This window comes from Dermacentor silvarum, chromosome 3 (assembly GCF_013339745.2).
Source record: "Dermacentor silvarum isolate Dsil-2018 chromosome 3, BIME_Dsil_1.4, whole genome shotgun sequence".
Lineage (NCBI taxonomy): Eukaryota > Metazoa > Arthropoda > Arachnida > Ixodida > Ixodidae > Dermacentor > Dermacentor silvarum.
Window position 1 is genome coordinate 199,755,256 of NC_051156.1, and position 144,179 is coordinate 199,899,434.

At 46.4% G+C, this 144,179-nt stretch overlaps 2 protein-coding genes across 2 annotated transcripts in view; one reads left to right on the plus strand and one right to left on the minus strand.

The window, feature by feature from the left end:
* The first annotated feature begins 1,445 nt into the window (after positions 1 to 1,445).
* LOC119445144 (uncharacterized) lies at positions 1,446 to 63,721 on the plus strand. Its single transcript, XM_049664897.1, has 19 exons — positions 1,446 to 1,844; positions 2,765 to 3,016; positions 4,801 to 5,316; positions 19,259 to 19,317; positions 20,409 to 20,470; positions 25,321 to 25,409; positions 39,186 to 39,291; positions 40,048 to 40,202; positions 44,247 to 44,330; positions 45,056 to 45,152; positions 48,735 to 49,003; positions 49,975 to 50,103; positions 50,460 to 50,506; positions 51,168 to 52,154; positions 52,192 to 52,841; positions 53,576 to 53,680; positions 53,908 to 54,015; positions 56,472 to 56,768; positions 60,814 to 63,721. The coding sequence occupies exons 1-19, from the start codon at positions 1,465 to 1,467 to the stop codon at positions 62,260 to 62,262; spliced, it is 5,841 nt and encodes a 1,946-aa protein (XP_049520854.1). The 5' UTR covers positions 1,446 to 1,464; the 3' UTR covers positions 62,263 to 63,721.
* A 26,241-nt stretch (positions 63,722 to 89,962) lies between these two features.
* Positions 89,963 to 144,179, minus strand: part of LOC119446456 (sodium/glucose cotransporter 5) — a 56,549-nt gene continuing 2,332 nt past the window's right edge. The window contains exons 2-14 of the mRNA XM_037710890.2: positions 118,087 to 118,158; positions 117,238 to 117,342; positions 116,150 to 116,209; positions 115,425 to 115,529; positions 114,425 to 114,530; positions 114,120 to 114,200; positions 110,070 to 110,293; positions 103,620 to 103,755; positions 101,982 to 102,089; positions 100,123 to 100,442; positions 97,365 to 97,586; positions 94,705 to 94,921; positions 89,963 to 93,595 (exon numbers count right to left, since the gene is read on the minus strand). Of these exons, the coding sequence (XP_037566818.1) occupies positions 93,369 to 93,595; positions 94,705 to 94,921; positions 97,365 to 97,586; positions 100,123 to 100,442; positions 101,982 to 102,089; positions 103,620 to 103,755; positions 110,070 to 110,293; positions 114,120 to 114,200; positions 114,425 to 114,530; positions 115,425 to 115,529; positions 116,150 to 116,209; positions 117,238 to 117,342; positions 118,087 to 118,158 (1,983 nt within the window). The 3' untranslated portion in view covers positions 89,963 to 93,368. The remainder of the gene's footprint in view (positions 93,596 to 94,704; positions 94,922 to 97,364; positions 97,587 to 100,122; positions 100,443 to 101,981; positions 102,090 to 103,619; positions 103,756 to 110,069; positions 110,294 to 114,119; positions 114,201 to 114,424; positions 114,531 to 115,424; positions 115,530 to 116,149; positions 116,210 to 117,237; positions 117,343 to 118,086; positions 118,159 to 144,179) is intronic.

Sequence of the window (144,179 nt, forward strand, 5' to 3'; positions counted from 1 at the left end):
ACACTACTAGGAGCACGCAATGCCGTTGCGATGAGGTGCAATCAACGCCAATTATCTTTCCTGTCCCTTGAACCTGTTGTTTTTCCTGCTTCTCGCCGAGGTCGTTCGCCTGTTTCGATTAATTAGTTCCTTGAAAGAAAAGCACTGGGGGGCAAGCGCTAATGAGACGTACCGGTCACAGTTTGCTGGCAATATATCTCTTCGCTGGACCGCTAAATGTTGTCATTTGAGAACGCGGTATCGCACTGTCAGCACAATCTTGTTTTATCGGGGTATTGGACGGTTACTTCTGATAACACTTCCTGACTAGCTCTACTAGACTTTATATTGCCAAAGTAAAAGCAATGCAAGGCCATTGTCCGAGCAAGTTTCGCTAGAGAGACCGTGTCGCCATTCTGTTTATGTTGTTACCCGTACATGAAAAGAGGCCAGCAGACAGTTAAAAAACCGTCACCATAAGATTGCCCTGTTTTTTCGTTTGTTTAAACAATCACCAGCTTTGTTGTCTGCTTGTTTAATTGATTGTTTGTTTTGTCTGTTCATCAACGGAAATCGTCATTTCCCGTATAATTACTGGCTCATTATGTATGCTCGCGCTCTACAAAACTGGGGCGTTAATGTACAACACAGAAGCGACTGAATACGTCGTTGCGAAACGCTTAGCTGTGCAATTAATTCCATAAAATTTATAGGTGCGAATTACTAATAAAAAAGAGCACAGAATGAATTTAGATTGATAATACTGGCCCCACTAAAAGGCTGTTGCTTGCACGCTACGTGTAACACCTTTAAAAGCTGTCAGTTGACAGAAAAGCCTATCCGTTAGAGACACAAATAAACGTCGTATAGAATTACGCGTCGACCAGAAACAAGGTGTGCCTTGTTGAAGGAACAGGAAAAGCTTCTCTATGGGAATAGACTCTTTGTAGAGGTCTTGCGCTGGTCCTAAAATGATAAAGACTTCATGGAGACGAATATGATGATGTTGATTGTGATTGTTACGCTGCCGTAACGATGCTAATGACTATGGATATGATGATGCAAAGAAGGCAGACGATACTTATGATGATGATTAGGCAATGAGTATCAATACTTCTTGCTCGCCTAGTTGGCTCGTCTTTGTTATATTGCAGATGAGAGTGACGCTCTTTCCTGACCTCTTCTTACTTTGTGTTGTGTCGCGTCCTTCTATACCAAAAGAGGCAACGTGTAGCCGGTTTTTCTAGGCAACTAGCAGCTTAAGGAGAAGCACTTGTCTAATATATTCCTCAGTGAGGAGGAAGATGATGATGATGATGATGACTTGAATGGCAATGATAACGACGATCTGCCGCGACTTGAGTGGCGATCTTAGTTGGGCGTGGGGTTGATAATTATACGTTGTTCTGTCTGAACGTGCTCCGCCTCTCTTCTCTTTTGCAGAGCGAATGCCGTGACTCGGTGACGCCGTCGCCCCGTCCGGCCATGATGGTGGACGGGCAGACGAGACGACGCACTCCCTCGGCCGAAGGACCACCGAGGGCTCCCGGCGTTGGTGGCGTGGGCTCCTCTTCGTGCTCCGACGGCGGCTCGGCCGACCACGACTTCGCCAAGGAGCCGAGCTCGCTCTCGGTGCCGCCCTCGGCGCAGCAGCCGCCCTCGGCGACACCGGGAGGAGGAGGCGTGGGGCAGCCGCCCTCGCCGGCGCCCACGGACTCCGGCACGCCTCCGCCTTCGAGCGTCCACGCCGCAAGCGCCAGCCGCTCACGCTGGCTCAAGCTGCGCACCACGGTCCAGCTGTCTGGAGCCATCAGCCACATCCAGAAGAAGCCTCCGCTCAAGCGAGAGGATTCGTTCCTCAAAAGGTGATGCGCGCGAACCGCCAAAAACGTCCATCTGATTAGGAGGTCCGCCGTAATAGGGGACTCCGGAATAATTCGAACCACCTGAACTCTACGCGCTTTTAGCGAAGTCGAGAAATGCATTTGACGTTAAAATGCGCACTTTTCAGCTGCTCTTGCGGCGCGCATCAATACGTTGCAGGCACGATCGTTGCTGCGGGATCTACGCAACACGATTATCTGTTTGCAGTGTCTTAACCTGGTGGGCAGGACCGCACTAAGAGCGATGGTAAGGAAAATTTTAAGCCTAACGTTAAGAGACAGGAAGAGAGTGGTGTGGATTAGAGAGCAAACAGGGATAGCCGATATTTTAGCTGGCATTAAGAGAAAGACATGGTGCTCGGCAGGCCATGTAATGCGTAGGATGGATAACCGGTGGACCATTAGAGTTACAGAATGGGTGCCAAGAGTAGGGAAGCGCAGTCGAGGACGGCAGAAAACTAGGTGAGTTATGAAGTTATGAAATTTGCAGTCCCAAGTGGGAGTCATCTAGCGCGAGACAGGGGTAATTAGAGATCGCAGGGAGAGGGCTTCGTCCTGCAGTGGACATAAATATAGGCTGATGCATGATGAACTTGGTGAGGGTATGTGGGCCAACTGTGACGGCATGATATTATAGTTAAATATACGACTTGTCGGTGGAGCATATCTTAGGCCAAGTGTTTATGTGTACGTACAACGTCCTCGAGTAGAAACAATGACGACAAGCATTGCGAGTCGAGTCGAAAGTGGACCCGCCGGAGTTTGCCTCTAAGCTACAGAGCGCGCGCGGTGAACCATTCGGGAAGGCGTAGACGAAAAGTACGTGAAGACACAGCGCACGGTTGGCGGCGTCGCCGCCAATTTCACCGCGTAACTATAACCGGTGTCGCGGTGTGGCGCAGATTCTCGACGCGACACATCAACGAGCCTCGCACGGGGGGCAGCGACTCGGCGACATCGCCGGCGGGCGAGTCGCGGCCGCGCTTCTTCTCCAAGCCCAACTGCGAGCGCCTTCTGCTGGGCGTCATCAACCCGGACGAGAACGCGCTCTTCGTCTGGCTCTGGATCCTCACCTGGTGCGTGCTGTACAACGCCTGGGCGCTCATCCTCAGACAGACGTTCACCGAGCTGCAGACCTCTTCCGTGCATCTCTGGTACGTGCTGTGTCTATAGTGCAACGCCGGGACGACCTTCGTGAACTCATATCCCATCGTTCATGCGTGGCGAGAAGAACATAAGAAACAGCCTTATTATTTTTTTCAGTTCAGCTATCCTAGGACCAATGCTTAGACGAAGCGCGAGCAAAACGAAGACAAGCACGTGGGGCGCTGACTGGCAACCGTACGAGTTTATTGTTTCTTGCCTTGAGAGGGGTAGAACTGAAAAAAAAAAAAGAATAGCAAATACAATCGCAGTTTTACCCGAAGGTGAAGGATTGATGGTGATAGCGAAGAATTATACAACTACACCGAGTAAAGTTCGTAGTGTAATTGGAAATATAAAGTGAAGTAAACATTCGCCCACTGATTAAATTAATAAGCCTGGTGTCACGCTTTATCACCGTACCACGCACTCCTTTCCTCGCCTCCCGCCGCCTGGCGCGCGCTTTATCACGTGACCTCCAACATTTGGCGCGCATCAAGCCACAATCCTTTTCGGCTCACCCTCGCATGCTTTCCCTCGCTCCTACAGCATACGGCGCGTGAGGTGTGATGTTAACTTATGGCATTTGTACTTTATACGAAACCTCACGGCGACGGCGATGCCAATGGCCAATATGCACCCGGAATGTATAAATAATTGCTATCACAATTAAAGAAACAAAGGAAGCATTTTTGTGGTTCAATAAATTGCAAGACAAAAATATCACATGGTTGCTAGGCAGCTCAATGCGTCTGTCTTTTTGCATGTGTTTCCTCTAAGCGTTAGTCCAACAATATATGAACTGTGCTACACCAAGCGGCCCGAGTTTATATCTTATTGAAGCTTCTGCCCACCGCGTTCGTCCGCTCTGCTAGGCAGCTCAATGCGTCTGTCTTTTTGCATGTGTTTCCTGTAAGCGTTAGTCCAACAATATATGAACTGTGCTACACCAAGCGGCCCGAGTTTATATCTTATTGAAGCTTCTGCCCACCGCGTTCGTCCGCTCTGCTAGGCAGCTCAATGCGTCTGTCTTTTTGCATGTGTTTCCTCTAAGCGTTAGTCCAACAATTTATGAACTGTGCTACACCAAGCGGCCCGAGTTTATATCTTATTGAAGCTTCTGCCCATCGCGTTCATCCGCTCTCGTTTCCTCAACACATCAAACGCGTGCTCCTGCATTTACCTATGTGGCTTCGCCACATTAAGCATCATAATGCAGAGAAGTGGATTTAACAAAATCTCCCTGTTAAGATTCTCGTGTTAAATGGTCAACGAATCCAGTCACCTGAACGCTTTGCAGAGACCTCATGAACAACGCACTTGCTACACAAGAGTGGTTCGTGGTGTCGCCTGCTAGTAATAATAGCGAACTTAACATCAGCTAATCACAACCACTTCTATCTAGAAAAGAACATTGTGAATTTGGCCCCAGCTTCGCGTAATCTTCCTTCAATTCCTACTTTGTATGATTGATTGATTGATTGATTGATTGATTGATAGATGATTGATTGATTAATGAAGTGAGTGAGTGAGTGAGTGAGTGAGTGAGTGAGTGAGTGAGTGAGTGAGTGAGTGAGTGAGTGAGTGAGTGAGTGAGTGAGTGAGTGAGTGAGTGAGTGAGTGAGTGAGTGAGTGAGTGAGTGAGTGAGTGAGTGAGTGAGTGAGTGAGTGAGTGAGTGAGTGAGTGAGTGAGTGAGTGAGTGAGTGAGTGAGTGAGTGAGTGAGTGACCGTAGTACAAACCCTCAGCAGCACTGACCTCACTCGTAACGCACTTCGTAACACGCGCGCCCGCAGGTTCGTGGCTGACAGCTTCGCCGACTTGGTGTACCTGCTGGACATAGTGGTGCAGTTCCGCACCGGCTACCTGGAGCAGGGGCTCATGGTGTGCGAGGCCCGCAAGCTGGCGGGCCACTACGTGCGCTCCAAGCCGTTCCTCATGGACCTGCTCGCGCTCACGCCACTCGACCTGCTCCAGTTCCAGATCGGCATCGCGCCGCTTCTACGCTTCCCGCGCTTCATCAAGGTGTACCGCTGCTACCGCTTCTACTACATGGTCGAGTCGCGCACCATCTACCCGAACCTGTGGCGCGTCGTCAACCTCATACACATACTGCTGCTGCTGTCCCACTGGTTCGGTTGCTTCTACTACATGCTGTCCGAGTTCGAGAACTACGACGGCGACTGGACCTACCACAAGCCGGACTCGCCCGAGTGGAAGGCGCTGGGACGAAAGTACCTCGCCTCCCTCTACTGGTCCACGCTCACGCTCACCACTATCGGGGACCTGGTCACGCCCAGCTCCAACCTGCAGTGCGTAACGCGCTCGTTTTTGTACCTGTCACCCTCTCTCTCTCGTTTCAGCACGCTCACTACCTGTTTAGCCGGCCTGTGATTATGAAATCATACTACATCTTACGCCTGATGTGGTTACTTGGTGTATTGTTAGCGGGTACAAATATCTCACTGTTTTCGCAGCCTGCCCCCATCGCAATGCGTTCGCAGTAGCTCCAGGTTGAAACCACGATCTTGTGCAGCTGATCGCAATAGCCAATATAGTCACTGGGTCCCCGCTGCGACGTCACCCAGTTGCTACGGAAAAGCACTGGTGCATTGCATACACATGTTGCATTGTGTGCAATACGGGTGTGGCAGACACTCAAATCGGAGCACCGTGTTGGCCGTATCATGCCAACACCGTGCCCAATCCTCCCCTGGCTCCCGCCGTTCTAATTTGAGTCACTTGAGTGATTATGCAAAAAATTTCGAGTACCGAACACTGTGAGAAAGCCGAGACGCAGAAAATAAGAACGGGTGCACTATATAAAGCTGTCAGCAGTATGACACAGGTGGTTAGCGTGACACACAGCTACACGCATTGTTTACGTGCCACCTCTGTTCAATCTTTGTCGTTCAGTGATACAAAGTGAATCACAATCGCTCGAAGTGCAACTGACTGTTTTAACACGTCCTTTGTAACAGGTATCGCAAAAGTAGAGTGCTGACATCCTGCAGAGTGAATCACAATCGCTCGAAGTGCAACTGACTGTTTTAACACGTCCTTTGTAACAGGGATTGCAAAAGTAGAGTGGTGACATCCTGCACATTTCCAAAAATATTTATTAAAATCACGATTCCGAAGTATTTCAAGTTGATATCGGCCAGCAGTGTCGTCGCGAATAACGACCTATACGAAGAGTGAAAGATTAACTCAAAATACGACAGCCGCCGCCCACGCATTAGCCTCAGTGGCTGTTAGGGCCGTTTCCCGTAAAATAAACCTGGTATTTGAGGGTAAAAAATCTTTCATTTTATTAATGTGCATTGATTTTTTTTTTCGAAGCGTATAGCTTGAAAAGCCAGTTTACTTATAAACCCCTGGAAAAGTATATTCACTATAGAAAAAAAGAAGGATAGAGAAAGAGTAGATCCACCTGGCCGCCCACGTGACAGTTCAGGCCTTATTCTGCTTCACTTCCCACGATAATTGCGCATCCTTTAAGCTCTTCAAGCATGCGCAGCGATCGACGAAAAAAAATCGTCCAGTGTGCTTGAGCGAGTATGCGAAAAACAATGGATGGTCGGGTGCACCCTCGGTCTCGTCCCAAGGGCCGGGCCGGGGTCTTTTCTCCTGGGTTGGCATACTACAGTTTAAATAACTCAAATCCCCATCTTCCAAGTACTATATTCGTCCAGTTTGGATTAGAAAGGTATTAGGCGCATGTAGGAAGGATTCGTTATCCTCTCGTAAAAGGCCTGTTTTATTATTTTCTTGCTTGCTCTCTGCGCTGTGCCTATGAGCAGCCGTCGATAAACCAATTATAGGAAACACCTTCCGACTCTCTTCGATGAAAATTACGGTCGCTGGTCGATAAAGCATGAATCGACGACGCCCTGTCGTAGACTACTCGCATGCATCGTTAATCTTGTACGGCTCCCTGAGGTACACGAACACCCTTAAGCCGAATGGGTTTTAGAAAACAAGCCACTTTGATCGTGCTTGAAGTAGGGGAAGTAATTATCTTAGTGGCAGCAGTGAGCGCGAAGGTTTACCAAGCAAAGGCGACAACAAATGTTACTGTCAGAGAAACACGAGAAAACATTGGATGTGAACAAAATGTAACGAGAAAACATTGTATTTGAACCGCTGTGAACGTGTCTCGAACGGTATTCGTCCTCTATTAATTAGGAGTGTGTGTCAACGTTTACTTGTTTTACTCCTTTATGGCTCTATCAGTTTCATTCCTTCAATACCATTTAGTTACCTGACTTAGAACTTATTTAGACGTCTCCTGCGCAGTACCCTTATTTCGTGGGTTTTTCTTACCATTCCCTAACAAGCCCTAACCATTTTCTTGCAAGTAATACAGGATGTTCGCGAGATCCTCGTATTGCGAGAATAATTTTTCAATAGGAAAGGCGGCAAATGTTTCGAAAGCGAAATACTTCCGCTTCTGTTCTTTCCTCAAGTTTCCGCTCGTTTCGTCTCATTTTCTTCACTCCGAAAGTTATCTATCGTGGCTAACACAGATTCGCGTGAAGAGAGCTGTTTCAAGGCAGATTGAAAGCGATGCACTTCAAAAGACGCAACCATTCGGACAAAAAAAAAACCTGATAGTGGCAATGAAGTTGTCTTAATTTCAGAGATCTGGCTTCCATGGAAGCCTCAAGATTACAGTCGCGTTTTGTGTCTTTCAGTCATATTTCATGGCACGCGTCATAAAACTTCAACGGACCAACGCGACTAATTTTATAACGCGAAAAAAAAAACGAAAGTCTACAAACGTACGGTACAAACGTAAAACAAAAGTCGCCAGTGCTCTCTCTCTCTCTCTCTTTTCAAAGCGATTCTTTCTTAGTGATACTGCCCGAGCTTTGCTGATCGTGGCGACTGCTACCGCTGCTGTCTTGTCGAATAGCTCGAAACATATAGCCCTCCATATAAGGAGTCACCGTATACGTACATACATCTGTATTGCCCCCTGTAGTTGTGTCGAAGGACGGTTCTGTTTGCTGCGGAATTACGCGATGGAACAACAAATGCAGCTTAAGTGCCCCCACTGCAGCAAATATAGGCCTTCGATCACGCCATTCCTTTAATAAAGTGATTAGCCCTTCGGCTCCTTTCTCTCGTTTTCGCGGTCAAAGGAGTACGTGGCCTCAATCGCACCTATGCTTCTTTTCTGTAAATGCCAACTAGCTCTTACAGGTGCTCGCATGAGGGTCTGGGGAATCGCCTGACGCCTGAGGGATCGGGCAAGATGGCGGCTGTCCTGCTGGGCACTGAGAGTGTTCTCCACCGCGTGCAGGGCGAACTTCGGGCTCGTCGCCACCAAAGTAAACGTCGCGCTACATCTCAGCTCTCCTAAACCTACCGACGACGCGGGCTGCGCCATAACGAATAGCACTAACCCCAACGAGACATACTTGACTATACTTAATCCACGACCTTCGCATTATGAGTTCGATGCACTGACGATTGGGCTACGGCGGCGGCTGTTCCAACGTCCACATTCTTGGGTATTCACGTATGTTTGTAACTCTGGGAGTGTTATCTGGCGCCACTCACGCTATCGCGGAGGATATGGAACACTCTTTTGATTGATGGCGCCGCGTGGAGCGTGAACTTCATGAGCAAGCAACTGACCGATAAACCCCTCGTATGCTACGTGAAGGCATCAAAGCTGCCGGATTCGAGACCCTCGTTATGAAATTAACGAGAAGGGAAAAACCTAGGGTCCCTCTTTATTGTTTTTTATTCTAACTTTTTTTTTTTGCGTGTGATTAGCAAAAATCGGGCCCCTTGGTTTCCCCTCTTCGTCTCGTTCTTTTTACAGCGAAGGGTCTTGAATCCGGCAGGTTCGATGCCCTCAGGTAGCATACGAGGGTTTATTGGTCAGCTGTCCTGTTCATAAATTTCACCTACTAAGTGGCGCGTAGTACGGGAACGTGAAAGAGAGAGAGAGAGGCATTCTGACATTACCGAGAGGCCGGAGAGAGAGAAAAGGCCGAGGAGTGGAAACCTAGGAAGATCAACTAAACGAGTGTCCGGTTTCCTAACCTACACAGGAGGTATGAAAAACAAAGGGGGAACAGAAAAATGAAAAAGAAGTAGAAAGTGAGCAAAACCGAGCATGTCTGACGGCCTGGCATGCTAGTCCAGGTGTTGGGAGAAAACATTTTCTCTCATCATAGAAAGGGGCGAAGAAGGTAAAAGCAGCCCCTTGCATATATGTAACACACAAGGATTCCAGCAGCTGCTTCTTTTCCTTGAAGGCTACACACGCGACAAAACAAATTGCATGTTGAGCAGTAAGAGCCGCATCTAATAAGTAACGTGTTCAGTTTTTCAGTTGCTTGAGTTTCTATGTAACACTTCAGCCAAGAATGCCCATAGTGATATTACTGTTTTAATTGGTTCCTCGTTCAAACAGAGCACAAGTCGTTGGGGTGAAACTGTGTATAAACACGAATGAACTCGTTTGCTTCGCAATGAACATGAAAATGAAAGTGAGATGGCAGGACTTCGACCACACCGGAGAGCGCGTTTTTTAGCAATTTAGCCACAGCGGGAGACGTGGCTTCGGAAACTGTCCTTACATATACATAATGACGGGCGCAGTTCATTGAAGGCCCCAACAAAATCAGTTCTCTAGACGTATGTACCGAGCTTAAATTTATGTTTTCCTTGCGAACACGTCACGCGACGTAACAACTGTTTCACCTATCTGTGGTTTGTTGTTTCGGATACACGGATCACTTCATCTTCAAAATTGATCGTGTGGAATAGTCATATTATTTTATTTTTCAGTTTATAGGTTTTCTCTTTTCATTCGCAAGCGCATGCTGCGCGCACGTAGTTATTTCAGTTGCACTCATTGCCAGCAGGTGAAATGCAGTAACCGGATAGAGTTACTTCCAATCAGTGACCATTTTAGCCGCAGTCAAGAGGAATATTTAGATCATTGCCCACTTTATCCGGATAAATTTAAACAGCACAAATGTTTTCATTGGGAAGTCGTTTCAGAAATTCTAGTGCTCGCAAAACTTGACATCCGTCGCGGCTGTGGGAGCCAGAGTATTGCTGCCATGGTAGATGCATGGTGCACCATGCATCTACCGGTAAAGTAGGTACAAGCGTGCTACCGTCCAGGTGCTCGGCCATTATGGGACCTCAACACTTGGAAAAGGGTGTTTGCCCCCTACCCGAGGGTGTCCCTGCGTAATAGGTGCATCCTGACGCAACTTGCGAAATTGTCGCTATGGGAGTGGCCCAGACCTCCGTTTTCAGGGTTTCGTTGCACCCACAGGGTTCTGCAGGATTTTCATTGTACGGGCTTCTTTCCCAGGACAATGAATTCCTAGGTAAAGCCCAGTGTAAGGCCGAGGGACGCCTGTGTCCATTTGGATAAATGACGGGTGATCGGTGGCAGTGTGGTTCTTGAACCCACGACCTCAACCGGTGAACACTCAACACCGAGACAAATTTTTACAGAATTGGTCCGTATAGGATGAACCTGTTATTTTGCCACGAATATTTTATCACGAAATATGTTTTAGCTGTCTCTTTACTATTCTTAATTAATGTGCGTTAATAGCTTCACCACTTGCGTAAGTGTGAGATAAGCAGCCAGGTATCATGTGCGCAAACCACTTCGTCCAAATTTCTGGATAAGCTGCCACTGTCTTACCGGGTGAGTCCTACCACTCGAATCATGGCTATGCATTTATATACAGCTAGAGTGGATACTTGGATGTGTCTCGTAGTGCCTGGTGTCTTGTCGCTTCTGATGTGTTCTATGTAGCGTGGTTGCCTATACTTGTATATATCACCTGTTGCAACCGCATCGAGCAATGGACTATTTATTCCATGCACCCTAGAACAGCACGTCAGAATGGGAGTCAAAGTTACTCCTACATAGAAGTAAATTATGTAAAATTACGTTAAAAGCGATAATATAGCAATACTGCCAAAAAAGTGCTGAAATTTATTGTTACTAAGTTTACCACACTCTTGCTGTTTATTTCACAAACAAACTACTGTATACGGTTTATTAGACACCTAAATAAAACGAAATAGAACATATGAAGTGTACTCAATTTGGCTTTATTTAAAAGTCGGTTATGATATTTAACCTAAACTCAGTTTTCAATTTCTCACGAAAGCACAGCAGAAATACTCAAATAATGTTAAATTGGAACGTATTTCATCCTAAGGAGCAAATTCAATTGTACCCAATAAAAACACAGCATATACTAGTCCATAGAATGCTCTGATAAGTCATCGCAGATTACTCTAAAATCTGTCGCTACCCTTTTTCTCCGTGGCTTCACGAGCTGCAACGTGACATTCGTTTCGTAATTGGTTTATATCCCAACCAACCATTCGCGATCGCTCTTTTGTCTTTTGTCTTTTTGTGGCGATGGCTTCTGTCTCTTTCGATTCAGTTAAAGCCCCTCCACAGCACTACCGCAAGCGTGAACTGATGGAGGGGCTTTATATTCAGTAATCGCCTCGTTTCCTGTAATCTTCGTCGAGAAGTGTGCAAGGAACGCCTGCGTCTGACTTTTCCTTTTCTTTCTCTGCTTCATGCGTCCTTATATAATGAATTCTCCTTGCACAGTGCGCATCGGTTAGATAACCTGACGCAGTTCTTACTGCCAAACATTCCGACGACGATATTATGCGACCAGTTCACATTCCACCACCATTTGTCAATATATCGTCGTTGTATGGGGAAGAGTAAAAGGGGCGAGAGCACACTAGCACATTCTCACTCAACCCTGTTATGCAGCGAAGACGACACCCCAGAGTGCGCAGTTTTGCAATCGATCGCTGCTCAGCACCAGCTGACATACGGCACGGAAATAGGCAGCGAAACCAAGGGGCGTAACGTCAGGTCAAGACGATTTTAGGCAAAATATCACCAGGCGAGAGAAAGGAGAGAGAGAGAGAGATAAGAGCGCAAGAAAAGTCAGGCGACATTACATAAGGACGCTGCGATACTATACACCCTCTCTCTTTTCCGCACTCTCGCTCGCGTCGCCCAGCCATGAGTTATGCGTACCCATCATCTTTTCCCATCTCGCTTGCAGAAAATCTCATACCACGTGCCATCTCCACATCTCCACATCTTCCCATCTCCACATTTCCCATTTCCGAGCGTCCTGCGCTTGGACTATATGCGCTTGCGCAATGGGACCGGGCCCGTTTTCGCGTCCAACAGCTGCGAATGACTCCTGGCGGGCGAAAGTGCTACACGAGGCTGTGCCCCTCTGCCGAGCGAGAGATGTCGCAACCAAAGGACCCGGTCGCGTACGCAGGCCGTCGTCAGCTTCGAGAGGCCGCTATTCGCGACACGTGGGCCGTCTCTGTGCACGTGGACGACAGTGCATTTATGAAAGGAAACTTAGGTAGTCTCTGGAATGTATGCACGTTTGCTGTAGGTTGTTTTGCGTACTCATAGACTTTTCACTTTCTCTATTTAATTTTTCAGTCTGTTCTACAGAGAAAAGTCACAAACAGATCTATTTCATTTTTTTCTTTCGTGATTCAAGTGTTTTCGTATGGGTGGTCTTTAGAAGAGCCTGTCATCGTTAGTTGACAAGCACTTTGAGACCATAGGATCATGTGATTGCAGTCTACAGTCTATAGACTTCACAGCAAACATCTATAGCCTTGCAAGTGAGTGCATAAATTAATTTATTGTCTAGTTGCCGTGCAATGTCTTGCGGGCCGTCGAAATTGCGTTTAAGAAAATTCCTATCTGCAAAATCACCCATTCGCTGTCGGTGCATAGTTTGTAGAACTATATTGTCGTATAGGAATTGATTGTTCTTATGCTGTTACCCGAGGCAATATACACTAACAATGAAGCTTAGAATTTTTTGTTGATAGTACTTAAACCTCAAACATGCATGTATGCGGACTTTCTTTAGACTATCAAAAAAATTTGTTTTTTCCCTGGGGGAGGTCACTTTTGGTTAGCGCACCTCGTACCTCATTTTGAATAACCGAGCCCTCACTATTGAAATAACTGACGACAACCGGCCCCGGGCGCTCTAGTAGTTTGCTAAGGGTTGAAGCTCTCTACCATAGCGGCCTGATCAAACTGAAACCGTTGGCAGACGGGTTCCGCCGGGGACGCCATCACTGCGTACATTTTTTTTTTTTTTTTTTTACTCCTATGCGTATGTTTCGATATTGCGAATCTGCGTGTGTTTTCTATCTGACAGTTTCTGTGTTGCCTTCATCTCAGCTTCCATATTCTGTCTCACTAATTACGTGCAATGCAGCCAACGCTAGGGTTCGCATCGGCTAACAAGAAAAGAGAACCGGGTTCCTCCATTGTCCGACATCGTCGTCCTTCACGCGACGCCGACCAATCAACGGAATCTTCACGGACAGACAGACAGAAGCACTTTATTGATAGCAAGCGAGTATGGACCCCCCTGGGTTCCTGGACCACCGCGCGGTCCCACGCGAAAATTACCGAAATTAACGAAAATCGAGTTTTTGAATTATGCTTTATCTGTATAAACTGATTTAGTGGTGTTCCTCTTTAATATCACTGTATGATAGATTGATGATGATTATGCTGCGACGGTCTTTTCGTGGCAGTTGTTCAAGATTGCAAAGACATTCACAGAAGGTCTGTAGGTGGCCGATTTACTTATGTTTTTATCACACCATACGGTATAAAATAGTACCTGGCGTTGTGTAAAGTGTCAACTGCTTAAAAATTTGGCATAGACGGCTGAAAGACAACATAAATAAATGACAATAAACCTTCCATGTACTGGCAAATAAATATTTGCAAAAGTGCAGAGTACTCGCGTGGCTCGCCAATGACGCTGACGGTGCGTTTGCCGCCAGAGCTGAAACAATGCAGCGTGAAACTAGTAAATAAGCGGAATTCATAGAGTCCCGTTGATATTTTCTTTTTTGTTTACTACTTTTTCTGCCCTATTATTCCTCTCTTTCTTTCTTTCTTTCTTTCTTCCTTCCTTTCTTTCTTTCTTTCTTTCTTTCTTTCTTTCTTTCTTTCTTTCTTTCTTTGTCTCTGTCATTCCTTTCCCTCATTCTTGTCCTTATATTTTTTCTTTATCGGGTACGAAGAATCGTCTCGTGACATCTAAAGAACTGTTAAGGCAGAAAATACCGAATTCAAGCGATCAGCTTTTAAAGGTATATAAAGGAATAAAAGAACCACGAAGCGAAACACAGCTAAAAGAAATGACACCATGATATCCTATATGTTTCTTGAGCCAGTCCTAGCGGCTTTACTATTCCTGGTCTAATATATTTTTTTTTATTTCGTCCATCTTCCTTAACTCCTTGCACGTTTAGTTTACGCGTTCTGTTTACAGGCAAAGCTCCGAGATACAACGCGTGAATTCGTAATTTCTTGAGCGAAACCATCCTAAGAACGCATCCCGACCCCCGCCTGCTTGTTGTTGTCACGGCCGAAAATTTCCAATCCCTCAGAATCCATTTTGTACTTGATTTGCTCTCGAACTCTTGTATTTGTATCTTGTATCTTCTTTTTTTATTTATTTGCTTAGAGTGGGCGTTCCTTGATCCTTGTTCAATCTTCTCTCCTTCAACTATGCGACAAACCGTGTATGTCACGCGGACACGCGGCAAGAAACCAAACAGTTTCGACGACGCCCGACGTTGCGTTGCGTTCTTTACAAAAAGAAGAAAAAAAAAAGGGGGAGGGGGGAGGAGGATCAGGGAGGGAGGCCTCTGCTTCACGACGAGTTTCTTCGAACCTTGAAAGTTAGAGAAGTTTGAACGCGCTCTCCCTCTCCCCCGCGGGAATGATTGGAATGCCTCCCAGAGCCTGCTTCCGACGAGCGTTTGCCGAAAGCGTCTGCAAAAGCCAATGTCAACATCCATTTTCTATCGAACTCTCGGCGTGCTTTTGCGGGCGAACCCGCTTTTTTCTCTCTCTCTCTCTCTCTCTCTCTCTCTCGTTTCTTGGTTCTTGCTATCTTGTGCTATCTTTTCGCTGCTATAGCTTGTAAACGCAGCACTGAGTTTCCTTGGATAGAGTCTCCGAGTGAGATTTTGTATTAGACTAGTACAGGAATCAGATATTGCTAGCTTCTGAGAGCAGCGGTAGTTTGCTGCAATGTTGTAAAAGCATTGCAGGAAGCGTTATTTGAACCTGGCAGATTGGTGAAAGGGGGGGGGGGAGGGGGGTCGAAGTGTCGCGGCGAAGACATTCCAATGCTCTCATTCATAGGTGAGCAACGTCGTTCGTTCGTATAGTGCAGAGAACGGGTATGGATGATGGGAGGGGGTTCGATGCTGATGCTTATGATGATGCTTATGATGATGCTTATGATGATGCTTATGATGCTTATGATGCTTATGATGATGATGATGATGATGCAAGCGCACGTTCCGCGCATAAACACAACAAAACCGGTGCGCATCACTCAGCCGGTGTTTACGACGATCGAGGTGTTGCCCCCCTCCCCCCCCTCACTCTCTTCGCGCCACGTCGGCGTGCTTTTATCTTCCGCGCAGAGTGTGGGCGTTGGCGGGAAGGGGGTGGGGGATCCTCGACAGTGCAGTTTGCCGTCGTTATCACGTCTCTCTCGCCCCACTCATACCGTCTCCTCGAGCACGCTCCATTGCGAGCCGATCGGGAGGACAAACGCTTTTTGCCCCGTTCGACACTTCTCTCTCGGCGTGGCCCACGTTCGTACGTAAGGGCCTCTTGGCTTTGTGTCAATGGGATCGCGAGCAATGGAGCAGCGAAGGAGCGGACGAACAACGGGGCGATGTCGTCTCGCAGATTTATATCTGTTAGACAGTGCGTGGGGGGCTTAAATGACCAGCGACTACTAGCCCGGGCTTTCGCGAAATGTGGGTCGCGTTAAGAGCAGACACAGCGAAAGAAAAGAAATAAAGAAAGATTTGTATTCTTTTTTATGTATTTTTTATTCCTTATGCGATTGTTACTGTTGCCATTTCGTCTTGCGCTCCTGTGTTTGCGAGTCACGAACGCTTGATTTAAATCGAACGGGAAACGATGAAAGAAATAGAAAATTGTATGTCTAAAATTGTATTGATGGCGTCCGGTGTGGAAGCGGAAGTCCGGAGAGCAATCGACCGAGGCAGAGGCTGGAGAGAACGATATGGCCTTTCTTTTTCTTCCTTTAAGCTTTTTCTGGCCATTAGAGTGCATGTGTTGATCGCATTATTTCGCTGTAGATTGCGTGGAATATGTGTTTAAGCATAACAACATCGGTGGATAGGTAAGATCTAGCAAAACAAAACAAAAAGGTATCAGTTTCGTCCAAAAGGTGAAGCATGGATTGCGATAGCAAATTAGGCATACGAAGTAAGGATAGCAGATTTACCGGTCGTATAAACTTGTAAACATTCGCTTACTAACTCAATTAACAAGCATGGTGTCACGCGCGCACAAGCAAACATGAACACATCTCACTCGATGACCGCGGAAACACGCGGTCAGAACGCTGGAGTGAGCTAGCGCGGCGGCAGCATCGATCAAATGGACATTCGCGCTGCTGTCGCTTCAACGCGAACTAAGTGGCGAAAACACAGCGCACACGAAGCTATATCAGCACCGGCGCACTGTGTCCCCATCCCAGATCGCTTTCAAGATAGGGCCCGCGCGGCCGTGCGCGGCCTTGCCATACGCAGCAGCAGCCTGAACTTGAACACCACCCCTCCCCTCCTCTCCCCTTGGTGCTTTGCGCGCGACGGAAGACGGCGCGATTCCTCCTTGCTTTCCTCCCTCGCGCGCGCGAGATCGAGCCGCCATCGTCTTCTCGCCCTCGCACGCCTTCACTCGCACATACAGCAATACGGCGCGAGGCGACGATGTGATCGTCCCTAGACTTTATACGGAACATCACGGCGACGGCGATGGCAGAAATGCGCCTGGCGTGTCCATATAATTGCTATCACAGTTAAAAAAAAGGACGGGAACAATTCGGTCAAGGATGCGTGGAACTCTCAACATCAGAGTAGCTCGTACGTGGTCTAACCCTTATAGGATAAGGGCTCATTCACATATGACCTCCTCAGCAAAGGAGGATAGTCCTTGGGTTCATTTGTATATTCGCGAAGCACTAAGCTCACTGCCACTACCACGTGATTCCCCACTGGCGGCGGCCGCATTACAGCGTGAGTGGAATACATAAACGCTCGGGCGTCGTGCATTGAGTCCACGTTAAAGAACCTTAGGTGGTCGAAATCAGTCACTAAGGCCTCAACTACGGTGTCCCTCATAACCCCATGCGCTGTATAAGAACGGTACCCCCCTCCTACCCCTAATTTAATTGAATAATTACGTTTTAATAACAGTTACACTCAAACTGCCCACACAGCCCAACCATATACTTTCTTTTCTTTTTTTTTCCGGCGCTTTTTGACACACGTAACTTCATAAATGTTGTGTACGAGATCTCTCTCTCTCTCTCTCTCACTCTCTTAAGTTTATCAAGCCCCCGAGCAACACGTAAGCGACCCCGAGACGCGGTCTGCCTGAGTAGCCGCAGAGACGCATGCAAGCCGAGGTTTCGTCGGCTGTCGTCGTGGGCCTGGGAGTCGGTACACGACTCCATGGTAACGCGGATACGCTGTTATCGTGCGGAAATTCCTCGTTAATTAACCACGAGGTGGCGGCGCAGCAACGCGCACACTCCCATCCGCGCCGCGTTCATTCTTTGCCTCGCCGGTCCGTACATAGTACATACGCATATATGGCCGCGGGCGTTATACCTGCAGCTTGATAAATGAGGCACGCATACTACAAAACGTGCGCGCGCGCTAGTCAGAGAGGAGACTCGGTGATTGTTGCCTCTTCGTGGTGTTTTCATTATACATGCAAGCCCGGGCACTGTTTTATTATTTTTTCCCCTCTCCCGGCGGACACGCTTATGTGACAGATGATACCCATCTCTGCGCCCCACGCAAGCGCAGCCGGAAGCTCCATTCTCAGTCCTTGCGAATTATGCAGAATGTTGGGAATTATCTCCCGTTCCGTTCCGTTCTTTTTTTTTTATTTATTTTCCCGACGCGTACGTAGAGCGAGCGGTGCGCGCATATTTCGTTTCTAATCTGCTAATCCGACCAGATATGAGGAACTTCTGCTCGCCTACGTTGGCTCACCGCGGTCTCGCAAAAACGCCCGATTGAGCGCTTGATCTCGCTTCGAAGCCTCGCTACAGGGTGCCTCTATGCATGCCTGTCTTCGCGGTGTGACGGGGGTGACTCCGGCATTGAAGCACCCTAAGCCTCGTTCTATTGTTACACCGTCTGTCCGGGGCCCACAGTAGGATTATTATTATTGTTTTTATTCTACCGGTTGATCCTTTCTTTTCAGCCGTATACCAAAGAAAGCTTCTTTCGAATATTCGCCCGCTCAATGTTTACGAACGTGTAAGCACAATGAAGGAACGTTGTCGACCTGTCTTTTTAAGCTCAAAGTTGAACTGGTGACGAGAGTTAAAAGGCTCTTTGAAAAATGCATACACGCACCGTACTCATCAGTGGCCAAAGTAAGCATGGCGAGACAGATGAACGCATTGAAGTGAAACCCTTACGTCTCATATAGTATTTCGAGCACGGTTTCCGCTTTTGTGACTGAGAAATTTAGTAAAGCCCTGAGGCACCTCTCTTGAAAGCTGTACAGCTTCATCATGCCACAAATGTTTGATCGGGCTAGTCTGCCAGTGTATGGTATCCATCAGCGGCCACGCATTTTACTGCTTCTGACTAGATGCCTTTTAACGTTTCTGAACCACGGTTGTCGTATGCTTCTCGCACAAGTTGGTGGGCGAGTTGAGTGACCGTTCTTCAAGCCGCAGCGAAGTTCAGACAATGACACAATAACATAGAAACACGCAGCACACTGTAAAATAATTTACACCCTTAAACGTGTATACGGGTGTAAATATGTTTATAACTCTCAGCTTTACACCTTTTTGTGTAAGGGTGGCAGTTAAAGACCTATTTACACCCGTACTCGATTTTAAGGGTGTAAATTACGTATTTCACAGTGCAGGGGCACAAACTTTTTACGTTCTTGCGCCCCAGCCTGTCCCGAGCTGCCGCCCAAATATTGCTATTTCTTTCTCTTCGAAATCGTTATAAAGAAAAAAAAAGATTTTTCCTACACTTTAATCGGGGAAGAAATTGTGAGCGGTTTGTATTGACGTCTCTTTAATCCATATCCTCTCTATTTCTCTCTCTTCTTATTTCTTGCAGATACATTTTCACTATTTTGTGCTATCTCATCGGCGTCTTCATTTTTGCAACAATTGTAGGTGAGTGCTGTTTCTCTCGCCCTTGCGTCGTTTGCTGTTGCTACTCTTTCTTTTCTTGGTTAACAGCGGAAAAACAGCGTAGTTGTGTACGAAAGCTTAATTTTCAAGTCTTCTGTCTCTACGACTACGAATGAGACTGGGCTTTCACGCTACTATGCGTGGTGTACTTTGCGATCACTGGTTAACATAAACGTATTAGCCATATTCGCTGTGGCGCGCACGCGCACGCTCGCGCATACTCCACGACACCATCTCCCCGCACACGCAGTGCAAGCCATAGGTGTGCGCCGTTAAGATTTTAATTCCAGACGTACGCTATGCGCTTCACGCTGCAAGAAGACTTCCCCAACCCGTAATAAAGAAGCATAACTCGCATCTTCTTCAGATTTAGTAGAAAAATGAGAAATCTGATATGATGAGTCGGTCAAACATCTACGCGTAAGAAAATAGCCGGTCACGCTTTCTTGCCTCATCTCAGCTACGGGTATTTGATGGCAGAATACTAAGTGGCCGTTGCTCATTAAGACTAAGATCATAGCATACGGCTCTGCTTACAGAACACTCTTATCTAGAGCACGAGAATTGTCCGCTCCGTACTGTGCTAACATATTGCAGTGCAGCATGTGAGTACAAGCAGGGCCCGGGCTGATGAAGCTTGCGTCTGAGCACCTGCTTGCATATGGACCGGCACTTACGAAATGCAAAGAAAAAGGGATGCGAATCGTCGGAATACGATCTACTAGTAATCATTGCATTCCGGACAAGTATAGTGCTCTGAGTACAGTCGTTGGTTCCAGCTGGTTCTCGCTGCCAAAACGAGTACCCCTCACATGGGTTTACCATGTGCTACTCTAGGCGAGATTACATTTCCCACACTGGTCGTGCGTCTAGACGTGATTAATCTCACAGAGCCATTCTGCTATTCCTGAATGCGATACATTTAGACTCCCGATTATAGCTCTGAGGACCTTGATCAATGAGTTCGTCTAATTTCTTGCTCACTTGTGTGACGCTGTCGTGAAAATGACGTCATGTGCATATTTTGGGCACTGTTATAATACCTTCCCCTCTATTTATCTTTCTTCTAACAGGTCAAGTAGGCAATGTAATTACAAACAGAAATGCAAGCCGCCTGGAGTTTGAAAGATTACTGGTGAGTTCGCGTTTCTCTTTCTTTTTTTTCTTCGCTCATACTTTTTCTTTTTCGACCAAGGCTTGTCAAAATGTATAATATTTTACGCACGTGTTTTATGTATGCGGCAACACCAGCGTCGCGTATGAATTTATCCAGTGTTTCGTGGAAACGGTGGCTCCGGAGAAATTTGCCCTCTTTGCATAGGAGTTTCGTGGTAACTGTTGTCGTGTACCCAGCGTTCATAGCTAGACGTGACACTGTAGCAAAGTGCGACTCCCACAAGGACACGTGAATGTTTTGGTGGTAAGAACCGAAACGTCTCCTTCTGGGAGCACTGGGAGCATTAGCACTCCGTCCCTGTAAGGGGACAGTTTTGCACGTCCGGCATATCAAGGAAATTTCGGCCAGTTCCATCTACAGGTGACAGCCGGTGTAAATGCCCACTCCTGCCGGCAGCTTTTGAAACGCTTGTATATATTTCCTCTCTTCGCTCGCATTTCGTCGAATTGGCACTCTAGTTTTCCCAATAAGGAAATCTGAACTTGTCATACTGTCTAACCTAAGCCAACTTCCTCCGCTCTAGTATAAGGTGTGAACGGGGACACACACATGGTGGGATAGGCGCCTATGGCCTGCCGGAGGGAATTTTCACGGACGCAGAGTAGGCCAAGGGATTGAGGCGAAAGGATGATAGAAGGAAGATGCGGATCGGGTGGGAGGTATGCCTGCTAGTGAGTCGCAGTGTTTAGAGGGTTCACATCATAGACTTACATCTAGTACACTTTGACGCACCTGGACTATGCAGCGCCACCTGGACTAGGGGCGGAATACGGGGGTAATTGGAAATCGCTGGGAGAGGCCCAGATCCTGCAGTGGACACAAGTGTGATGATGCTGATGGTGATAACGACTACGACAATAATGATGATGATGATGATGACTTTGACACAGGCACCTGTATTTAGTATTGTACTGCAATCTGTAGCATGAATAAGGATTGATTCTTCAAATACAAATATTATTTGAAGCGAACGCACAAGGAACAAATGTCAAAGGAGAGTGAGCTCTAAATTAAGCCACGTTGAACTGTAAGCCGAGAAAACTAGCTTAAGAATCACCCTATCCGTTCTCCTTTGTGGTGAAAGTATGGGATGCCTTGACAATAGAGTTCACAGTGCTTATATTCTTAATTGAAAATGATCTACTCTGAGGTTGGAACTCATGATGTTGTCAGAGAGAGATAGGCCGACTGTATCTACTATTCGTCACTTATCCTTAAATGAGCGCAAACCTTGGCTGCTGCGGTGCTGTTAGTCAAAATCAGTTTCATAGTGAGCTGTCACTTTTTTGAACTTGTATTGAACTACTCTGCTGTACTCTACTCTGCTCAACTCAATGCTATCCATTGTCTAAGCCCATTTCTTCATGAAAACTGGCGTACATTATAAAAGAGCCACCAAGCAAGCTTACGCGTCCCCTTTCTTCTTAAGCTAAGCGTTGCATAATGTGAATATTTGATTGAGTTGGTGGCTGTTATTCATTTCATCCTCGGAGTCGCCTATTGCTTCTGGGGTTGGTTGAGTGAACTTAGCTTGTATCGATGTTTGATTCAGTACTATTTCAGTTTACGCCAATTTTTAGTTATGTAAACTGCAAGTTAGCGCACTTATTACCTGGTCGTTTCGTACTCTGTAGTTTCGTTGGGCTTGTTTTTTACTATAATGTAAAACGGGTCATAACCACTGCGGAAAAGTAAGTCCAATACTTTTTTTTTGACTGAGTTACCCCAATTGGCGGTGGCATCCGGCGCCCGCCAATACAGTTACATGATTCCAGCGGCAGGATCCTCTCATTGGGCCAAACGTAGCAAATTTCGAATCGTGCCCAATCTACCGATGCAGTTGAACGTTGACGCTGCCGTTCTTTTTTCCACTAACCACCGCATCTTACAACGACGAGTCACCGAGCTACAAGGGCCACGGGGCCCGTGCCCGACTTTGCCTTATTTTCCTCCGTCGCGGAAGCCTCCTTGTTAGACACGGGTGAAGAGGCACGCCGCAGAGATACAGCGCCTCATCGCGGAAACGTACGAAGACGCAAACCGCATTCCGATGGGTAAATCGGATAAAGCCCCACCAGCATGTCGAGATAGGACGGCCCTGGTGGAACGATTTGGCGGTGTTTAGCAGTGGGCTCCCCTCTTCCGATGCGCTGGTCCTTCGCAGCCCCGATTTTGTCCTTTTCTATTTCCTTTTTTTTTTTTACCTGTCCCGGCATTCCTTCGAAGGAGGGGGCAGAGAAGGAGGAGGAAGAGGTGGGAAAGAGGGAGGGGTACGAAGAACCGATTCCAGGTGCAAGCTGTCACTACCGTTGCACAGTGACCCGCGCGCCGCCAATGAGCAACCCCCGCCGATGGTCAGCGTTTCTCCCCCGGTGACATTGGCCATTCAATTGAATAAACGCTGACATCAGGAGGGAACCGGGGCCTTTCAACCGCACGGTGGGCATCGGGCGCCGAGTGGCGCGTTGACGAGGTTGCGAAGTGTGTCGCTGTGTGTATGGCGGTGACGGCCGTCAGGGGGCGTGGGGGTGGCGGGAAAAGAGAGGAGCTTGTAGTCCATCGGGAGCTCAGCGGTCCTTACGGGCCACTGATTGCCGCCGTCTGCGACGGCGACGTGTTTCTGTCGTCGAGGGAAAACGGGATGTAGGGAGGAGTGGGGAGCAGAGCAAGCAGGAAAGGGTAAGTGGGGATGATGGAGAAAAGAGAGAGAGGAGGAGAAGAGAACAGCCTCGGCGATAGCTGACTTGCTTCTGATTAAGTGGTTCGTTCCCTGACCGTGGGTCACTAAGCTGAACAAGAACGCACGGTGCAACGACTGTTTGTTATGAAGAGGACCCCCCCCCCCCCCCGTCTATAGAGATTAGTTCGTTGTCTGACGGGGGAAAAGGACGCTGCGTTGTACTAGGGGCATTTCACTACAAATGGAAAAGCCGATTCGCCGCAGACTGGGGCACCATGCGTCAGAAGTTGTCCTTCGGAAAGAAGAAAAGAGTAAATGTATGTGGAAACGGGCATATAAATAAATGTCGCGGACGACTGTACACATCGTAAAAGGCAGCGTAGGTGTACAACTGCGATAGCTCCCGATTTTTTTAATTTTTTTTTAGGTATCGATGAAAACAAACGGGAACAGAAATTAACCAACATCGCTGGAAATATGGACATGCCTTTTGATACCGAGAGCAGTTTAATCTAAGCTTAACATGTATTCTAATTATGTTACCGGGGATTCCTGCTTGAAGAGAAGGTATAGGAGTTCACAGAAGCATAGCCCACGTATGGGATTAAAGATTGTATATCTGAAAGGGCGCAGGCGTGCAGAACGAAAGCCCACACACTCGTGCAATAGCACAGACTCCATTACTTCAGCTTTTATTAAGGCTTGCCTTGAAGCCTAAACAAAATGTAACGTATATCAGCGTGACGTCTGATCCGCCTACCTTTCCGAGTAGACAGTTCAATAAATGACTCCACAAATTTTGCTTCCTGACAAAGACACGCAATGACTGGCCCAAAAGACCTCTTTTATTTTTCAGTTTTTCTTTTCTTTCTTTTTAATCTTTTTTGATCAGTTTCGTGCTCCACTAAATTCTGCTGATTTACGTGCCAGAACCGCGATGTGATCATGAAGCATGCAGTACCGCAGGACTACGAATTATTTTGACCCCTGGAGTTCTTCAACATGCACCTAAATCTAATTAAATGAGCGTTTTGGATTTCTCCGCTATCGAAATGCGGTCACCGTGGCCGGCTTGGAACGTGATTTAGAGCTCAGCAGCGCATCGCGACGCTTGACTTCGTACTTTAGCAAGGTTAGGGGCTGGGCGATCTGGTACCAGCATTATTTTACGACGCAGTGCCTGTTTCGCACGTTGTATCCAGTTTATAGTTTATTTGTTCGTGTGTAATCGGGTTCCGAGTTATATCTTGAAGGTAATAATTCAGTACGTGGGAACAGTTGGACCTGTAAACAAGACGATAATATTGGCCTATTTCATTAGGGAGGCCTCAGGGAGAGGCCTTCATTCTGCACAGGACAAAAAAAAAGGCTGATAATGATGATGATGATGGTTGATAATGATAATGATGATGATGATGAGATAGCAACATTTCACCCACGAGACATGACGTGACAATGTGCACGAATTCTTGAGTAAAAAGAAAATCGGCATCAAGTCACTGAATTAAGCTCTTGCCATGCCACGCTGTCGCTAATTAGAGGGAGTCACTCGCATTCCACTGGACCCTAGAAGAAAATTGCATATTCTTCTCATAATGAACATGGATTGCGCGGTGTGACAGTGCCATGAGAAGCTTTTTTTTCTGCTTTGTCTGTCGGTAACTGAATCCTTACTGCTTGGCAATTCTGTATAATGAAAAATTCGCTTCACAGTTTCTCAGAAAGTGATAATAACAGTGATAGCCAGCGCAGTATTACTCGCAATATTACATCCGAAATATCCGCGTAGGAATCGTACAGCATCAAGCTGTTTTTGCATTCAAGAAAAAGTGCGACGAAGAAGAACGCAAAGGCCGCGCGTGGCATTCAGTGAATAAAAGGATCGACAACAAGGAAACGGGGAACGCGAGAGTAGAGTAGACCTCCTGACAAAGTTCTTTCTTTAGTTGTCATGGGTTAACGTACGCGGAAATCTTTACACGGAAGCTACTATTGCGAGAACACTGACGATACACAACGCTTCTACGTCATAAAAGTATAATGACGTGCGCGCGCCTTGCTGTAGCATTTCGACTTCGCACTGGTGTCTGACGATTGCGCATCGTTTCCTTCCTCTGTCTGCCCACAGGACGGTGCCAAGCTGTACATGAGGCACCACAAGGTCCCTCACCAAATGCAGAGGAGAGTACAGCGATGGTACGACTACTCCTGGTCGAGGTGAGTATATATATATATATATATATATATATATATATATATATATATATATACCATGCGTTTCACGTAACTAGAACTGAACTTCAATAGTAGAGCGAAACACCTTAGTGAGACCAGCTCTATATTGTTCGTAGTCGTATTCAGTTACTGAGACTACTTTTTCAAGTGTGATTAGTTAGGTAATTAGCTTAAGTAAGGTGTCGGGAGCCTGCCCTGACAGCTTATAAGCCAAGATAGCCACGTGAGGTCTTCCGCAGTACATGAAGGGGACAGACTTCAGTGCCCTACTGTAGATACGGGGCACTTACTTAGTGCGTGTGAATGAGCTAGACTCGTGTGCTCACTCTCTCTCTCTCTATTTCTTTACCTCATCCATCCATCTCCACAAGCAAAGGGTAGCAAACACGACAAAGTCTACTTAACATCCCTGCCTTCCTCCTTCCTTCCTTCTCTTTTTCCTGGTTTATTATGCAAAATTTGTAATATTCCTCTTAAAACAGAAGTCGTACTTGAAGAGGTGTAGAGCGCGGTAAGAAAAATCCAATTAACTTGTCTTCAAGACACTATGTTTAACGTGGTTCTTTTTAACACGATAGCGTTAAAGGCCCCATGTCGCAGAAAATCCGGTGTCGGCGTCCGGCGTTGGCGTCCTGTGAGCGAAAAATATTCATTACGGCACTAAAGTTCTTCTTCTATAGTGCCAAAGTTGCTCATACCTTGTCTTACATTCTTAACAACGTTACTCCTCGGAATTTTGTCAATGACAATAGCAGCCCTCAAACAAATGTCATGAAACCAAACACCGACAGTGCACGCCTTTTATGGTAAATTTTCTAAGACTGAAATATTAAAAGTGAGAACCAATAACAGAAGACCGGCCCAAGCAAGAGGCCTCGTTTCTACCAGAAAGCTCGCCTTCGTGCATGGCGTTCGCCTCCAGCGTTTCCCGGTAAACATTTCGGTTACAAAAGCTGCAGTTGCCTGGAAGCGTGAGAAGCAGTCAGGGATCTTTGAATGCTATTGCGTTCCACTCTTAAAGGCGAAGCTAAAGCGTCCTCTAATTTTTTTTCCTGACACTGAATAAAGCCTGCGAAGTACGAAAAGAAATTACGTAACTTCGCTCTTACGTGTCCGGATTGTAGCTCTCTGAAGCGGTGTTTAGATACAACAAGAGTCCATGCGGACCCGAAAGAAAAATAACGATTGGCCCCGGCGTGCAGCATGCATAAGCACATTTGTTGTGAAGATCGACACCCGCTACGGCCGTAAATGATGAGATAGGCAGGCGCTGAATGCGGATGTAAACACACTCGCGATCTTCTTTCTTTCTTTCTCTTATTATTATTTTTTTGAGCGCTGTCATCCAGACGCGCACAAGCCCCATTACGTAATTTGTTTTCATACATCGCGACCGTTTTCGAGAGCCAAACAGAAAAAAAAGAAAAGAAAAGAACCTTCTAAGAAATACGGTCACAGAAATAAGTTCATTCGGAGTTTCTAGGCAATCTCTTCAACCTAATAAATACGACATGTGCCCTCAACCAGATAGTCTAGATTTCCAGTAATTAACCATAACTAATTGAGCTTAGAGGTAGGCCTGCAGGCAACATACGCTGCGAGGAGGAACGGCTGGCGTAACGCTCCAGCAGGCATGTGCGCGCTAGGCGGGTGCAAAAACAGATGGGTGAAACACATGGACAGACACGTATATTTGACTAACTGACTGACTAATCGCACTGCAAAAATACATTGAGTAACTCAAGCCGACTACGAACAATGTACATTTGACTAAGGCGTGGCACTCTGTTTTCTAAAGCTTGGTTTTAGTTCCCCGAAACGGGCCCCGTAAATATACGGCTTGCTGATTGAAGGACCACACTTGTCACGAAGCAAGTGGAAACACCAAGAAACGTAAAGTCGACTTTTCCCCCCGTGTATTCAGAACGTCCCAATTGAACGCTTTTTTAAAAGTGTTTTTTGATGGTTCAAAATTATGATGATGATGATTATGAAGTTTTTTCATGGTTCAAGAACAGTGTACCTTTTCAAAAAGAAAGACGCAAGAAAAACACCTACAATTCCGTCGTCTTTCGTGTGTCTACGTGCTTCAATATCTTGTTTCTTTAATTTCGAACCGACTAGCTCTACAAAAAGCACTTCTCGATTGTTGATTTATATTTCAGCAACATTTAACGCCTCTCGTTTTTGATTTCTATAACCATGTCGAGACAGCCAGGGTGGGCAGAGATGTCTCGCTGTATATCTCCCGTCGACTGCAACTTCATTCGTTAGAACAAATGTCTCCTTCCTTCTTTCACATTCTTACTTCTACATTATTGTTTGGTGGGTGAGGGCAGGGGCGGAGTATGAACCCAGCCAAAGATTTAGAACGTCTAGGCAGTGCCACCTACTTCTTGTCACAAAGCAAATATAAAAGAAGAGCATAACAAGCCTTTCGAAGCATTGACGCGAAGCTAAGAGCCCCGCGGGGCTCATTGCGTACACCTGGCACGAAGGTGTACGCAATGGCACGACAGTTTTTTTTTCTTTGTTTTCTTTTAAGAACAGCAACGCTTTTGATACAAGCCACGGACGTAAAAGGGAATCCGCGCGTAGAAAATTTTTGAAGCGGCTTGGGGCATGGGTCGCGCAACTATAATAGTCGAGAGACTTACCTTACTTGTCGAGATTACGCCAGTGAAGCCCACCTCTGTTGCAACGTCATGCCGTAATCCACGACAGTTCCCTTCGCGAAACAATACTTTTTTAAGCATAAGGTACGGCGTTTCTAAGACACTGCGCCAACATTATAAATGGTTATTATGCGGATTTACGCAGGTGTTCTTTTACTGTTTCTTCGTAACTTATCCAAAGCTGAGACCAACCAACTTTCGTTACATAATCTCTGACTAGCCGACAACGAAACGTTACAGCGCAAAGCACGTTACGTGTGCCGTACATCACAGAGGCAAGTTAGCGTGAAAACCAGCCGCCCGTCTAGAAGCCAAGTTGAATTCTCTTGCATGCGCGGAAAATAGAAAGTCGCGTAGGCATACGGTTTCTTAGGCTAGAATCCATGTTCCGAAAAACTAAAATACACCTCGAACCGGGTTTTTCGAACGACAGCTACCGTGTAAGTTGGTTAGCAATAAAGACTTAACGTCGCTTGCAAAACGCACATGTTTAAGCAATCCAGCTAACTGTAGAAATAGAGCAAAGACTGAGGCGTCATTGCCGTTGAAGCGTGACCGGGGTAACACGTGCCCCCTAGCAATCCCTCCACTCCCCTCCCCCCCTTCCCTCCTCGCTCTCCTTCTTCCCAAAGAACAAGAACGATGAAGCAAGAAAGAATGGCTTGGTCGTTTGTGAAATGGCACCAGAGGGTGCCACTGAGCATGTTTCTTGTAAGCAAAAACCAGGTGGCCGGTCAAGGCTAGCTTCTTTATGAGCTACGTTATTCTTCTGGATTCTATCTTTCTTATTCGGGATATTGTCTTTCTAAGCAAATTGCGCACGCCCTGCGAGAGAGGCGAAGGCCCAGCCGACTTTGTATTCAGGCTCTGGTCCAGAAGCAGACACATTCTAAGCCTCTCTTACGCCAGATTGCAACGAAGAGATGTAATACGTGTTACGTACGTGCTTTCTCTAGAGAAACCGACTAAAGCAAACCTCGACGCCACCTGCAGGTGTAAACTGAAAAAAAGAAGAAAGAAAAAAAAAAGAACACTAGAGGGCACGAAATTGCATTCAATGTGGCCAACCCATTCCTCCATCCTCTTCGGGCCTCCCTGAAACTGTGAAAACAGTAGAACGGAAAGTAAAATCTAAGAACTGAGAACGGGCAACAGAAACACAACTCAGCTGATTGTCATGCGAGTTCACAGATTGTTTGCGCTATGTAGCTTCTAGGGAGAGAGTAACGCGAAGCAAGCATGAAAAAGGCGGGCGATTCTGCTGATTGTCATGCTCCGTACGTTGGCCGGGGTTCCTATTTTCTCCCGCCACCGCTTGCCGCCGGCAGTTGTCGCCACCGCAGCTATACTCCCGTTGCAGATTGTTAGCCGCTTTGTTTCTATTTATTTTGTTTGTTTCTCGCTCGCTCCATCCTTTCCTCTCTGTCAGTCTCGTCAGCGGGAGTCCGTCGACACGGTTTGTGCTCTCCCGACTGTCTTTGCAAAAACGATGCCCTGCACCAGATTGAAACGTCAGCCGTTCTGTCGGGGTTTTCCACTTGTTTTTTTCTTTTATCTTCTCCCTCTCTCTGTCTCTATTTCGGTCTTTTTCTCTCGCTCTTCTCTAGCTCTTATTTGGACTGCATCACGCCCGACTGGAATCACGACTTTTTCTACGTTCCATTTTCTACATTTATAGTCGATTTTTTTTTCTTTTTTCAATCATTGCTTTTTTTCTTTTTTTTTTCTCACAGTTCGAGTTTTGGTGACATCGTAGACTTCACTCTCTCTCTCTCTCTCTTCGCGCACTCCTTTAATTTAAAATTTTTCCTGTTTTTGCGCGACTTAATGGCGGTGCTTCGCCCGCTGCGAGTGTTGGCAGTTTACAAACACCGTGACAGTTAACCCTGTGCGGGAGCAGATGAAGTCGGCACGACTAATAAAGTGCGTTTATTTATTTATTTATTTCTTCTACTCTTCCGCTGTCGCCTGGCCTAGATTGCGCGCGCGCGCGCTCTATTTTAAATTCCACTGCCTCGCCTCTGCTGTGACAATGCTCTCCTTCCACGCCAACGTCCTCCCCTGTTTGAGTAAAGTGAGATAGAGCTTGGTGATTTCGCCGGTTACCAGGGTTACCGCGGCTTGCGCATTTGTATACGAGTTAGTATAGTTTGCTTCGTATATGCTTGGTTAAAATAAGAAAAAAAAAAGAGGGCGCCGCTTCTGAAGGGATAGCTTCTGGCTCGTTTGGTCATGGTAATAAATCTCCGTGTACTCAGCCACCTGTAGTTATTAATAGAAATTTATATAATTATTTATTTATTTATTTATTTATTTATTTATTTATTTATTTATTTATTTATTTATTTATTTATTTATTTATTTATTTATTTATTTATTTATTTATTTATTTATTTATTTATTTATTTATTTATTTATTTATTTATTTATTTACGTGCCCGTTCAGGGCATTGAGCAAGGAGGGCAAAGAGGTTACAATACTGTTATCGCATAAACTGTGGCAATCCGAAATGGACTTAGTATGCTTAGGAAGATCATTTCAAGGTGTTATAGCGACAAGCAATGCAGAAAGATTATATTGTTAAGTGTGTACCAATGATGTACCTGAAGCCAGGTGCATTACGAAGCGGCTATACGGGCTTTGTTACGATTCTCTTAGTGCGATTTCTTTCGCTTTGCCAAAAGGTATGTTAGACTAATGACTGATCTGCTCTCTATCATTAGTCATGCACTGCTGGACTCAGTGGTTACTGCGTGACGAGTTTTTATGCATAAGCAAATGCTGGCTGTCCGCCGTGCCCGCGACCGGGCCGGTGGGCTAGACGTGCCAGTCCCGACGTGGGACTAGCCGGGTGCGCGACGAGTTAGCGTCATCGCCGGACCTGCAATAAAACTCTTTCACTGACTCACTCATTCGCGAAGTGGTGCGCGGCCGGGCGTCGGCCAGCCCTCCTGACGCTGTAATCACGAGTTCGCTGTAACATCTTAAGTCTCGCTCCACTTCTCAAGAAGCCGACACAAAAAAAAAAAGAAACAGCTTCGCGAAGACAGCATCGAAGTCCAAAAATGATGCGGATTAATTTGCTTTCGAAACAAGATGGCGGTTGAGCAGGAACATTGGAACTGCTTTGGATGCGAAGGTAGTCTGCCCACAGGAAAACCTAGTCATGCTTTCTTAAGCGCCCAATGTAGGCCACGTTGTGCTTTTCATAGGTTCGCACACGCAAAGTAGCTTCTTTCTTGTCGGTGCGAACTGGCTTCATGTCGCAGAGACGTCTTTCGGACAGTTCGATCCAGATGCGTTCCATGGCTTGGGCTTGAAGGTGTCTATTTAGTTGTCAACGCAGGACTGTCTACAATGCTGGCTAGAATTGGAGCACAGCCCATATGAATCAAATGTGTTCCACGAGGTTATCGATCGAAGGAGACAATCCACGGTTCTTCATTACGGCCATGATTGCGCGTGGTGATCGTGCGACACAGCATAAACGTGACGACGCCATCGAGATGTTGTAGCCGATATTCTGTGAAGTGACTAGGCCTAGATGTGGGGAATGAAAGTGAGAGAAACAGGTGCAAACAGATCTACCGACTGTGCCTCCATCTCGATCGCCTTCAAATCGCGCACAGATAAAGCGTTTCGAGGCGTATTTTACCAAATACGCCTCGTATCGGGGGCACCAATCGTCTGTGTTGTACCAGATGACTATGCAAGACTTCTCAATTAAATGACAAGTGGCGTCATCTGCGACTGTTCATTTCATTGAGAAGTCGTGCGTAGTTATTTGGTGCAAAAAAAAGGCCAACTCGCGACTTTTTGGTGACACTATCTGTCACAGACGACGGGCCACTGGGTCGTCGCTCAGAAAAAAACGAATAATTCCCCAGTCACGTCCCCAAAGATAACTCGTAGTTGTTGAACGTCCTCAACTGACAAGGGAGCTTCGTATGTGACGTTTTCACATTGAGCTATACTTACCTTACTATCTCTTTCCGTCGCCCATATCCCCAAATAAATTTCGAAGCATCACTTAAACATAATTATATATAATTCTTTTTTTTTCTGAACAAAACAGGTAAATATGGCGCGATAATGCGGCAATTATCATTTGCATGAAGCGGAGCAACGCATATACATCAATTTTCCTGCTATATAAGCCAGTCGCTTGTTGACGCTCAAATATTCGCACCGAAGTAGCATTTCTACAGTAAGCCCATCACGTTTGCGGGCGTTACTCGCTAGCGGCCGAATTCTCAAAGCTTTCCGGTCACAAGTGCTTCTTTGCTATTGGCTGGCCATCTTCGGCAATAATATGTCCAGCGTCAGGATTAGATGGAATTTGCTCGTACGAACAATTCTGGAGCAAGAGCTTCTTGCGAACACTCTAAACGGCAGCCCATAGATTCTCCTGCAAAAATTACGACAGGCAACTGTGGCACTGGCGTGCGTTCAGCGACATCGCGGGAAGCTAGGATGGTTAGTACGTGTATTTGTATAATCTTGGTCTCATATGGCTTCAGGCGTTCTAGTGTGGTTGTTTACTAGGCTTCATCTTACTATTTCAAAACACTCATGTTTTTTTTTTTTTTTTTTTTTTTTTTTTTTTTTTTTTTCTGAGCACAGCGAGGCAATTTGTGTGTGCAGGCACGCGTAAACATTGTGGATTGTTGCATTTGTAACATAACATTTCGTTAAAATGATCAATTTGCCAACTCACAAAGCCGTCTGAAGCCAGAAAAAAAATGCTCGGGCAAATCTATGTTTTGCGATAATTACCATGCTGGCTGATTCGCCACGCTTGCAAATCTCATACACACTAGCGCCACTGTTCCCCCTGGTGATTTTTCGGGAAACGTGAAGTCAGAGATGAACGCATTAAGAGCAGACGCAGCGCTATTACTTTTTCGCTGTTTACAAAAATAGGCCCAGCACGGCTTCCGGTATTGCCCGCTGACATAGGCCGCTAAATCTAGTGGGCAAGGGCAAGTCGCAAGAGTGCAGAAGCCCACAAATTTCCGAACCATTTTCTTCTTCTGTATCAAATCACAACTTTATAAGTCGTCCTTGCCGTAAGTTATGCAAGAACCATTATAAGTATTACTCTTCAGGTAATAGGCGTCCTTCTTTTATCTGATTATAAAAAAAAAGCCGACTTTCCGCACAAACTATATTACGAAGTATTACGTGCCGAAACCATGGCCTGGTTATGAGGCACACTGGATTAGGGGGCTCCTGGTTAATTCTTACTTTCTAAGTTTCTTTAACGGGCACCTAGGTACAAGTATAGGAACGTTCTTGCGCTTCGCCCCCATCAAAACGCTGCCGCTGCGGCCGGAGTCGAACACCCAACCTGGAACTAAGGAGCGCAACGCCAAAGCTCCTAAGCTACCGCCGCGTGGCGCAATTTCCCGCACATTTAAAGACCTTTAAAAGCAGTTTCTCTTTTTTTCTCGCGTAATAGATTGATAATACATGTGACCGGACATTTCTTTAGGCCTCAGGCTCACCGCTGTCGAAGCGCGGACGGGCCGGCTCTCGGGTGCAGAATGCACATTCCCTCCTCGGTTCTTGCTAGGCCCGACGCCCTCGACGACCTGATGCCTGGCGGAATGATACCTCGCGGGCCCGTCCGCAGTGGACCGGCCTTTCATTTGTCTTCGCAGACGCCCGGGGCCTATTGTTCGCCACCGTGCAGCCGAATCCCCCCCACCTCAACACATCGTTCGCTTTCCGGACATCACGCTGTGTTTCTTTAGCCGTTTGTCGTGATCGCTCCGGTATAGAGTCCCTGGGCGATGCAGACGTGCTGGGCTCCACAGCTAACGTGTAGCTACGTCGGAACCTTCGGCCGCGCCGGAATTACTCGGCGGTGGTGTAGTGCACCCCTTGGGTACGCGTAACATGCTCGACGATTTTAGTCCTCTGGCTGTGGTTTTTTTTTTTCTTCTGTTGGTTTCAATGTTCATGTTCCTTTTATTTTGTGATCATTGCTTTTTGCTAGAGATGTGGTACGCGAACCTAAAGAACGTCATAATCATCGCGTTTCGCCCAACTTCTCTTTTTTTTCCGGCCTGTGCACTTTCTTTTTCTGAGATCTTAGGCGTCTGCTTAAGTCTTAGTTGTGCGATTTCTTCAATGTAGTTTCAGCAGCACAGGCTAACATGCGCGGGATATCTCCCTAGTTTTGTCATTTTTTTTTCATTATCATGAGCGAGTTGAGGTGCCGAAAAAATTGCATCGGCAGGCCTGTGGCTTTTTGTACCATAAACCGAAGTTGCAGTGGAAGAGAAGATAGGTCGCTTTGTGGAAAACGTGGAACAGACAGAGTGCGTACGCGTGTTTACCACTAGGTCTATCACAATTATCTTCTTTAATGAAGTCTTCGAAATGCCGTGGATAAAAAGATGAGACAAAAAAGCTCTCTTAATAAATGTGTGGTGACATGGGCTTGTTGGTTCATCTTGAATGGCAGTAGTTGAGTGCTTAGTAAAGACGAGGACAAAAAAAGGAGACACATGACACACGGGCACTGTGTTAATAAAGAAAGTTATAAAAAAAACGTTGTTACCTAGGATTGGTTGTCCCCTTATTGTGTCGTCCACTTCCGCGCTCTACAAGTAGCATTTTCGACAAGCTGATTCAACAATTCCAACTCATGTTTCTTCAATTTATTCTGTTGTTTAGCGCTGCGTTTTAGCGGAGGATTCTGGTTACCGCAAAACATAGTGTTGCCATGTAAACCTAACAATTTCGGCTCCACCTACCTACCTACTTTGCAGACGTGTAAAATGCCCTCGATTTGTAATATGCAGCTTATTGTCCATCCTTACTAAGTGCATTCTTGCATAAAGAGGCCATTTCAACAGCGACATTTATACAATACAACATGAACCCAGTAATTTGCACCAACTAGCAGTGCTGTCAGCGGGCAGCTTGCGAAGCTAAACTTTCTAGCGTTGTTTATTAGACATTTTAATAGGGAAGGAGCAGCACGAATATATGGTAGCCTTTATATTGCTTACCCCTTAGCAACTACAGAGGAAGCCGCAATATGACCAAAACTGCAAACAAACACTTATCCGCATTTGAGTCTCTACCACGCCATACACCCTGCTGTATTCCTATAAATGCCCACACTGCGATCAATGCGCAACGCTTTACCACATGGCATGGGCTTGCGCGAACGCACCACAGCTCATACCCATAACACACCCCGCCACACGGCAATGAGAGGCAGTGCTGTCCAGCTCTGACTCGACGGACCAGCTCAACATGGTCAATCGAGCGAGAAGGGCAGCTAAGGCCGCTGGACTCCTGGACTGAGGGGACAACCCACTGCAGAGCGGAGGAGCTACCTACGCTCGCGTGCTCTTTTGCATAAAGTTTATTCTCTCTCTCTCTCGGCTGTGTTTGAATTTCGTAAGTTTGTAGCTGTTCCTTCATCGCCCTTCGACCGTTTGCAGCCGATTAAGTGTCAAGAAGGCCTCGACGTCGTAATGTAATGGACATGCATGCGTCCATGTCGTGTATGGTGCTTAAGTGCTTTAAACTGCCATATACCCATTGAAGCCAATGAAATCTCTAGCAGAGCCCTTTGTAGGAACAGTAAGCTATGTTTGATCGCTGCTACAAGAGTTGCCTCGTCTGGGACTCGTGAAAAATGTTGTATGTACTCTTCATCTTCTTCAGTGGTTGCTGTCATCTAACACAACGTGTCGTTTCCAAAGCGATATTAAAATGGATATCTTTTGAGTCGGCACTGTGGTGCAGCCAGGAGCTTTTTTTTTTTCCGGGGGGGGGGGGGGGGGGGGGGGGCACACACTTGACCGGGCAGGTGTGGGTAAAGGGGGAGCACGTGCAAAATGTGCCCCCCCCCCCCCCCCTGCTCCACTCTTCCTGGTTCTGCCCCTTAATCCACGTTAGGTCGGCTTCTGACCAATTGCACATAATAAAACCACATGCTGGGACACAAAAGTGGCTTTGCCACTAGAGGCATATAATTGCAGAGAAGCACTCTTTACAGGATTTTGCTTCATTCATTTGTTATTCTTCGTACAGAAAGGTTGCGGTATTTTGGCGTCTTGCAGCAATTTAAACGCGTCGTAATTTCTCGTTGGCGTCGCCAAACTGGTTACACTGTAGCATAATACAAAAGGAGGAGAAGGATAAATTTATATTGTAAAGCAAGGGAAATTTTGGGAACACGTCGTTTTTGGGGAAGGTCGGAGTCACCGAAACTGTACCGCCTCGATGTGGAGAGCTGACCGCCGTCATGGACATCGACCAGGTTCTTACTTTCTGGGCTTCTCTCCGCGTTAAATCGCAGCTCGGTCCAAACAGGCACAAACAACCCCCGCGGGGTACTAAGTTTCAAACCAGCTGTAGCATCTGTTCCCTCGCGTACTGCTGGCCGTCGTAACCCATTGTGACCCCATCCTTGGTTTCTTCGTTCTACGGCAGCAGGAAGACAGTCCCGTGCACGTAGTAAGACCCTTCTCTTTCTTCCGTTTGCCACTGCTTCTCACCACCCGTTTCTCAATTTCGAACACATTCTCTAAATTCCATTTTTTTTTTCTCTTCAGTTCCAAGTCATCCTCGTAATTCTTTGCCTCGCGTCTTTTCCTTCTGTCTGTCTCAAAGGTCCAGGAAAGAAAAATACAAACTCGCTGCGCATTCGAATGGACCAGAAGGATAGCCAAACGCGTATGGGAGCCGCTCGAGCCATGTCCCTCTGCCTCGGCCGGGAGAGGTCTTTGACGCCGGTGTCCGCTTTAATAGTGGATGATAGCGCAAATCCCCAAAATGGACGGCGACGGCGGCTGCGCTTCGCCGGGCGAGTAGAGGGACTGTCATTTACTCGCCGCCGAGAGCCGAACACCACCTCTCTTGCGGCGATGGTGACGCCCCGCGATTCTCCGGCTCGGCGGCACTGATGCCTGTCCGGACTTGAAGTGCTGGCCAACCTCAGCACCTCCCCTCTTCCTTTCCACTACCGCCGGCCTAGGCCTGTTCACTTGTTCACGTCATCTTTATATATTCCCCGTTGAACCCTTCTTACTACTCTCCCCCTGAAACGACTTGCCGCTAGGGTATATAACCGGCTTTTTCTTTGTCAGCTTCGAAGTTCAACGCTCTGCCTATGCCTACGGGAACAATGTCCGCTCCTCTGTCTCTCTTTTTCACTGCGTAATCTTTCGCGCTTTGACGATCTACAGTATATCACGTATGAAAGTTGATTCTTTTTTTATCTACCCATTTCTTTACACACAGTTCTTTTTCTCTTTCTTTTGCTTTATGACTTTCTGACTTATCTATTACAGTGTTTCTTTCTCTCTCGGTTGAGCTTATTTCAATATAAGGCGAACAAGAATTTGAAGAAATAAAGCTTTCTCGTTCTAATCGTGTTCCTCTCTACAAGAGAGAAGCGCTTCTTCCCCTTGTCACGCGATAACTTCGCTGCCAGCGTAATCCTGAGGAAATCCATTCCGCCAGAGTGGTCCGTTACCGCCGCCGGGGTCGTTGACACCTTTTATTCCAAGACGGGGATGAATTGCCAAGGCTTAACGCGGAAGTGTCTCCTCCCCGGAAACGCGAGGTGAAAAGGAATTGCCCCTCTCTCCGAGTGGATTCCCTGCGCCGGTTCCCATCTGCGCTGCCCCGTGGCTTTTAAATCCGCCGATTAGTTGTCGACCCATTGCGTGCGATCGCTCGTCGGCCCACCTTCGTCACCGCGCAATTCCTATGCGGTGCGCAATTTTAATGGTAATCACTTCAATAAATTAATTTAGGCAATCATTGTATAGTGCGCCAAGCAAGTATTGCAAGGTGAGAGTTTCATGACGCAAACGTGGGTTACGTTGTCACATATACAGCAGAGTGTCAATAAACAATGACCGCAACTTCTGTAAGCCGTCTACGTTGTGAGGCTAAACTGCGATTGCTTGAAACTATCTAACTACCACCATTAATTTTAAAATCTGTTGGAAAATATTTTAGGCGTCTTTGTAATGCGGCCGCACTGCTGTGGCATTGCGTCGAGCATATGCTAATGCGTGTGATCAGCATAGCCAAAGTTGATTTTGCGCCAATTAAAGGCAGCGTGGGAAGGAGGGAGAGGGGGGGGGGGGGGCGACTTCTACTCTGCCAACAAATTCGTTCTTGTACTTTGCGCTGTTCTTGTTCTTGTACTTTGCTTTGTCCTTGTACTTTGTCGCGCGCACCGTATCTTCCAAGCGATCTCCACACGGCTCTGACCTTTGTATGCGCTGTGCTTACGCCGCTCAGTTTGCGTTGAAGCAATAGACCGCACGAACCTTCGCTCGCTGTGGCGGCCGCGCTTCCCCACGCCAGCATTTTGACAGTGATTGTCTGCGGTCATCGAGTGTGATCTATTCATGTTTGCTTGTGCGCGCTGACACCACACTTGTTAATTAAGTTAGTAAGCGAATGTGTCAAGTTTATGCAGCCGATAAAGATACTATCCCTACTCCTTATAGCACTCTACTAATTATCTATCGCAATTTATGCTTCGCCTTTTGGGCGAAACTGCGACATTTTTTATTTCGATTTCTTCCATGATTCAAAGCCAAACTTGTGATTGCCGATGTCGTAATGCATAATTATAGCCCTTAGGGTCGTAACACGTGAAAGAAATAATTAAATGCGGGCTTTTCATTGTTTTATTGCCTCAGTAGAATGATGTATTGTTATTACTCACTTGATAATATTTTACTTCCATAATTTCGTTAGAATACGTCATTGTGCGAAGGCACCTACGTGCAGAAGTGTCTTTATGTTATTTTCTTAAACAATAATGTAGCACAGAAATATCGCTACTGTGTTGTCCTTTGCATGCCGTTCATTTGCCACGTTTGCTTCGCTGGGCCTCGGACACATTGAACCCACCCTCTCTTTCCATGTGTTGTCATGGGAAACCAACTATCATTCTTTCTTTGCAAGAAGACGTCACCGTATCGAAACTTGCAAATTGCTGCGCGAGTCACGCGTGATATCATTCAGTAGCTTCCGTTCCCCTTGATACGCTCTATTCATCTTATCTTCTCTCTCCTTTGCCTCTTGCAGAGGAAGGATGCAGGGCGGAGGTGATATCAACTCAGCCCTTGGCTGCCTGCCGGACAAGCTCAAGACCGAGCTGGCGCTCCACGTCAATCTTAAGACGCTAAAAAAGGTATGCTCGCAACTCGACCATAGCGCTCGAACATGCGTTTCTATAGGCGGAGCTTGTGGGCCATCAGCACGATAGAACATTACCCCCATCCTGGTGGTTAGAGTGGCTCAGTGAACATGGCCCGCTCCACTGGATTCGAGGCGGCATATTCTCTGTGTAAACGTAAAATTTACCGATACCCTGCACAAGGACCTGTCACAGAGAAATCTTGAAGTCACCTTAAACTTTGTCCATGCGCCTGAACGAGCTCATCTTTATTCAACTGACCAACGCTCACTCACCATGACAGCTATTCTGGAAACAAAGAAACGTTCTCCCTTTTGAAAAAATTGTGTGCTTGCACAATTGGGAGACCCTTTATGCTTGCTTTCCTATCTCGAGATGAGAAATTATGGGAGGGCAAGTGTACTTTGTAATTACGTTCGCTGATAGCGACGCAGAAGTATCTTCCTCTGCAATACTGCTCCAGAATTGTGCTAATTGCGGAAGTTTAGGGTCGGCCCATTCTCTCGTCACCCTGCGCCCGACAATAGCTGATGATAATAATGATTATGATGACAATGAAGACGATGATGATGATAACGACCCAACCTCTTACGTGAAACAGTGTAATGGTACATGCTACCAGTGTTGCTATTGCCTTCTTTGTGGCGTACCTTGGTATGCGGTACATCTGGTGTCTTTGTCACTGTTCGACTGGCGTACTCCGTCTCCTGATGTGACCTCTTTCTGTCTGCTCCCCTGTGATCCTCACAGGTAACGATCTTCCAAGAGTGCCAGCCCGAGTTCCTGCACGACCTAGTGCTCAAGATGCGTGCCTACATCTTCACCCCCGGGGATCTGATCTGCCGAAAGGGAGAGGTCGCGCGAGAGATGTTCATCATCGCCGATGGCATACTCGAAGTGATCAGGTGGATGTCGCTGTGTTTCCTTGTTGAGGATTGCTTTCCGATCATTGCTTTTGTGTGTGTGTGTGTGTGTGTGTGTGTGTGTGTGTGTGTGTGTGTGTGTGTGTGTGTGTGTGTGTGTGTGTGTGTGTGTGTGTGTGTGTGTGTGTGTGTGTGTGTGTGTGTGTGTGTGTGTGTGTGTGTGTGTGTGTGTGTGTGTGTGTGTGTGTGTGTGTGTGTGTGTGTGTGTGTGTGTGTGTGTGTGTGTGTGTGTGTGTGTGTGTGTGTGTGTGTGTGTGTTCGCTCACTACCATCACTTTTGCGAGCCACGTTGCGAGCCACGTTGAACTAGGTCATATGCTTGAAAACAAAGCGTCGTGTGGGTATGTGTCGTTACGATAAAGCAACAAGCAATAATAGTAGTAGAACTGAGTAAAAGAGAAAGAAAGAAACCGACGTGCTATTTTCAGCTTTAATGAATGCCACCACTTTCGGTGCCTTAATAATTTGCGTCACGAGGTTAATGATGTTCGAGGGAAGAAATCGAAAAGCAAGCAAGTTGGCGATGGCGCGTGTCCTTTTTGAGAGCACGAATCGAACGCACACGTCCTGGAAACGGCGGACACCGGATGCCGAAACTAATGACGTGCCTTCACTGGAAATTCTCGCTCGCGTGCAGCGCCTCGATAACGGGGAGTGAGCCGGCTAATGTGTTTAACGAATCGCTTTTTACAGATCCTATCAAGTAAACAATAGCAAACCTTGTATATCTTAAACCCCCACTGATTTCGTTACGGTCGTCGTTCAGATTTCAAGCCTTGTGTTAATGACTCTTTCTACTGATTTATTTGCTTACATTTATTGACTGATAACGTGGTTGGAACGTGACACACGAACCCCGGTGTTAATTAATGGTCGATATGGGCGCTCGTTACTGGGACGACACAGTGTTGGCTACGCAGGCTCCCCCACATCCCCCACGCAGCGAACTTACCGAGTAAGCGCTAATTTGGCCCATTACTAAGAAATTACAGCTTAGGCAAAAAGAACTGGCTTGACTAACCTTCCAACAAATAAGAAAACAACATCACTGCAGAAGTCGCATGGCAACAACTTCCAATTCAGTAGAGGACAAGCTACTTAGCTACTGCCATAGCATGCTACTGCTGCAGTTGCCGTCAGCCGAATAGTCACTGAACGCATTGGGATCAGTACAATGTATGGTAAGGGTTATTGCGAGTGATTAACTGGTTTTTCACTTAAAACTTAAGGAAAATGTACAAACAGTTCTCACTCTATTAAATAGATACTTACTTAACAAAGAGTGCAAAGTTATTGCGGCATTCCCTGAACTCATTAATCGATAACCAAGGGCTGTACGTGTCACATACCTACTCTTCTGCCTACTTCTTAGTTGATCGATACTCAGTCTCTCTTGCGGGTGAACACAGAGAAAGGTTTGAACCAAACGAAAGATTCTTAGGTGTGAGTCTGGCATACGTTTCGGCAGAGTAATGTACCTTTGGGGAGGGTGCTCCCGTAATTTTCGATGATTTCATTTTATAGAAGGTTACTTGTATGAAAGAACGTAGAGCGCTGTGCGAATGAAGTCTCAACGCGTCGACTGTTAATGCTTAAGGTCCCAAAGTTTTACACGGGGTTTCAGGGAGCGCCGTAGTTCAGGCTGGCCACCTAATTTTGACCACTCGTATTTCGACCACTTCGACTACACACTGTAGCGTTTCCTGGAGTCAGCCCCATTAGAATACCGCTGCTACAATTAAGAATCTAACACCAACCTTTTGCACGCTAACTGTGCTGTTTACCATTGTTTTGTTTACTCTTAGGTGAGGAACCAGGCTTCCTTCCGCTGCTAGAACTACTATTTTGAGTCTCGAATGCTACTTGGTCACAATTCTACTTGTCCAAAATGCTACTTGGCCACAAATTCTAAAGCCATCTTTCATGTTGACCCGTCTTTGCGAGCACCCAGGCTTTCGGCTCTGGATAATGCTGTCACTGGCCCAAAGTGGGGCCCAGGTGGGCTTCATTTATTAGTCTTCGGAGGCGTTCTTAATCGAATGACTCGTGGGAAGGGGGCGTTCGTGTTCCCTTTGTTGCGAATTCTCTCTGACGCGGGACAAAGAACCGGAGCTCCCTACTCGTCGCGCGACTTCGTTCCAACGAACAATCTTAAAACGGTGTGTCGGTTTGTACGACATGCGGGAGCGGCTTTACACCATCGCTCTCGGCGTTCTCCCTCGCTGTCCTCGCCTTCGTGTTCCCGCCTCACGCACCTCCTCTTTCAAGTGAGGATTTGCGCCTGTACTCATTTTAAAGCCACACCGTTTCTCAATTGGGCGAAGCAAGCAAGGCGGGCTGTCGGAGCGCTGCGCAGCAACCGCGCACAATGTTTCAAAGTTGAGGCCACTTTACGTAAGCCGTTGGGTCAACGCTCCTCTATTCTGATAAAGAAACCGAAGTGAGGAAGGGTTACGCTTGTGCTCCTATGCAGTCCGGCCAGGTAACTCTGGTCGCCGTGTATCATACGGTATGGGCCTCCCCGTGTTAGATGCACGATCTACATCCCATATGAGGTGATTCTTGCTTGCAGAAGCTCAGGGCCACCGCTACTTTGCCATTCCCCAACCACCCTCCTTTTGCCCTGTTTGGCCACGAAACAACCTCTCCGTAATGTTCCATTCATTAATTCCTACAGCGACGTCATAAACAGGCCGTCAATGGCATAAACGTGCGGTGTCTTCTTCGTTTAATGGACTGGTGAGTTTAAGAGCAAACTATAACTCGAATGCTCTTATCTAAATACATCGCATTTAAAAGAAGAAGTTAACGTCTTCAGTGACTTTAGGAGATAGGTTTTTTCATTTAGGCTACTAATTTTCTTTAAGTGCAAATTTCAATAAATTCATGGATCAGGTGTACAACTACGTAACTCAGCAATAAAGAGAGAAAAAAAATACGTTATCGAAATTCTGTGCACTGCGTCTAATAACACACATAAATCAAACGGATAAAATTGATGTAATATGCACCGCTCTGAAATATTCCACTAATTTGTTAGTAGGACTTTCGCGAAACCCTCGTAGACATTGTAACAATCTCATGTAAGTTGAAAGTTCATACATAAAATTTGTCCGCTTGAGACGCTCTCATAGGTGAAGTTTACGGAAGAGCTATAACTATATTTAGCGGGGAGTTTCGGATTTGTAAACTTCGAGCTTCTGTTTTATATTATAATTTAACTTACCAATTTCCGGCAATTTTTGTAAGAAAGAAAACTTCTAGGTGCTACACCGGAATTATGCTTCCAAGAGTTACTAGAATTTGCTTTTCTCTCACAAATGTGTGCGGCACCTCTCGCCGGTTGCTGGGAGACCGACTGCTTGTCGAACGCGGGCTGTCATGAATGCACGCGGACACAAAAATGCAGCAACTTCCACATAAATGCGACACATTTCATCCGAATTCGTCTAGTTTTTGTCGCATTCAATATTTCAGTGTTTCGCGTGTATTTGAATAGAAAAATTGTACTTAGCCCATAGCTAAAGCTCCTTCTTAAAGAGAGTGAGGAGGGTGACATGATTATGGTAGCGGTGAGCGTGCGCATCTACATCTATGTGAGCTCGCGCGCGCAAGCGCATTCTTGTGCGTATGCATTCTTGTGTGTGTGCGTGCGTGTGTGTGTGTGTGTGTGTGTGTGTGTGTGTGTGTGTGTGTGTGTGTGTGTGTGTGTGTGTGTGTGTGTGTGTGTGTGTGTGTGTGCGTGTGCGTGTGCGCGTGCGCGTGCGCGCGCGTCTTCGTGACCGTATTTTATGTATGAGAGCTTATGTGTTTGTATTTGTTGGTGGAATGCTCGTATACGCATGACTTATAGCGGCACAGCTGAATGTAGCTTTCACACGTCGTATTTTCTGCCGGGAAATTGACCCGCCAATGGAGCTCTCTTCTATACGCATTCAAGGATACTAATAGTTTGCAGCTCGAAAATGAACGTCTGTTCATGACTGATCTTGTTTTTTTTTTTTTTTTTTTTGCTGTTTCTTCCAGCGAAACTGGAAAAGTGCTCACTCAAATGAAGGCCGGTGACTTCTTCGGTGAAATCGGCATCTTAAATCTGGACGGATTTAATAGGTAAGTTCGCGCTGGTTATTGCATCATCTTTGCCATGATATTTCTTCAAAGAAGAAAAAAAATAGTCAGTGGCAACTTCCATTCGCGCGCCCGTGATCTACTGCTAAATCGCCGGTCTTTCTTTCTTGGAGATGCTATTCGTGATTTAGAACTGTAAGAAGCACGAACACACAGTCCGGGTCAAAGTTGACTAGAATGTTCGTAGCAAAATGCTAAAGTCTCTATCCTTGTGAGAAGGTTGTAATAAACAGTGTTATATTCCCTTCTGAACTAGGTAAATTTAGCTTTCCCAATACAGACCAACACAGTGGCAGGGCAGAGTGAAAGTTAAACTTAGTTCAGAGAAAATAAATTGAAATCAGTTGAGAGCTTACTTATGCTCCTCCCCCCCCCCCCCCCTCCAAATAAAGTAAAATAATAAAATAAAGCCTGCTAGCTCTTGCCGACTAATGCTGGCTAGCCAATAGATTTTTGGGCTTATGATGAGAGTCACAGCAGTAGCGATGTTCATTGATCTGTGTCAACATTGCAATAAAGATTTCCAGCAGACAGCACTGGCATGGACAGAAGGGAAGACGTCTATGTGAATGCTTTCTGCTGCAAACCTCAATCGTTATTTTTAGCCAACGAGGTCAGGTAACCACTATTCTCTGTCAACTTTCTTCTTCTTCTTTCTCTCTCTCTCTCTCTCCGCTCTTTCCTTCCTCTTTTCCTGGACGCAACAGGCGAACGGCTGACGTCCGATCTGTAGGCTACTCGGAACTGTTCAGTCTCTCTAGGGAAGACGTTCTCTCTGCCATGAAGGACTATCCCGAAGCTGAGGTAACTGCCTCTTACTTCTTTCTTCCCCGCTTTTCACATCTCATCTGTCTATACTTCCCTGTTACTATCTCTCCGTCCATCCTACTCAGCCTGAGATACAAATGAATATCTATAAGCTAATGTAGGATTCAATGGAGCACAGACGAGGGGCAGGGTTTGGAGGTTGTCGCCGACCGAAACATCAAAATAAAATGTCTTTTTCAAGATGGACTTACTACTTACTCATATATATATATATATATATATATATATATATATATATTCAAGTTATTCAACATAGTTAAGATGATATATTTAAATTATTAGACGACAACAAACAATGACACGAAGGACAGCACTTTCTGCCATCCAGAAAGTAGATCCGAAGACTGCGCTTGTGGTAGCTCAGTCGGTAAGACCATCGCACACGTAATGCGAAGACGTGGGTTTGTATCCCACCTGCGGCTAATTGTTTTTTCATCCATTTATTTATCTTTTTTTTTAATTCAAGTAAGAGCTACAATCTCCCCTTTGCTGTCCTTGGTGTCATTGTTTGTTGGCTTCTTATAGTCCGAGTAATAAAAGTCGGGACCCTCCATTTCCTTTCTTCTCGATTATATATCGCCTTCTTCGCTCTCTTCACCGTAACAAAATATATATATAACTTGTCCTGGTTGTCATGGTTTCTTGCCAAGATTTCAACCTCTGCCCCTTAGACAGAAATCTTGGGTGCGCTAATGGTAGGTTTTAAGCCCGCTTGTTGGCGGCCCATGAAGCATATGGCATGCCAAGCTGAGCGATCATCTGCTGCTGACTTTTTTCGTTGCCGGAAGGGGTCGACGTTGCTTTGGTCCTGACAGTGCGCTTCCGGGCTGGAGCTCCTAATGCGCTGAAACATCAATGCGTGGGAGAAAAAAAAGGGCATTAAGAGTGCAGGAAGTGGCCGTAAGCGGATTAACTTGCGGTCGGAGAACCTTGCCGTCACACGAGAACAAGAAGATGGAAAGAAAGGGCAGAATAAAAACAAATATGTCTTGGAAGTGCTAGGAAAGGACTCAGTTAAAGACATATGTAAAGATCGAACTACGGTGAAGCCCGAATCACTGCTAGGAGGAATATATGGGCAAACTGGTGGGAAACAAGGCCTCGGTAGCCGAAAAAAAAAACAAGGCGGTGGAGAAACAAGAACAAATAGGGAGCCAATCGAACAAAGGACAGAGTGAGGTGTAGGGGAAATGCGGGCAGACCAAGAGATCAGTGCCGCAGCTGGCATGCGTAGATGGGATCTGGGACAAGGCGCCGACAAAGGAAGACTGAATTCGAGAGAGCCTAGTGAAGCCGAATGTCAGAACACTAAAGAGAGAGGTTCAGGTGGGTCGTACGCATCGGCAATGTAACAGGGCATGGAGGGTTGGTGAAGATAAGAGATCATTTCAGATTCGTGGGGAAATTTCCGCGACGGCTGAAACAGGCGCGCGCGCATAGGTCGTATAATCATTCTAAAATGAGGAGGACCTCAGGATTACCGTGCCTACGCGAACTCATTAACTACTCTTCTTATCCGTGGCTTACCTTTTTTCGTGACTTGTTGGTTTCCCTTTTTTTTATTTAGCTGTACGCGACCTTCTTAGTCAAATGTCTATTGTCAGTGTTTCGATCTCAAACACCCACACCGTATGGTGATTCTCCTGCCGCATTGATCCTTGCTTCTTTGATTATGTAATGTCATATATGAAATCCTCCACGAACAATAGAATGAAATGTCACGCGCGGAATTTGCGCGCGGTTCCAAAGCTGTTCCGTAATATGATTGAGTTGTCTTGAAAAAATGAAAAGGTCGACCAAACAGGCATGCTAACCGCTGCCCCACCGGAGGAGGAAAAAAGGGTTGTCTCTTCCCCTTTACCCTCTAAGCGTGGTGGGGACCGCCCTGTTTTCTCTTAGTGACACGGAAGATCTTAAAGAAATGCTGTTAGGCTTAACTGGGCTGCCTTGCGCGTTGTTTAGGCCTTGTGGGAAAGCCGCAAAAGACGCAGACGAAGGATCATATACGGGTGTATCTTCAGTCTGGCCGCATGGTCTACACTTTGTCGTGGTAGTTGCTAACTATATAGTCGTAACAGCATTCACAACCTTGGTATAGGTGCAGTTGCTAACTGTATAGAGATAGTAACATTACTGACTAAATAAGCTAGTCACTGTTAGTAATATGTCTCAGCTACCAATTAAAAATTAAAATACAGTTAGCACCGCCGGGTACAAAGTTTCTCGTCTATGCGCCGTTCTGGCAAATTTCCAAGTGGGTCCGATAAATGCGTTATAGGCAAGAAACTGTATCCGGTTATGGTATACTGGCATTTGGAAACTGATATACTCACTAATGCCACAAACTACCTTGTTTAGACAGTATTTTTACTAACGTTACCAACTTCAGTTATACCAAGGTAGTGAATGCTGTGGCAAATAATAACTACAACGACCTCTTTTACGGAGCGCAGGGGGGAACCCAATTTTAGAGGGTTTAGTTAGCATTACTCAGTTGTCCACGATGCACCGTTGTGTTGGTGTTTTTATGGGTTTAACAAGTGTGAAGTGTGAACGACGAGGTGGAGACAAGAATCGCTTTCTAACGCACCCTTGTCAACATCGTTCACAGGAATGCATTAGAAAGCGGAAAGTACAACAATGTAATCGTAGAACAGGATGAAAATGATGACTAGGAGATGATGTAGCGCACGATGCACATCGTATGAAAAGTCTAGGGTCGAATTGCAGTGAAGCTCGAGATATCGCACTGACGTTGCGAGCCAGTACAAGTTGTTTCCCTTTCAAGGAACAGTAAAACAACACGTACTGTCACGCTTACGCTTTATGACCGGTGTGCACAGGCGCCTAAAATAGCGTAATTATGTTTCGAGGAGCACTACTCTTAGCTAAATCAGCGAGTGTAAGGTAATCTTTACTTCGGGGTTTGTAATTGCTACACGGGGAAACCTGGTGCGGACTGCTGTGATCGTCACAGGACCTACGTTGTTGTACTTTCGGAATGCAGAAAATGAGAATTATAGACCTAAACAATGCCACACACTTTGTAATGTGTGCACATAATTGTGAAATTTTGTACTGGATGCAGAAGCAGCGTACAAGCGTGGTGACTACAGGACAGTCACATCAAAGTATCAAAAATGTTACTTTGCTGCTGGTGCAAACTTTCGATAGCAACACGATTACGCTGCTGCCGAAAAGTTACGCCAGCAGCGAAGTAGAATACACTTGATTGCTGCACTATTAGCTCTGTGTTTTGTCTAGCAGAGCTCTGCGGCATCAGGTGAATGGGGGGGGGGCACCTTGCAGGCCATTCATCCGGTAAAACACCCAGTCCGCTTTCGTTGTTTACCGGAATACCCGACACGCTAAAGCTACCTGGTGACGGGACGGAGGGGGGAATGACGGCTCTGCGAATCGGGTCTTATAATACAGGACACTACGACATCGGTAAACGGGTGCTTCTGGCATTATAGAAACAGTGGGTACGGTTTTGCAAGCCCGCAACCCGGTCTGTGCGTTTCGAGCACACCCTCCTTTTCTCCAACCATTTTGCAGGAGATCCTGCAGGCGATGGGTCGGAAGCGGCTCATGGAGGCGCGCCTGGCGGCGTCTGTGAAGAAAGCGGACGACATCATCTCGCGCAGCACCGGTGGAGGCACCGTCACCGGTGCCGTGCCGGGGTCGACGACGGGTGCCGGCGACGGCTCCGCGTCGCCCCAGGGCTCGGTGCACTCGAGGGGCCCGCGCTCCATGGACGCCATGCGTAGACTGCGCAAGGACGTCAAGAACATCAGGCAGCTTCTCAGGAGCCGCACCAACACCACGTGAGCAGGCTGTCCGTTGGTCATCGGCCTTAGTGTGTTCTAAAAAAGTGAAACGCGATGTCGTGGTACCCGTAGTCGAGGCAGCGTGTAAGCTATGGTGGCAGGCTCTGTTGAGGTTCATCTCAAGTGGTGACGAGCTGCGACAAACTTCGATTTGTTAGCCTTGTTCTTCCTCATATGCCGCAGCGCCCTCATAAATCCATCAGGTCAGTACATTATTGTCCAGTGACGAGTGAATAAGACAGGGTAGAAAGAAGTCATCAATGATAAAATGTCGGTCAACTAGGCAGTTGTTCACTCAGCCAGTAAAGTTTGTGTGACATTCATTAAGAACTCTTGTACATACTAGGCGGAAAAGCAAATAAGGCACGAACCAGCCAAAGCTTGATACTCCACGCTGTATACCAGATTGTACTCAGGTCAATCGGGACATTTTCTTTGATTTATGGGCCCTTATACAAAGCGCTGGACACTGTGATTAATGCATTGAGCCGTCACATATGCTGAAATCAGTCCTCGCTGAGGGCCTCATATGAATTTACGGCGTCCTTTTTTTTTCTCTTTTTTTTTTCGCCAGCTCAGTTGCCGGCTACGCTAACAAATCCGAACAATGAAAATATGAAATTCACGCAACGGCAGAATTCCCGACGGCTGAACCATCCTAATGTTCAATAAACCTCCAGGTTCCGATCAAACGTCGCCAGTACTCTTCATAATATAGATGTGAAACATAAAGTTTCTCTGTTTATGAACAAACAGCCACACTAAGTAGGCGAGGACACGGTTACCGTTTATCCATAAAAAATCGCGAGACACGCTCGTAGAAAACATCAGTGGAAATGCTTGCATATATGTATTTCATGCTGAACCCACATAGCCCTTATTGTAACGGTGTCAAAGTGCCAGTAAGATTTTCATTTCGTCGTACTTAGAAACGTGTCATGCACTCTTCCAATCCTTTTTATTTTTAGCACCCAGAAACCACCAGACATACAGCTTGAAATGGACCCTGTCCTGTCCTCAATGGATGATCACCAAGAGGACAGCGAGGCGGTGACTCCATCTACACCGGTCACCAAGTCATTACATAAGTTGCTAAGGTCAGCCGCTTGGCTCAGTCGGTGCTTGCTTGTATCGTGTTGCTTGCGTTGTTTCCTGGTAAAACTATTTGCGGCAGCGAATTTATGCACGTCTTTGAAGTGTTCGGATACGGCAGCCAGAAATTATTGTGAACTAAATGCCTGGTATACATAAGCCCATAACCAATTGTTTTATCTTGTTCTAAAAAGCATAAAAAAGAAACACGATTGATCAAGAATTGGACCTAAGACTGTGTTTACAAAAAAACGAGTAAAAAATAAATGATGCTGCAGTCGCAATAATAACGGCAACTTCAGCGAGAGAGATGAGAAGTAGTGCTATCTAATATTTTGCCTAATTTCACGTTGCCTTTCAGGCGGTTCCAAACCCGCCAGGATTCTCAAGGAGGCCAAGCACTCAAAGGTAAGAATGCTTTCTACACTAGCGTAGCACAAGGTCTTGTTATTTTTTTCACCATCCACACTTCATTGTAATTAAAAATATTCGTAAATTATCACGCCATAGATTAAATATACATCAAAGCGCTTCGGAACACTTTCTGATCTTTCAGTCGAAGCACAGATCGTGATAATCGTGCTACAGCACTACATGAACACGAGATGCACGCCTCTTTTGAGTAACATGAATGCTAGATCACAGGATGGTTTCTAGAGAATTCATTATCGTCCTTTATTTGAATGATCTTAAAGTACATGTTGGCGCCTTCAGGGGGTGGTGCCGCGGCACCGCGGCTACTCCACGTCCCGTGTAAGACAAGATTAAATCACTAAATGCGCAGCAAGAAACTCGGCACATTCAGAGAGCTTTAACACATAGAAAGTGTTGCACATGAGTCCAGAAATCCATAAACGTTGTACATGCGTTTCTCCGGGCTTCATTACACTTATCTTCTTAAATGACTCGTGTCGTTCGGTAGTATGTGCCACCGTCCATCTCGGTACCTGTAAGACCCTTTGCACAATAGAACCAATAGAACACTTCGCTTCTTGCGCCTGTGCTACCTGATCAGCTGGTAAAGGTGGGCGTGTCGGAAGTTGTCTCAAGTACTTTGCACATACCGCAGGCCTTGTCACCAGCATGTCATGCATCAAGGGCGAAGAAGAGCTGGCCGACCTTGCCAAGAGACCATCGGCTCTCAAGAGCATGGGCCCATCTATGGGGACATCTACCAACCAGGAGTCCAGCGGCAGCAGTCCCGTACAACCCATCGGCGCTGGGCTTCCTCTGCTGACGCGCATCAAAATGCTCCGGGATGCAGAGAAAGCAGCAAAGGCTTCGGCTCCCAGCGACGCCCCTTCCAAGCACGTGTCGATTTCGCCCGGCACTGGAGGAGGCGGCGGCGTCCGATCGCGCCGCGAGTCGTACGCACAGCAAGACCGCGCGACCACGCGCCTCGAACCGACAACGCACTCGAGCTTGCTCGAACGGCGAAGGCTGTCGCGGCTGCAAGCAAGCATGTCCTTCGCCTCACCGGAAGTGACAGCAGCCGGCAGGTCGTCAACGGCAGAGAAGGCGGGAGCGGCGACGTCTCGCAAGAGCGTCGCCGACCTCCTACAGCGGCTCAAGCCTGTTGGCGACTCGACGAGCAACAAACAGCCAACACCGACCGTCACGCTCCAGGTGCATCCGCCCCCACCCAGCGACCCGGCCGCCGAGGCGGTGGCAAACCAAAACATCCCGCTCCTCAAGCGAGTCCTCCTGCTGAAAGCCATGGAGGACAAGAAGGAGAAAGAATCCAAGCTTCAAACCACTACCACCGCAGCCGCAGCCGCGGCGTTGGCGCCGTCGGCGTCAGCGGACAAACCAAGTGCCTCAAGTAGTAGTGTTGTGTCTACAAAGCTCTCGCCTCCGCGACCGGACACGCTTTCTTTGAGTCCGCAGAGAGAATCCGCACCACCGGCAACATCATCGGCTCAGGCGTCCGTGCGAACCCAGCCGGCACCGGCGAGCGCAGAGTCAGGTTCCGACTACGGACCTCCGCAGATGTTGTCGCCTAAGTTTGAACTGGAAGACGAGGTATTTCGCAGCCCCAGCCCGGTGTTAGAACCACGTGAGAGCAAACCGAGGCTAACCCACTGACGGTGGAGGTGGCGGGAGCGCCGTTAATGGCGGGGGCACCTTGCGGAGCGGCGGCTTCGCGACGGTTTCCTCGGGGCCACCGGTGACATCCGCCAACTCTGCCATTCTTTTACCGCAAGGAAGCGTGATCAGCATGTCGCAACGGGGCGCTTTGGACACGCTAGAAGAGGCGCAGCACAGCTCGGCCGACTCGGGAAGCCTAGACATCCAGAGGGAGCCGCAGCACCAGTCGCAACCGCAACAACAGCAGGTGGACGCCATGGCACGACTAGCACCCGTGGTACCGCCCGGTACGACTACCAACTCTCAGCAGTCCTTCAGGAGCCGACTGTGGAGCCGAAACACGATGGAAGGACATGCGGCGAGACGTAGCTTGCTGCAAAGAATGGAGGCCGTCGAACTCGAATCGACGGACGCCGGGTCGTACCAGGCGCCGCCGTCCAGGCGACCGCCGTCGCCAAGGACGACGACCCGAGCTCAGGGCAACGGCGGAGAGCATCTCAGGGGCCGCATTCGGAAAGTGATCATCGAAAGGCCGTCACCGGAGAACGGCCTGGAGCAGTGCCTTGTCTCGGAGCTGCTCACGCAGGAGGACGGTATCGAGCAGTACGTGGCAGCCGCCATGAAGCACATCAAAATTGCCTTCAAGACATACCTGGTGCGTGCAACTTCTTATTAACTCTCTGCTACGATGCAATTACATGGCTTAGCAGGGGTAAGCTAGCGAGAGTGAAAAGCACCCTGTTAGCTTTTCCGGTTCATGTGGTCACAGACTTCTTGCGGCTAGTCCCCCCTTTGAATTAGTCTTATGCGCACTGTTCAGCTAGAACATTGCTGGGCGTGTTTGTAACTCTTTTCTGTGTTCTGATCGTCACCGTTTTATATATTATTCAAGTTATCCGTGCAGGAACCTTCATGAAATGTAATCAATCAAATTAATTTAACTATGAGGCAATGTGTCTATGAAGTCAACTTCTTTGTTGTCGTCAGTGAGCCGCGTACTTGAGGCGCATATTGCGAGTTTCCAAACAAAACAAGGAGGTCATAGGAATATAGAAACTTGAGGTGACCAATGGTAGGCAGAACAATGAAAGATTCAACCTGGAGCCTGTGGCTCAACAAGATGACTTGTCTTCACCAGGGGCCAGGCAACGTTTTGACAAGTGGGTTTGTAGTCGTTACGGCAAGGAAGCGTCATGGCGTCGTCATAGCTTGCCCTGACGAGGAAATGTCTTTCTCTGCTTGAAACCAGCAAAGAATGAAATTATGCCAATGATTCATTGTCAGTCTACCATGGTACTTTCAAAGGCGTCAATAAGCGCAACTAAGTTTTTTAGGCTATTTACAGTACCGGGGCGCAAACATCTTTCTTTTATCTTTTTCCTCCCACAGCACGAGACCCAAGACGAACTACGTAATAAGGTAGCCCTTCTAGAAGATGACCTCAAGCGAAAGGATGCTGTGATATGTGACCTTCAGCGGAAGCTGCTTATAAAGGTGAGTGCAACGGGATCAGCTCACAAAGACCCGGAACATGGTATGTAATGCCATGGACGTGAGAGTGAAATTTTGGTGATAAGACGCTTACACATTGTCGAAAGCCCCTTGAGGTTCCTTGGAATCAAATCACACACGGCGTTCTACATGTGCGAATACATCAATGACTGTCTCGTGCATATGACTATAATTACCCTTCCTAATTCTCACGTGACCTTATTCGCCAGGAACAAGAACTCAGTCGCTTGGAGCAGGAAGTCAGCTACCTCGAAGAAGTGAGCAGCCTAAGCGACACTAGTTTGACTTGGTCCGATGAAGAGGACCTCGTATTGACGGTGAGATAAGGACTGCAAAATCTGATTTTCTTACTTCAAACTTGTAATACTCCTTTGACTTCTTTGTCAGCACTGAATTATTTTGCTTCCATTGTAGCGAACTACTCTTAATGTTGGTCAATAAGTAGATGTCAAATGAGTGCATTCTACTACTCTTGCAGTCATGGTCTCGCAAAGCTTTTCGTTTGCAATAACAGTTGGTCATAGGTTATCCATTTCGCTGCCAGAAACATCGTGACAGCCCACCAATTGCTGTCAATATTGACCGGTTGTCTTTTCGTGTGCAAACGAATGGCTCTGCGAAACCACGCCCTTTCTTGACTGGAGGCGATTTCTTTCAGTGCGTGATGCAGGGATACTCAAAGTAACGTAAGACGTCTAAAATTATCCACAAGTCGCTAAATCACTTCTAACCGGCTTTTTTGCGTTATTGTCATTTTCTCTATGCCTTCGTTGTAAGGCGGCCAACATGTCACCAATGACTACTACACGACGAAAGGCAAGACTAATCCTAAAACGCCAAACCATTAAACTAAACCTCAACTGCATGGACAGTTCTTTTTTTTTTTCAGTGCATGACTTGAGTTACGTGTCCTTCACCTCGGTCATAGTTACGAGTTCACAGTAGGACCTTCACCATCCCGAATGACTACACACCTCTATAGCTTAAGGAAATTAATCATGTGAGCATTCTTTGTTGTACTCAGCCATAAAGCGGTGTTCCAATTCCGATGAGTCTTCGAAGTAATATTTCAGTTCAGGCAAGATATATGAAATGTACCAGAGCACTGACTCACAGGAAAGACATTGTAACAACTGACAGCGAGAAAAAAAAAAGCTATCTGTTTTGTGTTTGTGGTATACAAACGTACATTTCACAGCAAAAATATTTCTCAGGGACTTGAAGATTTGAAATTATCGTCAGTGTGTGTACGAGGCAGGCCTCATCCTGGAACCCACATGTCGAAAAGATGACTTGTTTACATTAGAGCAAAGACGACTACCCTTATCAAAACATTGCCTCCAGGCTGAGGCTTCCCTTGTTCCATACACGACGATTTCGCTATGAAGAGGGACTTAGTTGTCAAACCAGTGATACATATTTTAATGACAACGTACTACTATGTGGCTAAAGCGTAGTGTTATATTCTGAAAACATGAGATGTCCCTCAAGTTTGGGAGGAAAAAATTTGACCTTCAGCCTCCTTCCCAGGCCTGCATCAAGGAATGCTCACTGTAAATGCATGTCTATAGAAGTCCACATAGGAAATACGCGGTGTGCACGACGCTTCACTTTTGCACTGACAATGCATCACACCACGACCAACAATTTCGCATTTTGGTGGCCCCTTGACCCCACGTAGAGAAGCGCATGAAAGAACCCTCACACTTTGAGGAACAAGATATAGGGATTTGCCGTCATCGTAATTGCAATTACTCAACAGCACTGCGCGTCAAGCAAATGAAAACCAAAAAACTAAACTTCGAATTACAACAGCTTTCGCAACCAGGTAAAAGTACCGGCTATATAGGACAGATGATGAGCATTTAAAATGACACTGTTTGCGTTTATGCTACGCTCCAGCTACAGCTTCCGCGACGTACTCCGTGTCATTCCTTACAGTGTTGGACTTGAAATCAGCTTTGAGCGACATATGACGGAATGCATTCCGCTATTCGTACCCGCAGAAAGAATGTAAGGCTTTGCAACGCAGACCACTCGGCAAATTCTATTCCAAGTGGCCTAACATCACCAATACAAGAAGCTCTGAATGTGCACTTAAGGAATGGCAACGAGTCCGTGAGAGTATTTCACGATAACGAGCGCTCTGGGTTTCGTTAAACATTGATCAGTTTGCAGTCAGCCAATAAAGATGCGTTATTACGTCATAACGCGTGTTAGAAGAGAAGAGTGTAGTAAAGAAGCGGGTTCCTAAATAGTACTGTGCAGCGTAGGAAGCAACCTCAAAGCGCATAGCCTAATGAGCCTGAGGCAACTACACAGATTGTATAGGTCTCGTGTTTGGTAGGCGGGCCACCTGCCTTTATGGACACTTAGCGATTATTGCCACACAGCCCATCATAAATTTTGTGCGCAGACTAAATGCCACGTTTAGCACAAAGCGACTGAGCGAGCGCTGTAGTCAGTGAATGTGGTGCTGTTAATTGTCTTTGATGCTTTAACTGCTCACCAATAGCCGCGATTCTGCGGGAAGAACAAAAGGTGCATATACCAGGATACAATTCTCGCGGCTTGTATACAGTGCGCGTAACCACGCCTCCCTGTGATGCCGCACAAGTAGCTGCTGTATAGTGCAATAATGTAGTTGGAGTAGCAGCCCTCTCACTCTGCTGCAAGTGTCTGAGCCCTGAGCGGGTGTACCGTGGCACGCTGTGCCTTCGTACCTCCTCCTCCCCCCCTTTCCCTCCTCCCCCAACCCTGCCCTGCCCAACAGAACGAGTCCGTGGATAGTGCACGAGCCGATCCCCTCCTCGAGGAGGAGGAGGAGGAAGAGGAAGAGGACGATGGGGGCGAGCGGGGGCGAGCCCGGCGCCTGGCCGCGCCGACCGCCGCCGCCGAGCACGTCGCCTCCTCGGCACGCGGAGGGGGGCGACCCTTCCTGTACTCGTGGCCCCGAGCCAGCCTTCCCAACGCGCGCTCGCACCACCGACACCGCACGCCCCACAGCTCGTCGTGGCATGAGCCTTCACTCTCGGCACTGGCCTCTGCCTCCGACTCCGCACTGTGTGGGGTACGTGCGGCGGCTTGTCACCGCGGCCCACCAATGTACTGGCTCGCCGTCACTCTCACCGGTGTGCTACCACGCGCGCACTCCAAGAAAAAGAGACGCACAGTCGTCGTCAATGTGAAAGGGAACAGCTAATGTTCTTCAAACACCCTTGGAGCTAAACACGCATGCCTTCCATAAAAGTGTTCAATGATACTAAAAGTCCAACAGAAAAAAAATTTATGTATCAGGTTCCTAGATTTGAACCCATGGACCACGAGTTATTCTCGCTAAGAAAAAAAAATCGCAGTTCCCTTTCATACTGATGACGACTGTACCGCTCCCCCGTAGCTTCGAGCGTGTGCTATACGCGCTCATGTCGTTCGAGGCAGGCTGGTTTGTGTATGCATATCTGCAATGGAACCTCAGAACGGACGCAAAAGAGAGAAGCAGCGTATGGGCCGGAGCCCAATGTGAACTTGCCTTTGTACACCTACTGTATTTCTCTTGCGTCTATTCGCTGCTCCCGCTGCAGTTATTGGGTACTAGCCGGTTCAAGCAACCAACTGTAATGGGCAGGCCTTGATGCTATCTGGCAGATGATGAGTACTGCAGGAAATCTTTAAACAGCAATGGAAGAGTACGCCTGGGTCCGGTGCCGAAGTTTCGATGAGAGGCCTTGTCTTGGCCAACGCGAAGACGCCCTTGTAGAAACGTTGACACCGAACTTGGGCACCCCTCCCGTGTCTCCCAATGTTTCCGGTGCATTTGTGTCAAATTTTGCTCGACAGAAATTTGGCCTTAAAATGTCTTTCTTCTCGAAGCTAGATTTTGGCGTAGTTAGCCGCTGCCCGCGAGAGCTCTCTTCTAGGGATGTGCAAAGAAACGTACATGTAGACAAGGCTGAGCGTTCAGCTTAACATCCTCACAGCTTTTCTTTCGCGCTCCGAACTGAGCTTCACGTACCATATTGTAGGCAAGCTCGTATCTGCACTTATCTGTTGTTTTCGCTTGCGCACCAACAACATTCTCTTAGTCCGCTGTTTTCATCTTTCATCACATTCGGCCAAATCTTTATCTTGCGAGTACCCTGAGATTTAGGGCTTCTGGAAGTGATGTTTTTAAAAGCAAATATAAAATTTTAAAGCGTTGATTAGCACAAATATAAATATGGCGGGTTTTTTTTTTCGTGTCTTGCTAACCAACAGTAATTGAGAGATGTCAGAGCCAACCGACCGTTAGCACTGGGCGTTTTTCCTCGCCCACTGAAAGTGCTTTTGAGACTTCTTTAAACGTATCATAAAAAGAAGGCCAGGACGTACAGGCATGTTTAGGTAGACACAGCGTGTAGCAACTGCATTCCGTAGGCATCTGCTTGGTTTGCTTCAGCTGTCTTCTACACCCGAAATGCATGCTCGAGAAGAAATCCCAATCGTTTTCTTGGAGTGCGCGCGTAATCTTCCACGCATACAGAAAACCCTACCTTCTTGTGTGTTTTCGCATTTTCACCGTTGTGAGCATAAATGCTTGCCATGCGCACTCCGCAGCAATCACTTCAGTGTTGCCGTTGAAGAACCAGTGCCAGCGTCACTCAAGCAAATTTTTGTCACAATCAAAGACCGGCCGAAAGGGGGCTCAATGCCCGACGTTTTTGTGTAGGCTAGAGGAGGATTCCACAGTCTAAGGAGACGCAAGGTGCACGATATTAACCTGCACAACATTTTTTTTTTCGCAAATTTCTATTTCTCAGCAAGTATTCCCACCTAAATTGAGATAAGTGTTGCGGCTCTTATGGCCAACCCTGTAGGCTGGCATGCGCCCGTCAACTGGTCTGCGTTCGGGCCTTTATCGCAAAGACCTCCAGTCAGTTCTTTGGTGAATGTTCAGCGTAACGTGCTTATTGATTCGTTTGCCTTTTGTATAACTCTTCTCTGAGGCGTGTCTCTCAAACACGTCTGTCAAGCAGTCATGCGCCAAACCGGGCCGAACGCAGTGCCGTCTATCGCGCTGTCAGGCCTGTGCCTTTTGTCGGTAGATGTCCGCACGCTGAAGCCCATACTTCAGCTCTGGTTCACTGGCATGCCAACCACTTTCAGTCCCTCCGACGCTAAGTACTTTACTAACGAACGTGGCTTTGCCGATTGAAGCACGTTCGGGGCGAAAGGGGACAGCTTGTTGGACGGAACGAACAGGAGCCCACCTTGCACACGCAGCCCCTACGAACTTATTTATCAAGAAAATAAACTGTTAACTCAGGGCCTTGCGGTATAAAGGAAGTTGCTAATCTGTACTGGCACAGCCAGTTTAAAACAGGCAACAGATCGAACAAGAAGATATTGGTGATTCAATATGTATGAAACTCAGAAGAATGTGAGCCCAGGATTGTAAGAAGCAGACACGTGCGTGCATATTCACTCCCACGATTTGTGAGCCGCTTCAAATAACTCATTGTTCTTGTTATCTTGTTTTAAAGCCTGGCAGGGCTTTAAACCAACGTGAGTTTAACGTCACGACGCTCGCGAGCCTCCCTTCGGTTTTGCATATTCTTATCTGGATCTTGAGTGATTGAATGAAAGTTATTGAAGGTTAAGCCAAACCAGATCGCTTTCCCAGGGAACACTGACGTCATTGTCACGTTATGACTGCCCGTAAAATCTCTTTTGAGGTCCAGGATCCGTGGAATAGCAACGGTGACAATCCGGCTATATGGCCAGCAGATTATTCGTCAGCTTAGCGATCAAACTAAGTACGCTGTTTTCTTTGCACGCAGCGAATCCTCATCGCCGAGATATGTCTGATGCTGAAAGTAGCTAAAAGAAACACGCGAGAAAACCTAAGACTATACTTTGAAGGGAGTTTACGTTATCGTGTTTTGATCTGAATACCTGCATGACCCGTAGCAAACATTGGATGGAGCTTGAAGGACTTCCCCTGACCTTGGTCTGATATAGCGTAGCTCGGGACTGTAGAGTAGAATGTAGATAGGTACCTGCTGTAGTCTCTGCTGAACAAGTTGCTTGGTCATGAGAAGACGCTAACCTGGTAAGTACCTGACACAGGAATACGTCTCACAAAGAGTTCTTTGCGGCTTCAGCAGAGCGTTTTCGAGGGTTCAAGCTGGTTTAAAATTTGTCGGCCCTAAAAAAACAAAAACTCGAGTTGAGTGAAGGCAGTGTTTCTGTTACCTGTTAAATAAATCTATGCTGGGCGTGACAATCGCGTGTTCTTCAACAGCTGGTTGCACCCTGCATGTGCTTAAAACCGCGCAACACCCTAAATTGCTTCTTGCGATGTGAGTGCCTCGCCGCCGTGTCTCGTTTTTCTTTTTTTTTTATATAAATCTAAACTGCCTTGCATCATTCAACACGAGACAATATTTTGTCATGCTTTCTAAATCGAATTTCTCCCTAAATCAGTCAAAGTAATAAACCTAAACCTTCTTAATATATTTTCCATAAGGAAGTGAAATCGAACTCACGCAACCAGCAAAAATATGGCACCACTTCGACAGCATATGGCATTGAATTGATTGATTCGTTATTTCTCATGCACTTGTTCACCTGTTCGGTGCATTCGATATTGTTTAAATGGATCTCTTCCTGCTCCTTGTCTTTTGGCTCACTATATCAGACGTCATAAAGAAGGCAATGGTTTTTTTTTTCTTCTCTCATATTGCTTACATGTGCATAGCTTGTAAGCATTAGTTACGTAAGCATGTAAGCTTACATAGCCTTACATCAGTGCACTGGAAAACTGTGATGGGGATTGCAAAAGTACTCCATCACTAGGCGTCATATTTAATAACAGCATGTTAACATGGTACTAACCTTTCCTAACTAATCCTGTAATACAGTTTCAAATCGAACACGAAACGCGCCAGAACAGCCGATAGAATTTTGAATAAAAATATAATTATAGTTAAACAGTGGTGTACCTTTCTATGCAGTCGGCTTTGTTCTTTTCTCGCTGTAGGTCAATGAGTTTGCTTCTTATTTAAGAACGGAAGCATGAATCAGGCTGCGATATCATCGTTTCGTGATTGGTCGCGTTGCCTTGCGTCTGGCGGCAGGTGGCAGCGGCCAGGCTAAAACCCGAGGACCTGTGGAAGCTGGAGTTCCCGGCGAGCCAGGACCAATCCAAGGCGACCAGCATCGACTTGAGCCTAAGCACGAGTAGGATGAGCAGCGGCGGCAGCTGCACCACGCTGCCGGACCTCGCGGCGCCGCAGCCGTTCAGCCCGCCCGTGAGGTCGGGCAGCGCGACCTCGCCGCTGCTCACCTATCCGCGACCGCCGACGTCGACCAACTCGGACGACTGGGAGGTGCAGATGCTCGTCGAAGAGTTCGAGAAGAAAGTCCAGGAGGAACAGTGCGGCAGCCGCCGCCACTCGAGCTGCGAGCCGCTGTCCTGGAGCCGAGCGCTCTCTCGCACACTGTCGCACGTCGCCGCCGCCGAGCCGCACCACAAGCGACACGCGACGTCCACGTCATCGCCCTTCAGCTCCCAGGAGGAAGGGCGAAGGCGGCGCCTGCGACGCAAGCACAGCCTGCGAGACGACCGCCTCCTGCGGTGCCTGGCCGGCCGCCAAGCCACGGCGACGGACGCCAGACCCAAGCTGACCCGGTTCGCCTCGCTGGACGTGCCTCGGTACCACCGCCAGCAGCAGAAGCAACAGCTGCTGCACAACCACTACGGGGACGAGTCCGGTGAGGCCGGGGCATTTCCCGAGAGCAGCTCCAGCGACCACCTTAGATCTAGCTCGTCCCGAGGCGCAGCGCTCAAGCGGCGCGCCTTCTGGCAGTCCCGGCAGCGGCACAACACGTTTTTCGCCGGCCAGCCGAGCTCGTCGGGGCTCGCCAACGACAAGCAGAGGCTCCTCGGTGCCTGGCGTAGTCTAGACGAAGAGTGCGAACCGCCCGAGGACGACCACCGCCGACTCCAGGAGACGTCCTTCTCCAACGAGTGCCTCTGGCAGCCGAGCCCCGCGCGTTCTCAGCCCGCCGCGGTGCTCGTGAAGCAGGCGTCCGCGGTGTCGTCGTCCTTCAGCTCGCACATCGCAGGCTGGCCGTCCACTCCGTGCCTGCCGACCATCAAGGAGGACACGGGGCCCGGAGGGGCCGGCGGTGCCGGAGGAACCGGCCGCCACGACTTGACCAAAGCGCTCAAGCTCTCTTCGAGTGGCTCTCGGAGCTACAGCGAGAACTGTCTCGCCGACGCCGACGTGGGAGCGGCCACTCAGCTGTCCCTGACGAGACGAAGCTCGTCGAGCGGCGGCGGAGGCACGTCGTCTTCGAACTCCTCGACGGAGACGACGATACAAGAGCCGGCATCGAGCCCACAACAGAGGCAGCAGCAGCAGCAGCAATGCATTTCTTCTTCTACGAGGACGACTGTGGCAATGACCGAGACGATCGCGAGATCGACGGGAGGACTGACGACCGTCTCGGCGGTGCAGGGCAAGGCCGACAGCGTAGCGATATCTATACCTGACACGGAACCCATCTGGAGTTTACCCTAGCGCTATAAGAAAGAGAAACACAGACACACAGACACACAGTCTCACCGTAGCGAGAGTACGTAGAGACCTTCCTCGGTTCGGAAATTGCTCTTAAAGAACGCTAGAGGAAACCAGCGCTTGAGCGTATGCATGGCCTTTGATTCAGTGTGATTGGTTGTTCCGAGTCACGATGTCGTGCACGGTGTCGTGTTTCTGTCCTGGTCGAGGTTTACGCGTCTACGAGCGGGGCGAGCTTTGGTTAATCGTTGAGGCTGTCGCTTCATTCATTATTTAACGCTTCATTCGTTTTGTCTTTTTAGATCGTAATTATTTGCGCAACGTTGCAGTGCAAAAAGCTTGCATTTTTGTATTTGCTGAACATGACTTGCGATTTCTTATCGTATTGTCAACTGGTTGTACCGTTATGCAGAAACGGTAACATCGTTACGATACAGCACGGTTAACCCTCGTGTCACAGGTGCATTTTCAATGACCATTGAAACCAACGACCGTCGATCTCAACGACCAATTCACTCTACTACTTAAGCGCCTTTAACGACAATTGACTCCATTGTCATTGTCTCGATCGACGGATCATTTGATAAAGCCTACCGATAGCATCCTTAGCGTAATTGATAACATGGATAACGTAAGGCGTATTTTGATGTCTTCTTCAAAAGAATAGCTGTTTCTTGAACAAATCTTTATCAGAGTCATATACGGTATCTACCGCCGCCCTGGTTTCGGCAGATGAACACTTCTAAGATAATTCAAATTGCTCCGTGGCGGCGATGGAATCGGGTGAGCTTGCAGGTTTTATTTGCAATTTCAATCGTAGTTGAAAGTGCGCGCGTGGCACGAGTATTACTTGAATAGATCAGATAGGCAATCTTACTAAAACGAATATTTACCAGCTCAAGAAACCGCGTTAATGCAACATATACTATACTCCGCTGCTTAAGGCACGCGGGCTGTTTCGCGCTGTCGTACGTGGAGTCTTCTCAGATCATATATATGTTCAGGCTGCGAGACAAGATGGCATGCTGCGTAGCGAGTGAATTCGCGTCTGACTGCCGCGGAGTACCTCGATATCGCTCCGCAGTGGGTTCAGTAAGCAGAATGTGTTTTGTTGAAGCAATGCTGTTACAGTATCGTCTCGTTACAATATTGTCCGAATGTCGGGTTCTGGAACATGTTTGCTGCCCTAGATCCACGGTGCTGGTGCTTCTTATTATATTAACATTGTCAACACTTGAATAGTGTACTTGAAGATGGTATCAAGGACAGGGCGCCGTTATGCAACTAGCAAGGTACTATCAACTTCTCTCGAGGCCCGCTGGTGCTATTGGCCGCCGTTGGAAGAGGAGCCACCATTACAATTCCTTCCGTTGCATATAATTAGTATGTCAGAGGCCATTTCCGATGAAGACCAATCTTTTCGAGACACCAATTCACGCTTACAAAGTGCATCATGGTTATATAAAGGGAAAAAAAAAAGGTTCACAGCAAGTTGGGGACCACTGTTGATCAAATATTACGTGTAAATTTTGGTTCGGCACTTATTCGAATGTGGTTCGTAAAGCGTGAGACGACGTAGGCCAGCGAACGGTCGCTGGTGTCATAGTATATAGCTTTTGCTCTCTATAGTCAGGCGTCGAATGTTGCGCGTATCGCTTCGTTACTGTGTTTGCTTCAATCAGTGATTTCCTCCACTGTAGCCAATAATCGTCGACCTTCTGTGAAGCGCGAGGCATGGTTGCGGGACTGCTCCCCGAACTTTGAGCCTGCGCTGCCAGTCGCGTGATAACTGGGTAAACAAATACGGCGTTGTGTCATACCTTTAAAGCAACCTCCTCTTGTCCGATGTCTCACCTTCGATGGTAATTTGTTCTTTCGAAGTGAACGCAACATTTTCTAGCAGGTCGAGCAGTGCCGGCCTGCCTGCAGATACCTCTGTCGGTGATCGCTGTTGTTGTTGTCATTTAAGCCCATGTTTAAGATCCGCAACAACGTAAGATTCACCGAGAATTGAGGAGATTGTACGAAATAATGGTCGTCTTTGTTCATAGTCACCACTATGACCCACTGCTCCGTAACCATATCATAAATTAAATGGAGGACAACATTTTACCAGTAAATAACGGTGGTTTACGTTAATTCCTTTTTTTTTTCACAGTTGGTGATCTGGGAGATCAATTTATGTAACCATTCGTTGCAGTGCAGTGGAAACAACATGTTTTTTTTTTTTTAGTTCCTTCTATTCTTCCGAGATTACTGTTTCACAAGGGATGTCGTGGTAGTGCCGCGACCTTCCTCACAGCGACGTATTACCAGAGGGCGACGCCACTGTTGGTTTCAACATGCTAGCAGTTCAAATGAAACTCATGAAACAGCCGTCATTTGAATATTATTTATCGAGACTTCAAAAAGCTAAATGACTTTTATCTACTGCCTCAGCGTTTATATTATTTGCATAGGCATCGCAACATCATGTGACCCCTATTGGTTTGACACCCAGGCGCCAAACAAAACTATAATAGTCACTTTTTGGAAGCGATGTCGTTTTCGTGTATACCCACGCTATAATCGAAATTAAAGCCTAGACTTATCGCCACAGCAGAAACATACAGCTCCCATCATGAAATTCAGAGTTCTCGTTTTATATTGTTTTTTTAATAGTTATCCCGCTAATAGACAGTGATTGAACGCCTTTATTGAAATCTAAATGAACAAAAGCAAAAGTAAGAAAAAAATTAAGGTCAAGGAAAATAAGTTTACAAATGGTGTCCGAGCTTGCGAGCTAAATGAATTCATAAATATAGTTGCCTGCGGTTCGACATGCACCATTCTTTATTCTAACGACCTTGATTCCTAAAGAAACAGGATTGCCTGTTTTGAAGGTTTCGCCACAAGTACTATATATGATGTCGCCCGCGCACTCAAACATCATTTTCTGGTTTATTAACTCAAATCCTTTAGAAAAGTGACACAACTGAGGTCGTTCGAACGTGGCAACATTGCTTTTTCTCTGTCAGGGTAGCGTCCCGAGCAGATGGCGTTGTTTCGTAGCTTTCTGAGAACCCTACGTTATGAGCCGTTCGCTTCTTTCACGCAGATTCCTTTCACTTCTCCGTTCTCCACCAAAAAAAAAAAAGGAAACCATGGGCGTCGCCCGCTCTGGCATTTCGTGTGTACGTGTGCATAGTGACGTAGTGAGTGTACCGTAACCTTCGTCTCAACGTGTAGCCGCAGCCGAGTGCTCCCGTATAAAGCTTAGGATCACTTTAGAGTCACCACAAGTACAAAATGTGCATGTGAAGTTCAGTTCAGCTGTCTCTCGCATGCAGACGCTGTCCTTTCCCCTCCCGGTACTAGGCTTTCTTTGGCGAGTCGTTTGAGCCTTGCGTTGGCTGCGTTAAGCCGTTCGTTCGTGTGCTATATAGTGCAGATGCGCATTCTTCTTTTTCTCTCTTATTTTTCTTTTGCCGCTTGAAATACCGACATTTTGGCAAAGCCATCGTAACTGCTTCTTGCTTCGCATATAGGCTTCATTAGCGCAAGGTACAAAAGTGACCTAGCAAACGAGTTATCGTAGTTAAATTAGCGTTAACGCGATATGTACTGCTCTCCAGCTTAAACATGCCCGACAGGGTTATCTATCTTGACCCTATCTTGACCGTGATACCATAAATATAGCAATATAACATCATATACTCGCTTAAAGACACAGAAAGGGAGACACAAAAGAGGTTTCCATTCGATTTGTTCGACAGTAATGTAAACTTGGACTAACACAAAAGCATCCAGCACTCAGCAAATTGATTCAGCAGAACGTGGGAAATGCAGCCAATGGTCTCTATAAAGGCGAGAGAGAGATAAAGATATGTAAACAAAACGACGAAGTTGGAGGTTTGACGAAAGCCCGTCTTGTCTGGAAGAATCATGGAGAGAACAGGAAACAGACGCAGACCAAGGCAATTTTTTTTTCCTTAACTGACGTTACGGCCCCCTAACGGGAGGGAACCTTGTTCACAATTGTTCAATTGTGAACATGTCTCTCGTGTGGGGGTCGAAACGTCAGTAACGCAAATAAAACAATGTTTTCAATTTCAGAGGATGCTGAGAGCAAGTCAAAAGGGTTTAATGACAAACAGGTAGTGAATAAAAGTAAGTGCGTTGATAGCCCATCACTATACAATTAAGCACTTAGAAACTGGGTCTAGAGGAGAGAAATATGCTTCAAATGTAAACGCGGTCGACGACACTCAGAATTGCAACCGTAAGCTGTGAACGCTGGGCAGTTGACATGTAAGTGCATGAATTTCATAACCGGTGCAGAAATCAACCAAATCGATCTTAGTACTGCCTAGAAGACGAACAGAGTTACCATAAGTTTTTGACGGTGATATAAAAAAGAACCATTCGGCGAGTACATAAAACACGCCTCTGTGTTTTAAATAAACTGTAAGTGATCCCTGCTTGCTAAAGGTATTTGCACTTGCATCAACGTAGGTTCCAATGCAATAATGGATTTGAAAGTTAAGTTCAGAGCTCTAAAATAGCAGCTTTAGGAAAGTCTACGCTAGTCTGTTTGTGATTGCAATGCAGCTGAAACGAGAGAGGAAGAAAATAACAAAAAAAAACAAGGAGCTGCTCTAACAGCGGTGTTTCAGCGGCCGGCCGCCGTTTCCTTGAATCAATTTATCTGACCAGAAAACAGCAGCTACTGAAAATATATTTTTCTTTCATTAGTCTGTTTTGCTATAATTATATATAGTGAGCTGCAAATTGAATTAAATAGCATTTGAAATCAACAAAAGAAAGATACAGAACTAGAAAAAAATTTACTGATTTACTTTGCGGGGGAGAAAGTTGAGAAATCTACGTATTCAGAAGGCAAAGGTATGGTATGTTGGGAATTCAACAAAAATACATAATATTTCATTAAAAGCTTCGCGTTTTGACTTCTTGATGAGTGGATATGACTAATGTTGAAGAGATTGAAGGCTTGAATTTTAATGACACTACAATAAATTAACGCGCGCAATCACTTTTATGTATAATTTAGATGTATAATAGACGTTCAATGCTGATGGATGTTTTCTAATGGTGAGGGATTTCTGTTTTCTGATCATTCTTATAATGCCGATTTAATTCAGTCAATGTGCCAGTGTAAGGGAGTTAAGGAATTACCAAAGAGGAACGGGATAGTACTACTGTTCCACATTGATATTTTCATATAAACGCGACATCACTCACCTCAAACTTATATAAGTAGTGATATAAACACATTTCGTATATATTTACGTCATGTAAAAAGAAGAATGCGCATTGGTAATTAAAACTCAAATTAAACATTTTGTTCAATTGCACGCGTTCCTGTAGCTGAAATGTTCTCGCCAGTTATAGCAGTGTGTCCCTAGTTACCGCGTTATCTTCGTTATCCTTCCTTTCAGCTGCCTTTCGTATTACCAAATAATATAGCGTCGACAAAAAAATGCATATATAAACCTGCAAAGTTCATCTCCTCTTCTTTCGTTCTCGTATACGACGTATTTCGTTGCTAGAGAGAGCGGCGTGTCGCGTCACAGTGTTCAAAACAGTGCGTAGACCATCATTAAACGTAGCCGTCGCGCGTGCCCATGTACGTATACGCCTGCGTGTAGACGTGTGACGTAGGAAAATGTCCTGTCTGTATCCGTGACGCAGCGAGAGCATGCGTGCATCTCGCCGGATAGTGTCGTGGCGTCGTGTCGACAAAGAGTTGTCACTGTCCCTGCGTGTGCCGTTGTGTGTGTGTGATTCCGCGCGTAGTAGCCAGTGTTGAGTCGCGTTCTCTTCGGCTCCAGCTAGACCGAGAAAAAAACTGTCATACTCCATCCCAGAACCCGGTTCACACGTACAAGAAGTCTTTTTTTTTCATTATTATTGTTTGTCTTATGGCCACAACTACATTCACCTGTCGGTCACTAGAACAAGAGGTACCGAAATCATAGTGGTAAAGGCAATAAATGGAACGAAAGAAGGAATACACAGCATCAGCACACAGTGAGAATGCACGCAGTGCAAGTAGCGTTAGGTGTGTGATGCAAAAAAAAAAAGGAAAAAAGTATTGAGCCAGCTGCTTAAAAGAAACGACAAAGCCAAATAGAAAGAGATAAAAAACATAACAGAAAAGCTTTGTAGATTAAATTGTGGCCTTACTAAAAGATATTCATAAAAAATAATATTCATTGACATTTGAACTTGTAACGTATAGGTTGTATCATTTGCAAAAGTTATCCTCATTACTTATTTGCACCTACTGAAAGAAAAAAAAAGCCAGCAGAAACAACATATATCATAAGGGCTTTTGTAAGACGCATCTTTCGTTTTTGATATACTTTGTTTAGAAAGAGGTCAGTGCTTGGCGATGTTTTGAAGAGGTCGAACTTTGATGAAAGGGCAAGTTTTTCTTCTGTACGTGTGAATTCGACCGCATGCAGTCACGGCACTACCGCTATCCCTGGTGAAACTCTGGTCCTTTAATTTGCGATTGATCAACTTTTCTTGCTGTACAACGCCTTAAAGTATAATCACGGCAAATGACAACTAAGTAGCACAAACTGAATGCTCGATGCGTGACATGAACGTGACGTGCGTTCGTGCGAACTAATCTCCGTACCTTTCAATAATTGGGGTTAAGTTGCTGTTGATATTGTATAGAGATTCTATACATACTAAATGAGGTAATTAAAAGCACGGAGTCAGCAGGTCGGTTTTGTAAACTTCTATAGAATTTCTAACGAAACTAGGCTCTAATGTGGATTTTAGATGAAAATTTGCTTAAGTATGTGGGGTCTCACACGTGCTCTTGGGACAAAGGAACGACAACACAGTAGTGTAAACATTCAGAAGGGCATTTATTGAACCTTTCATACACTAATGCATGCTAGCCGAACTAAAGAAATCTTCCAGTGAGCTCCCTCTAAAATGTTTCTAGAGTCTTTTTAGTGTGTGCATAAATTAGAAACACGTGATTGTTTCTCAGAAATTTCTGGGGGAAATGTGTTGACGACAACGTTTAAGAAGCGCACGCGAAGATCTGCGAAACTTGGTGTTGCCGAAGTTATGTGATGGGCGAAAGTAATACTGCGAACTGACGCACGAGAGTGCAAATAAAGCAATAGATGCAAGGAAGAGTGTAAGCAAAGTGCTGGCCGCGAATCCCTGCGATGCGAGTCGGTGTACTGACAGGTATTGCTAGAGTAAAGCTGAAAGCTTGACCAAGCAGTATATTTTTTTTTTTTTCTAAATTTATGCGGGCAGAAACCTTCCTATCATCCAGAAGGTATCTTGCACAATGTTTCTCTTATCCTAATACGGGTATTTAAATTAAACTCTCTCTATACAGACAAAGAATTCCGAGCAGTTTCTTTCTTTTCATTTCTTTACTCTCACGGGAACTGCGATATCGGCGTTTAATGAATTGCAAATAGGAAACCCTTTATTTAAATTTCCTCATAGAAAACGCCGCTCGCTACGCATGATTGTTTAAACGCTTCCACTTCTTTAAAATGATTTATGGAAAAAAGGCAGCATGTGTCGATGGGAATAAGCCCTTAAAACGGAACATAATCTTTCCTTTCCTTTATTTTTTTTCCTTTCCTATATATTAATTTTCTTTACTTCTTTCTTTTTTCTTTCTTTTTTCACTTATTATCGGAGGCTGACACCGCCGCTGCATAAGAGCCGAAGAGAAGTGAATAGCGCCGCATTTCACGCCTGCGAAAATTCCCGTCTTGACTACTTTCAAAATATCGCGGAGCGCGTCGAGGAGTAGTGGTCTTCGTGACGCTCTCTAAGGCATGTCACTACGCTGGAACTAATTTATGGTCCCTATACCGTATGAACTTGCGCCACCGTAGGGAACGCGTTTGTAACCCGAGACGCATGTAGCAGACCTAGCAGCGTCGGCTACGTATATTATACGCTCTGAGCTACGTACCGCAACTCCTTTGTAAGACTTATGGAGGTCCCGTCAACTGTTACAAAGCTGATTCCAAGCACGACGTATAAAAGCGCTTTTGTCCCACCTATAGGGTCCAACTCTTCTGACCATCAGCCCCAGAGCTCGGAGGTTCCCGAAGGTCCTAGAACAGTGCTTTTGAACGCCAGTGGGACCGCAGAAGCTCCGACGTAAATCCTCACAAGAAATTTCTCACGTGAAGACTCAGAACCTCTAGTGCCCGTGATCTGTTGAACCATAGGCTCAGATGCCATCTCTAGTGGACATCTACTCGCACAAGCCATGAACTTGAATCGCACTCTGGGAATACACTCTGTGCGCAGTAAAACGTGTTAGATAAGCAGCGATAATGTTCTTTGAAATTGAACCTTGGACCGAAGCGCTCCCTAAGTTTGAAGTGCGGTGAGCCTGCAAAGGAAACGTTGACACGAACCCGACAAGAGCTGGTAAAGTCAGAAGTCCAGCTCAGACAGCCGCACTTGACAGCGTTTGCGCGAGCTCGTACCTGGCGGATGTGGAGAGTGTGGCGACAGCTTGCGTCGAGGCTAAAGACGAGACAACGGTTTCGGTTAATTGACGCTGGCTCTGAACCACCGACCCCACCCGTCCTCGTTAACATGTTCGCTCGAAATGCATGCGTCCGACTGAGCCAGCCTGAGCAGGCCAAGCGAATCTCAGCCCGACAAGCGGACTCGACATGGTTTGTAGGTGTCACAAAAGCGCCCTGACAGTGAATACATACAATACGGCCTCTATGGCTTCCACGGTAATTTAGGGCCTCCACTATAGCAGATGTACGTGAAGCTCGTAGTGGCGCTATCTTAATTGCTGTTTTTTTTTTTTTTTTCGGGCACATGTCCACGTCACCGAGCGAAAGTAAAGATGTAAGCCTGTACATACGCACCAGAAAGCACCAGCATCGAGTGGCAGCGTGGTTACGGCTCCCAGCTCCTCGCGATAGTTCGAACTTAAGATTGTTCCCAGCGGGATACGTCTTATTTTTTTTTTTGCCGTGCTGCTAAATTAATCGTATAATCAAACAATTATCTACGTCACTGTTTACGCCAATGCGGGAACGTCAACTTTATCAATGGTAGTGAACACAGGGGTGCATCACGTTGTGTCGAAGCGGGCAAAACTGAACGAAATGATGTGGCAACATTTGTATGGTGAGCGCGACTTTGTATTGTCAGTATGGTCAGCAGTAAGATCAGCATCCTTTTTTCACGAATGGTCACGAATGGCTGCCTATAGAGTGCGATTATTCTCATTTCTGCTGCGAAATTCTTAGTGTTTAAACACGATGTTACCACATATTATATCGAGCACAGCATGACCTTTGTCCTTCGTTCGCTGCGTACGTGAGTACTGTCTTGTAACGCCGTCATCATATTGCGGAGGCAGGAGCCAGAGTTGCTTGTCCATTCAAACCTCAAGAGGCGCAGCCAGTTCACGAATGGTGGGAAGTGGCGACTGAGAGTGCGCAGTTTAACGCAATAACCACAACAACGTGGCCACGTCAGCACTGTGACGCATACTGTGCTTCTCGGTGTGGTTCGCGTGCTATGAATGCACAGGTCCACCCGCTTCTGAACAATCAAACGTGTGTTGATGTTGTGTTTAGGTATTCATGTGCTTACCGTGATGAGTCTACGTGTCATGCGGTCCATTGCTGATCAGATGTTACGTTGAAAGAGAGAGAGAAAGAAATGGGGGAGCTGCGTTCGAGCAGTCCTAGCCCTAAACATAAAACGAAAGAGTGCACTGCGTTTCGTTCGAATAATAAGACGCTAAGGGTGTTAAGATGTTACCGTCATCGCGCATAATTACGCTATTGGATACATAGAAGCCAGAACCCGCGTGTTCAATGCTGTCCCTACACAAAAAGAGTTCGCCCCTCAATGCTCGCTAACGTCACTAAACAAATCGGATAAGGTTAAAATAATACTCGTTCATAATCACTGCAAATGCTAAGCACTGAATCGCCCCCTACTGCCGGTGTACGGGTGACTAATACTGATCTCAAGTCTCACTACGGCAATAATTCGAATATCGACGTTACCTGCCTATACCACCAAACAAACTTTTACACAGGGACGAGGATAATACTCTGGGATGATGTAACCCAAAATGCGCCCCGAAGGTTTCGCATTCGCATGTTTTTTCGCTATCACACGTAAAGGTCATTCTGTTAAAGCGAGCGAAAAAATTAATATTGCACTATTGTTGGAGCCGTTGTGAAATCGCGAGGGATGCATTTTCGACCGCATTTCGCTCCGAAGTCTGCGCACGGGAAAACTGAAAAGGCTTTAATATATTTATCATGTACAGTAGAGACACATATAGATATATATATATATATATATATTTAGCGTGATTTGTTGGCTTCGCATAGCTTTTATTTTTCTAGGAGAGCTTAGAGATGCCGTTGCAACGCTTGTGGGATGTCACACGCGGGGGCTTACATTTTATTCGATGCGCTGAACTTTCTTGTTTCTTTTTCTTCGTCTGCTTCGTCGCTGCTTCAAAGACGAGCGCACCTCATCCACACTCACATCCAGTGCCTTCATTCAAATACACACGCGCTGTACACAGACACAGAAACAAGATAAAGAAAGGAAGATAATAGTTTGTTGTTTAGGCTATACGGTTCTGAACGGTGTTCACCACGGAGCGTTATTTACGGCGATAAGGGATACAGCCGAGCGATTACGAACCGAGGAAGGCAGTTAATTTACTTCCATTTGTGTTTTTTTTGTTTCCTTTCAAATCTGCTCCTTCTTATTGCTCTTTAAGATCGCGTGCACTCAGCACGGCTCTCTATAGCATTTTGACCCTGTTGAGTTTGGTAAAAAAAAAAAGAAAAGAATACAATACATGCTAACCTTACTCGCGACGCTACTTCCTTTTTTTTTTTTTTTTTCGCCAAGACAGCGCTGCAATAGAGGCGTGATAGAATGTATGTATTTTCAAAAGTCTTTAACGAATCAATTTTTCTCACAGAAAAGATTGAAAAAAAAAAGAACACCTGTTGTCCGTGTCTTTCTTCTATGGCGTCATGCTGATGGCACGACGTTGGTGTGAAGCCACGCCTTGTGGGTGACGTTGTGCCAAGGACAGTCTGGTGCACTTGTCGTCGTTTTACTTCCGCAATCGTTCAATTCCTGGTAAGTGAAAGCTTTCTCGTATGTTTGCTTCCTCTCGTAGCTATCTTGTAATGTTCGGGACCAACATTCGGTGTCTACCTGCACAAAAGATGTTCGGTAGCAGCCAATTAGTCTGCGTTTGGGGTAGCATTGCTCAGAGATGCACAGCTCAGCGTTAAAGCGGTAGCGTAAGTTAAGCTGCGTTAGTGAATAGAAGCTAGTGCAATAGCGAACTGCTCACTCTTTCTGTGAAAAGAGGTTTGGTTAGCCGCAAAGAACGTAACCATGAAATACTGGTGGCTGACGGTTCCTTTGAAAAATGCCCTAACTAGGGCATCTAAATAATTAATGAATGAATAAAGCCTTTATTTTAAGGAAGGGAACGGCTCTAGGCCACTTGTTGCAGATTAGATGGGGGAAAAAATGTGCATAACTTTCGTACATATAAATAATAAAAAAACGGTTGTTGTGATCACTATCGACTTATGCTGTTTCTTTTTAATGAGCAAGTTTCACTTACATGTTACGACGGCTCAGCTTTGTCCAATTGCGATGTATAGCGGCGTTTTGCAGAGTTATATCTCGGTTTTCGGAGGTACGACCAAAATTTAAAAAAAAAATACGCGGACATAGGTGTTTGCTAAATAAATTTGTGCAATCACAATTGTTACGAAGCTGAAAGGTGATGGCCAGCAGGAGCTTGCATACTGGTGTCAAAAAAAAAAAACAATGCTTTTCAAAAAATTTCAGCGATTCAAACAGCTCTGAACCCATTTTCTGCGGCAGCAACGGATTGTCACAGGTGGCACTGCCGTCTTCTCACGAACTTCTCATTTCGCTATGCCCAAAAGGTATTTTTGTCCGCTTTAGTGACCCACCGTGGTGGCTTAGCGGCTATTGTGTCGCGCTACTAAGCACGAGGTCGCGGGATCAAATCCCTGCCGCATTTCGATGGGGGCGAAATGCAAAAACGCCCGTGTCCCGTGCATACGGGGCTCGTTAAAGATCTCCCTGGTCGTCAAAATTAATCCGGAGTCCCCCGCTCCGGCGTGATTCATAATCAGATCGTGGATTTGACACGTAAAACCACATAATTCAATTCAATACAGCTTTATGATCGCCCGCCGTGACCTCCGAAATGCTTGCGCCTACGCCACCAGCTCTCGGAGTCTGCAGTAGCTTAATAGGTGGTTCCACTACAACTCGGCACCGAACGGCGCAGCAGCGTTTGGCAGTGTTGACGTTCATGAATTGACGCGTGTCACTCTCTGCCTCAAGGCGGTGCTGGAGCCGACAGATTACCTGCGTGACGTCGTAAAGCGCAAACTGTACCTGATTAGAAAAGCAGTGACAGAAAGCACCGATCAAATTTCATCAAATACCACCTGACTATTCGGCCAATGTACCCGGTGGCGATTGTTGGCTGTTGTGAAGGTGGTAGTGCCTCGATCGTCCCACATGCTTCAGCCAGCACTCGCAAGTTTTCCTGGAACATCCAAGTTGACTACCGGCTGAGCATGACGACAAATTTACCTGACCTCATTCTTGTCATACGTAATTAAGCCTGCCGATCAGATGCTATTATGGAGACAAGTATCTGTCCATTCCTTCACCTAACTTGCACTGTACCGCTGTCATCAGCAAGATGGTTTGTTGAACGAGTTGCCGTTTTGTTGCTTACGCGAGCAGCGCAAAAGAACACTTAATACAAAGCCAATGAAGAAATACCACCATGCGCTGTGTCATTCTACATGGTATTATCATCCTGTGTCCCTTTGTAGTAAGTCCTTTCACGCTGCTCAATTAAAAGAAGAACTTTTTTTTTTTGCTGGGCTTGTTGGTGCATATTTAGCTTCTGGGTGAACATGCGAAGACGGGACAAAGAATGAAACAAACACGAGCGCAAAGCATCAACATACGATTTATTTGAAACTCCAATGACTTCATATTGGACACATATGACTAACCACGTGTGCATCTACGTCAGTGCATATTCTCTGTGTATTTTCAAAGAAATCATATGTTGATAGTCTGCGCTCGCGTTTGTTTCCTTCCATGTCCCGTCTTCGCGCCAGTTTAAAATTTAATGAAGCGTTATATCTCTCACAGAAGGTGCATATTTCCATAAATGGCGAGAAGAAAGCGCTCGACAAAACAAAGCTCCAGGTGCACGTGGCAAAGTGTTTATTTACACACATACACTCTCGTTTTAAAACAAAAAAAAATAAAACGTGTCTTCGAAGTCATTGTCGTCACCGGGGCACGCACAACCGAGCAGGCGAAATCATCAGCTGGCCACAGGGAATACACAAAGGCTGTCGACAAGCAGTCTCGAGAAGAGAGCGGGGACCACGGTATCGGCAACAAGACCTCAGGGTCTCCTTGCATAGTGTTCGCACGCCGTTTCACAAAGGGATAAAGTCTGGGCAAAAGTGATAGGGCTCACTGATTGGCACTCGTGTCGTTGTTGACCAGCTGCGTTGGGATTGTCCTGGCGTTGGGTCCGTGCTCCCCGAGAGAAGCCGAACTTTACGAGTCCAGCTGATGAGGGGCCCCCGATGGCCTCGTGCTGATACCGGGTGAATGACATGTTTAACTAGGTAAGCCTTCATCCAGCGATAGAGCCTTTTTCCGAAGTGAGGTCCAAGCTCCGCGCAAGCGAAGACATTTCTTGACTCTGCAGCGTACGACGCGCGAGGTAGTTAACTCCTCACGACGATTCCAGACCAAGGACGCGGGCTCTTCCGTAAGCAGGCCCTGGCCTAGCGGAGTCCTAGCTTCGCGCTGAGTGGTCGCGCAGTCCCCGAGATAATCGTCGGTTGTGAGATACGAGACTGGTAAGATACCTCGTAACGATCTTCAGACCAAGGACATCTCGCCTTTTCGGTAGGTGGAGCCACAGGGTGACGCCGGAGCCAAGAGTTGGGTACATGTACCGCGAAGCAGCCAGTGCGCCTCTTCGAAACCCGCGAGGCAGCTGGCGACGGATGACGACGCAGCGCCGTTAGGCCAACCTCGTGTCTGACTCGTCGTCCTCGGCGGTGCGGGCCCCGGTGACGGCGCTGCCTCGGTGCTGGACGCACGGCGACAAGTCAGTAGACGAGCCGCCGCTGAACGAGGATGAAGCCGATGACGATGACAAGGCCGATGCCGACTATGATGCCGACACCGACGCATATGTACATGCTCTGTATGGAGAGCAGCGGCTTGTTCCTGTTCTGCGGCTGGCCGCCGCCCTCGGCCCGCATCAAGGACGCCTGCGACCCTTCAAACATGGCTGCTGCTGGTTCTTCTGCTGCTTGTTGGTATCCGGGGCGGGCTCACTCGATCGCAGCGCTCGATGTTCGAGTCTCGTGCGCACGCTGCCTGAGCGCGCGAATCACCGCTCTCTCGTCCTCTTCGCTTCGGCCATCGCACACGGCAAAGTCTAAGGTGCTGCTTTAAAAACTCAGTTGAATAAGGTGCTCATTAATTTTTTGGCGAAAGTACCTTCAAAAGTTTGTGTGACACCGAAGTTTTAGAAGATCCTCCGAATTATTAAATTCCTTCACTCCTCCTTTATTTTTTTTTTCTCCTTTCACTTCTTTTTCTTTCACCTGTACTGTTCAAAACGTAAACGCTGTACTTTTCTTACGCACAAACGGTTATCACTACCTTACTTTTTTTAGGCTCTCCAGATCTATTGACACGCCATTCCCCAGTAGCGGGCTTCTTGGGCATTATGTTTTGCAGCGCTGACGCTTTTCGGTGTCTAAGATTGTCTAGCCGCACTCGGCAGCAATAAGCGTCGGCACAGAATGAATTCCAAGAGAGAGAGAGAGAGAGAGAGAGATAAACTTTATTGTTTTACCAGGCTTCGTCTTGAGCCGAAAGGTGGGTGTCCTCCTCAGTCCAGGTAGCCAAGGCTCGCTGCCGCCACCCGAGTCCTGTTCTTGTTGATGCGTTGATGCATTGATGCGATCTTGAGGTGTCTTGAGATCGTTCTGGCTATCACCATTTGGTTCGCCAGTGTTGCTGGTTGGGGCTGTGGGGACCCTTGAAACATGGCTGATGATGGTGATGGCGGCCGCGGTGGTGGTGTTTTCGTTGTTGGGTCTATTCTCTCCACAGTTGTTCTATTTCTCGCATGGGGTAACCGAGCTGCTTTTCTGTGCTGACTTCCTTCTCTTGTGTCTTCTTCCTTTGCTGTTCTAGCTCTAGCTTCAATTGTTCGTTCTGTCCTCGGAGAATCGTTATCGTGCCTTCGTACCTCAAGTGTCTTGTGGCTTGAACGCCATTATTCTCCCTCGACGTCTGACTGTGCCCTGTGACGACGTTCGCCCAGCTTACCTTGCGCTGGCCGTTGTCGTGTTCCACGCCCGTTTCCGTTGTCTTGGGGACGTTCTGTTCTCTTCCCGTCAATCTCGACTCGGATATGGATCTTTCTGTCTGCTTAGTTTTATTCGGTGACTGTGGCCATGGCGCCATCGTCATCAGTTGCTCGTTGGTAGTTACTACGCTGGGCTGGTACCAGAAGCTTCTCTGTCTCGATTTTGACCGCTCCCTAAGTCTCAATGGTGGCGGGGCCGGATTCAGCTTTCTTCGACAGTCCCTGCTCGCCGTTTCATGGGGCATTCCGCATATCTTACATTTCGGCTCACATTGGTGGTTGTTTGGGTCAGCGTTCTGTTCTCCGCAGTTGTCACGTAGTTGGTCGTTTGGGTTAGGACAGACGTGTGTGTCCTATGTCCCAGCAGGATCTGCAGTACTGAAATGAATTTCTGTAGGGTCTGCAGTGGTCTTCCCAGCATTCTAGCGTAAAAGATTTCGCAGTTGTTGGTCATTGTTAGTAGATCTACTAGCTGCTCGTCAGTGGTGCCTTCCTCTATTCTGTTAACAACTCCGCGTACGGTGCCCAGAATAGGCTCTAGGTACGGTGTTACTTCGTATGTTGCTTGTCCTATTTGGATTCTTGTTATTTCTGCTAGCTTAAGTGTGCAGTCCTCTTCTTCGGTACTCGCCAGAATTAACATTTATTGCCACTGTGTCTCTACGATCACTTTGACGTAGAGTTCCTGGGGTGTGACTCCGCCTGTTTGGGCAAATCCTGGTGCTATCACTCCGTCTTTCCAGTTTGATACTGTCATACCCGGTATAGGTCAGTACACGATCTTGTTATGGTTCTATGATAGCGGTGCAGTCATCGGCCAGCGAGGGCGTGTCTTACTTGTGTTGTTGTGGCGGCATAGGTTTTGAGGCGCTGCTTGCGGTTTTCCATCATTCGTGTTCTGCCCCTTGCTATGGTCATACGAGAACTCCTTCTTCGTCTTCGGCGTTGTAATGGATTATTTCTTCTTCGGGTGTAGCATGAGAAGTATCATCCATGGTCCGTTCTTCCACAATGTTTTTTTTTTTTTACCCTGTTGCTGTCGAACGTCGGTTCCATGTCGTTCATCTCTGCTTTAGTATTTGGCAATCCTGCTGTGGAGCCCGTTCACTCAGCTTCCATAACGCTAGGTTGCGCCTACGTTTGAAGAGCGAAAGAAAATATTTTTTTAAAAAAACCTGTAGGGTGGCCCGGCGTGCACGTGGATCTCGAGGTACGAGGTGCAATGCGCATGGCCTTGGGGGAGCTTAAGTGTGCAGTCCTCTTCTTCGGTACTCGCCAGAATTAACATTTATTGCCACTGTGTCTCTACGATCACTTTGACGTAGAGTTCCTGGGGTGTGACTCCGCCTGTTTGGGCAAATCCTGGTGCTATCACTCCGTCTTTCCAGTTTGATACTGTCATACCCGGTATAGGTCGGCAAACCTCAGTAGGCCTAGCTGGGCGCGGCCGTCGCCTTGCAACTAACAGGATTAGTGCTTGCGTGAAAAGTAAACTCACGTAGTTGCGCGTGGTCTGTCTGAATGGCGTTTTTTGAGCTGAGTTAAATTCTGCAGGTAGTCGAGCGTTGCGAGGTGGCGATCCACAAGGATTGCAAGCTGAATCGGGAGCACCTGTAGAGTAAGTCCGCTCATTTGGCCCCCTTACGGCTATTATCGAATTTCAACAAGGGTAGAAAAAAAAAAACAGCTGGAGACCCCAAGACGATGACATAGCCCCACAAGATATTGAAGTTTTCGGGTTGCGGTGGGCATTTGCAGTACGTATGCAGGGTGCATTGGACATTCCTGGTAGAGGCATTTGCCCTGCTTGAACGTCATTTGGTTATGCACTATATCGCCTCGTGCGTTTATTTTATGCATTGCGTTTATGCGGTACCTCTTTGTTATCGCTTTTCTGCTTTTACAGCGGAGCTGTTAGACGCTAGTTTCCAGCGTATCGCTGCGTGCGTATACCGAGAGCGTAGACCGAAAACGCCGTAGCCTCGATGCAAAAAGCAAAAGCGTACTGCCGGTGTGCCCTAGCTGCGTTTAAAAGACAATGGGTGTGTCTTTTTGGCTGGTGACGTCACGTACTGTATATGCACGTTATCTCAGTTGCGTTCCAGCCGTGTAATGATGGGTAGGCCACGTATTATGCGGACCGAGGAAGAACAGCATGCCTCCTAAGAACGACGGCGTGAACCAAAGCGGGGATGGGCCCGAAGGCGGCGGGAGGCTGCCAACGCCTCCCGCTGCCTTCGCGCCCATCCCCGCTCAAGCACCGTTACGGAACCCGTGGCCGTCTACCATAGCGACCACAAAGCGATATATTCACCATAGTGTCAAAATAATAAAGACGGTAGGAAATGAAAATTCATGTGGTATGTGCATTTATTTAAATCAATATATAGTTTATCACCATAGCATATATACAGCTCCGCTGGTCATGCACCTTCACAGAGTGGAATGACCCCGAGTTTTTTATGCAATGAGGCGCTAGGTGATAACGCGTTTGTCCTGAACGCTCTCACCCTTTCTAGAATAGCTGACCCGTCATATCAGCTTCTAGGCATGCTGGGCCAACGCCTCCTAAATAGACTTTTTAGGAGGCGTTGGCTGGGCATGCCCCAAGACGATTGTAGAACGTTCTAGAAACTACTTGGTCGCCAGTGCTGCGTCGAGAAACATCGCCGATGGGTGTATGAATAACGAACCGGCAAGTACGACGTCATTCGATCGACGGACGCCAACTGCGCTTGTTCTCATCGGCGTTTCCGAGTTACTGTTCGCTTTGCTGTCGGGCACAAGTTCGGCCAATAAATTGCTACAGTTTATTGTTAGACGTCGCCTCACTGTGTTTGTGACTAGGCACCGTCGCCGCTACTGTGACAATATTATGTGAACACATTACTTACAATTCGAATCCCGTGACTGCGTCGTCGAATTCCTCGACTCGACGGGGCTCTCGGCGAGACTAGCGTCCCTTGAGCAATTGGTCCGCCGCGCCCTTCCCAGGTCTGCCAAACCATGTGGCCCTCCCTTGGCTGACCATGACTGAACAGTCACCGGCTGACAAGGCCTCCCACCCCTTACGGCCCCACTGAGCTCCTGCCCTCCAGTTTGCTTCGCCCCCGCCATGGCGACATCTTCACCCTCTCCCCTCATACCTTCTTGTCCCCCACTCTGCCCCTCCCCGTTGGCACTGATCAGTGCTCCCTCAAGTGCTGCAGAAGATAGCGCCGACCTTTCCCTTCTTCGTGAAGAAGCACTTCTCTATCCCGTGACACGCACTTCATCTGGGCGTCGCTGAAAACGGACGTATTTGCCACTTATACAGTGGGGCTGTCTACCTCTAGCCCCCGTATGAATTTCCCGCATGCGATCCCAGGGGGCATACACTGGCCGGCTTACGTCCTTATCGGGGGCTTGCGCTGCAGCAATGAAGACGGGTAGGGGGAGAGGGGGAAAGAGTGTGGCGACGGCGCCTGTGCACGTGGCCTGCACTTCTGTGGTTAAACGTCACGCGTGTCGGAGGTGCCGGCGTGGCTGCAGCAACGGTTGCGTCAGATTGGGAGGTGCTGCGACAGTGGCGGCGCTTCTGTCGGCGAAGCGGGGTGCCGTATGAAAAGAGGTCGCAGTTATACGCCTGAAAGGCGAAGCATTGATTGCGATATTGAATGAGTGGAGAGGTATACGAAGTAAGGTGAACATAGGTATACTAACTAAATTAACAAGTATGCTGTCGCGCGCTCACAAGCAATCATGAACGCATCTCACTTGATGACCACGAAAACTCGCTGTCAAAACGCCGGAGGGAGTAAGCGCGGCCAGCAGCAGCGAGTGAATTGACCTTCGTGCTGCCGCTCGCATCAGCGCGAACTAAGCCGCGAAAAGACAGCGCGGGGCGGACTCTGTCCCCGCCGCAAATGGCTTTCAAGATACAGCGGCCCGGGTGGACGGGAGCGGCGTAGACCTGTAGTAGTACCTTCGGCAGTTCTGCAACGAGCTTGAGCTTCGCTGGTAATCCGTCCACATATGAATGTTGCGGCCCCACATCATTTCTGGTTATCTATAGGTTTCTGGTTTTCTGTAGGTTATAATGAGCATGGGTTGCATAAAAGGAATGAGCCGAGAATAAAGTTCTTTAAAAAACTTTATCGGAATGGTTAATTTTACAAAGTTTGAATAAAAGTATTTCTCAAATTCGTGTAAATTATGTGGAGAAACTTTGAAGGTTCAGTACGGTAGCAAGCACGATGTGCTGCCACAACTCACTTGGCTCCATTGACAGTGCGTCCGTCTGGCGTAGGAGTACCCGCCGGGGTGGCTCAGTCAGCGAAGACATTTTAGCATTGCGCTGCTGAGCACGAGGTCGCGGGATCGAATCCCGGCCCCGGCGGCCGCATTTCGATGGAGGCGAAATGCAAAAACGCCCGTGTGCTTGCGTTGTAGAGCACTTTAAAAACCTCAGGTGGTCAAAATTAATCCGGAGCCCTCCACTACGGCGTGCCTCATAATCAGAACTGGTTTTGGCACGTAAAACCCCACAAAGAAGGATGTTTGTCCTAGGAGTGTTACATTGTGTATGTATGTTGTTTTTATAGGTTACCAAGCGGCATTTTACAGCGTATCTGTAAACAGGCTGTTTAACTTGGGCCAAACTTTAAAAATATGCAAATACTACCTAGGTGGACAGAACCAAGATAATCTTGTTTGCTGTCGCTTGGAGAATACTCAGATTATTTCTTGCATTCCGCCTAATTAGATAATTAGTCAGAAATAATTAATCAACTTCTCAATTATTATAATTAGATGAAAAGTTTTAATTAGCAAAATGTAGAGTAGCACGAAAACCTCCCGATGCAGCTTTCTGTTGCTCAATACGTGTTGCATAAAAGTGCTTTTCCGAGCGTGAAAGAAGCCCGCGAATACACGGAAAACTTGCCGCGCGACTGGCCGCTCGAGGCACTTTGGGTGTATCAAAGCGTGTGTCGTTTCGTGAAGCGTGTACTTCCAAGTGTATCTATTACAGCGAAGCTGTATACCTCTACCAGCCAAGGAAATCTTCATGTCGGCGTAAGCAAAAAAAAAAACGCAAGCATATCTCTTTTGAAATCAAGCATACAGCTCAGCACTAGTTTTCAAAAGAAAAACCACAAAACAAGCATCAAAATCACGATGTATGAAAAGTCGCGTGTGAACAATGGGAACACCCTGCGACGCGTTCCGGTAAAGATCGGGATTGCAGCTGCTTCGAAAAGGGTTGACGTCATTCAAAACCCTCGTGTGAAGTGCAAACCGTGTAATGCATGATAATTACGTCTGCGAATAATGCGAAGCACGTTCCTTCTCCCGCGTGTGTTTCCCGGTAAAGATTACGGTTGCGTAAGCTACTCCGAGTGGAAAAGTACCCAACAACATAGAAATCACGTACTGACGTCACCACGGTCTAGCAACTCATTCAGTTCATTCCAGGCTACCATGGGTAGACCACGGAAAGTAAAGACGCCAGAAGAACCGCGTGAATATAATGTCGTTGTGAAGTAATAAAGGGTATGGTTAAGTACATTTCACTTGTCTCTGGTTTCACTCTTTGTAGAGCCACGTGTGTGAATTCATGCGACGTCACAATGGGTAATTGTTGTGGTGTCGTTTACAGCTTCGCTGTCCAACCACCTTCCCAGCGCGGATTGGAGCCACTGTTTTTTTTTTTTTTTTTTTTTTTTTCACGTGTGCGTATACAGGGTGTCTCAGCTAAAAGTGACTAAGGTTTTAAAAAACGATGGAGTGTGCTAGGGGGCTGAAACTATCTCAGCGGCGTTGAGGATCGCGCGACCTAGCCTGTGGTATTTTTTTTTCGTTTTGTTAGGTCAATTAATTAGTGTAAACTAGTTACCTAACTTTTTAAATGTTGGCTACCGCAAGAAACTACCAATATGAAATTTTTAGGTCACATTTAAAAATAGCCGACTGAAGTGTTTGCAACTAAGTAACTTTGATGGAGCTTCTTGTACTTGCTCTTATAAAGAAAGCCCGCGAAATAAAAAAAAAAAAAAAAAAACGCGTGATAGCGCTACTATTTCAGCGCCCCCTGACGACTGACTCGCGTACCGTGCACGTCCCGATCGGGCGCACAGACCGAGCGGTGGTGATGAAGGTGTGTCGCGCTTCGACGTGACGTGGCATAAACATATTTTCTTCTTCTTGCAGGGTTTTACTTGGGGAAAGAAGGCCGAGCACACAAGGGAAAAAAATATTATGACAAGGCTCGGGCTTGAATAATTGTTGACCGCAGAACTGTTTAATCGAGAAGGAAAATGCAGTTGTCATGTTCTTCTATTCCTTCGCGATCATAGCCCCTATTCTCGACGCGCATGGCGGCTGCACGGCCGCCATTACCCGCCAACTTGGCTGTCTCATTGGCTGTCCAGAGGTCACGTGTTTTGAAATTTGTGCCAGGAAACGTAAATTTTGCAAAATGCAATTTTGCGTTTTCATCATAATGACGAAACGTGACGTGGAGCTGCACATTTTATCAACTCATACTTTTTTGTGGTCCTTGGCACCTATATTGCCACTTTAGCGCTTTAAAAAGAAAGTGGACGGTAGCGCGCAGAAACCCGTGCAACGCATCTGCAATTTCGCGAATATGTGGTGGCGTTCAAACATAGCCGGCATGTCAGCTTGTTGATTGGCTGAAGGAATATCCCGTGAAGAGCAGTCACAGGAAGGGCCGTTTCGTAAACGTCAATATGACGTTGCGTGACGTTGCCCTGCGCCGCCATTGCACAGATTTTCCGCCATAATTTGTGATGCGACGAGCCGCGCGAATTATCGTAATGAGCGGCCATATGCAATAGCAGTCGAGAGGCACGCGTATCACCGCATTTTCCCTGTCATTTGGGGAACATGGAAATCTTTTACTCACAACGCGTGCTCATAGCATTTGCATCGCTCTCGGGAAGTGTTGGCATTTGTGTTTTGAACCATCATTTTTACTAAAAACACGTTTATTTGAAATAATATTGGTTGAAATTAACAAACTTTCTGCAACTTTTTGCACTTTTCACTACTGCGTTTGTATCGTAATCAATATTCATGAATTTTCGCGTCATCAAAGGCTATGACATCGGCGACTTCTTAATTTATAAAAAAAAATGTCGCAGTTTCGCCCGAAAGGCGAAGCATCGATTGCGATAGCAAATTAGTAGAAAGCTATTCGGAGTAGGTATAGTAGTTTTATCGGTTGCATGAACTTGGACACATTGGCTTACTAACTGAATTAACAATCGGGGTGTCAGCGCACACAAGCAAACATGAATAGATCACACTGAATGACCGCAGCCAACGACTGTCAAAACGCTGGCAGCAAGCGCAGGTTCGCGCGGTCTATCGCTTCAACGGAAACTGAGCGGCGAATGCACAGCACATACAAAGGTCAGAGCCGTGTGGAGATAAGAGACGGTGTGGACGACCGGCACCGCCGGGAAAAGTGCAGAGGAGAAGTTGTTGGCAGAGGAGAAGCTGCCCCCCCCCCCTCTTCCCGTTTCTTGCTTTCGCGTGGGAGATTGAGTGGCAAGATACGCCTTTGGTGCCGGAGCACAGCGCCGCCCCGCCTCCCTCCCTCCCATACCCCCACAGCCTTCCGCGCGACGGTCGCGTTTGCTCTCCGCCGTGCGTTCGCTCTCCGTGATAGCGCGCGTCCCCCGCGCGCTTTCGCTCGCGCATACGGCGCGAGGCGACGATTTTATCGCCCTTGGAATCTATACGGAACCTCACGACGACGACGACGGCGACGCCGACGGCAGAAATCCGGCTGAAGTGTCCATATAATTGCTATCGCAATAAAAGAAATGTACGCAAGGCGGCGCCTTGAAGTTTCCTGTCGCGGTGCGAGTAAGCAGCGAAGTGAACAAGAGATGGGAGTGCCGGCGCATGTGTCGCGCAAGCGAATGCCTGTGGCACGCGCAACGCTATCGATGATATTCGGCCGCTTCTCACTTGAGTTTCACGAGATAGTGATAACGGAGCCTAGAGCGCGCGCTCATCATTACTGGTAGGGCGCTTATGTTGTCTCAAGGTAGAAAGTACGCACGTGGGCGCAAATATACGATGACTAATTCCGTTTCCCAAGGACACGCATCCTAGCTAATGAAGCAGACGACAGCTTGTGCGCATGCATTATACGATGGAAGCGAGAAACGATTTTGATGGAATAATCGTACCCTTTGAGCTAGCTGCTTTATTTTTACTGGGGAGGAAAGGCTGTTTTGCTTTATCAAGAACGCTAGGTGCAATACTCACATTACAATTTCTTAGGCGAAACGTCAAATTTGCGTCACGTTACGAAAGCAAATCGGGGCCATCAGCGCCATTTTGTAAGCGCCGCGCCTACGTCACGCCTCGGAGAAAATGGCGGAATGTCCAGAATAGCGGCTCATATCTTACTAGCGGGGCCCGTATCTTGCGGCCATGGGAAACGTCAAGCCCGTCCCGGACAGCGCTGCAGAGACAAGCTGATTTCGTCTCTTGATTGGTCATGTGGGTGCGCTGAAATAGTGGCGCTATCATGCGCTCGTTTTTTTTTTTTTTAATATTTCGCAGGCTTTCTTTAAAGGCAGGTACAAGAAGCGCCATCAATCATACTTAGCTGCAAGCACTTTAGTCGACCATTTTTAAATGTGATCTACAACTTTCGTACTGGCACTTTATTGGTGAAGTCAATGTTTAAAAAGTTAGGTAAGGAGTTACAGTAATTAATTGACTTTGCAAAAACAATCCAAAATATACCGCAGACTAGGTCGGGCGATTCTCAACACCACTGAGTTGGTTTCAGCCCCCTAGCACACTCGTTATTAAAACATTGGTTACTTTTAGCTGGGACACCCTGTATATGTTACCTCGCGGGAAATTTAAAAAAAAAACCGTTGGAAGTCAGCGCTTGTGCTCGTCATTTCCTGTCCTTGTCCCGATGTGCACCGTAGTTCACAGTAACATGTCCCTAATTTTGGGTCTAACGTGAGTGTTATTCCTGGTATGAGTGATCGCCATGTTGTTTTTGCTACGTTGGCTGTTTTTTTTCTCCGTCCCCCAAAATTACATAGTCAAGGACAATCTACCTTTACCACAAATATATGCCACAATCTTCACAGAAATCCCAATACAGTTGGAGAACCAATACTTAAAGTTTGTAGTGTTTGGCTGATACTGTAAATATATATTAATGAACTATGGTCCATCTTTAACAATCGCACACTTACTCTCACCCAAAGTTACATCCCTAGTGTTCAATGTAACAAAGCAAAAAGAAAGGAAGAACCATGAATCTGTGGTGACTTAATTCGCCTGATACGTCCGCGCAACACAGCGTATTCAGAACACTGAAGGAAAAAAAAAACATTATCTCTAAACAATTCATCGAATTTGACGCCGATGTATAAAAAAATTGAAATACGAAGACCACTATTTTCCAAGTTTAGCCTCTGATTTCAAAAATAACAGGAAGAAGTTCTGAAAGTTTTTTAAATGGTGCAGTATAGACTGTTCCGGCTCTACTGACTTAAAACATAACAGTGGGTTAGTTATCGGTGACGAAGAAAATGGTGCTATGTTTAAGGATTTTTAAATCTGTATTTACTGTTAGGGCTCCGTGCTTTCTTCAAGCATCGTCAAAAAAATATGCAGTAATGAATCCTGTGGTGATCTCCATAGAATGTGTAAGGAAACTTCTTGATAACATCGATTAATGTAAAGCTAAAGGACCAGATGGTATATCTTCTAGAATTTCGAAAAACTGTTCACTGAGAGGTGGCTGACTACCTTCTTGTAATTTGCAAGTCTCTCAATGATGGTCGGCTATACCCGATGACTGGAGGCTAGCACACGTGGTACCAGTTCTTAAACAAAGATTCCAAAGTAGATGTGTGTAATCGCACGGCGGATATATCTCACCCCACAGTATAGCAAAAGTTCTAAGCACATTCTCCTATCGGTCTAAATTTGAGACGTTACATCAATAAGATTTCTGACGCAAGGTTTCACCTATTAAATGCAGAAATAAAGACGTTTAAAAAATATTTCTAAATAATGCGCAACATTGTTTTCGAAAAAGCTTTTCATGTATAACTTAGATGCTTTAGCGTTTTACCATGATGGAGCCTCCAGTCTTGTTTGCAGGGGACAGGTCGTTTGTATATTTTTAGATTTTCAGAAGGCTTTTGACTATGTTCCCCATGAGACACTAATACAGAAGTTTGACTACATTAATACTGATAACTCTGTTAAAAAATTAGGTACTCGAGTACTTAACATCCCGGAAGTAGCAAGTTGTCCTAAATGGGAAACGCTCTCCATGCGTTGATGTTACATCTGGAGTTGCGAAGGGGCCCGTACTTGGACCTCTGCTGATAATGCAAGGTAATGCAATGATAATGCAAGAAACGTAGCATGACTTACTCTACAATAAATGTACTTTTTAAGACTCTCTACCTATAATTACTCTCTATAAAATGCCCAAACAGTCATTGTACCACCTTGACCTCCAGCACCTTTGCATTAAAGTATGTACATGTCACACATTTATCAGCAGTCGATTATAATTTGTGAATGAAGGGGCTAGAGACCCTGCTCATGTCACTGTGCAAATGTGCACTTCAAAGCCGCGCGCTCTAATCACAGCGTCGTAGCACTTATTTGGCGTTTGACAGTTTGTGCAGGATTTTGTGTACCACGCCGAGTGTGAGACTTGTTGCGTGTGTTCGTGTATTCCGGAGGACGACAGCGTGTGAATCGTGTGACGACGTTGTGTGAACAACGAAGATCGAATTTGGACGCAACAAGGATCGGCTTCTTTCATATTTTCTTTATATTTTTGCTATCATAATACCACCCTGCTTTTTGGTAACAGTGGATTGGTGTCATTGTTTAAGTAATGGTCATCACTATCATCAATAAATTATCCATGAGGCACGACAGCCAATGCTATCGCAGTGAGTTCAGAGCCGGAGTCGATTGCGCAGCTCTGCTGATCTGATTTTGTTTTTGACAATTACGTTCGAAAAATTCAAGTGGACCAGGCCCGACCCTTCGCTTCTTCTTACAACATGTACAATATTGTCAACTTATCTCCATGATCGATTGCTGGAACCAATTTTCTTGTTTACAGTATTTTATATTTCATTTGGAGAAAATTTAAAACTTTCTGTCTGTATTGAATTCTGGGGTATTACGCACCAAAACCACGATTTGATTATGAGGGATGCCGCTGTTGGGGACACCGTATTAATTTTGACCACCAGGGGATCTTTAATGTGCCCCCAATGCACGGGACACGGGCGTTATTGTATTTCGCCCCCCAATTAAAGCGGCCGCCGTGGCCGAGATTCGATCCCGCGACCTCGTGCTTAGCAGCGCAACACCATGGCAGCTAAGCCACCGCGGCGGGCGAAAGCTGATGAAGCAAAAGGCAAATGCCACAGTCCTGTAAACTTAATAAGTACGTTCAAGGCGATCGGAATTGATTCAACTTACATAGTTCTGAAATATACGACAAATTTTTAAACAAGGCTTTTACGAGAGTAGCGTAAACAAATGGAATGGTTTCGTTTTAGCAGGAAACTAATTTATCATATTACGCTCTGGTCTCCGCAGCTCGCACAAATCGACAACTTTGTTTGGCGCGAAGAAAACGTCACACCTTTGTGTGTATGCGTGCGTGCGTGCGTTCGATATACTGCGTATAACTTCAAGGATTGTTATGTACACAGAGCTATCATTTCCTTACGTGGCGTTGTATAGTGGAAGCCGCCTTGCAGGGGGACACGGTATGGTTCTGGTTGTATAGCTAGACAAGTTGTGGAAGGACAGTTTCGGACACATTGCATTCAGTGGTAGCTGGGGCCAGTTCCAAGTTCGAGGAACAGCCGTTGCAAGGGCCATCCCGGGTTTCAGCCTCCTAAGCCCAACTTCCACCAGTTTCACCAAGGTGACGAAAGAGGGTGCAGAGGCGCAGTGTGATAAGATACCGATAAGGCACTTGCATATTTCGCGCACTGCAGAATTCTATAACGTTGGTATTTGTGCAGAGCTACCCAGGTACCTCTCTGCAGGTGCTGACTTTTAGTTTATCAGCTTAAACGAATTTTCTTTTCTTGCATTGCTGACATATCACAAGGTAGTGGCGTCATTTCACTCTCATTGAAAGTGACAAAGCACACGAGGTACAAGTGATGCGCAATTGCATTCATTCTGTTTATTTTGTACAAACACACGAAAAACATACGACAAACATATGGAAAAAAAAAACCAGTGGCTTGTTCCAAACGCACAGCTTAAAACAGATTCACGGCGTCTTGAGTTAGATGATAAAAATCCCATAAATCACTGATCAACAACGTTGAACAATTGCACGTACGTTAAACCGTACGTTTATAACTTCCCAACTAATGCACATTTTCCTGATACTGCTCTCAACAAATTAACATGGAACGAGAACGAAGCCACTGAATACCCGCTCATCAAGTTTCTGTGGCTTCATGGCCGTTTCCAGCAGCACACAATAATCTCAAGTCCAAGGATCTAAGCGATAAGCATCCTCTTAAAAATTATGGTTTATGGATCAACTGCTGTACCAGCGAGCACACTACTTACCGGCACCCCGTAAGTAATGATTGTTACATGCCGTTAAGTACCTTAACCATGCTTCAAGACAATAAACAAGAAACCTGACTTTAAAGGTTATACGCACTATGTATTTTTTCTCCATACCGCGTAGAATTGGCAGAATGCTATAGTGAATTTAAGATGCTAAAGTATGTTGCCTGAACGCACCGGTAAGTAAGACACCCAGCACAAACAAATTGGTTTGGCATTACGTTTAAACAAATGTTTCTAGGGGCAACAGTTTTCTATCCACGTAGTGTCACGTGACGTCCGTCAAAAGATAAAAATAGTGCACCAGACATAATTTACCGCAGAAAAGAGTAGCATGCTTTTTTTTTAGCGTATAACGTAGAAGAGTACTTTTGCATCACCTAGCTGCTTGGCATCCTAGACACATATAAGTCGTTTCCTAGATGTATAAATATTTATCCAGCTCTTAAATTTTGCTAAAAGGATCAGCAGTTCACACAATGAAATTCTACAACAGTGTACAAATACATCCGAGATTAAAACATTAATGCAATTCAAGCACCTCAATGTTGTTTGTGTTTGTTCAGTACTGAATAAATATTGGTAATAGCATGCAATTAACGCAGCAAAGATACGTCGCACTCCTTTTGGGAGTGTGTTATCTACGCATCTCTAAAGTTGACACGCATGGCATCATTTAAAATAAACTGCGGCGTTCAAAAGTCTACACTTAGTATATGCTGAACCACCCCTGCTAGAAATATATTTACAAAGTTGAACCCCATCGAGGTGCCAAGATGATTCAGTGTATGAAATGATTTTTAAAGCTCGCATGTGGCGCACCGATATGTACACACACACATACACATTCGTATTGAAGCCCGAGTGGCGGCCGATCACAAAAGTATGAACTTCACCACCCGTACCTACGATAACTCGATTCAAACCGAGGTCCTACAGTATTCCATGGTTAAGCAGTCATCGAGCAACGCAGTCTAGCCAACACTGGCATTGCTGCCCTTGCTTTCTTTCTTTTTTTTTTCTAGACGGCGAAACAATGTGAAAGGCTTGCTGTTATTTGAAGATACTGGCATCTAACATTGGCTCTGTGGTAATGTTGGAGGAAGCCAGGACCTGTTGATTCTCAAGGACTTGACCTCAGCGCATGGTAAGAGGTGGAAAGCACGACAGGCACTCACTAGAAAGTATGTACAATGCGCAAGCAATATCACCAGCAGCGTAAAGCCCAATGTTGACATCGTCTTCTGTTGTCTCAGCTTCAGACTTTAGCGGCCAGTTCGTGTTGCGCCCGCATGAAATGTGTACTGCCGTGGTGGAAGACGGTGGGCGCTTCTGGTTACATTTATCGAAGTCACACTGATTTAAAAAAAAAAAGCATCGTTATACGTGCAATATATACCGAGTTGATTGCAGTAAAACAAGATGTCACTGGAAGAATAAACAACAAGGCCCAACTGGGACTTGTATGCCTTCCAACCTGTCTTTTCCTCGATGCGTCAAGCGCGGTGCAACCCTCTGTATGTTTGTACGCATGAAAAGGAAAACACTGCCGCCGTTCTTTGGTTCACACAATCCCCGCTGTTAAATTCAGGAACATTTGAGCACCGCGGTGCACAGCCGCTCGTTCCCGCACGAATTGCGCGCAGCTGAGAGTCCTCGAGCTGTCAACTCAACCGTAGTGATACAGAGCCCTAAAGTGCGCCCTGAACAAGAATGACGTGGAGAAAGCGAATAAACAGATTTGACCTAACTTTAATCTGTATTGGCCTAGCGAAAATGGCGCTCACATTTGCCATCCTTGCTTCTGTCTTGATGCTGGCTCGTTTTTTGTTTTGTTTTTTTTATTTCGCGTTTTGATGATGCGCAATATAGTCCAAAATATTACTGTTATGAGTCAATCATACCCGTGGTTCCCGTGACCACGTGACCCCACTTTCTGCGCGAAAACTTGTGTCATTCTGACAGCGGTGGGAGGCTCTCGGCTCCTTGCGCTTTCGTGTGCGCATTGATTCGACAGAGTGAACCGCGGAGTTCGTGAGGCGAGTATATAGAAGCCATGGACTCAGCTCGCCTATGCTTTCAGCTCTAAACTAGCAAGCGCCCTGCGCTGTGAAATAGAAGCTATACAAAAGAAAAGGTACAGCATCGCAGCACAAACAACACATAAACACAGACGCTGAACCATGGATCAGCAGTCTCTGCCACGCATACGGCTTGCTATCACAGACTCCACGAGTTTGAATTGATACGTTCCGCACAGGGCCACGTCCTTTGACGCAGGGAGGTACTTTGTCAGCGTCCGTCGTCCGGGCGAGTTCTGCCGGTAGCTACCAGACGAGAAATAGTTTTTAGCGTAGCAGAGACGTACTATGGTGCATACGTTCATCGGAATAACTGAAGCGTCCCCGAACAGAATAGCTGGCCACATCTCGCGACGCAATGATCAACCGCGTCTTGTCGGAAAGGCTGTAGTGTTGCCTACCTGCTCGAAACAAAAGCTGCTTAAGTAGCTTCGTAACGATTAGGTCACTACCGACACATTTACACGCTCAGGCAGGTCGAATAGGCCGGCCTGCCAGTGCAATAAGGGTTACACGTTTGTGGGTAAACCCAGCCCCACAAGATGTGACCACCAGCACCGCTGTTCCCGGAGAAGAATTCCGGTATTCCGGACATGCGGCTATAGTACGCCTCCTGTATGCTAAAGCGCTAATAACCGAACATCGCACGACGGTGCGTGCAACAACTGTCGCGTCATCAAAGCGATCCTCAGGCGAGGCGTTGTCCCAAATTGTCCTGGTGCTGCTCCAGCACTGCCGATGGCTCTAGAAGCATTGAAGAATGGCCGGAACACCTTCACTTGCATTGTCATCACGATGGCGTCCCAAAACACAAGCCTGCGTCTATAGTGGATTGAGAGGGGCGTCGCACAGTAGCTGGCCTGCTCGGGAGCTGGGCACTATAGGGTTGCTGCTCAGGCGTAGAAGCCCCAGACGAACGCGCACGCGGCTATGAGTACGACGGCGTTGAGCGTGCAGGCGGTGCCCCACACGCGATGCTCGTCCAGGGCCTTGACCGCCTCTTGCGCCGCCACCTCGGGACTCACGGGCGGCAGCTGGTTAGCCGCCATCTCTTGTTCTTCCTCGTGCGTAGACGTGACGCCGCAGACGCAGAACAGCGCCTTCTTGAACCCACGCAGTTCTGCGAGCGTGGAAAGCGGAAGAAGCAAGAATGAAACCTTAGCAGTGAACATACTTCAGGGCTAGTTGGTCTGATATTGGAGCCATATAGCGCTCAAGAGACGCGGACACAGAAGGATAGACAGAGGCAGTGCACTCAAGAAAGGAAATAAAGGCATGCGCAAAATCATGGAATGAAACTTCAGCGAAAAAGTCGGAGCAAGTTGCGTCAGCGCTCATCTCTGTGACTTAAAAAATGAATTGGTTTATCTGCAGATCTGCGTTGAAAAGAAATAAAAGCGCACTGTTCCTGCCTGTCTTGCTATCCCCACGTCGTTTAAACAATGTGGTTCCAGTCGTTTAGCAGTGTAGTTTACGCAAGTGTACAAGTGTAACAAGCGTGGAGGTTTGGCAACGTTGATAAGACGTATTAAAGAACGCTCAAGCGCCGTAGGATACACGGAGGGAGCCATCAAGTAGACTCACGCAAGAACTCGGCCGCGTCCTCTATTGCGATTGAACGTTCATGAAACCTTGGCAGACGTGTGCAACTTCCTTGAAGTCACATATCTAATACAGGGTCAGCTGTGCCTGGCGCGCAGCCCGATTGGCTCCCGAGAATTGTTGCGGGGTGCGTCACGCGGCTTGCCAGTCCCATACAAGAACCGAACCCGGAACCTCACCCGTATCGCCTTCCCACTGAGCTACCGCAGGGGGTCATCGATCTTGAAATCACGCACGTACGCGTGCTGTATACGGAACCGCTAGGTACGCAACTTAAATACACTCTTGTAATGTATGGCTTTCCCGATAAAACCATATAATGTTTCTGGTATCTATACGAAGTCTACTTGGTTCCTGCAAAGCTTCTTTGCGGTATGTGTTTTAGTTTTTCTTGTCGCAATCGCTGGTCTATCCGCACACACTGACGCGCAGAGACGAACTCGCAGAGGACAAGACAGATGTGAACTGGAAAACCTCTCGAAAGGTGACGCATAAAGAAAAAGAAAAGCAAAGCTTGAAATGACTAAAGTGTCGGCGTCGGCAAGTTAGAGCTTTCATTAAGCATTTGCTTATCTGCTATGTGCAAACCTTTCTTATATCTACGAACGTGTATCGAGAAGTACGAACCTTTCCGTGGGGCTTGCATCACTTCGTGCGGCGACGTGTGGCCCCGAATAGTCATGGGCACATCGTTGGATGCCAGGTTGTCCGTGCTCTTGTTGTAGGCCAGGTTGTCCGCACCTCCGGTGACTGCGCTGACAGTGGGCGGCACCTTCTTCTGCGGCCTGTCCAGTTCTTCTCTCACCTCGGTGCTGAACCTCGTCGAGAAGGTCAACCGGTAGAGCTGCACGGACGACAGGATACGAGCAACTTACAACAGGAACGACGTCACAGTTATGCTTCAAATTCCAGAGCATTTCTTTGCCTACTACCCCCACGCACTGTGAGAATGGCTGGGCTTCTGTCCTCGGCACAACCTAACGTCGCAGAGGCCTCTTGTCAAAATACTTCGCCTTCGTAGCAGGCCATTTATCAAAATTATGCACCTCCAAAGTCAGCCCATTATCAATGTATGGAAATAAATTTTAAATGTGATAGCATTTTTTAGCACCCCCACCGACTTTACAAGGTCGTTAAAGGGTAGGCGCTCACTGCGGTGAGAAGGCCCGTCACAATAGTGCATTTTCTAAAGTGACGGGGCCCCTTTGTATTCCGTCGCATGTTATGTGCAGAGTTGCGCTAGACATGGGTTGGCCCATGTCACTGGCCCGTGATTGGTCCGTGTCGCTGGGGCGCACAGTGCTCGATGAAAAGTGATGTCGGGAAAATGTAGCAGCATAATCATAATACTGTTTGCTTCGTGCCCGGATTTTTGCGTAATCACTACAGTACCTTTTTTGTCACGTGGGGGCATGCGTGTAGCATATTATCCCGTTGTGGGTGACGATGCAGAGAGCGGAGCACTGCAGAAAGTCTGAGTTAGAATCTAACTCTCTATTGGGCAAACTTGTGCCCGGAAAGACAAGCAACACTAAAATTTCGACGATAGCGGCGGGTCCTATACATGTCGGGTGAAATCTGTCCGTTATTTATACATGTATAGCAGTAGATTCCAGAGTGATCACTGCTGCTCGCGTGCATTCGAGAATCTACAACAATACTCGCGTCGCACGTGCAATGTGATTAGACAAGACTCTGCTATAGAAAAAAAAAGAAAATGTACCCCTGACAAATATGTTTGTTAAACTTGGCACAGTAAACAGACACCGACCACTGAAGTAAAAGTTTAAAATAAAAAAAAAGAATTAAAAAAAACGACAATTCGGCTGCCTTACGGAAGCCTTGTTCGCAATAGTTCGACGTTAAGTTTGCATTCAATATAAATCCAAAATGGGTGGCGCAGCGCGCGCCAGCAGTCGGAAGTATGGCGTCATTGTGATTCAGCGTATGCGCGGTCGTTTGAATGTGTAATGATACCAGATTAAGACGTGATATCCGGTTGCACTCAGTGCCGACGATGCGTGTGTTATCCAGTTAATAGTATGGCCAGAGGTGTCAGCGTGCTCAGCCGATAACAGTTGTCGATGAATTTCTTTTTCCTAACATCAGAGCAATGCTTCTTAAGTCTTCTATCAGAATCGCCGGTTTACCCTACGTAAACTTGGTTGCAATAAGCGCACGGAGTCCGGTTTGTTTTTAAAGTTCAAGTAAACTTTCGTTGCGAGTGCAACGGTGTGTCGTCTTCTTCATTTTGTCCCTTGTATTCTGCGCGATGCTCAAGTCAAAATGTTTCCTCGTAAGTATCGTTTCTATACTCCACATCATACATAGCAGGCAAAGCTACAAAGGCTTAAGATACTTTTCTCACTGGTCGCATTCGCGACCAACAAATAGTACGCCACATAAGAAGCAAACACATTTGGGCATGTGTCGTGTATGGTGACGTAACGGTATGTTTAATACTTTTTGTTTCGCCAAATATGACGTGTTTATGACATAGGAGGCGTCGCACATCTTAACTTCCCCGGCACAGAACAAGCAGAGTAACACGTTTCTGGGACCAGCGGGCACAGCACCCTTCCGCTTGTACGTAAGTATGTCTGCAAGCATGTCGGCTGCTATAAACACGAAGGTGCACAATTGTTGCGTAATTTCACGTAATCCTTGCGTCCACAAGCTGTGTAGTTGTAATATATGAAGTGTTTATTCCGTAGGAGGAGTCGCAGATAAAAAATAACAACTGCGCTGTGAAACGCGCGGAGGGAGACTTCTATGACCGGACTACTTGCGTAGCTTCCGCAGTGTTGCCTGCTATCTATGTAGGGAGAATGCTCGACAAGTAAAGAAGACATAGGATAAGTGCGCGCATTTGGACGCGCACGTTACAGCATGTGATTGCGAACCAAGACTCCAGGAGACAAAGATTTCTAGCCATCAGCAAAAGCTTTATACGTCTCGGTTGGCCTTGGAGGCATTTTTTTTTTACCAAAAGGAATGCCTCAACCCGCATCATAGAAAATTGCATAACCCTGCGATCAATCTGAGTTCGATTTTACGCACGCCGCTCTTTGACATGCGCGAATTTTATGCCTTGATTTTGTGTCTCTGTGGTGCGATCAAGTAGTACATATACTGGTGGGTGACCTGTAAATAAACTTGATAATAACGCCCGTGCTTGTCTGTTTTGTTTTGTTCTTGTTTTTTGCCCATCCACCATGTGCGCTAAACTACCATAGTCATAATGCATGAAACACACTTAAAGCGACCCGGCCCGCATTGGTACTCACATGTCTCTCGTCGATGGGCGGCGTGAGCAGGCTAATGACGGCCGTGGAGATGAGCGAGATGAGGAACAGTATCGCTGCGAAGTGCAAGTAGTGCACTTGCGAGATCAAGGCGGGCCTGGGGTCAGCCAACCCGCTCCCGCAGCCGGGAACCACGTACGAGAACTCCCAGGCGAAGCGAGCGATGCCGACGGCCAAGCCGATCATCAGACCCCAGAAGGCGCCCTGCGAACGGCGATTCGAGGCTCCTGTGAGTTCGAACCCCAGTTGGTTGCGGGCAAAGTTTCGCTTTTGTTCTTTGCAGTGTGGCGACGGGCTGATGCTGAGAATGAAGAGGTGGCCCAATGACCATGACGATGTGACAACCGTCAGCGTTTGGGTAACGGAAAGTACGAGCGGCCATAGTAAATCCGGCTTCGAGCATTCAGGAGATGGCTTTAGCTCGGAGCCAATTACGATGTCCTTATGCAAGTTGCTGAATTGCGCCGCAGATCATACTCAAGTACAGAAGAAACGAAACGACAGACGAGCGCGTCCCGTTTCTTCGGTCCTTATGTAAATCTGCGCTACAATTCACCATTATGGTGCACCAACAAGCCCAAACAGCCAATCACTGAATTTCCTTATTCAAATATATGTAAGCCTTGCAAAACTGATACAAAACGTTCAATTGCATCTCAACAGAAAGTCTACCAAGGGGAAAAAATCAGTAGAAAAGCAACATAATTCCTATAACAACTTTGTAATGGAAAACGCAGAAATGCTTTTATGAGACAGTCGCTCGACCAATTTAGATAAAGCTTATTGCATTTGAGAGAGAGAGAGAGAGAGTTCAATTTTAGTGACTCTAGGAACCATTTTTATTTAAAGCCTGTGATGTTTTGCGAGAACTTCCGAAACTGGTATGTTTAAAAAAAATTGAAGCACGGACAAAGTGTTGATTCGGGCTAGTTGGCAATCCATAAATCAGATTTTTAGCGCAGAAACTTAAGAAAGCACTGAAGCACTCAAAACGACAGACACGAGTACTCGCGCCTGTTTTGTGTGCACCGGTGTTGCCCTAGTATTCCGCGCTATATATTTAGGCTCCGAAGAACCGAAGTTTACAAATCCGTAACTCAGCATTAAAAATAGATATCGCAGTTCTGTAAACTGCATCTGTTATATAACTTAATTCATATATGAAATACGTCCGATTTTACAGCTTACGTAAAATTTTTACAACGTTTACGAGTGTTTTGCAAAAGTCCTACTTACAATTTAGAGGTATAATTCAAAAGTGGTGTAATAGTACATCAATATTTTCCGCCTTAGCCGTCTTAAGAGGTGCGGTTTACACAGTTGCGATATCATTATTTATGACGCAGTTACAGAGTTCAAAAACAGCTAATTTTAGTTTCTTCTTTATTCTTTTTAATTTTTCCGCAATCTTTGTAAAAAAAACGTGACGGCCTTAATAAAAATGCACTCGCTGCCTATAGTCATTAGATCTTAACTGTTCCTTTGAAATGCATCAAACCTAAGCAAAATCTCTGGTTGCCGAGAAAAACGATTTCTCCGCTCTCATCTATTTAGATATGAGATCCTCGAGCTAAAGTACCCATTTGAACCAGTGGGTGCCCGGCGGCGGTGGGAACTGTTGTCGCGGTCGAACGAAAACGAGGCTAAACTCCGGCGATGTTATGGGTCTTAAGCCTTCGCTGGCGATCACTGCTTGTCAATAAAGAAGCTAACCACAGAACTTGGAAAGTCTTTAGAACATTTTCTTCATAATAAAAGCCTAATGCACTAAAGCATACTTTGAAATCCATGACGTAACGATGACGTAATGACACTGGCGTTAGAAAATACATGTTTGGCCTTCATTTTATTCGCTAGTAATTAATATTTATTTCCATGAAACGCACGCAAATGTAGTTTGTTACGCATCCAAAATGACTTAGTGAAGCTGTTTATTTAGTCATTTATTATTCTATTTATTGGTTAATTAATTGGTAATTCATTCATTTACAGAGCTTAATTAAAGGCTCCAGGGATAACGTATAGTAGCGAAGTGCACTAATGTCAGCTGGAGAGTGAACTGAGAAAAATAAGACACGCAGAAACAAAACAGCACATCCATTTATGAGACTTGTTATGGACAACGCTAGGCGTAGTGCGACTACAGATGGTCGTGCATCGTAATATGCTTACACACGTTAGTAATCAGGTCGGGAAAAACTTGCAGACGCTTAGGCTTCGCCTTTAAGAGTAAAACGCAATAGCATTCAAAGGTCGATCTCTGACCGTAGGGGAACCCTGAGTAGTATGCGAAGCAGTCATGGGGTCGACTCAAGGTAGTTTTATCAGCTGTATAAACTTGGACATGCAGCAGCACCAGCAACGCGCAAAACTGTTGTCGACGCCGTCGGCGTTTTGCCCGCGTTCGCACCCAACGCGCGCGGCGTCGGTGACTGTTGCCGGTGCCTCTGGGGCACCTACCGTCGCGTCTCTAAGCTAAGCTGCTTCGCATTATCGCGCGCGGAGCCGCAGGTGTTGCCATTCGTTGCGCAATCCGGAGAGGAGAGGAGGAATGCCGAGAGGAGAGGAGATGAGACAAGGAGAGGAGAGGAAGGGGAGGAGGATGCGCATGCGCAGTAGGGGTGTGGACGCCGCACGGCGGAGGGGGGGAGGGAGTGACATAGCCCCGACCATAATATGCTTCGCATCTAAAAATATTGCATTCAAGGAAAAAGCAGAGCCACGCAGAGGATCGACTCACAGATTCGTTGACACGCTTCCAGGAGACGGCCATGACGTAGACGGCGCACACGGGCGGCGCCAGGTAGCTGGTGACGCTCTGGATGTAGTGGAAGAGCTGGCTGCTCGGGAAGTGCTCGATGATGGGGATCCAGGCGATGCTCAGCGCCACGAGGACGACGACGAAGGAGCGGCCCACGATGAGCAGCTCCACGTCGGAGGCGTGCTTGCGGAACTTCTTCCAGATGTCGATGGTGAAGATGGTCGAAGAGCTGTTGAAGATGGACGTCAGCGACGACATGAGAGCGGCCAGCATCACCGACAGCATCATGCCGCGAGCGCCTGCGATGCAAGAACCGGAAGTGAGGGGGCGGGGATTGAAAGACGTTCGCAGGGCTTTTTTTTTCTTCTTCTTTGTAGCTTTATTTTCTTCAAACAGCAATAAGTGCACATGGGCGCTGTTTGCACCGGTGGCATGAGAATCTAGCGACTGGCCCAACATCAGACATTTTTACCTGCTTAGCTAAAGGGTAAAAACATTGGGGCAAAAAAAGATACGTCATTGCTCAATAATAAGATAACAGGCTAAAATAGCAGGCAAGAATTATAGCTACGGCAACAAGATCGTTACAGGATTGAATAAAACAACATTAAACGGGGTTAACTGCTCTACCGTTTGAAGACCTAAATTAACGGCCTAGTAAAGAAAGCGACCATATTCAAGACTAGTGATAAGTTCAAGGCACAGCCCCCTTATTAGACGTATAATGCAATTTGTAGGTCGTCTAGGAACATTTCGCGGCTCTAACTTCAACTGGTACTTCATTCAAAATTTCCTCGTCACCGAATTGAATAATCCGCTAGCTATACGCGTTGATACAATTTGATCAGTTGAACTTGCAGCTGGATGCCTGCCTAAAATTGCGAATCCCAAAAGCTAACAGGCCGAAACATAGACAACTATACTGTTCTTCATGAAGACGTAAGTAATGTAATTTCGCAGTGACAAGAAAGATAACACGTCAAACTTCGAAATATGCGTGTGGTTACGGTAGTCAGGGGAACACGAAAAAAAAATTAAGGCCAAATCTCAGAAATATCAAGTTCAATTTAGTGTGAGCAAAAAAAAAAGAGAACACAAAGAAAAAGAAACGAATTATTATTATTTCTTTTGAGCACATATATACTCTTTAGAGGAAAGGGCAAGTGAGGAGCAGGCTAGCAACTGCCACCGGAAGAGACAACGCCTGCCTATTCTTCAGAAGAGAGCTGATAGAAACATAGAAATGTAAGATAGGAAGAAGGAAAAGAAGAAAGAGCAAGGCCGCATGGTTAACGTGACCAGCTTTGAATGACATGTCACAAGATTGAACGCATCTGCAGCAGTTAATTGGCACGTCCTAATTAAGATTTTGATAGTGCTGCTGCGGCTGCTGTACTTTGCTAACCTTCGCAACAAAACCTTCTTCACGAGAGAAGAGCACTGAAGATTCCACTTTTCGTTCGTTTGGCAGCTCATTTCACCAGGACCCAAAAACAAAAACAAAAAAAAAATGGTTCCAGTGCATTACCGAGAAAAAAAAATGCCAAAGAGAAGTTGAACATAAATGCATAGATCCAACTGCACACTTTAACGCGAGGCTCTATAAACTAATGAATAGCGAGGAACACCTGCCAATTTACACTAAAGGTGAATGCTGGAAAGTAACCTTGTTGAAGAGAAAGATAATGTTTGGAGACAGATATGGGTAAGGAGAGTGTGGAAGGCAGGATTCATTATCCGCGTACTATGCGTCTGCACAGTTTAAAAAATGACAAGCTGTTTGCGAAGCGATCTGTTGCTTCTCCATTCACGTATGCTGCGACTTGACGTTCACTTACCGACGGGCATCAGCTTGACGACGAGGAGCGGGTAGGCAATGTTGGTACAGCCATTTTCGCTGCCACAGACTTCACGACAGCGATCAGGAGTCGAGCAGCCGACCAGGTCTGTTAATTGGCAACGATAAAGAAAAAGAAGCAAAGCGGGGACCATCAGTTTTACTTTACACGCGATTTGCGCAATATTTCTGCGTCATCGAGTTACCAGTTCAACCTGCCTTAAGACTACAGCTTCCTTTCACACGTTCTATGACGCGACCATGGAAACAGTTCTCAAAACGTCAATTACACGAAGAACACCAGAACAAACTTAACTGTCGTACTCCTACATTTGGCACATATATCTTAAACAAAATGCCGTTTTTCACAGCAGGGGCCCACTTCTTTGGTTGACACGTTAAAGAAACCGCGGCCGGAAGAAAAATAATCCGAAGCTCCCGACTGTAGCCTTGGGACGTTAATTGTGTTGTCTTGGGACGTTAAAGGCGCACTCAAAGCTTGGAATTGTTTGAGCTGTGTTAGTGTATTACCCTTCCCACAATACCAAAAGAACCACTCGAACTGCGAGAAGACGCCTTGGCGAGGCCAGAAAAGACGAAAGAAAAAAGACCGGAGGAGACGCCGCTTTGAATTTCCCCCACGAGCTAGCCGTGACGTCATGAATTGAAGTCACGACTCATGACGTCAATGACATCATGAATAGCTCCTTGGGTCTAGTTAAACCTTTATTAGTACGACTAAATTAGATTGTATTCTAAAAGAGCCAAAGACTGAACTAAAGTTTAAAAACTTTTACTGAACCACAACGGCCGAAATGTGAAAAAAAAAAAAGATTTCATCCATGACGTCACGCTGACGTACCGGTCGCGGTGTATGGCGCGAAATTAAAAAAAAATGAAAGTCTAAACTGATTCAGAGTTTCTATTTAATGTCCCTTTAAACACCATTTTCGTAGGATCCCACGTATAGCTTTGCGACGTAAAGACAGATAGTTTGTTATGATAAATGTTGGAATTCTTTGGTACTTTACCGATTTCGGTGCACAGTCAGGGACAACTCACTGACTTGAACTAAATCGAAATGTTTTGTTCCATTGCACCCCCAACCCTCAACCACAATCACTGCCAGCCCGTGTAGAAACCCCATTTTATCGAAACCGTTTATTTTACGAAATTTGTCGTTTAACGAAGCGTTTTTGATTCCCAAACACATGTTGATGTAGCGTATCGTGTTGAATACATTAAAACAATGAGGTGAACGCAACGACTCGGTCGGTTTAACGAAGTTTTTTAATTTTATTTCTTTCTCTTGTTTTCTTTAAGGTGGCGGCGGGGGTAGGGGGAAGGCTTATGGGCTAAAATATGATTGCACCTGGTTTATGTCTAGGTGACGGACACCACTGACCTGTTAAGAAAATTCGCCGCTCCCATGAAGGCACACAAGACCACTCAATGGACGCGGGCAATGTATGTACACAAGCAAACGTCTGAATAAAAATGTGTAACATTCGCGCATATGTTTTCAGTGCATTCTATTTAACGATGTTCCCGGTCTAACAAAATAATTTCCGGGTCCCGTCTACTTCGTTAAATCGAGGTTTGACTGCACATTGAAGAAAGTATAGTGGCTACTACTAACCTGGGTACAGGACACGGGCGGCCATGCCGGGCAGGACAAGGAGGTACAGGGGGAGAAGCTTGAGGTAGCCGGCAAGGATGCAACCAGCCTTGGCGTGAACCATGTTCTTCGCGGAAAGGGCTCTCTGGACGATAACCTGCAAAGACCGAGGGGTCGCACGTTACAAATTGTAGGCGTCGGGGTTCTCGTGTCGCCAATTGACGCGATATGCTAACCGCGCCTCCTGAAATCGCTCCAATGCTCTTTGACCAAAATGGGCCGCACTTCAGCACATTTGAACCTTGATAATAATCCGTTCTAATTTGACAACCTTGCATTTGTGTACAATTCGATTGCCTCAAATCAATTCAGTGGCCTCACCGTTAGCCGTATTATAGATAAATGAAGTAAATAAACCACGTCCGCATCGTAGTTAAAGGCAGAAGACCAAATTTATGCAAATGTACGTCTTGAAATAGCTAAATCGGTGAACTAAATTCACAGCGCTAATTCGCCCTGTAAATTCTTAGCGCATTTCAATTCTCGTCAAATAATGAAAGGATTTTCGCTTGCGTCATTGCGACTGATACCTTTCTTTCCTGAAAGCAAGTTCCTATACGTGATTTGCTGATGTGGAAAAACAGAAGAAAGGTATGCCTTTATTGATGCATTCTGCTGTGTGTCGAGTGGTCAAGAAGAAACAACGAAGAAGAAACCCCTTTCACAAACGCTAACGTGCTTAATACTTTTAATCTTCAAAGGGCGCCTAATATAGTTCCATCGTGACGCGAAGACTACAAAAAAAGGAAGGAATAAGCAATTTCTCATGGCATTTCTAATAGTCATTGAAGCCAGTGAACTCCACAAGGCATCAGCACATCGCGCATTTGGTTTAGAATTCCTTTGTCGCAACCTTTAGTCTGGCAAAGAATAGTTTCTCTCGTTTTCTTTCTCTCTCTTCTTTCTATCTCTTCTTTACTTCTTCATTTCTCTCTTTCTGTTCATGTCTGCTCCAGCCGCCATTTCACGCTGGAGAAAAATACATTTCGTATATATATTATATATATATATATATATATATATATATATATATATATTCGCATATATTATATATATATATATATATATATATATATATATATATATAAATATATTTGCGAAAAGGACATCCTACAAAACGCTTCAGTAGAATGCTATATATTTACGGCATTCCGCTATTTACATGCGTCACAAAAACAACTCAAATGCTTTTAGATTGCCTCGAAAGCACGCGAAAAGTGCACATTGCCAGTGAAACGACGCTCAAAGCGCTCTAGTCACCCCATCTTGCGACACAAACCAAGAGAGCGCACGCCTTGAGAACTTTTGTTCTTTCTACATTCCTTATCAAAACGTGCTTCTCTCAGCCGCTGCGAGATGGCGCAACAGTACTGGTTTATTGGTCTGCCAGGCTTCTGCGGAAATAAACGCTGCTTCTGGCTTTTAGTTTCACTTTTCTTTCTTTTCTTCCGTTCTTCCTTTCTCAAGAATCGCGTCGCAAGTATTATTATTTTTTTTGTCTCCAACAAGCAGCTTCGGCATTCATTTGCATGCTACACAAGCACTTGCTATCAAAGAGTTAATAGATCGACTCTACAGAGGAAACGTTTGTCGACAAGCATATCGTGGGCAGAAGACAAAGAAAACAGAACTATGGCAGCGACCACCGTGCATCCTGCAATGTGAACAGCGCAGTTATCTTCAGAACGAGAAGTTACATAACGCTCTGATTACTCAAGGCAAAGTAGGAAAACAAACATGCACGAGCTGTGAAAATACCCGATTTCTGCGTGGCAGACGAGCAGACGACATGTGGAGGTGGAAAGAAACAGAAGGCACTGACGACTTGATGTCGTCTGTTTCTTTCCTCACCTATGTGTCGTGAATTCCGAAGAAATTTACGCTTTAATTACTAACAAGACCATCTTAATGTTTTGAAAAAGAAATGATGTAGAAACCATCGAATATTTTATTTTATTTAATTATTTAAATATACCTTACAGACCTCAATTGAGGCATTGAGTAAGGGGGATAGTACGTAGAAAACACTCAGAAAATACATAGAATATATGACATACATAAAAAGTAGCAATTGACATAACACAACCGGACCCTCAACAGGAGTACTAACGCGACATAGTGAGATAGCGGTAAACACGGCGACATAACGGTACCATCGCTACAATAGGGTGTAAGACCGTAGTGTAAATACAAGAATGCGTGGTGCGACAATCGTAAAATTTCACTTTTTATTAGACATGTAGTCTGTCAAGGCATCACGGAATGAATCATGCTTGGACAGGCATGCGATGTCATCCGGGAGAGAATTCCAAAACCTGACGGCACGAGGAAGGGCAGAGTATTGGAATGCTTGTGTAGAACCGTAAATACGGGCATAGCTGAAATGATTATGAAGCCTGTGTGACGTGGAGTAGGGTCGTTTCAAGCATGCCGGTGCTCGAGTGGAATGAATGAATTTGTGAAACAGTGTTAACAGGGCAATGTCTCTGCGACTTTTCAAGGATTGTAATGAAAGTTTAAGTTTTATTTGAGTTCCACTGGACTGGTATGCTGTAATCGTTTAAGATGAAACGGCTTGCCCTACTTTGAATCCGTTCTAGCAATTCAATTAAGTATTTCTGGTGAGGGGACCAAATGGGAGACGCGTACTCCAACTGGGACCGAACAAGAGTTACATAAGCTAGCTTGCGAACATTTCAAGGGACATTTCTTAAGTTGCGTCGCAGGGATCGCAACGATCGGGAAGCGTTAGCTGAAATGGACGTGATGTGTTCTGACCAAGAAAGATTCGATGTGAATAGCACTCCTAGATACTTATATTGAGAAGTTATTGCAACAGGGTAATTATCAATATGGTATGGATACGGTGAAGTTGCCGGCTTCCGGGTACATGACATTACTTTGCACTTTGAGGTATTTAAAGTCATTAGCCATTTGTTGCACCAGCTAATAATTTGTTCAAGTTCTTGCTGAAGAACGAGATGATCATCTGAACTTCTAATTGGGAGATAAATTATGCAGTCGTCGGCGAATATTCTTATAGTGGATGACACTTGTGTGTGAGAGCTTATGTGTGGTAGGTCATTAATAAAGATGAGGAAAAGCAAGGGACCGAGGACGCTACTCTGTGAAACACCAGAGGAAACGCCTGTTATAGAGGAAGAGTAGTTATTTGCAATAGTAAATTGCTGACGATTTGACAGAAAGTTACGGAGCCATGACAAGGTAAGACAGTCAAATTTGAGATTGTCCAATTTGAGATTGTCCTATGATTGTCAAAGTAAGCGAGTAGCCTTAATTCAGCCAATCCATCCGTGAAAGTCAGTTAATCAGTTAAATTTATTGAATGCACCAGCAACACCGAATTTACTGCGCCTGGCAGCAATTCTGGACATCGCGAAATACCGCCATGTTTTCGAATTCTGCAATGGCGGAATCCTTAAGGCATTTAGATGGAGAGGTCGTAGCAGCCTCATGGGCCAATCGGAGCTGACCAGATGGTGAAGTCGACATAGTGGCGGAATATCATAACGTCCAGAAGAGCACCCCAGCTAGGAGACGTTAACGACGTTTCTAAGTGTCTGAAAAAACAACGTTCCGCATTCAATTAATTAATAGAAGTGTGTTTATAACATGTTATGTTGCAGGCGCCCACAGCCGAATGCGATTGTTACGGAGCAGCATAGAGTTTCTCACTATAACACCTAGAGGGTAAACTGGCGCCACCGTCTATGCGAGTTTCTTAAGGGCGCCGTGCCCTCATGGTAATGACGGGATATGTGTCTGCGAGGCTTGTGTTGGCTGGTGCTGAACGAGGCTTCGTTTAAAACGCGGATATGGCTACACAAATAATGCGTTCTTAAAGTACAATCTACATAAAAGGCTTTCATTCACCCATATTGCATCTCTCAGTAAAGTTTACTCACCTACAATGCAGAATCAAGCGAAGAAAAGCAAGAACAGACGACAAATTGTTTCAAAGCGCGCGATAATGTTGTCTGCCGTCCAACTTTAACGGCCAGCTGATACTTTTTACGTTTCATATAATTGTGCATCCATTAGTAAGCCCTCAAAGTCAAACAAAACATGTTTTTGTGTAATAATAAAGCTAAAGCAGCTTTTTACGTGCTGTTTTAGCAGGAAATGAATCATTGTGACAGACAGAACGGTGCTAGCCAGGCGCATCTTCAAGGCGTTCTCGCTCTCCAAGAACGATGCCAATCTGAAGTCACAATATACCGGCATTCCCATGGATACCACAGCGCAGCAGCGCCAGTTTTCCCTCTAGGTAATATAGTAAGAAACTCTAAGCGGAGCAAGACGCGAAAATTGATGTACGGCCAGCACCAAGGCCCATGTAAGTGCCCCCAAGATATCACTTTGTATAACCTCCGTAGTTTTCCTAGTTTCCTATGCAAATTATTTTACAATGTTCTTTGTGTCTTAATATTTCGCAAGAAGTGCACACTCGCCGCATGCAGTACTGCCCCGAGCATAACCCTTTTATTGCCACGACTCTATCGCACGTATCAAAGAAATACTTATCGTCCATCGCTACAAAAAAAATTATAATGAATTGAAAAGTCAGCCGGTTGCTACTGGCAATCACCGGCTGCCCTTTACATTTTTTTTTTACCTTACTAGGAGGTTCAGCACAACGTTAAACATTTGCAATTGCTTTCAATACAACGTTCATTGTGTGACAATGCCATTTTTATTGCGATAGCAATTATATGGACACTCCGAAAGCGGATTTCTGCCGTCGGCGTCGTCGTCGCCGTCGCCGTGAGGTTCCGTATGACGTCAACGGCGATGAAATCGTCGCCGCGCTCCGGACGCTGTATGTGCGAGTGAAAGGGCGCGAGGGACGCGTGCTTTCACGGGGAGCGAGCGCACGTCGGAGAGCAAACGCGTGTTCTGCGACGTGCTCCCTTAAGGGCTGCAGAATTAAGCGTCTCTTTCCTCCTTTACAATCACCATATATAGAGAGCAAACGCGACTTCTTCCATCGCGCGAAAGGCCGTGGGGGGACGGGAGGGAGGGAGGGGAGGTGACGTTTAGCTGTGGCACCAAATGCGTATTTATATAAAAACGTCGCGAGGCGAGAAGGTGGGTAAGATTTCCGACGCTGCTCGACAAGTGTCCCATTCTGATCTCGTCGAAAACCTCCGAGCCGCCCCCAGAGGCACCGGCAACAGTCACCAAAGCCGCGCGCGTTCGATGCGAACGCGGGCAAAACGCCGACGGCGTCGACAACAGTTCTGCGCGTTGCTGGTGCTGCTGCATGTTTATACAGCTTATAAAACTACTATCCTTACTCCGTATAGCTCTCTACTAATTTGCTATCGCAATTAATGCTTCGCCTTTCGGGTGAAACTGCGACAATTTTTTTTTACAGTAACAAAAATTTAGGCACACATATTTTGTGAGCGGTTTATCATAACTTCATGTACCGCGTGAAATAATCCTATTATGTTCTACTTGAAACTTATCTGTATCACTTTTTCGATTCTTGCTTTGTGTCCGTGCTATAGCTGGTCATTACTATGGAGCCAACATGCAACAGCGCTTGCATGTAGGCTCCCTAGTCATTACCTTACTGCACTTTTTTTTTCGCTTGCTTGTATTCGGCTTAGTTCTCTTTGCGTTCGTATGCTTGTACAACTGCTGTCTGCTGCATGTATGTTACTAACATGCACCATTATTGACCGGAGGTGCCCAAGACAGTTTGGGACCTCCTAACGTATTCGAAGTTGTATATTTGTACACAAAATCATAATCAGCCTTTTTATGTTCATTGCAGCGCCAACGCCTCTCCCAGCGATCTCCAGTTACTCCTGTCTTGCGCCATCTGACAGCATCTTGTGTCTGCAAATTCACTAATTTCATACCACCACCCCAACCCCCCCCCCCCCTACCTCCCTAATTTCCTGCAGTCCCCGACTGCGTTACCATTCCCTTGGCATCCATTGTGCAACTCTAATAGAACACCGGTTAATAGACACCCTACGCAACATGTCCTGCCGTCTTATAATGTCCATATCTACTTAACGTCACCTGGAATATTAGCTACCTCTGTTTGCTCATCTAATCCGCACCCTTGTTTTTCCCGTCTATCAGTCACGCCTATCAGCTTTTTTTTTTGTCCCTCCCTCTCTCTCTCTCTCTCTCTCTCTCTCTCATCTACCGTTACGCGCTCCTTGAATTCTGAAGCTAACTTCGTTAAACTCCAACTTCCTGCCCCGTATGTTGGCAGCGACAGAGTGTAATGATAGTACATTACATTCTACCAGTGCTAACATACGAAATGCGCATAATCCTCAATCAGTAAATCTCGAACTCTAACTTCTGCGCAATGCTTTCTTTAACTGTCGTCGAATGCGATTAGAGAGCTCGTGTCCGGCCGCTCACCTGGTCCGAGCACCAGTACCAGATGCCACAGATGGTGAGACCGAACACCATTCCTGTCCACGGTAGCTCAGGGTCCGAGGCTGTGCGCAGCAAGTGGTTGTAGTTGTCGGGCACCTTGGAGCAGGACGTGTTGTCCTCGGTGAACTGCACAAAGCTTTTGTTGGCCGGCTCGGCGAACGCGAAGTCTCGCATCAGCTTCTCGTAGCCGCCCACCCTAATAAAACCTGCGCCGCGCAAACATTGAAGATCGTGTTACCATTTCTAAAAGGAATATTTCATTATAATATTCTAATTCAATAACATGGATAAGCAAATAATCTGGTCACTATTTATCACTATTTATTCTGGTCACCAATTTGATCGCTTATTTATCAGTCACCGATTGTTTAATTTATACATTATAGCCTCGAAGCAAGAATAAGAATATTACAAAGCGGAGTGGTCAGTATGAAGGAATGAAAAGAAATTTCACATAGTCGAGCATTGAAGCAACAAAAACTGGAGGATGCTTAAGCTTCGCCTTTAAGAGTTGAACGAGATAGCGTTATCGGGGCCCGTTCGCATCGCATTTTTCTTTGTGAGTGGGCTTCACTGCAACACAGAACGCGAGAAAGCCAGCTTACAAAGACCAAGCTTACACCGATCCCCTTAAAGTCGGCTTCACGTTTAAACAGAAATGCATTGCTGGGAAGACGTTTTTGCAGAGACAAAATAAGTCGTATTAAAATATGAAGGCCCCAGGGCTTTTTTCCCTTATTTTATTAATTGTTTGCTATTGTGCCGACGCGCGCGTGTCCAAAACGCATTTGGCAGGCTAAGTCCCAATTTGACCTGCCGAGGATGCGAGCGCCATCTGGATAGGATTTTCGGAAGTTACCTACCCGAGCGCGCCGCTCTTCATATGGTAGAAATTCTGGGAAAGGGGTTTGTATTTGAGTTCCCTCGTAACAGAGTTATGGTTTGTGGTACATTGAAATTACAATCCGACGCCACCATGTCTGTAAGTTGTGGCAAAGTCGTACTTTACGATTTTTCTGATGGATTGTACTGAGAGAAATAAAATTTTTGTTCACTAACGCCTTGCGCCACGCGGAGGGCCTGCGCGGTCGGGATGGTTCGGGATTGTTTTCTCCGCCACGGACGCCGGCGCTTACGCCGATGCCGGCACCACATTTTCGGCGACACGGGGCCCTTAACACTATCGCTTTAATATAAGTTGGGAAACTGATGATCAATACATTAAACACAGCATAGTAGAAGTACACAAAGTAAGGTCCAGAAGACAAGAGTATGAAATAATAGAAGAACAAGTATACACAAAGCATATATGAATATACAACAAATATATAAGTACGGATATCGAACAAATATACAGAAACAGAATCAGACAGTTGCAGCATTCTTTGACCTTTTCATGAACGACAAGTTCGCTAAAAGCCACTATTGCAATTTCTGCATAGGGAAGACGTGAATGATTTTTGTTTAAATGGGCATTCATGCCGCCGGACAAGCTGCACAAGAAAACAAAACAAAATAAAACAAAACAAAAAACATTTGCTCCAAGTGTAGGAAGTTGGTTCCACTCTTCGGCAGAGCGTGGGAGAAATGAATAGCAGGAAGTAGTTGTACGGCCCCTGTACCCAGCATTCACGAAAAAACCCTATCACAGACCGGTTCGCCTCTTCTCGAATTTCTTCAACAGTGCTTTGATTCACTTTCGATCCTGTATATTCTGAAATCCGTCACCAATTTCACGACCGCAACGGCGGCCCGTCGAAATTGAGAGCCTTTTTTCTATCTCAGCTGTGTCACATCTATAGCTCCAATGCGAGATCTAAGCGAGCGCAGCGCGACTCGCATGCCTCTGAGATTCCCGGCGCCACGTGTAGTTTCATAAAGTTAATACGGAGCAACCCATGCTGGAGTTGCTATCATCATCACCCTATATTTATGTCAACTGCAGGACGAAGGCCTCTCCTTGCAATCTCCAATTACCCCTGTCTTGCGCTAGCTTATTCCAACTTGCGCCTGCAAATTTCCTAACTCCATCACCCCACTTAGTTTTCTGCCGTCCACGACTGCGCTTCCCTTCTCTTAGTACCCATTCTGTAACTCTAATAATGGTCCACCGGTTATCCATCCTACGCATTACATGGCCTGCCCAGATCCGTTTTTTCCTCTTAATGTCAACTAGAATACCGGCTATCCCCGTTTGCTCTCTGATCCACACCGCTCTCTTCCTGTTCCTTAACCTTAGGCCTAACATTTTTCGTTCCATCGCTCTATGTGCGGTCCTCAACTTGTTCTGGAGCTTCTTTGTTAACCTCCAAGTTTCTGCCCCATATCTTAGCACCGGTAGAATGCAATGATTGTACACTTTTCTTTTCAATGACAGTAGTAAGGTCCCAGTCAAGATTTGGGAATGTTTGCCGTATGCACTCCAACCCGTGTTAGGGGCGAAGCACCTTAGGGTCGAGGCTTGTCCGTCCATCCACGTTATACGTGCTCTTACGTGGGCCGATCCCGGAGGTGGTGTAAAGCCACACCAAAAAAGTGCCTCCTATATATATATGGGATCTAGTCCCATCGAAGGACCATTGACTCTACATTTTATGGACCACAATGCATTGATAATGAAGGGAAAACGGAATCCAGAACTCAACACGACATACGAGTTATGACAAATAAAACATTGTATATATTGTACACACGCGTTATCACTCATTTCCATGCGCGAGTGGGCAATGTCACGGGTGATTTACGGTAAGAACGATCCCCAGTGCTTCGCCCACTCGTCATGATTCGCTTCGTGGAGATGCGTGGATTTTTTTATTGTTCTGTAAATTTCCTTCTCATGATCAGGGTCCCCTGTCAGTTGCTATAACGTTATTACAATTACTAATGGGGAAACCTGGCGCTGCGATCGCTCTTCTACATTGCGAATGATGGTGATGAACGAAGAGGTTTGGCTAGCTTAAGTTTGGCTAGGTTAGGTTACAACCCCAGTGTGTTCCAAAGAGGCTTGGTGGTTCCACATCGGAGATCCCGGAGGAGAAGTCGCCTTAAAAATTTTTGCGACACAGCTGCGCTCGTGTCTTTCTTATGCAAGAAATTTCATTCAAATCGATTCAGCGGGTTGTCTAATGCGACCACTTCTAACATTCCACGTGCTTTCGAACGTGAGTCCGAATGTTTTGATTAGTTGCATTGCACTCCTGCAACTAATCAACAGAGCCAAAAAAGCGGCACGAAATAATGTCTTTTTGACGTCGCGGATGAGCAACAGGTTTCAATTATTAACATATTTCATCGCTTTCGCGTTTCGTACTGTGGCATGTAGTACTCGCATTCATCTGCGTCAAGCTCTCCAACATATTGCTGTATGTCCCAACGTTTCAGCAAACTGTGATGATGCATTCCACTCTCGCCACTAATCAAACGCCCTTGTCAAGCTGCCGGTGACCGATTCTCAGACGGACTAACGTTATTTGTAGTTTTAGTTATTGTGCTTTAAGCGAGGAGAAACGGGACGCAGAGAACGCAGAATTTACAAACTGAGCAATAATTGCCGTTCTACTTACACTTGTTTTTCAACTTTCGTCTCCGAGTAACTGCGCATGTGTTGGCGCTTTTCTTTCGCCATATTTTGTTTTTGTTTTTTATGTTTTTGCCTTCTAGAAACTGTGTTCCTGCTTACGTGCCCGCATATCGCGACCGCAGCATTTTTGGGGGTTCGTAACTCACTGCTTCAATATTTACGCAGCGTCTGCGAGAATAATGCTCTTCCCTTACGTTTCTTCTTGTTTCCTCTTTCTTTTTTTTTTTGCATAGTTCTTCTTTCGAGAACATAAATTGCCGACGCGCTGGTTTCACAATGTTTGCTCGCCCGTGTGTTAGCACTGTTCGCCTGCTCAATCAAGCGCGACGCAATTTCGCCATGTGACCTCGTCTCGAAGCTGAAATGGAAGCTGAAAAGAAGGAAAAAAAAGGGGCGAGAGCAGAGCAGAGAAGCGGCAAGAAAAAGAAATGCGTTTTGGAAGTAGTACTTACTCAGCACCATGAGAGCAAAGGCACCGACGACCATGAGGATCGTCTGGACAAAGTCTGTCCAAATCACAGCGCTAAGGCCACCTGGGAAATGTTTTCAAAAAAAAAGTGCAGAAAAAAAGAAGTGCGGTCAGCGTCTCTGTAGTTTTCTTCTTTTTTTAAGGCTCGAGTCTCAAGGTAGCAAAGCTGAACGTACGACACGCGTACCCCCTGTATACCATTCAAGCGCCACTCCCCTAACAAAAGAGCCGATGAACAGCGTGAAATAAAGGCGCAAGGACAAAGAATGACGCAATCGTGGCGCTTACCGGCGACGGTGAATATGCAGGCGATGACCAAGAGTACACAGACCGACATGTAGAGGTTCCAGTCCAGAGCTTGCTTGATGAAGATGGCCCCGGCGAAGAGATCCGCCTGAAAAAGAAAAAAAAATGAGCTTCCACTGCCTGTAGAGCGGTTCCGTTATTTCGCAAAGTCATCTTCGCCACATTTAATGTTAGTTTAAGAAAAGAAGAAAGAAGGGGTATGCCTAGCGAAATTATTTATAGTAGAGCGACTTTCTTAGGTGCAGGTTCACTCGACTGACTTCGCCGACAGACTAACGTTACAGAGTGACCGACCAGACTGATGTTACAGAGTGACCGACCAGACTGACGTTACAGAGTGACCGACCAGACTGACGTTACAGAGTGACCGACCAGACTGACGTTACAGAGTGACCAACCAGATTAACGTTATAGACTGACCGACCAGACTGACGTTATAGACTGACCGACCAGACTGACGTTACAGAGTGACCGACCAGACTGACGTTACAGAGTGACCGACCAGACTGACGTTACAGAGTGACCAACCAGATTAACGTTATAGACTGACCGACCAGACTGTCGTTACAGAGTGACCGACCAAACCAACCATCAATCAGTGTTACACGTATCTCCAGACGAAAATTAAAGTACCTAACGCTGCGAAGTGTGTCGTTTTCCCTTAGCCGACTCTTTCTTTCACGTATGCCTTCATGAACACTAAAGCTCCGAATCGTACCGTTAAGTTACGGCATGTGCCGCATTGCTTTATTCACCGACCCACAGCGCATTGCAAAGATCACCTCGGACACTTCCTGCACCAAAATCTTCTATAGCTATAGGTACAGCGGCCTCAATATGACTGCACCGCACACGCGAAAACACCGGAAAGTACTTTGTTGCTCTCCGACTTTCCTAAACACAATGTGCCTGCCAGTACATGGCTGTCCCTTACCTTTTCATCAGTTACCGGACACAGTACAAACGAAAAACGACCACTTACCGAGATCTTCGTGAAGATGGACAAGAGAAGGGCAAGCACGGACAGGTATACTCGTATCCGCTGGCCACCGAACCTCTTTCGCAGGTACTCCGGCATCGTGTACACCTGCAGAACAAGCCAAACGCGGTTAAGCAAGGTTCCAACCGGCGTAAACGTTACAGCAAACCTTTGTTATTTAAATTTTCACTGCATTTTCGTACGTTTCTCTGAATACAAATGCGCAACTACGTTGTGCGACCGTCGTGGCATCCTCAATACTTTCGGCTTCTTTAAAACAAAAGGGTGGGAATTCTGTCTTTCAAAATACATCATCTTACGTTGTTTCCGCAGAATTTAGCCCCCGAGACCAGAACTCCGATTCATAAGATTGCCTCCGAGATCACACCACACACATCCAGTCGATCTCGGAGGACATGCGCATGCTCTATCAATTCTCGCAGCTGCGCCAACGCGCATCATGAACTTTAGCGCCTTTTATTGCTTTTTTTTTATTTTCCTCGTTCCTATTTTGATTGGAGAGGTAGGTGCTGATGAAAGCTATGGTGTTCTGAAATTTTCCTGTAGTGTCTGCAGTGAACACCTGTGCCGATACGCACTGCTAAACTCCAAACAATGCGTTAGTGCCCCTTTCTTTCGCGCTGTATGACTGCGGCGCGCCAACTGTTTTCTCTTCGTCAGAGTGGTTCCCCTCCCTGAAATATGGGTGACAATAAAAAAAAACTGACCCCTGAAGCCACGTAGACAGGCACAAAGAACCATCCCAGGATCATGAGCACGAAGACAGCCTGCGAAAAAAAATATAGATTATATAAAAATGTAAACCGAACACATCAGCAAAGTGACAGACCATAACTCCATTTGTCAGCATGAGATCGTTTTCAAAAGCCAATTATTTAGCTCAGAATGGGAAAAAAGATCAGCAGTATAAAACATATTTTTTCGGAGTAACACCATTAATGAAGACAAATTTCGTAAGCGCGCTTTCGTTGGCACTCGGCTTCAAAGGGATTTGTTATCTGAAAGAAGAAGAAAAGAGTAAACGTGGTTTCTTGTATTGAAAGTACGCCAGCAGTAAAAAATATGTATCTGCAACGAAGGTTGCCTGATGGCATTTTCGTGCATCGCGTAGATTGCACCTCGGTTAGGCCAGTAAAAGCCAGTTGAAGTTGGCGCTCTGTCCTGCTTCTTGCTATTTCTTGTTTCTAATTGCGCTTAATTGTGTCTCATCCTTGTTTCGTGTACCCTGCACATCAAGCCAAGCCCCCAGACACACACGGACGCACAAACGTACATCAAGGCAGATACGTCAACAAATGATTGGAAGCTGCAGGACAGCCATCTTGCTTCATCATAACTGAACCGTTTCTGCGCCTAGCCTGGTAACACCGCACGGTTTCCCTGTCATTGCTATAGCAACAATGTGAAATTCATGCGGGATTCGCATTGCTTCCGCTAGATAACGTGGGAATTAAACGTACAATAATTGGGCCGAATAAGGAAATGCTTCAGGAGACACACTCTTTCAAACAAAGCAGGCACGAGTCTGAACCACGCAGCACGCACCCGCGTGCAAATCGCGAGACGCGAGTTTCAGAAGTTAGCTTGGACTTAAGAGAAAGCGATTCAATCGATTCTCTCGCATCATTGAGTGCAAATTAAGTCTCGCTCAGTTGCTTATTTTGCTCTATAGCATTTGCACAAACGATATAGATACGAAGGATTACATGCCTAACGGTTCGAAAGAAAGTGGTAAGCGACGCTATACCACAGTTTATCATAATGGCGGACGTTTACAACAGACCCATGTACGTACGTTCAGCTCAAACCCCGCGATTCCAATGCCCGTTGCGGCGCCAGATCCGGCCAGACCAACAAAGTGGCCGCTCCCGATGTTGCTGGCGAAAAGCGAAGCACCAACCTGTCGTGACAAAGAAAAGAAAGAAGAAAGGTTATCAAAGCGCAAGAACGTGGGAACCTCGTGTCTCTATTTAAAAGGCCAGCGAAAGTGTCTCAGTATGCGTTGCATGCTAGAAGCTGACGGAGGATGTTTTTGCCGTATACGGTAGGCAAGTACACAATGAAACACGATCGTCAAGCCCGTGGTCATTAGCACACTGTGCGCTGTGGCGCATTTTGAGTCAAAGCTGGGCTCATTTTTGGCTGCAAGCCCCCGTTTAATACGCGCGTTTCCTGAGGACCTTTCAGCTCAGGCGTCATGGCGAAGAAATAGGAATTAAAAAAAAAGAAGAAAAAAAAAACAAGCACGACGTGCCAGCTTGCGTCGCTGATGTTCAGTCTCTTTTCGTGCCTGTTTGCCCAGTTCGCGATTTTAATCCGGTGACACACTACCAACAGGTGCAGATGAATAAGCTTTTCAACCTCATGTTTTACAGTTTCCAATAAAGGGGGGAAAACGTAAACCGGCAGAGTTGTGTTAACGTAACTTTAATTTATCTGATCTGACCAAAAGGTTTTCTTCTTTTCTTTTTTTTTTTTATGCGGCAAGGCCAGCTTGGTACGAGCAAAACCAGGTCCGCACCTTCCCAATAACAACTTGAAGCGGAGGCGATCATGTTTTTGTGCAGTGAACCACTTCGTGGATCACATCCACTGTATTATGCGTCTGTCGGTTAGCCTGAGTACCCCAAACTGATGTACTTACCGGTATCCAGTGCATGCTCCTGCTGGCCAAGAAGTAGCCGCTCATGGAACCCCGGCTGCTTCTCCACGAGGACTGCGGAAGAAAGGAGAGTGAATATTAAAATCTGAGCTTGCATTTCAAGGAGAAAGATACACCGCGCACGTCCTGGCTCAAAGTATTTCATTCTGCTGTAGCAGCAAGAGTGGTATTTTGTTTTCAGCGCGATGAGGACACGCAGCTGCGTGAGGACATTCGTGGCGACAAGCGACAAAACGAAGAACATTCACAACGCTCACACATGGGTTTCACCATGCCTTTATAAACACTCGCCGTCTAGTATCGCCGGTGGGCTTAATCGAAGCAACTTTCAGCTTATTGCTCAGTATAGCCGCACTTAGAGCTTCATCGGTGCACTAATTACTTTTATGCTACAGGGGTTACGGGACGCTTCTGAAAGTGCAGTTCGTTCAGTTGCGATCGACGAAGTGGGGAAATAACAAACCGCGGCATCCATCGAATTGCCTACAAAGTGTTTATCAATTGCTGTAACCATATACCATATATCAGTACGCTGCCTACCACCATATAGTTTCAGCCGTTCAGTACAGTAACAGCTGCCGAACAACCTTGGTTGCAGCGGTGTGTAGTGGTAGAATCTATACGGTGCATGCTGCGAGAAGGAACAATGTACTACGAAAGCGTTGTTGTGCAACGTGACAGGGCGTTGCAAGCGTAACCCGTGCCTGATTAGAATGCGATATGCCTAGACTTGAGTAAGCCTACGCTGAAGTTTATCCAGCGAGAAAGGCGCCAACAACGCTTTCGGGGACAGGAATTTTAATGGATATATGCTCCGTCTACAGTCCAGCCAGCCCGTGAAAAAAAAAAAATACACGACACGCCCCAGCTATTTTCCTTCTTATCCTTTCAGTCTAGTGGTTGGCTGTGTTGCAAGCCGAAGTAGCCGCGCAGTCGTCCAAGGTCGAGAGCAAAACAGTGTCAGAGAGACGCGTCTCACGCGAGAACCAGACGATTAGCCTGTTAGCGGCTTGTCACTCTGCGGTATAAGAAGCCTTTTTTGCTTGTATGGTCAAGCGCCAGCTGTTCTTGGTGGTATATCACGCGTCGAGCTAAGAATTAATGAGTCTGCGAGACAGGCCTCTGTCACAACGTCACCGCAACGATATAGCTTGGCAGCAAGGCCGTGCTGCACCTTACCTATTACCGAGAAGAAGATCCCAGCCACGACAACCACTTAATAGTAATCACCTGTCTTTTTGGTGCCTTCGCACGTCAGCTCCCTGGTTCCTTGTCAGTTCCGCGAACGTATAAGGCATGTGTATTTACACAATGCCTGATTGCGCATCACCTAACGTATCACGTGAACGTTGCTAAGATTGATTGGCCCAAGTCTAATGGCGCAACCCACTACGAGGAATACGCGTAGGACCGGAGAGTGGGAGGGGGCAAAAACGTTAAAAAATATATTTAAGGAAAAAATAAATAAAGTAACCTGAAGTTGCAAACATCAGCATTGTGCATACATACACACACCAGGAGACTGGCCAAGTAGATTATCTTGCAGGGGCTCAAATATGACATGCACCCACTATTTAGGAATGGCGAATAAATAATCGGTTGATGCTTTTCTTGTTGTTGTTCCTCAGTGAAATGGCACGACCCAATCCAGGGGATCGGCTATGAATCGGGCGATGAAAAGACTGGTGTTATCAATTTTTTTTTCAGCAAGATAAGGTGAAATGAGATAAGTACGTTGTAAATGTGAATTAAGATCTCTACTGTTACATATATATGAACGATTAAATATCTAAATATTACAGTGCAACTTATGCCAGCGCAAGAGGTAGAAAGAACACTTTTAGCATGCTAGTATTTTTGTATCGTGCAGAAACTTGCAGACGGCTCCACAAGCGTCCCTGTGGCTATAACCCAGTACGGTAGTCCCAAAGGAAGTAATTATCGGAAGAGTCAAATTCAAGCTAAGGTTTTGGAAGAGTTCTTGCAAATACATTTTCTTTTGAATAATAAAACGGCGGTATGTTAAAAAGAAGTGTTGGAGAGATTCAATCTCGTTGTTATTCCTTCAAAACATGGCATGTACTTACAATGGGGGATGGACCACGAATGGGGTCGTTATACGATACATTCAGTACAAGCTTTAAAAAAATGTTGAGCGAATGAACTTTTTTTTTCGTCATTTCTTTCCTTTCTTTCTTTCTTTGTCCTTATTCAACATGTCACGAACACAATTATTTTGGCGTGGTCTTGCTGGCCTGTAACCTGGGGTTTACAGAAACATTTCGTAAGGCTGGGGGAAACACGCAGTGGAACATAGACAAAGGGCAAACTAAGGGACAGACACGGACTCTCTTTCTCTTTGTTTGTCCTTGTAGTGTTGTAATGTTTCCTTCATGGTAATGAACTAACTAGTCCAGCAAACGAGTCTTATTAAGTTACGAGTATACGTTGCCACACTGCCACCACGGTAAATGTTTCTTGCCCAACTGTCGTTATTTTTATTTATCTTAGTGCGACACACTATGCATGACACACCACATTGTTCACATCCAGTGAGTGTCCCTTTTGTGTCATGGCCACCCTCGCGCGCGGCCTAACTTTCCTGCAGACTGCAGGATAACAACGGCAGGCGCAGCCAGCAGACATTGCACCGTAGTAATTATAACCCGATAATTGACGGTGATGTATATGGGCAGTTCGCATATTCGCGCAGAAAAAAAAAACTTCCCCGTTCGCGCGATTCGGGAAAGAATATATGTTTACGTTCGGTCGTAGAAAGTGGGCGCTCGGCGGGGCAGGAGCTAAAGGATGGCGTCATGTGGGGGTTGCCAAATTCACAGAGATGCGGGTAATAAACGATTCTATTCGGAGCCATCGGCAAGCTGCGAGTAATGAGCGCTAGGCTTGCGGATATCCTTGAAAGAAAAGGATATAATCACGGCATTCAGCAAGTATTAAGGTATACGTTGCCGAAGATTGGAGGCTCAAAATGAAAGGTAAGGGCCACGCAAGGAGCTATACATGGACAGGAAAATGATACGCGCAATTGTGAGACATAGAAAGACAGTACGTTTCGATGGTGTTTACAGCTCACACGTATCTAAGGAAATAAGGGACAGGCACCTATAAAAATGGAAAGTGCACCGAGTCAAAGAAACGCTATTAGTAGTATGGAATACGGATCGAGCGCGAATAGGTGGTGTCCTAGTTATACGATTATGAAAAAGAAGGGGAGTTGATAGCGGTTCATGTTACGTGTGCCACAGAGAAGCGGCGCCCCGTCAGAGTAATACAATGAACGCGAAATGAGAAATGCTGTAGACGGAGGGAGGGCAGGAGAGGGGGTGGGAGAGGTTTGAAGGACTATGGGGTGACAAGGGCAGGAAATTTCCGGGTATAAGGACAGCTTAGTTCACCAGGGGGCAGAGGTAACTTGATATATTGGTGAAGGGCGCAAAATACGCACGATGGACCAAACGAACGAAGATGCAGATCCTATAGTCTGTTATGTGTTTCTTCGCGCCATTAGCCAATATGTTTCAACACCGACATGGCCAGTTCCTACTAGTCCTACTAACTAGTACTAACCTCCAATAGAGGTCTTTATCCTACACTAATGATGATGATCATACGAATAATTTCAGTTTTGACAGGGTATGAAGCGTTGAAATTCGATCGTCCACCAATTTCGATATTTTCGCACTGACCATTGAAATTGACTTGAACACAAATTGATTCGCGATATGCCTAACGTGCAAACCAAATAACAAATGCAATAACAAAGCTGTTTGAGCGAAGCAACGGTTCGTGATTGGCTGGCGCCTTGCCTCTCGATCCATCAAATTGATTGGCCAGCGCATCAACGCCCACAGCGTAATTTAATCACGGACCAGCCGAAGTCACCAAGCTGTACGCGTGCCAAACAAGTTTGCGTAATTGGGCGACGCATTACTGTCTGTCACCCGTTTGCGACTTGCCAGCTCCTGGGTCGCAGGTCAATCGTAAGGTATTCTTGCGCGCAGGCAGTATTGCGCATTATTCTCCTAATAAGCTCTGGCTCCCTCAATGCTGAACGCTTTTAACAGCACACGGAGCAAGAGCACGCGAGACTTATCTTCGAGGAAAGTCGTAAACACGTAGGTATAACGCATGCTTTGCTTTTTTTCCTCAATTTTGTGTTTGTTTCCTAGTCGTTGTACACCGGCGCTCAAAAGCCGTTTCTTTCCTTAGCACGCTCTCTGTTCTTCTTAATTGTCCTTTGAGCGTAAAACAATGTCCTTCACCTCTCGACCGCGTGTGACCAAACCAATGCATCGTCCAAGGCCGAAGAAGCGGACTTGCTGTCACTCTTGTCAGTGATTTCGCCGACGTTTCGTGACGGAGGTCGAGACGCAAACAGTATATGTACCACGAATATCTCGCAGGAGCAGGAGGCCCGCCCGTTGCTATGTCGAACAGTAAGAGGGCATGAAATGACCGTACGAATTGCATCGGTTCGTCGCTACCTTCGTTTCAATGGAAGTCTCACCGTGCCCAATAACATAAAACATACCTCCTTTATACGTCCAAGCCCTACGTTTAAAGAAAGGGAGTCTCTCCTCGTTGCAAATGCAGGACGACAAACGCTTCTCGTTACGCAGAATGACTCGGGAAAGCACGTCGTCTGTGTTTAAACACAGTCACATCGTATGAAGTCGTGTGCTTTATTTTTTTTTTCTTTGTGTCACACACGCCGATCAAATTACTCCCCTCTTTCTCTTGAGGAAATTTTATGTATCAATAAATAAACACACAATGAATGAGAAATTACATAGTAAATGATAGCAAGTGCGACGGCGATACAAGATAGAGCGACCTGCAGTGCATTCATATGCCAGCGCGACAGTCCGCGTCCACGTTAAGTTTAGAACCGAAGACAGCTACAGGTCACCAATAGACGCAAACCCGAGGAGTATAGGACAAGCGAAGTGGCTGAGTGAGTCGATTCATCCGACTGTTTCGATGTGCCCTCGGAATCAATTAGAGCCAAGTGGGTAAATAATACGCGTGCTCTTCACAGCATGCGAGGAAAGACATGAGAAAAACATCGCCACTCGCACCATTCATTCGCCGGTCGGTTTCCTGACCATTGCGCAACGCGGACGCAAGCTGACCTGTGTAACTATATAGACGGCGACCGGCGACCGCAATAGCGAAAGCTATATGGGCAATAATCGTGGCCTCCGATTCCATAATATTACCGTTCACCTGTCGCCTTGTCGCGGCGTAGATGTATAAATAGAAAAGTAGCGCGTCGTCACCGCGTGCCTTTGGAAAGGATTGCGCTTGGCGTGTTTTCCCCGCGCAAATCGCTCCAGAGACATTTATTTTTTACCTCGACGCCCACATCATTCTGCTGTCAGCGGTATTGCGAACTTGCCCTTCCGCGTGGCTGCGCGAATTCTTCCCGAAAGCTTCTTACAGCTCGTAGAGCAACTCACACTTCGGGAGCTCGGCTCCAGAGAAAGAAAAAAAAAGAGAGAGAGAAAGAAAGAAACGCGTGAGAGACGGGTTTTTCTTGCCTGCGAACGACTGTGTATTAGTAGTGAAAGAGGAAGGAAGCCCGACATAGTGAGAGAGAAGAAAAAGAAAGAGCGGCGGTTTGGGTTGGGGAGGAACGAGGTCGTGATACGAGCGATGTGATCTGCGTGTTATACATTCCAGCTTTCCCGTGCAACAGCCGGCATCGTCGGCCTCCCGCTGCCTAAATTGTGTCGCGTACCGACGTGCGAGTTTCCTGCGCCCATTCATTGTATAACGCTCTCGCGCTTTCGTTGCGTGCCGTTTATATATATGCTTTTATAGACGTTCCGCGCTGGCTCGGTAGCTATGACATTCTACTGCTGAGTACGAGGTCGTGGGTTCAATTCCCAGCCCGTCCCCCCGTCGGGTGAAGTGCGACAATGCTCTTTTACATAGGTGTAGTACGGCGTTCAGTTATCGAAACGCGACGCTCGGTGTGCGTGGCTGCCGGCATCCGTTGCGCCGGCGGTGGGCACTGGTGACACCGAGATGGAGCATTTCTGTATATCATATGACAGCGAGAGCCTTTGTGATGCACTGCGACTGCGTTCGGCATCTCGGCGATTACGCAGCGCTCACCAATGACGCCAAAAGCGCCGGCAGCCATGCGGTCCGAGTGTCGCGTTTCAATTGCTGATTACAGTACAGTCAATCACAAAAGTTTACGGACCACGGTATCTAAGAAAACGCTGAATATCCGAGCAGCCTTTCAAAGTACCCAATAAAAGCGTACCTCACAATGTTGTTCGCGTGTACCAGTAGAGGCTGGAAATGGGAACACGAGGCTGCGTTTTGAGACTGCAGAGATATATTCAGCTTTTATTGCGATATCATTTATATGGACACTCCAAGCGGATTTCTGCCGTCGGTGTCGTCGTCGCAGTGAGGTTTCGTATGAAGTCCAACGGTGATGAAATCGTCGCGGCGCGCCGTATGCTGTATGTGCGAGTGAAATCACGCGAAGGAAGCGCGCTTTCACGGGGAGTGAACGCACGGCGGAGAGCAAACGCGACTTCTTCCGTCGCGCGAAAGGCCGTGGGGGGACGGGAGGGAGGGAGGCGAGGCGACGTTTAGCTGTGGCACCAAATGCCTATTTATATTAAAACGTTGCGAGGCGAGAAAGTGGTAAAGACTTCCGACGCTGCTCGACGAGTGTCCCGTTCTGATCTCGTCGAAAACTTTAGAGCCGCCGCCAGAGTCACCGGCAACAGTCACCAACGCCGCGCGCGTTCGGTGCGAACGCGGGCACAACGCCGACGGCGTCGACAACAGTTCTGCGCGTTGCTGGTGCTGCTGCATGTCCAAGTTTATACAGCTGATAAAACTACTATCTTTACTCTGTATAGCTATCTACTAATTTGCTATCGCAATTGATGCTTCGCCTGTCGGGTGAAACTGCGGCATTTTTTCTCAGGTTCCTTGGTTCGTAAAGTTTTGTGGTCGACTGTACGTTTAGGTGCCCGTTGAAGAACTGCAGGTGGTCGAAATAATTGCGGAACCTATTACTACGGCATCCCTCACAATGAGATAAACCACAGTGAGTGTTCGGGTACGGTAAACCCAATATTTTAATTTTAATGTTCAATAGCGTAAGGATGACATTGATTATGATGGTAGTGGTCAAAATGTTTGTTAGAATAGGGGCATTACTATTCTGTTTCTGCGTGTTAAGCGTCACTTTCCATTTGAGTAACTTTTTTTTCTTTTACCTTTCAGTTACAATTCATATCCCTGCACGCCTTCTGCCCAGTTATACCTTCCTGCATCGCAGGTACCTGTATTCGCGTTATATTTTTTTTTTCTACCGGTAAACATGAGCTTCGCGCTAGCGGAAACACGTGTTTACATGCCATGTCCCGCTAGTCAATGTTATCTTTACCATCTGAGGTAACCTCGGAGGAAAGCAGATGCACTTCCTGCAGAGAACTCGGTGTCTGATCCGCGTAATTTCCTCTGCCTTGGTTTTCATGTCTGTCTGTCTGCGATCTTGGAAGTAATAACGTGGCAGCTCCAAGCTACCAAACACCGTTGTCGCCGAGGGCAGGATGTTTCGAAGCTGCTTTCGTTTCGAGCTTGGTTCGTTTGTTTACTTTCTTGGCCCGTCCAACTTTTGGAAAACAAGCTAGCTTCAAACTGCTAAATTATTCACAAAGGGAATAGGAGTTGCCGCGATATACATAGCCTTCAAGAAGCGCTCTCCGTTTGAAGCGGATGAAATGGAATTTTTGAAGAATCTTTTTTTTTTCAACGTTTTAGACATCTGCACTCGGTTGAATAAGCGTGCCTCCCGCGCATGTCGCAATTAAATGTCCGATGTGCATTTGACGTCCCGCTAATGGAACGGTTGGCCTGCATGATTATCTATTGTTTTTAAAACTGGAGCAGCGTTCGCGCTTTTTAGTACGTCTTTCCACTGACCTCCACTGCGGTAAAACCACATATACAATCATTTAAAAGGTTGAGTTTGTTTACGTTTATTCCAGCTATAATAATAACGGCACCTCATGCGCAGGCGCTCTTTACCGAGCATTACTCGCTAGCTAAAATTTGAGAAAGTAAAAAGAAGCAACAAAAATACGCACGCATTGCATAAGTGCTTCAAATTTCATATTCAGTTCGACGTGGAACTAACTTAAGCTTAATGAGAAAGGCTCGGTGACGGTACCCCTTGAAGATGTAAAAATAAACCGCAAAGCTGTGCAAATGTTAAATACGACCTCAACTCGGCTGGAGCCGCCACCTCTTCTCAGAAAACATACGACATACGCTACACAGATCTACCCAGACGTGCGAATCAACAAACGTGCAGAAACTCATAACGCGCTAGCTCGGACATACGTTCAGTATCCAAGGCACGAATGCAGCGCACGTGTGTTGGTTACCCTGTTGGCTCTGTCGCGACCTTCCACAAGCAGCCTTAGAGCCATCTTTCAAAGTTTTCATCTGATCAACGCACTGATGATGATGCCCTTAATTAAAGGCAGTAGCGCTTAACAAGTCATAGGGTTTGGTCAATAGTCGGGGCATGCTTCACCGATTGTATCAGATGCATAAGAATTTATAAATACGTAATTACGATAAATAAATAAATGAAAAGCAAGTCGAACAGAGAGATCCTCTCTTTCTGAAAGTCATTCGGAATGAACAATAATAAACAACGCCTGTCTACTGCCTGATATTCTTTTTCCCTTCTTCCTGTTTGAGCAGGGTTTAACAGTTCTCCCATTACCAGTGCGCGAAGAAGCAACAATGTATTTTCGTCACCAACCAATGAGTTTCATTCAGTCCGCGATCGCGGTTCGGGAACCACCTCCAGCAGCGCACGTGTCTGTGCCGCATCAAAAGACGGTACAGACCGGCATCAATGCGAGCGCACGCGAGCAACGTGCCCCGGAATGTCGCTCGCCCTGCAGGCCGACGTCACGCACATTGCAAACCGTGCAGGCAACACCACTCGAGCGTGCGACCGCCGCAAGAACACAGGCCATCCAGTGCATACGTCGCCTATACCGATGCCCCGCGGGGCCGAAACGCCTTCGACGCAGCCAAAACAACAACTTAAAGGACCTCGCCACGTGCGGGCTGGTAGCGACGAACAGGTACGTCGGCATTCACGCAACCCTCTCTCTCTCAGAACCGGATTCACGCTACACACACGCTTTCTTTATTTGTCGACCGGCGTCCGGCACAGCAGCTCTAAAACAGGTGATGCCGAGTCGCTCCGGGTTTCCCTCTGGTGCAGCTATCACCCCTTCTGTTTCTTTCTCTCTCTCTCTCTCTCTCTCTCTCTCTCTCTCTTTGCTAGTTCGCTAGCTATTTTCCGCTCTTTTAATCCTCTTATGTTTTCTCAGCCGTTTGTATTTGTGGCTGCACCGCTTTTTTTGTCGCGACGAAGGGGGCGTTTTGTTTTCACTCGACGTTGCGGGCGGTCACCGTGCTCGTAAAGCCCTAATGATCACGCGACCTTGAGAAAAAAAAAAAAAGAGCGTGTGGGAGCCCGTGCGCGGCGTGATGAGATGAACAACGCGACGAGCAATTGTTCTTTTGACGACGGGTTTCAAAAGGCGTGCGATGGGCAATTGTCGGCCACGCAGAGCGTAAACAGACGCCACAACGCGGCAACCCGAATATTTGTACCTTCTGACATACGGGGGTGATCCTATACAAGTTCTCCGGAATTTTTCTAAATATCGCCCGTTGCAGATAACATAATTCTAGTCCTCGAGCTAGATTTTTCAGTGAGGCGGACTTTACTTGCACGAGAAATCGAAACACATATTGAACTGATTAACAAGAGATCACTAATTAATTTCCTAATTCATGGCGCATATTGCAATTGTGTAATATTGCCGATGAGTTGTAGCCGATGAGTTTGCAAGGCAATTCCATTTGGAATTCATTTCTAGAATGACGCCAGTTTGGAGATATACGCCATCAAACTCGCCGTAAAAATGCAATGTTGTACCACTTTTTAAACAAAATGCTCTATTATGCACTGAAGCACAAAAGTAAGTGGAACGCCAATGTATTTCGTGCCATACTTTGGAAAATAATATATCGGAAATAGTGTCCTCCTGGAGAGTCATTTCAAGTGGATACATCTTGCAAACTCACCGGCTACAGTTCGTAAATTGCAATATGTGCCGTAAGATAATTAATTACAATTTAATTAGTTAATTTTTGTTAATTAGTTGAATATGTGTTTCAATTTTTGTGTGCTACTAATGTCTGCCTCTCGGAATAATCCAGCTGAAGGACAAGAATTATGCTATCTGCCACAGGTGATTTTTAAAAATTTCGTAGAACTTAAATATGATCACACCGCACAGGGTGTTCCAGCTAACGTTAGCCAAGCTGTCCCACACACAAAAAAAAGATAAAATAGAAACAAACAGAAAAAAAGAAAAGGTTACAAGAACACGTCGCAAGATATGATTTTATGACCTGTGGTGTTTGGTTGTCAGAACTCAGGCGACCGAACACCGACGCACGGACTCCGACGTATGGTCCTAAATTGTATCCTGCATCGTGGTTTTTTTTTTTTTTTTTTTTGAGCAGCTTGGCTAACGTTAGTTAGGACACACGCTATGTATTTGGCAGTTGCAAATAAAGCGGTTTCGCCACGTAAAAGCCGAGCTGGGTGTGAAAATTAGAAGCGCGAGAAAATCGAGCGATAGCTTCCCGAGAACGGCTGCACTGGCTGGCTCGTAGAGTGAAGAGAGTTCTTTTCGTACATTTGCCTACGATAAAATCTTGTCGGGCGCAGATGCGCTCTAGTGGAATTCGCGTGTTACGCAAGGCCGAATCGCATCTTCCCCTGCTCGCAGATTACAGCACAGACGTGATAGCTATGTATACGCTGTACTGCACCAAAGCATTACACGGACTCACACGGTGCTGGTTATGTAATGCGTGAATCATCCGTGTGTAGCGCCGTGTGCCGAGAATCGAGCACACCCGTGTTGTGTGAGCAGCGTGCAATTTTAAGCGATTTGAACGTTTAACACTTGAAGCTAAATACTATACAGAACCATTTCCCGTCCTTGTCGCTTGCAGTTTCGGAACTTGAGAAGACTACACGATTCACTTTTAATGCGTTAGCATTATGAGTTCCAAAGTGAGAAAAAGTGTATGTGTGCGAAGTGTGAGAAAGGCGGCTCACGTGGTAAAGGTAGATCACGCGGCAGATTATATTATATATACACTTGGACACTTTAGGACACTTTGCAATGTAGTGAAGGTGATTTAAATCATGGATCCAGAACCTCAACGAGGAGGTGCGACTTAATGCTAGCGCATTTTGTCGCACTTACCGGAAAATAGAAACTGAATTTTTTTGTCTTAGGAATCTTTATCGTTGCTTTCACTTTTATGATGAACGGAGTCACTAAGCCGCAATGAGAAAAATCCAAGTGTCGTTTGGTCGGCGATGAGCCGAGCGCTCTTGAACCACTTTGCTACATTGTTGAAGTGTTGAAGCAAGTTCGCTGTATACCCAAGCCCCGTTGCTTTACGCTATATACGCTAAGTCATCCAGTGTTGGGGAATCAGCGGTCTCCGCATAAAAATTAGAATTACGATCGGTCACTTTTCGAGTTAACTTACTCGCGTGTGTATCACTGCACGCCCATTTCTTCAAACATAAGTCTTGGCTGAAATCGCCGCTTCAGTTGACCACTTGAGTCGTACCCTTTACGAAACGTGGCAGAAGCACTTTTTCGTTTTCACCGCACTGCATGGTACAGTTGGACGAGGAGGCCTTGAGCCACTTGCTGACTTGCTACTGCTAAAGTTGTCGTCGTCGTGGTCAATGCTGAAGTGCCGTCGCATCGTATGCCAATTTTCCTTCACCAAGGAAACTACTTTCCCGGCCCTAAGCTCGAGCACCGTGTTTCATTTTTTGTTGTTAATTCGAACATCTTGCCCTGCGACATATATACAGATATGTTCAAGTGAAAGCGCGTAGGCCCTCCTCAGTTAGAAATTTTAGCAGTGGCTCATAGCACTTACCGTTCATAAGCCAACGCACATAACGGTCCGTTTTACCGTATTTACCACACCGTGTTTGCGGTTAGGCGCAACTGTTTCCTCCCCGCCAACTTTGAGTTGCAACAGGAAACCTCACAACGACGGCGTCAGCAACCGGATGAGGCATCATCCCTTCACAAGCGACATGCAGGTAAGGTTTGGCCGGAAACCTTGACAAAGGCATAGCGCACATGAGCACCCCCCCCCCCCCCGCCCCCTCCCTCCACTGCGTATTTTCGGCGCCCCTCTTCGACGTCACTCGCGACAGCTCGGAGCTTTAGCTTTTGTGTCGAACGCCCGAGCAACGCGGGACAGCCCCCTCCTCTCCCCAGACAGTGAACGCTCCGAGGCCAAGCTGTGCTGCTGCACGTGACCGAAGGGTTGAGCCGCGCCGCCAAAGCAAGTCGCACGCGCGAGAGACCCAACCTCGCAGCCGTCATTCCGGAGGCCGTGCACGAAACGTATTTCCATGGAATTGCCGGTGAGCCGAGCGTCAGAAGGCACGGGCTGGAGAGCCCAAATACACGGAGAGAGAGAGAGGAGGAAATTGCCGGCCATTAGCTGGGCGACGCGCCGTCTGTCGGGTGTATACCTGAGACGCGTGCTGTTACTCCGCGCGGTGAATGACTTTGGGCGTAATGCTTCGTAATCAGAGCCAATCTTCGCGTGCCGCCGCTAAGGCACGGGCATGCGCGGAGCCATTGGCATTGCCCCCGGGTAGCCCCTGCACGTTTCGGTTATTTTTTTTTTTTTTTTAGCACAGCTCGACACTTTAGTCGTAGTCCTCGCGAAGCCTACGAGGCAAAGGAAGGCGGAGAAGACTTTGCGTGCCGTGTGCCTGAAGGCAAAGTCTGGGTCGCACTGTCTAGCGGAGAAATAGAAGCGGTGCCCGTCAGCAGGTGGAAGAGATACCGCTCCTCCCGACGCATCTGGTGCGGCGTTTTAGACGCAGCTCTTGTATACTTCTCTATGTTGCCGTCGCTTGTTGCGTAATATCGCGATCGTAATGCAACCCTGAGCGATAAAGAAACGATAGAGGATGACCCGTCTGGTGCGTAGGTCAACCGGCTAGCAGAGAAGCATCCCAAAGGGTTTTGCAATACATCACAACACCAGAAGGCGCCACTCCGCTGTTTGCTGCTCACTGAGTATTGCCAAACTGAGATAACGGAACTATACTACAAAGAACAGCGCGGTTGTGAACGGTGTGCTAGTGCACTGTATCACAGGAAGATAGTGTGGTTCGGTGGGTGCGGGAGGTTTTACTCTTGTCCAAAGGTCTACGCACAGTGGCGCTATACAGCTTTAAAAATTAACATTAAGTTGTGGGGTTCATGATTATAGCAGCGATCTGATTATGACGCACGCCGTATAGTGCTGGACTCCACGGTAATTTTGACCACCTGGGGTTCTTTACCTTGCAAATAAATTTGAGTTTATATCGGCGATCTAAAGCCCCAAGTTGCTCAAAACAATACGAGGCACGTCTTAAGGCAAAGCTTTCGCGCTCACGAAAGAAAGCACGCGCCCTTCAACGCGGTTGCGGAAAGCAACAGCATAAACTCACAACCGGGCAAGGTCCAAGCGGACGCATTCGACCTCTCGATATTTATTTTCTGGTTAACGTGGCCGCAGCAACAGGCGTTCCGAAGGGCGCGCTTCCAAGCGGTGCACCCGCGTTCAGAAGGAAAGTCTCACTTGGGGCGGCAAGGCTCGAAGTGGCAAAATCATTGCGCCGGAAAAATAAGAAAGCAGGAAACGATTGCCCTTCAAGCTCTGTGCACAACCTCCTTGCTCTTGAGCCTTGTGCGAAAGCACGGCGGCATAAAATACAGAATGCAAAGAAACAGCGTCAATGACGGCTACGACAAGTGCTGTCGACACGTTCGCGCGCCTAACATGTGGTTAAGAAAAGGTGCAAACTAGCTGATCGTCCTGCACGGCAGTCGATGTGGAATTTTCTTTTACAGGATGAAGGCAGCGGCTTGGCGAGTAGATATACGTCTAATACGTGTGTCCTAAGTGACTTTTTGGAATGTGAGAATTTGGAAAACGTTTGAATACTTTCATGATTAAAGAGACACTAAGGAGAAGAAAAAATATTTGAGGTGTATTAGTAAATTATACTTTTCTGCAATGCAGAAAAAAGGAAAGAAAACACAGATTTGCGCACGTGCGGAAAGGCTTGGTAAGCCACTTAACAAACGCAAAAACGAGACAGTTGGCGACGGCGCCTTGAAGTTCCCGCAAGCGCGCAGTATGACGTCACGGATTTTAACTGCGCCTGTGCGGGCCTATTGAATATCTATCCGTATATAAATACTTCACTGTAATTTTAAACAGCCAAAGACTGCACTTGGAAAGTTCCGAGAACATTCACTGCGTCACAAAGACCCAAATCACACAAAAAAAAAGAAAAATACTTTAAAATTCCTGACGGACACTGAGGTTCCTACGTTAAATTCAAAAAGTGATAGTTTGGCCTTCATTTGATCTCCTAATAATGAACCGCTTACCGGGAAGTTTACGAAAATCAATTTTTAAACAGAAGAATGATTTATCAGTACAAATCAATTTGGTGTTCTCTTTAGTGTCGCTTCAAGGATGCAACGTATGCAATTAGACAGGCACAGCATAGGACCGCCGTACTCAACCGCAAAATGACTCCCTCATTACCGCCCCCCCCCCCTTTTTTCCCCTTTCCATTTTTGGAGGCTGCATGCATGCTTAAGTAGCGAACTATTGAAGCTTTCTAACGCTTTATTTTCGGAATTCCTAGAAACGTCATGGCTAAGGGTGCATCGCTCGAAGACAACTGTCACCCATTGAGAAAGCTGAGAAAGAAGAGCGATGCGAGTGTGGCATTTTTTTCTACAGTATAGCGAGATCATAGCCACCAGAATTGCGTTCAAGCAATTGAACCACAGCTTCTTCGAAAAAATTAAAGTTTTAGCGTGCCAAAACATGAGGCACGCCATAACGGGGGTCTGCGGATTGATATCTGACCACCTGAGGTTAGTTCACGTGTACCTAAATCAAAAGTAAACGAGCGTTCTTGCATCTCGCTCCCATTGAAATATAGCCGTCTCGGCTGGGATCCAACCCCGCGACGTGGAGTTCAGAAACTGCAGTTTTGAAAAGGATCCGTTTGATCGACCAGTGATGGGTCAGCGCAGCCTGGTCGACAAGATCAGCGTGATAGACTGGGGCGACCCCGGTAATCGTGGTGTGGCGGGCTATCTTTCGTTTTCGTTACCACTGAAGCGACACTGAGGTCACCCTTCCCACAATCTGTGAAGTGGCTTCCTTCTCTCTCTTATCATCGTATTCGCCTGATAAGGAAAACAAAAAGAAAACCCTTCGATAGACAGCTCAAGTGCCCTACGCGCCCAGCCCCACCTGAGCTTTCTGCTATCACCTATTACCTCTCAGTCAAACACCATATGACAGAAGGTCCATTTCTCTCATCGCAATTTTCTTTTTTTTTCCCTGCGATGCCATTTGGCGTAAGCTCTCGCTGATATAGACCACTTCTGATCTGGCAAATATTTTCTGCTCAGCAGCGCTGCGTGACCTTGGACGAAAGGGAGAGTTTCGCGGGCACTCACAGCTCGGAAAACATTTGCGCCGCCGCTGTACAGACCCCGGCTACACTCCTGAATCATACATATGCCCCCGTACGCCCCCGAAAAGGCTATTACGCCATTCGGTTCCACGAATGTGACGTTTGATGGCACATAGGAGCAAAAGCGAACTGTCGCTCAGTCGGCCGTGATCTCACGTATAGACGTTGTCGACTTTGCCGAGTCCATGGACATGACTAGACGATTCATCATGGTGATGAAACGCAGAAATGCAGTACTGTTCACCCTACAAATCGTTGTTGGTGCGCTAGTTTATCAACGAACTTACAACAAGATGCGTTACTGGTTGCAATGATGCCACAGGACGCATGTAGCATCAGCAAGTTAACCTGCCAGGTTCTTTTTTCTTTACTTTTTTCCACAAAGCAACGACTAAATAAACACAGCCACGAAACGCAATCGCACGTTTGCTATCTCGCTCTGCTAGAATAGACCACTTCACTGGGACATTGACAAAGTGACACATTTCAATGCGTAATGTCAAATAATTTTTCTTAAACCGTGTGCTGTCCCCTACATTTTTCCTATGACATTCGTAATAACATGTGTATGTGCGTGTCAGTTTCTGCTCTTCCACGTCTTCTGGCCCGGTTCTCTGGTAATTCTTTCATCCTTTCAGCCACTAGCTTGTCGTGGCGCGTTGAACTGCCCGCATCTATAAGCCGAGACATGCCAACTGTTGCTGAGCCCGGAAACAATGTCCCACGAAAGCGAGACAAACTGGCCACACAACGAGAAGGCAACTTTTAAGCAAACATGATCATAATCTTCTTTTTCTTCAAACTTATTTCGCAGGTACACCAACATCTGCCTCAGCTGCTAGTAACCGCAGCTCTTCCCTGTTCCTCCGAACCCTGACGTTGCCAGCACGCTATAAAAGCGAGCGGTATACAAGAATGATCGACTCATCTTTCAATCTCCAGCCATACGATCCAAACGACCTTTCAAACAACACTAAAACAGTAAAGAATATTACGCCTCGTGCCTTCAGTGGTCTTACTCTATGACCTTTTCCCATCCCTCTTCTGTGAAGCACAGCTTCCTGTTTCGCGGAAATGGCAAGCAGACAACGGACAGACGTCAAGTATCCTCTTGTCGGAAGCGGACACCTCGCCCGTTCCGCAGCGGCCGAGGGGTGCGGCATCGGAGAACGACTGCGGAAGAAAAAAGCTCGTACTGACGTCACGCGGTGAATTAGGTGACGAAACATATCGGACGTGTAAGGATGATTTAGCCTCAGCGATTTCAGCGCAGCCAAAGAAATGCACATTAATGGTCGCGCGTGCGGACCTTCAGTGTGCGGTTAATATACGAAGTATACCTGTTATCCCAACGGACCTTTAAACATTGCTTTTAAAATACGCTAGAACACGATCTTTCAGTTGAAAGAGCTTCTTGTTGGGCCAATTGGTGCTGTCGAATAGCCTCCCCGTTTTCAGTGCTACAAAAGATCAAAAGTGACTTACAAGACGAAGGACGATCGCTATCCTGTTTCCTTTATGTCAATTTCCTTTCTTTTTTCTTTATTCGTATTATTTGCGCTAACAGCGTGAAATGCCTTCAACTACAGGACTTTCTTGCTAACATGGCACTGCGTCGGTGGTGTCGCCACAGACCTGAACCAATCCTTGTAAAAACTGTCTCATTTACGGAGCTTGTAGATTGCCTGCGTTAGTGTCTGCATACTCTCCAGCTTGTATGGGCGTGTCAATGCTTTTTTTTTTAATTCATTGTTGTTTTCTTAACTTCTTACAGTATGCTCATCTAGAGTAGCACGTCGGGCATGTGGCCAAGCTAACCTTTGCAATCATTACAAAAAGTTCATATCACCCCATTTCGACCACAAAGGTTCCGTTTTCTTTATATAGGGAGTACAGGGCGCGCATGTCCTGCATCGCTTAATTACGACAGATGGTCCGTAAGCGCAACGCGCAATCAACAGAGCCAAAGTCGATTGCGAAACCACTTCTGAGATATCCGTCGCTATGCAAGTGCATTCGAGATGCCAGCAAAAGAATGCAGCTATTTCTGAAGCAACGCTTCTGCAATACGGCGACGAAATATTCACATCATATGCCGACTTGCGCGGGAACAGACTGTGAGCAAGTAGCAGATACATGTGCGAGTCCTCATATTCGCGCACGTTCTTCATTTTCGTTTGTTTTTCAGCTTTGCCGCCCAAAAAATAAGGCGCAAAAGTGTAATCAAACTTGTCCTTCTCAGCTGCGAATAAGAATATCAACGAGCATGGCTCGCACACTGCAGCGTAAACGAATGCGTAGATACGACAAGTTGTCCCGTTGCGAAACATGAATGCATATAAACGAGGACTGTGGTGCGGATTCTTAGCAATAGTGCCGTAAAGAAAAAAGATAGAAAGACGAAGTGTAATAAATAAAACGCTGAAGTTGGAAGAAGCAAGCGCACTAAAAGTGAAAGTAGAATAAACACGACGTAAGCGTTATAGGATTTATCTTATTTGGCGACAAGTGGGCGGATATCTGTCCGCTGACATATAGATCTCGGAGAAATATGCCTGCGTGTGCGTCAACAGCAAGAACGCAAACGCATGGAAAAGTTCTCGCTCATAGCTGGAAAATTTCCAAACGCAAAGTCGTTGCACGGCTTTAAAGCACGAGACAAGATGCTTGGAGAAAAAAATAAGTACCGAACGCTTTCCTAATAAAAATAAGTAAGATTCACACGAAGCTTATGGCGACACAACCTTATACGCAATCGGTTGCCAGGCAATTTGCGTGCCGTAACCATAGGCCTGCAAAGAATAAAGCGTTGGAGGTAACAACATAGCAGATGTATAATATCCGGCAGCGTGGCGTCAAAAATTGTAGATAACTTTATTTTCTTTTTGTTCATAGAAAATGGGTCCACCGGGCGTCAAACTCGTGTAAAATAAAGCCAAGGTAATTAGTTATTCCGCGAATACCTCGGCATAATGTCTCGCTTCAAACAACACACAGAATAAGTCGCAGCAGACATGTTGGAGTGCTACCAGTATAGTGAAAGGCTATACGCTTAACCTGCTTGTTTCAGGCTCATCCGTATCCACAAGCACACTCGAAAACGAACACATGGTCTAGAACGTCATGTATAACCTCTCTATCAGCATGAAAATTATGATAAAGAAGTGTAGTCACATTTATATGTGATAGTAAAGCCTATATGATTAATCACCTTGCAATATCGCAAGAATGGTGCTTCAGTTCACTGCATACATTATTCCCTCGGCAAAGTGACTGTGTTAGTTAAACTTAGCCCATAGCTATATTTACGTTTTCTGTGGCATACGGAAAACATGTTTTCAGCATTTTTTTTTTTTTGTAAACGAAATGCAGGAATGAAATGACTTTCACCAGAACGCAATGAATTGCGACTGATCGGTGTCGTTTTTAATTTCAGTGTAAGAAGGTGTTTCCTTAAAGATTCATGAACTCTCGTCGAAACGATATATTCATTTTTAGAAGCGCTTGTTGAGAAGATCATGTACAACAGCGCTGCTGAAGATTAAAAGCAATTCAAATGCCTAACGTAAAATTTGCTGTAAGTTACGAGTTAACGCACTTGAACAACCAGTTCGTTTCGAAGCAGTCTTGAAAACGCTCATCACCCACGTAAGAAAGAAAGAAAGTAAGAAAGAAATAAAGATGCAGATCCAACGCACGTCTTGGAATCTATGTAAAGCGAAGCTTTCGTGAATCCGGGTAATGAAACGCTACAAATTTGCCAATTTCATTCCTGCGTATTTCGCGTAAAGGAAGCAGGTGCGCGCGCATGCGCTCTCGCGCACCCATGTTACGCAATGTGAAACACGTGACGATCATCTCAATGAGCTGGTTGGCGTTGGCACGACGGGAGTATGCGTGTGATTGGGGTATATGATTGTGAAAACGTCAGGTTGCTGTGCTGGGGATCCGAGGTTCAATACCCCCATCGGGCCCATAAATCTTTTTTTTTTCTTTAAGTATGGGCTACTTGGCAAGACAGTAGCAGCAACCACGGGCAGGAAAATCCGGCAGTGGTCGCAAAGAAAGCTTCCCTTTAAAGGAGCGTTCAGAGTTTTTCCATCATTGTTTTGTACGGCACTAACAAGTGGTGTTTCCATTTATGACACGGCCGTTCTGCACTGGTTCTGGCTTAATGATGGTACAAAACACTGGGTGCGTGTATGACAGGGTAGATATATTCAACATAATGCATATATGTTCGGCACATTGGTCGCATATCCTGGTACAGTCCGAATTCCAAGTTCGCGTGCTGATCGAGACAGTCGCTGTTAGTAGTAAGCTTTTGACAGAGTTACGTATAAATGCAAGCTTCAACAACCTGTAGTGGACAACTATATGCTGTCGTTTAATTTGGCATCCGGTAATGTACTCAACTGAGGCCTGCCTGGTGCGATAGTTAGACGCCTCACTTAAGGTGTAGTTCGAGTAATCAAAATAGGTCTATTAATTGCAATGGGCGAGTCAAACGTTTTTCACGCCAACCCATTCCTAAGCGGTCAATGAAAAGGTGATCTACAGAACGTGTCCTGATGGGCTAACGTGGGAGGCTTGCGAGGCTTAGGCAGGAAAAGGAAGTCACGACGACATTAGCTTGTTAACTACCTCTAATACTTGAGCGCTGGGAGGCGCAGATTCTCATTGTCACAAATGAGACCTCGTTCGTTAAAAACAAAAGAGCGCTATCTGCCAGAATGACGAGCAGGATCCCAGTAGTGCTTCTGCGCCCTCTGATAACAAGGTGTGATAGGCAGCGCCGCGACACGAGACGGTGGAAGCTACCTTGAAAAGGCTGTTGCAAGCGTAAGCAAAGAAAATACACGCAGCCCCAAGATATGGCGGAGCGGCCCCGACGTCGCTATCACTTACGTCATTGCGGCAGCAATGGAAGAGAATGGAGATGAAAAAGGAGGAGTGCGTCTGGTTGTCGCAGATGGCGCGCTGCCGTACGCGAACGGTCGATAGAGTGCAGTGCTGGTTTCACGGTTATGCCATATGCAGTCTGTTTTCTGTTCATCTCGTCAGAATACCAATGCCAGAATTATCTTCTTGTGGTAAGCAGGAATCCGGGAGAGACCGACATCCTTTAAACGATACTGGAGACATTTTTCTGGCCAAAGGCTTAGCATCTTAACAGTTCAGAACTGAAATCATTCAGATTAACGGACGGCTGACCAAGCATTTTTTTTTTTGCAATATAAGGAAGTGAACGCGGACGAAAGCTTCCTATTAGAGTGGTGCTCGGCTGGACCAGCCAACTTCCAGAAGTTACAAATTCTCAGTTAGTGACAGCCGCATTCGAATCAATCGAGGACGGCTGAAAGAAGGCTTGTATAACTCCAATTTCAGAAAACAAGCCACAAATAATAATTTGTAGGCCAGACTAACGAAGGAGCGGTGAAGGACGAGCTCCTTCTGCTCTTACGCGAGGAAACGAGAAGGGAGGCAATGCGTGTCTTCGTTATATTGATTCGAGCAGTAATGCATGCGTTAGTGCTGCATCCAAGTCGTGTTTGCAGTGGTCTTGAATTCAAATGCTTTCTCGTGAGAACATTGCGACGCCGAGAGAGGGCGACCACCGACGCGTGCAAACTTTGATCGCCGTGGCCTTGCTATCGAGTCGTTGCAGGAAAGCCGTTCTTTATTCTCGGCATGCTGTTCTGTAGCGTCGCAGAAAACTCGTTAGCGGAAACCAGTCCGGTGGAGCGCGTCGCTGTCAGCGCGGAAATACACGGACTCATTCTCAATTTGCGTAACAGTAATATAATTTAACGACACCTCGACGCAAGATAGTGTATGTTGCATGATGTTCTAAACGTTTCAAAGTTTACAAAGTAATGAAAATAGGCAAGTAGTTCGCAGTGCTCAAGAGCTCATGCAATATGATGCTCAAACCGGTGTTCTGGCCCGGCCCCATGGATACTATTGGGAAATTGGAAGCTGTGGACGCCCGGTCTGCCGTGCAAAAGACTTTCTTCAATTGTGGTTAAATAACGTCCTGGTAGGGTTTGTTTGTTTGTGTTTGTTTGTTTGCTTGTTTGTTGTTTGTGACTTTCTTAAGAAAAGAAATCGTGGTTGTCAATTCTGTCAAACTATGCGCATTGGGCACAATGCGCAGAAAACACGGGATGCCGACCCTGATGCTGGTGTCTCACCTCTCAGATTCAGGGCAGAAAATGTTAAGGAAAGAAATGTTTTGTAGTGGGGAAACAAATATACATCGTTTACGGGGTGTTACACATCTTTTCCGTGACAACAGGCTCGTCACCACTAAAGATAACAGGTTCCTCTCACACGCCCTCCAGCTGCACTGTGTGGCTTACATTGTAATTCGGTTTCATCGTTTATTTACTCGGCTTACAAGACCTCGATAATGGAGATCATCTGCAAGTGTCACTGGCATCGATAGATTAAAAGAGGTAAGTGCGTTCGCGGCCGAGTATAGGTTCTTACGACCCTCAAAGAGTCATAGAAGCAGAATTCTCGACGGACGAATAAAAAAAAATGGAAGTAAACATCTGTAAAGGGTAGTTGACACAGTCCTGTTTACTTTCCCACATGTTCTCTTAGTGGGGAGGCATAAGTCGTCAGCGCATAGGACTCTCTAAAGTGAAACAAAAGCAAAGGAATACGATAGTGCGCCGTTGCTTTTCAACTTCTATATAGTTATCTCCAGCGCGAATCGCTATATCACAAGGTCGTGCTTTCGTTTTTTTTTTTTTCTTGCGCACTTTCGGCTATAAAGATTATTTGGGTCTCGAGGTGATGTCGATCACGGGTTCTTGTGTGCGCCGGCAGTATTCGCAAGAAAGGCAGTCAACGACTGCGCCCGTTGGCGCGTATAAGCAATCCGACACGGAGTCATCTTTTGCGTACGTTGCCGAAATAATCTGCCTGCCACGCCACGAAGGCCACAGAGGCTTTTCTGACAGTGATATTGATTTGGCACTGTAAAAAAAGTGGTTCCAGCTATCTGTGTTTTTTTTTTTCTTTCCATTCACGTGCATCAAATTCTTTCCGAAACGTCATCGTCGCCCTTTCCTTTCCTTTTCCTGTCTCCTTCTTCTGACGCTCACTATAGTTGCCTATAGACTAAAACACGCCAGCTCAGACCGAGCTCGCCATTCTTTCCAGTAATTAAGGCTCCCCTTTTCTTTCTCGAGGTTCAACCCGCATTTTATCTATTGTAGCCTCTCACATGTAATACGTTAAACCGATCATTCTAGTCATAATTAACACAACTACGCGATGCAGCGGACTTGGCGATATACTTTACACTGTGTGGTGCTTCTATACGGTGTATAGACATGCGTTCTGCATATGGATAAATTAAAATGTATTATTAAACACTAACGGTATGACTTCCCCTCCTGGATTGTTTCACGCATAATGGAAACCTCGTTAGCGATCGTTAAAAATGCCTCTATCCCCTTTCTCACATTCAATGATAAATCGTGCTTTCTAAAATCCAAGAAGCGCAAGAGCGGAACACGCGTGGTGTATGACAAAGTTTAACGGCGACCTTCCCCAACATTCGCTTTAGCGTCATGTAATGTTATCTCATCTAATTAAATTTATCCAATTAAATTTTCGGTTGAATGTCCCAAAACTGCTGCGCAGTGGCTTATGAGAATGTCGGAGAGAAGGGCTGCGAACTTTTTTTTTTTTGAGTACCTGAGGTTCTTTAGCGTCCATCCAAAGCAGGTATGCCAGTTGCCGTGAAAGGTAATCGAACCCGGGACCTCATGCTCGACAGCGGAACGCCACTGTGGCGGATCTTTATCATCGTGACAAACTGATACCCAATATGACAAAGTCAGAATTCTTTTTTCCTGATTTACCTAGGAAATAAAACGAAAAACCGAGAACAAATGGCGCCTAAGTGAAGTTCTTACTTTCTAACGCACTAAAAAAAAAAAAAAAAGAGAGAACAAAAAATTGGCCACATATCTGCTTGCTTCGGTGCAAATGACGTCGTAAGACAATTGTCTTCTGCCGCCTCTGATACGTTACACCCTCTCTTCTCCCCCCTCACACCTCTTGCCCTCCCCGCTCACTCCTCCCATGATCGGTGTAATGGAGGTTTTGCTGAATTCAATTCAAATTTCCCGCGTTCGCCCTGCTCTCGCGCCATCTGTTGGCACCTTTTATTACTGTTGGCTTAAAGCCGGCTACAGAGCCGCGGCTTCAGTCCGCTTGTGTTTAACGCGTAGCGTCTCTTCGACACCCATTTCTAACGCGTTAATTCTTCATTCACTAACGCAAAAAGCAGTGCAATGCAGTAGTACACCCAGGATCTCTGCCAGGGTGGGGGGTTGAATTTGTGTGTAAGGGGGGGGGGGGGGGGGGAGGAAGCAAGCACTTTGCATAATATGCAATTTCTTTGCTTTAGCCAGAGGAATCCAACATAAAATAAAATGCCGAATAATTATAATAATATTATCACACCAAGGATGATGACGGTGTTTATTTCTTCAGCGTTTTACTGAAAGTAATTTAAGATTGAATAAATACAAGACAGTGATAGAGTGTTTTTGATAATCAGGAAAATTCGACCTCAGGCCACCTCCTGAATTTTAATGACAATGTGAACAGAGCACTGAAGGTATACACGCTGGTCTGGTGGGGCTGGATGCTTGGGGGGAGGGGTGGGGGTTAACTCGGCCTCAGGAGGGGGTTACAACACCCGAAGCCCCCCCCCCCCCCCCCCCCCCCCTCTCGGTACGCCACTGGTCCAATGTGTATTCTTCATTAAATGAACGCTGCGGATCACGGTTATGTTATGTACATATATTTTGCCTCAAATAGGCCTCAGGTTTCCTTTGCGCTGTATAATGTTGACGTTTATGACCCAGTGTCACCAATGCTAGTAGCTTTGTTGGTTTTGGCCGGGCGGTTGAATCGAGTGCCAGATAGAAGTTTTTCGCATTTAGGTAGCCCAAGAAAGACTATCGTCCTTAAAAAAAAGAAAGGAATTACGGAAACGCTGAAAGACTGAGAACCAGCGTGGAGACCGAAAGTACGATTCCGATACATTTGTAAAACCCTGAAAGGTTGCTCGCACCGATATGAACCGATCTATACAATGGGAAACCGCGTAGTTCCTGTCCTCGGAACGGGCGAACGATAGGAGAGCTTTCTATAGGCCCTGGAAGAGCCCATCAGACCACCTCGCATACCCCTTTGCCTGCAGCAAAGTCGCTTGCCAAGGCACACTCGCCCGTTCTTCCTCTACGCTCTTATTTTTCCTATACCTCGATTCGAATCAAGCGATACCGATGGCCAAGTTCGCGACACGTGTACGACCTCGCTTTCTGCGGGAGCACTTAGTATACCGGCGGGCTGTAAAGATTGCACCGCTTCGGGCAGTGTGGCTCGGCGGTCAGTGCACATCATTATGCACGATTCCCCTCATCCTCGCCCAGTTGGACAGTCGCTCGTGGCAGACAGAGAGGCCACGTGGACACCTCATTCAGCTCGTGCTGTGGAAAAACGTTCGGGATCGCGAATACGTATAAAATAGCTCTCGCTATTATATCCGTTCTCAGCAATTTGATTCCAGACGATTTCATTCCGAAATTTGAAAAATCGCGCGGAACTGATTTGGCCGCGTACCGGGCACAATGCAATCACTACGGCCTGTTACGAAGTGCCGGATTTTTGTGCCTCCCATGCAACGAATGCCTCAGCAATTACAACAATGCGAATTGGATTCACCGTCAGTGGTTAATCGCATTCATTCGCGATCTGGTCAGGTCTGTTACCCACTGATTTACCTTCGACCAAAGCATCTTTATTACTTGTTTCCTTTTGACCATTGTATCCTGGTCCCACTGTATAACGAGAAAAAAAAACATGGATATTTGATATTATGTTCCGAATTCAAAGCCAAATTTTCCCAACATTACTATTCATTTCGCTTGGAAAATTTGATTGTTCCTGCACAGCTAATTACAACCGTTCTTCAAACTTCGCAAGAAACATGTGCGAGTGTCATGTTGCTTTTCGCAACCGTAACGATCGTGGCCGCTAAGTGATAGTGAGACAGCCGCATCGTTCAAAGGACAAATGCGCGTAGGTAACGGCCTAGATAAGAATAAGAAGGAAAAATGAATCGGCTGGACGGAACACGTAACGAGTGAGGCAGATAAGGGGCTGCCTATCGAAGCACGGAATGAATGCCAAGGGAAGGCAGACTCTGTTGGAGAGAGAAGACAATCGAATGAAGTATGAGATAAGAAATTAGGACAGAAGTTATTCGTAAGCTTTGGGATGTGGACAATGTCTCGTAACAGGATCAGTGCAGAGCAGCAGCCTGGGC

Excerpts from the sequence above, each read along its gene's own strand:
- LOC119445144 (XM_049664897.1), top strand. The coding sequence starts at position 1,465 with ATGATGGTGGACGGGCAGACGAGACGACGCACTCCCTCGGCCGAAGGA. Across the intron at positions 50,104-50,459 it reads TCATTACATAAGTTGCTAAG|GCGGTTCCAAACCCGCCAGG; the intron begins GTCAGCCGCTTG and ends GTTGCCTTTCAG. Across the intron at positions 53,681-53,907 it reads AGCGGAAGCTGCTTATAAAG|GAACAAGAACTCAGTCGCTT; the intron begins GTGAGTGCAACG and ends CTTATTCGCCAG.